The 144,179-nt window shown below is 30.7% G+C and overlaps 1 protein-coding gene across 3 annotated transcripts; it reads right to left on the reverse strand.

Moving 5' to 3' along the window:
* Positions 1-843: 843 nt before the first annotated feature.
* Positions 844-93,803, reverse strand: LOC129911197 (LIM/homeobox protein Lhx1). 3 transcript variants are annotated; one of them, XM_055988914.1, is made up of 7 exons: positions 93,105-93,803; positions 54,539-54,734; positions 49,970-50,190; positions 21,715-21,902; positions 21,269-21,490; positions 4,416-4,683; positions 844-1,386 (listed from the first exon to the last, which is right to left on the reverse strand). In XM_055988914.1, exons 1-7 carry the CDS (start codon positions 93,145-93,147, stop codon positions 1,127-1,129), a joined length of 1,398 nt encoding a protein of 465 aa, XP_055844889.1. In that variant the 5' UTR covers positions 93,148-93,803; the 3' UTR covers positions 844-1,126. The 3 variants fall into 3 exon arrangements, with proteins under 3 accessions (XP_055844889.1, XP_055844888.1, XP_055844891.1); XM_055988913.1 differs by having other exon boundaries at positions 854-1,386; positions 49,970-50,208; positions 93,105-93,801; XM_055988916.1 differs by lacking the exons at positions 54,539-54,734; positions 93,105-93,803 and adding an exon at positions 50,480-50,536 and having other exon boundaries at positions 854-1,386; positions 49,970-50,076; positions 50,156-50,190.
* Positions 93,804-144,179: the final 50,376 nt, after the last annotated feature.

Below are 144,179 nucleotides of genomic sequence, written 5' to 3' on the forward strand. Positions count from 1 at the left end.
CTATACACATTTATGAAAATATATATATAATTAATATTTACAGACAGCACACATTATAGCCACATTTATGTATATTTATTTTTGTTATATTATACAAAAATATGCTTAATATTTTTTTTTGTTTTTTGTTCATCAATTCATTAGTGTCGGTGAAAATCGGTATCAGACTTTTTTCGAGTTAGTAAGTTTTTTTTTTTTTATTATATTGAAGTAAATGGAGCCTTATTTAGATGTTGGTTTAAGTATTTATGCAGGTTGGGCGGTTAAATTAGAGATTTACATTCATTAATGAAAAGCTTTCCAGGATTTAATGAGTCCAGAAGGACGAAACTTCCCAAAACTATTTTACCAACATTCACTTTACTGGGCAAAATATGGCTCATAAAGCTTAAGTATAAGAAATATCCATCCAAAATAAAAAAAATCTATTACATTTTTAAGGATATAACACTTTTAAATAAGGTCTTAAGCATTGTTTCCATGTTTACAGTAAAAATCCTAAAACACCCAACCTGCATTTAAACGGATTGAATTTTATTTATTTCTGTTTTTAAATCTGCTTTACAATTGTACAACATACATAATTAATTTATAAAATATATATATTTATATTTTTGTTTTGTTTTAAATATTTATACATTTTTATCCTAGATTATTAACACTAATTTTGAATACAATTATTTTATAAATTTATCATTTTTTACTATACACAATTTTTTACTTTATATTTTATTTTATAAATATACATACAGAAAAAAATAATTAAGACAAAATTAATTTTAAAAATTAAATCAATTAAAATTTATAACATAAGTGTTGTTTTACAACAAATCAAAAATTAAATAAAATACTTATTAAATAAATAAAAAATATACACATCATGGGATTTTAAAATATTTATTCTTGATTAAAGATTTACATCATTTTTAATTATTGTTTTGTTTTAATAGTTTTTAGTTTTTTTTTATTTTGCGATAATTCTCTGCGTTTTTTTGTATTTTCTTTTTATATTTTCTTTAAAAGCGGAATTTTAAATTAAATTTTATAAATTTTTTTTTAAATTATTTTATTTTCATTGCATTAGAGACTTAAGCAAAAGCAGAGAATTCGCAAAAGCTTTTCTATATTACCAAACCACACCTTCATTTAACATATTTTGCGGTTCAGAGAAATTGCCAGATGTCATAAATTCAGGTGATCCGCTTCGGGGTCCGCCACCTATGCCACCGCCTCCACCACCATTGCCCATTATATGATCTGGTGGTGGGCCACCCGCACTAGCCATGTTCATTGATTGTGGGCCGGCTTGATTTAGGAAATTTGATTCAGGTGTTAGACCGAATTCACTAACCATGGGTATTGGTCCGGAATGATCCATTGGTCCACCTGTAAGCAAAAAAAAAGAAGAAATAGGTTTATGTTTAGTTAATTTGTATAAATAGATTTTAATTATGAGAAATCAAGTAAGATTGAGTTTTTTTTTTTATTATTATTAATTGCAATTTGAGGTGTTTGATCTTGTTTTAAGGTTCCTATATCACTATTTGACCAGTGCCAATAATTTTTGAAAAAAAAAAAATAAACTATTAGCAGCATTAGGGGGTTGATAAAATTTAGGATAAATGGTATATGAAAAGGAAAAACTAAATTGCCCACAAACAAATTGGAGGAAAGGGGGTGGGTGGACGAAAAAAAGGGGTGGGTGTCAAAAATCGTGTTTTGTTACTATTTTTGTCAAAAGTAGACCTCCTATCAAAAAAAGTTAAATAGAAAACTTGTAGATACTAAAAATGTCTATAACTTTTACTCAAACCATTTTTTTATGTAACCTCAAAAATGCTGAGACAATTCAAAAATACGATTTTTTGGTTTTTATTTTTATCTTTTACAAAAATTATTGGATTTTAACAAAACTTGGTAAAAAATTACTTTGTTATGTTATTTACCTATTATAAATGTTTTTTGAACAAAAAGTTAATTTTTGGATTTTTGACGAATTTAATTAAAAAAATAGTTACAGAAAAACTTTTGATTTTTTAAAGTTTGGAATGCAGTTATTTAGATTCAAACCTTTTATTTAATATTATGTAGAAAAACTATACTTTTGTTTTAGAAAATATAGAAAAAAATTGGAAAAACCAAATTATACTTTTCGAATGGCCTTCGACCTTCTTAATTTGAATCTAGTATTAGAATGGCTCGTGCAAAGTTTTTGAGATATCGAATTTTGAACTTCCAAAAACACTGTTTTTGTGATGTATATCAATTTGCTGTAAGAAATTGCACCTTGTTTAAAGGTTTTTACTTGCGATATGGGAACTATATAACAAATTATGCATTCCCACGAAAAAAGTTGAGATAACAATCAGACATGACATTACGATGATAGAGAATGCAATGACTGTCTGTCAGTCTGTTTAATTGACTTGGTCTATGAACTATAACAAGGTCTATCTTTGATGAAAAAATCATTTGAAAATCATTATTACCGGTACCTGCCATAGAGCCCCTTTTTTCAAATCTGATTTTCTGCAAAACTGCTAATTGTATTTCAACGAAAGTTTTTATACAAAAGCATTTATATAATTTTAATATAAATAAGAAATAAAATTTTGAAAAAGTAAGTTTTTGGATTTCTAAAAAAAAGTTTGAAATTTTTTTTTTGAAAAATAAAATTTTCGAAAAAAGGACATTAATTTATTTTTCAATTTTGGCTTTAGATGTGGATTTGTGATTTCCACAAAATGGCATACCAATTTTATTTTAAAACTTTTTTCCTTTAACTTTAGATATTGTTTTATTGCTTAAAAAAGCGAATTTTATGTTTTTTTTTAATTTTGTTTTGTTTTGTTTTATAGGAACTGTTTACATTTGCTATGGTACACAGCGAACCGGAATGCACTTTTTAAACTACAAATTAAAGTAAAAATTGGCTTAGGGAGTAACAAAATGAATTTTTCTACAAATTTATTTTTTTTTTTTTCAAATTACAATTTCTAGGTCTAAGACGGGACACGATTATAATTCGAAGTAAGTTTTTCGAAGTAAATTTTTAGCGAAAAAAATTGTATAAAATGCAACTAACTGTAGCTAAAACGTAAAAGTTGCGAATTGTATTTTTTGCAAATTGCAGGTCTATGTATAATCCAATGCGCAGCTCGATTTTCTACCTTTCTACAACTCTTCACACGAATAGTGTTGAAAAATGTGTGAGCATGCTCTTTCATTTGCAACTATGCGAAAATTTGCCAATATAATGCTGTCATTATGCAAGAGTGATTTGTATGAATTATAATGTATAAAAAAAGTACCAAGATCAAAAATATTGTTTTTCCGAACAAGACTATTTTTAAATAGAAATATATTGAATTTGATAATGAAGAAAAAAATAAGAAAAATAATAAAAAATTATTAAAATTATACTGAATTGTATTGAATTTGTGCAAATAGCTTTGCAGACCGTTATCGCATTTGCAAGTTTTGAAAAAATTTGATTGTGAATGATTTGAAACCTTTCGAAATTAATTCTAAAATTTTTGTGGCAAGGAATTATTTAATTTTTTTTTTTAAATTCTATGAAATTTTAAATTATTATGAAACGCTTTGCGGTATTAGCAAATATTTTCGAATTTGATGTTATTTTAACTTCACAATTTAAGATTTAATTTGAGAAATTATGATACAAACAAATCGACAAGTGCTTGAGTTAGATCATTTGCGAGTCAAAACATATATGAAATGCAGTATACCTACATTTGCGAATATTTTTTTGACACAGTTAAAGTCTCGAAAATTTGCAACTATCTAAAATACTCCCTTATATCTTAGTAATTAATATTTCAGTGCAAAAATGTAGACTTTGTGAGGTTTGCATCCGTTTGCAACAGATAATATCTCTTAAATTTGAAGGTTTGCGAAAGAAACAAAATCGCAAATCTGAAATCTTCTTTGGAGATTAAATAAAATATAAGTATCGCAAATCTCACTGCGAACCATTAAATATGTTTTTGAAAAAAACTGCCAAGTCTGCCATCTAATTTGCAAACATTATCATACCATTTCTTAATCTTTAATCGTCAAGCATATTATGTCAAAACTTTGCAGCATAATTGAAAGTTGTCTTATTTTTGATGCAATCTTGTACTCGTTAAGTTATAAGTATGTTTTGAAAATTCCGAAGGGGCGAAAGTTTTTGACCAAAAAACCTCAAAATTGCAAAAAACAAGTAAAACTTAGCATAACCTACTATAAAAATCAATTTATTCAAAACAAGGGACAAATGAAATGTTGCCAATTTAAAAAAAAAAATAAGTTTAAAAAAAACTGTGATACATTTCTCACAAAATTTTAATCATCAACTTTATTCTTCTTCTCATTAGATTTATATACGCCGCAAAGTAAACTTACAAACTCACCTGGTGTATTAAATGGCATTGGTCCGCCAGGGTGTCCCGGAAAAAATGGTCCATCATGCGGATGAAATGGTGGTCCACCATAACCAAATTCAAATTTACCATCGGCACTGAAATAAGGGAAACCCGGAGGTCCATCATCCATACCGCCTGGTGATAAATTCATTGGGAAACCGCGCATTTTTCTCGCTCCACCAAAGAATGGCGGTCGACCCATGCTAGTGATTTGTTTCATTCGACGTTCTTTTGATCGTTTATTTTGGAACCAAACCTGTAATAAAAAAAATAAGAAAGTAGTTAAATATTAAATTGACGAGTGCGGAAATATCAAGAATATGAAAGAAAATGTACATATGAAGAATAAAAAATATCATTTTACTACTTCAACCGCAGTTTGTTTTAACAGGGCCGGAATATAAAAATTACAGAGTGTTAAAGTTACTTAGGCGCTTTTCTATAATTTCTTTAAAATTGAAGTTTGATTGATTTTTGAGTGAAAATTTCAATTTTCGAAAACGAATTTTGTAGAGTATCGATTCTTCAGAGGTGTTCCTAAAAATAAGTTCCCTTAGGCGCTTAACAATGATCAATAGGTTGAGGTAGTTAAGGAAAGAGAAATTAACCCATGAACGGTTTTGAAAACAAAACTATAATCAGGGCAAACCACAAAAAACACAAAATTGAGTACTCAAACGTTGAGGCCCCTGATCAAAGGGAATACTTTTTTTTTATTGAATTGCGGAGGAACTGGCATTTAAAATATTTTAATGATCCTTCTCGCCCTTTTTTTTTTATATAAGAGCCAGTGTAAGTGGCGCGAGTCGTTTTTGAAAAAAAGATTATAAAACTTTACGATCTTAAAGTCGATAATTGTTCTTTTTCTGCGACAAAAAGAAATACACAGAACAGAGAAGAAACAAGGGATTCCATTGAAAACGCAGCATAAGTCAAAAGAATATTATCGCGATTATGTTCGGATTATGTCCGAAACCTCAATTCGATGTTGAAGATTATATTCAGAAATCTGGAGTTTTCTTTTCTCCATCTCAACGAGTCGTCATCGTCATTTGGATTTGGATGCGATGCGCAACGGTTGGTCATTTGGTGGTTTCTTCATGCTGCACCAGCTTCTTTTTTTAATATTTTTTTTTAATGGTGCATCGAAAATGTTTGGTCTGATTTACGATCATTTTGTGGTCTTTTTTGGTTGTATATGCCTCCTCTATTCTCATGCGTATTATAGTTTATAGGTTATTTGGTGGTAAAAGAACAATTTTATTTCCAATTCGTTCAACTTAAAAAAAAAAAATGATTCAACAAAAAATTTGATTTATACTTTCGTTTTTTTTTTTTTTTTCAAGTTTAATCGATGTTTTTAAGTTGTGGATGACAAAATTCACTATGACAGATTTTCGATGGATAAAAAGTAGGTATTTGATAGAAAAATTTTACTATGGAAGTAAAACAAAATCGAAGAGGTATTGAATTATAAGGCTGAACATGCGAACAAGCCAAAAACTTAACAATTAGAATAAGAAAAATACGTTTGGTGCGGTGAACCGATTTGAAGTGATATATTCTTGTAGATTTTTGGTCATGGTGATAATCTACCGACTACAAAAAATAGACCCCTAATGGTTTTAGGGAAAATAAACTCATAATCTTTCAAAACAACACGGAGAAAACTTTAAAAAAATCAATCAAAACATTAAATCAAACGGAGTTCGTCATGGTTTTTTTGCGACAAATGCGCAAAAAGGGTATTCTTAGTTTTTTTAAACTATATATTTTATTAATAGAATAAAATTTAAAATAGAAATACAATTTCTTGTGTCTGGATTAAGGGTTATCGCTACCTGAAAAAGTACTTACATAAAACTATTTTGGTTCAGAAAAATGCATTTCGTAAAACTTAAAAAAACTGAATTTGTACTATTTTGAAGGCACTTTGTGTTTTTTTTTTCGAAGTAAAATGTATGAAATACTGACAAAATTTTATCGGCGGCGATAAGATTTTATTTTTCATAATTTGTGAAAAAAAAAAATAAAAGAGGTATTTATCTAACAATATCACCATTATTATATTTATGATCTAAAATAATAAAAAAGAAAGAAATATCATTACAATAAACTAAAACTTAATATTTAACAGAACATCCTTGTTTTTTAACACAATTATTATTTAATTTCAATGAATCTTTTATAAGATTTAGAAATGTAACACATTTAAAGTATTACATTTTAATAAAATTTTGGTGTTACCTTATTTGTAACCTAAATTTTTAAAGAAATTACTACAAAGTTTTTAACAGTGTAGAATTGGCAGTGTTCAATAAGATGATCTGTATCCGTGGGGAAACCGACGAAGTTACGAATACCAGAGTTACGGGCGACAGAGTTACGAGCGTCAAAGTTACGCGAAACCGAAGTTACGAAAAACTAGAGTTACGAATTCTAAAATTATGTTAAGTTATGACATGTGATTTTTAGGTTGACAACAATTGCGAGGAAGGATATGGAATTATGGAAATACAAACAAGAGATTAACATTTTTCTCATTGGTCAGAACTAAATGAGTAAAGCGAAAATGGGTGTTATTTAATCTTGTAAAATTTTGATTGGATAGGTATAGATATACATATATGGTTTTGTTTTTGTGAGAAGATCGCAAAAACGTTGAAATAGAAAAAAAAACTTAAGTATACTTATGTAAGTTTTGGGGACATAATTAAAATTAACTTCTTATTTGTCCAACTAATATTGCACCTACGTATCCATATTCTTTTATTTATGTTTCCATAGTTCCATATCGTTCCTCGCAATTGTTGCCAACCCAAAAATCACATGTCATAACTTAACATAACTTTAGAATTCGTAACTCTAGTTTTTCGTAACTTCGGTTTCGCGTAACTTTGACGGCCGTAACTATGTCGCGCGTAACTCTGTTATTCGTAACTCCGTTACCATTTCGTATCCGTGCAATATTGCAATATTCAAGTGATAAGAGGCCTGTGTCAACTGATAAATTGAAAGAGGTTAAGATAGGTAATTTCCTTTGGTGGTAATTTACTCATGAGTAGATGATTAGTAGATCTAGTACCTACTTCAATCAACGTTATGTTCTTCTGCTCGAGTAAATAGGAATGTGTAGTTGTTGTACTAGATTTCTACTCATGAGTAGTTTTTGAAAACACATTTAAAATCTTTTAAGATACAAAATAACGAAATCTAAGCTCATTCTACGAACATCATTTTAACTGGAAACAATTAATTATAAAATAAAAAATAAGATCACTGGGTTAAAATTATTGGCTTTTCTTACGACCAACTTACTATTAAAAAGCCTGCTGCCTCTTGTCGACCAAAACTATTAAAATCTGACTCCCACACTAACCGCAGATGGAAATAAATCTTATTCAGATAATGTAAAGCTTTTTTCTAACCAAATACGTTCAACGCTTTGAACTGTTTTTTTTTTTTTTTTTTTTTCAATTTATCAAGATAGACGTAACTTAAAACCGCAGCAATGTCTACATCGCATTTGGCGCGAGCCTTGTCTTAACAAAAAAAAAAAAATAAATCTTGAATCCATTTCAAGACAATCATTGCCTGACTTAACCATCAGTTGTTCAAAATGTGAGATCATTTATTTAACGATCTCGATCTACATAAGTTAGTTTTATTTGAAGGGGAACTTTATAAAAAAAAAAGAGGGAATTAAAAACAAAAACAACATCTAACGACTTTTTTTTTCTTTTAAAATTTTGAAAGTGGCGCCAATATAATGTGTCATGCGTGGTATGTAGAAGTTTGACGTCTATAAAACAAACAGAATGAATGTCATTGTTATGACTTTGATTTAATATTTTTACCATTTTAAAAATGTCAATCGTTATTCAGAAAAGGAAATATCAAGGGCTTCAAACCGGATATGGAACTATAATTAGCCGTTAATGGTCGATTGACACTTTCGTTCACTTTTCCTGTCAAGAAATTGACAGGTGACAGCCATTCGAAATAGTTGTTGTTGTTCACAATAAAAACTACTTCCATTTTTAAGAAGCTGTATATACATTACCGTTGAATATTTGATGTTGCAAATTTGACGTTTCACCTTTTTTTTGACATTTACTCTTCAACTATTACAATTTTTAATTAGAACAATTACAATTTTTCTTTAAATTTTAGCCGCGTTCCTTTGGAACTAATCCTACTTATAAGTGCATGATGAGTACCTTGATCTAGTACTACAATTAACACATGACTTTCTGCTTGAGTCGATAGGATATGTAACTGACAGTACTAGATTTCTAGTCATGAGTAGACTATCACCTCCAACGGAAAGAAGAATTTTTCAACTAAATTGCCTTACAATTATACCGAATTCAAAATAATGGCTTTATTATTACTTTCTTCTATAAGAAATTCCAAAAAACTACCTTATAGAAAAATAAGTTGAAAAACTATCACAAATAAATATCGAAAACTTCCTATACCTAATTTATTCGAAATTGATTCGATAAATTCGTTCCATTGCAGAAAAACGATTTAGCAAGAAATTCACCTTCGACAATTTTATTTATCACCTTCGTGATAGCGTAATAGCTTTTAACGTCTGAGTTCCACCATCACACAAAAACCAAAAGAAAAAATTATAAAATAAAATAAAAAGTGCCATTAAAAGTTAAATCCTATTTTTCATTCACTCTTCTCTTCTACTACTATGGTCAAATAGTTGAACTGTCAAAATTGACATCCAAGAAGAAAAATGTTAATTATCTAACACCCAGGAGGTGGTCTCTGTGTGGCAAGCTGGATATATGGCATTCTATGGCTGGATGGCAGCTCATGTATAGTTAGGTTCCACATAATACTTGAACTCGAAGACATTCACTCTTGTGGTGTGCGGATACGGCGCAACGCGGTCTAACCATTTCATTCGATTTGTAATGAATTCGTTTCGCCATATGTCGAGAACGTCATGCCTTTTATTTGTGCGCTATAGCAGAAGAATAGTATATGAGGCAGCAACAGCAGCAGCAAGGTACCCATAACGACTTCGTAGGTACGAACTTTCAGAGCAGTACAGGTATGGTTTTTTTTAAATGACAGTAAGTATATTGGTTGTAAGGTTACCATTCTATCAGTTAGTTTCACAAACCGATATGGTTCTTAGGATTTTAAAAAAAGTAGTAGATCTAATTTAAAGTAGTAGATTTAATTGAATGCAAATATCCATTTCAGTGTTTTATAACAGATTATGTCAGTTTGTTGCTATGAAGATCTACTGTCCCTTATAGGTGGTAAACTACTCATAAGTAGATGATCTAGTACATTTAGCAAGAACCGCGTGGATGGGAGTGGCATTGAAAGCCGCGTGCCTTTGCAGGCTGCAGGCCTATCATGAGTAGACGATTAGAAGTTCTAGTACAATTAACACATGATCTGCTGTTCGAGTAAATAGGATGATGTAGTTGATAGTACTAGATTTCTACTCATGATTTTTACCAAGGGAGATATGGTAACCATATTTAAAGAGTAATTCACAACTTTTCTAGGTGTTATTTAAAGATTCTTGGATTGGTCTTCATAATATAAGAAGAAGTATAACATGTTGAAAAGAAATTGAATGGGTAACTTTGAGGTTAATCTTTTTTTTTTTTAAACATCCGCATCATGTCTATATAAAGAAACATACAGGTGGCAATGATGGCGGAGGTTCAGTTTGTTGTTCTTGATGATAGCCGCATGATGTTGTAAGATCCCAAATGAAAGTTCAGGGTTTGTTAATTCGTTGGGGTATAAGTATCCTAATTTCTTTTATTTTTTGTTTTGTTATTCTTCTGTGGTTTCCCTCATTCTTTACTCTTTATGTGGTTTTTGAAATTGACTTTGCATGACGTTGCAAAAACTGTCAGAGTAAACGCCCTTCATTTATTTGTGTGGGAAGAGACCGACAACAAAATTGTTTACTTTCATTTACTGCCGAACTGCAGCCGTTTGACTTGGGTTCCAACCCTCATATCTATTGTTTTCTTTAAATAGAAAATTAGTCAGTTGTTTGTATGGTGCTCGCCAGCCATTATTTATTATTTTGAAATGATTACTGTTTTTCATAATTGGATTGCTTTGGTAACGTATGCAATGCACGGGAGAGATCGTGAGCATAAAGATGGAAAGAAATTGAGGTTTAAAGTGCGCTTTAGGTGAGTATTTGGTGATTTTTTTGTAATTGTAAGTATATTATCTTTTTAACAGAAGTGTTTTTATTTGGGTGCCACTTAAAAAAAATTACCTGTTTTAAATGTCAAGAAGCGGTTGTAATGCTTAGACTTAGTTCTACTCGTGGTAGATTGGATTTTGAGGTTTTCTATTTGTTCTCCATTTAAACAATACTGTTTTCTCCCGGGCGCCACTTAAGAAAAATGTATTTTACTTTGTTTGAAGAACTAAAAATTGATAAAATTTTTAGACGGCCAATCTATAAATTGAATAATTTTGGAGGCTTTGTCAACCAAGAGGCAGAAGCCTTGAAAAATATCTACATGGTGAGGAATAAATTTGGATCTAGAGCCTCCGTCGTGATAGTAAATGGACTTACCATTATGCGACGGAGCACTAACTTTTGGTTTATTTTTCCATGTTTTAACAAAAAAATTTTCTACCGGGCGCCACTTTAATAAAATTTTTTACCTGATATAAACTTGAAGAATTTATTCAAGAAGTATGGCTTAGTTCTACTTGTCACTTTGAGTTTGTTGTTTAATGTTTTTCTCTACTTCCTCTTTTAAATAAGTTTATTCAACCTGCGGCACCACTTAAGAAAAAAACATATCACCTTAATTTCTAACAAGTTGCTGTTGCAAAGCTTTTACTTAGCTATACCTACAAAGATTTGCATTCTTCCATTCTTAAAAAGAACATTTTCACTCGGGCGCCACTTAAGAATATATATGTAGTTTATAGTTCAACTTAAATTGAATTTATAAACTGATTCAAATCCTGAGGTCTAAATTCTCTTAATTTTTGTTATTAAATGATTTATTTTATTTCCTCTTTAAAAGGAATTTTCTGTGTTCTTGCAAACATGAGGTGAATTTCACTTATTTATTTGGTTTTGTAGATAAAAGTATTGCAATATTCTTTCTTTACAAAGCGAGTGTGTAGTATTTTTAACCGGGCGCCACTTAAGACGAAATTCATATGACCTTTTCCTTCATTTTTTGATTAATCATTTCATAGTAGTTGCAAAGCTTTTACTAGCTATTCATTTCAAAGTTTTTCGCTTTCATTCTTTCTTAAAAAAAAATATTTTCACCCGGGCGCCACTTAAGAAAAATTTATTTTACATTATTTAACTTTAATTTATGAACTGATTACAGAACTGAGTATTATTTTCACACATATCTTAAGTTTTGTTGTGCAAGATTTAGCTTGATTCTTTCTCAAACTGTATTTTGTATTTTTAATTGGGCGCCACTTAAAAAAATATTTTTGTAACACTTCTTAAGAACTTTGTTGGATAAGTTAAGACTGAATTCTTTGATATTCTGGTGAAATATTTTACTGTATGCGTTTTTGAACAAGAGTGTCTTCTACCGGGCGCCATTTATGAAAAATATTTTTATCAAAAAAAACTGACCGCATCAACTCAATTGGATAGTTTTAGTTAAGTAGATTTGTTTATAAAAGTTTGAATAATTCTTTATCTTTACCAAGAGAGAGTTAAGAGTGTTTTCAACCGGGCGCCACTTAAAAAAATATTAATATAAATACATGAATACATGCCGTAGTGTTTTGATAATCAGATTATATAATGAAACTACAACTTGATATGTCTTCATTTTAATCTTGCTGCGGTTTAATGAAAGATGCATTCCTGGAATGTCTGACAAGTAAGTTCAAATCCTCTTATGTGTGTCAATTTTGTCTGGTATTCTATTTTCATAAGAAATATTTTACTGACAGAATGTTTATAAGAAAAAGGACACCTTTTTTCAAAAACTCAACATCCTTTGATGTGTGTTATTTTTTTTATCCTTCTATACCATGGGAAACTCCAAAGAGTAAGTCACTCAAATCTTTCTCTTTCATTTCATGATGCATGACAAGTTAACTCCTTCCAAAAGACAAGCCCCTCTTGAGGTTATCTTATTATTATTTGTTTGTGGTGTGTTCACCATTCCAAGGAACCAGACGTGTCATGTTATCTCATAGCAATGCCAAAGTAGCAGGTGACAGCGGTATGTGATCTTCACACATTCATCCTGTCTCTGATGTCAAACGGAATAAGCTTGACAAAAAAAAAAGAGCTCAGTTTAAAAAAGAAATAAAAAAAAAAAAACAAACTCAAAGGTAGTTTTTTTTCGTTTAAGTATCAAACAGCAGGAGCGCGCACAAGCAACATCACAACTCACGACAAACACACATCACACCCAACAAAAAAAACCCTCGAAAGGAGTAGCGCATTCAACGAGCCTTAAGGCCTGGGCCTATACTCTATATGGATCCACAGGGAGCTAACTGTCAGATTTCCCACCATCCCATTCCCAATATTATATGATGTTACCTATATCTTAGAGAAGATATTCTCAACCCAACACATTATTGGTTGAGTGCGCGCTCTCTCTGCGACACATGATCCCTGCCCAAGACACACGACATGGGATTCTTTGATCATAGCCGCGTCGCGCATCAAAGGAGGCATTCAGGCAAAGTTGTCTTCTACAACCACTCTCAAGAGGTATTGGATGACACCAACAGCAGCCAGCAGCCAGCGTGTTCCTGTATATATTTCAGATCCAGAGAAGAGCATGGCGGTATACAACATCGTGTAGAACACATCAAGGTACATTGTGTTTTAGAGCATTTTGTCCACAAGAGATTCTTTTTTTTTTTTTATGAGTCATTTGTCGTCGTTGTTGTTTTCATGTTGTCGCTGTCAAAATCGGGAATCTCTTTGCTGATGGGAAGCTGGGGAATGAAAGTCTGAACGCAGTAAAGAATAATTTTATATCCATTTTTTGTTGTTGCTCTTTTTTTTTTTGTTGATGTTTTTAATGTTTTGTCGAAGAAAAAGATATGCAAAACAGTTTTATAAGCCATTTAGATGGGAACTAACAAAAGCTACACATGTATAATCGATGTAATCATGATGGTTTGTTGTGGTTGTGTCGCTTTTTTCTTTTTTTGTTGTTGTTGCCTTCAAGTCAAGCCTTAAAGAAGAGAATCAGAAGAAGAGAATCGCGTTCGATGACGCCGAGGATGACCAAAACCGACGCATGGTGGTGATATTTGAATGTTACATAAATTTTCCGGTTATTGTCATCTTTTGGTTTCTTTTTTTTTTTGTCATTTATAGAGTTTAATTTTTAAGTCCTGCTGTCAGAGGGATGTCATCTTGGCACCCTAATTGATGCAACATGGCAACAAATTTGATATTTAACGACATTTTTTTGTTGGTCGATTAATGTAAAAGGTATTGACCACAAAAAAGGAGGAATATATAGAAAACTTTGAAAAGATTCTTATAGGTTACGTATCATGTTAAGCATTTTAGCAAAAAAAATAAAGAAATAATTTCCTGAATTTAGTCAAACCATTGAAAGTTTCTGGCGAAATGAGGTGAATCGAAACTTAATAAACTGTTTGCTGAGCTGATTCTGTACTCATTTTTTTTTGATTTTTGTTTTTAAATGCTCTGATCTATTCTTCGTTCAACGAGGGTATTTTCGACCGGGCGCCATTTTTATGGAAATGCATCTAACTTAGTTTATTTTTCACTTATTATTTTTTTTGTTTAAAAGTGTTGTTTCATTTCTTCGTTAAAGGAACATTTTTATTCGGGCGCCACTTAAAAAAAAATATAGGAACCTTGTTGATTTAAGCTTCTTTAACTTGTCCAGGTGATAAACGGAATTGTGTTTTTATTTCTTTTCTAAAAAGACTCCAGTAGATAATTATGATCTTCTCATCCGTCATTTTCAGCGACCTTATCAGCTTGTTCCTGAAAAAAGAAAATTTGCAAGAATCCTAGTGGTCCCTAAAAAAAACTGTTAAGAATATTTTCTCTAACTATATTTCAATTTTAGTTTTATTCTCAACGACCGGAAGGAAAGAACTGATAATCAAGAAGAACTTTTCTTATCAATGGCCTCATAAATGAAGCTCTTATCCACAAACTTCAATTCTTAGGCATTTCCATTTCACTTATCCTTCCTTTTTTTTCTTCCAGGAATTTGAATAAACTCGTCCAAACCCAAATTGTGTCTGAGAAGACCAGGACCAGCTTAAAGGCAGTCCCAAACCAACTATAACCGACAGTGTTTTTGTATGAAAAAATTCCACACCTGAACGTCAACGTTCCAAATTCTAATTTTGTCTGTGAAGTCACATTTCTAGAAACGAAGAGAATATGAGGTTTTTACCGTCTTGGAAAAAAACTTGCTATATTTCCTGTCATTCTGACAATAGCCTCATTCATTTAAAACGGTAAACTGCTCATGAATACTTTACTAACGATTCTCAATTAAACGCACTTTCAACGAAATCAATAAAATTCCAACCTTTTCGGATAGAAGAGCATAGTTAATAGTACAATAGTAATAAATGTACTAGATCATTTTACTCATGAGTAGTTTACTACCTCCAATAATCATATATTATAGCATTTATTGATATTGGTTCTAGATTATGAGAACTCATGAAAACTTTTTCAACTGCAAAGGAACACTTAAACCGAATGTAGTAGATTATGGTACCACATTGTGAAACTTTTGTTCAGTCATCTAAATGCAATTTAAGGTGAGACATGAATCTGGAGTACTTTTTCATTTGCAAACAAAATCTACAAAATAAATGTAGTAGATTAAAGAAGCATAAAACATAAAACAACCTGCAATTTTACACATCCGTGGGTCAAATTAATAAATCCAATGCAATATACTCGTACCCACCAGAAACCCCGAGGTCAGCCTCTTCATCTTATTTAATCTGACTCCCGTCCAAAATCCACTGAGCCACAAAAAAAAATGCCAAGAAGAATAAAAAAAAATACGATTAGCCTAGCCCACATTTCACAAAAAACCCAAAAATGTATAATATTTCTATTTTATTTTCAAGCCAAACGATTTAGCATATGGACTGCTGCGAAACACTTAAACACTTCGCATCGCATTCGCATTCATACATCATAGCACAGAAACCTGTCACTGATTTATGACAGGAGTTTTTTCATCTCTTCAAGTAGGTATGTGCGAAAAAAAAACTAGTGCTATGCGTTTCTACCCAACATGCCACCTCTGCTGTAATAATTTTCGGTTGTCTATGTAGTAAGGTGGTTTTGCGAAAAAAAATTATAGAAAATATGCCAACTTGTGTGGTGCGAATGTTTTCTGCAGCGCCTGCATGACTGTTTGTCAGCTGTCATGGCCGTAGTAACGATGACAGTTGATGAATGTCTACTTTTTTTTATTTCTCTTTTTGACCACCAGTCTAGAACTGGAAAGAAAAAACTGTTCACATGCCCCATATGCTCATCTATCTACACCAATTAGCTGAACTTTGTCAGAAAAAGCTATAATAAATCAAAACCTTTAAAAATCTTCAACATATAAAAAGAGCGTTACTTTCAACTAGAATCACAAGAGAAAAAAAGTGAAGTTCTCTTTCAACGCGATTTAATAGTCTCATAAAATTGAAATCTCTCAAACTGACATAATATGCGATAAGTAGTTGACCAGATGATCACTAACTGACAACGTTAATAGCTATGGTCGGCTTTTTTTTTCGACAAACACCGTCACGTACAATTTTGGTAACAGAAAACTGAACATCCGTCAATTTACGCCCTGACTTATATCAGCCAACGATTATAATGATCGTCGTAGTCATCATTATTTATATCTCCGCTCCGGTGTTTCGCATTTTTTCCAAAGGGACAAGGGACTTGTCTGCCTCCGTTTACTTTAATTTCTATAATTTTGTTTCAAAAATACAAGAGAGCGGGTGGTAACCCAACAAGTGAAGGGAGAAATAAAAATGGTGGAAACATATAATTTTGATAAATATTCTTATACAAAAAAAAATCTTCGTTGCTAAAAAAAAATGGAAAAACTTGTAGCGGAAATGGAAGGAAATATACACTGAAACTGCTGACATGAACGATCGTTTAAATTGATCGAGCATTACTGAGTGACCTAAGCCACTGACTGAATGACTGACTAAGACCAGACCAATATGCGCAGTGAATGTTGAAGTCAACGCCGACAACCAATTCTAATTGGATGTTGTTTGAAAGCTGTATATACCCAAAAGTGCGACGCGACGCGATCGAGGATGACGCAGATTAACAAAATTGCTGCAATTTTAAGAATGAAACTCGAACTCAAAGATGTGATGTCTGTGATGTAAGTAACTACGTGAATGGGTCAATCGATAGTTGTTGACTGTCAAGAGATGATCTTTGATATCTTGATCTCGAAAAAAAAATGTTTGACAGTAATTGGGTAATAATGTGCTGAAAGATTTGAAATTATCTTGGATCTTTTTGTAATTGGGCTTAGTTTGAAGTAATATTAAGGATGATAATTTGTCTCTGACTACTTTGGAACTATATTTCTATCTGTCATGGTGTTTAGCGCAGCTTAGAGCGTATCCATAATACATAATTGTGGATCGGGGGTTTTATTGGGCACACATTTTTCTGATTGTACAAATGATGCTTAAAAAAGTTTGGCCAGGAGACAGACCTTTTACACTGGGAGCCTTATGCAACTTAAGTCACTGTTCTAATTCCTTTCACTTCTTTCAACGGAATCAATGCAATTTCCACCTAAATGCGTAGAAGGGCATGAAGTGTAATTAGGAGCAAATGTACTAGATTATCAACTCATGAGTTTTGTACCACTTTCAATAAAGTGCTGATCCTGTTGGAGAGCTTTAAGAGAAATTTAAATTTTGATTGCCGCCGCAAAAAATGAAAACCTGAGTCTGAGAGGTTTCTATCTCGGTTATTTTGACTGCGAATTCGTCAAACTGACAGAATGGGTTGCGTCAATCAACAGAATGTGTTGCCTTAACTCGATTTGACAATATTCTCGTCTGGTTGGCGAGTTTGTATTGCCCTTATAACTTTTCGACAAACTTTCTTAACTTGCAAAAGTTGAGAATTTGGAAATCTTGCGACTTTTGCTAATAACGGGGCGAAGCCCAAATCACAATAAACACTCAAGTATTTTGTTTGCACTTTGAGCATTTTTAAGCTTTACTGTCTTGCGTTGCAATTTACATCTTTTCGATAAAACTTCTAAACTTGCAAAAGTTGTAAATCTTGAGTTTAATGATGTGAAACACAAATCGCAAAATAAAACTTTTTTGCAAGACTTTAAAGCATTTTGTAAGTGCGCGAGTATTTTCCGGCGCTGTTCCCTGCTGTGTCAGTTATGCGTTACAATTGACAACTTTTCGTTAAATCTTCTGAATCTGCTAAAGTTGAAAAGTCAAATGTGTTGCATATTTATAAAGCATTTGCAAAATGTTGCAACGCGTTGATGCGAAACCCAGATCCATACTAATAACTTTTCCACAAAACTTCAGGGTGGCGTAGAAGTATAATTTCTCATCTGTTTTGAGAGTCTTGCGTTGCAATTTATAATTTTTCAAAGAATTTTCTGAACCTGCTACAACAGTTGAAAAGTCGGAGTGTGTATAAAGCATTTGGGAATCATGATTTTGATTCTTTTTTCGCATTTTTAAAGAATTTTCAACAACTCTCATCTGATTTGCAAGTTTTGTGTTACATTTTTCAACTGTTTAAAAAGTTTTGCGAATCTGTCCAAATTGAAATCGAAAGTCTTGCGAGTGATAATGCAAGCAACAGCAAATAATTTTTTTTTGTTCATCCCCAAGCCACTAAGTTGTATCAAAAAACAGATAAGTATTGTAGCTTGAATGCGGACACAAACCGACAAATATATATGTATAATAGTAATTAATATCCCACGGTATCATTTTCGACCAAAAAATATATATTTCTGTACAAATGCCTATAGAGAAAGATCCCGAAAAAAATTTCAATTAATTTCGTTAAAATTTCAAAAAATAGCTAAAAAAAAAAAAAACAGATAAATTAATTGAATAAATTACAAAAAAAAGTATCAAATTTTCTTAGTTCATAATTTTCAAATTAAAAAACATCAAATTAAATCATAAAATTGCAGAAGATTTCAATCTATTGACAAATGGGAACCAAACCACAAAAATGTTATCGTATATCTTCTTTAAACAAACAAACACATTATTAAAATTTCATCTCATTATTAATTTTTCTAAAACAAAGATTTCATTCTCCTCGATTTAATAAAAAACCATTACCTATAACAATAAAATGTGGAATAAATTAATATCATATCCAAAACTTCCAAATTCAAAGTGATTTCAAACGCCTACCATTTGTATATGGCGATCGATATGGTGGCGGCAGCTCTGGCGCCAAACTTGCTGACATGCTGTTCCGTTGCGATTATAGCCAGGTCCATTTTATTAATGAAATCTATAAGTTGTCATTTTATCTTCGATAATTATCAATGAAATATGCGTGCACCTCAATTACACGAGTGGCACTTGATTAGCCAATTAAATTGCTTTGGATAAAATTAGGACAGACAACTATTTGTATATAGAGTAGAGGTACCCTACTTTTATAGCTTAAGCTTTTACATAAAAGGTATAGAAAGAGATTCGAGACGGTCTCCTGTGGATATAATATCTTTTTCTTAACCATGTATAGATAGATACAAGTTGTTTTTGTTTTTATTTTCGGCGGTTAATGAATGAACTCGGTTAATATTCATAAGATTTTATTTTTTTTTGTTGTTGTTGATTTTATTATTTCACTGGAGAACGGCAACACACAAAAAATGATTTATGATCAAATCTCTGCCTTTTTTCGGACTTATTCATGGTCTCGTTTTTAAAAAAGGGCAATCTCGTAATATCTGAATGATGATGGTAAGAACAAAAAAAAAAATCATCCAAAATTTATTCGCTATTCCTGTACCTTGTGAATGGTTTTTCTGCTTTTTTTTTTATTTTTATAATTCTTCGATTCTTTATGTGGTGTTGATGCGGTTTTTGGCCTAAATGATTTCTCTAGGGATCCGCAAAAAAAGAAAATCAAAATTTATTTCATGGTTCTCAAAAAAAAATTTGAAATCCTTGTCAGAATAATTTTTGACGGCCAACCTTTAACTTTGCATAAAAAGTGCATAAATAATCTGACTTTTGAAATTTGTATTTTGCGCCAGACACTAACGACTAAGACGCGCCAGGTTTTCGTAGGAAATGGCAAAGTTTTTGATTAAGCTTATATATAGGATCCTTTTTTCCCTTTTATCTATTGCGGTGGTTTTGAAAAAAAGAAAAAAAAGATTTTGGTACATCATTCCGACTCTAAAAGAAAATATATTTTGACGAGAAATTTCGAATAAGGTTATGATGATCAAAGGCCCAGTTCTCAGTAAATAACTTACAATTTTCGAATGACTCCAAGCACTTTGCATTAACTTTTGGAGAATTCTTTTGAAACTGCAAGAAATGGGAAGTTGAAGTCTTGCAATTTTGTAGAGCAATTGCGAATAAAAATACACAATTCAGATCGTAATAAAAATATTTTCGTTAAACCATCTGTTTTGCGAGTTTTGCATTGCAATTAACAACTTTTCAAAAAATCTGCCATGTCTGATGCAAAAGTTGAAAAGTTGGAAACAGTATGTATTTAGTTTATAAATCATTTGCGAATTATGATTCCAAGTGCAGACAGTAATAAATATTTTGTTTGCATATGACATTTTTTTTCGATTTGGCAGTATAAAGTGTTTTGAAATCATAACTGCATTTTAATAAATTATTTGCGAATGACGATATTAGGCCCAAATCGCCCACGCAGTTCATTTTCACATTTCGAACTTCTCCTCAGCTCGATTTGCGATGCTTTCAGTTGCATTACAGTTGACAACTTGTTGTAAAACCTTATAAACATGCAAAAGTTACGAATAAATGCGAACCCTAGAAAGCAATAAATATTGACCTCTAAACACTCATGCAATTAAATTTGACAATTTTCCAAAGCTTCTAAAAATGTAAGAAGTTAAATTTGAAAATTTGCGAACATTTTTAAACTCCTAAACTATTGCGTATTAATAAATCATTTGCAAATGATGATGAAAAATTGTAATGAGTAATTTCTTCGCAAAACTTCTAACCACTCACGCATTCTTTAAGACAGCTTTTAGAGTACTTTCAAGCACTTCGAGTCTTGCTTTGCGATTTTCTAATGATGATGCAAAGCCTTTTGCAATTCTTAACTTTTCGATAAATGTTCTGAATCCGCTAAATTTTAATGATGCGAATCTCAAAATTAAATAAGTATGTTTTGCGCAAAAATTATAAACACTAATTATAAGCACTAAGTTTCAAAATTATTGAGCGTTTCCAAGTTCTCCTGTTTGTTTCGTGAGTCCTGCTTTACAGCATTTACTTATGTTTGGGTGAAGTCCAGATTGCAAGAAATTAATTTTTCCTAAAACTTCTCAAGTTTAACTTCTCTCCATGCGATTTCGCTAAGTGAAATTGCAAAAAAGAGAATCATAACATATCCATTTTTTTTATACAAAAAAAAAAAAAAAAAACTGATACAGGCACTTCGCAAAATTTGCTTTCGCACTTGCGAACATCTAAATGATTGCGAATTTTGGGAAAACCTTTCTTGTCTTTTGCGATGCGCTTCCTAATATTTGCGAAGTGTTCGTAGTTCTCAAAATCACATAATCTTCTACAATATAAGAAAGATAACTCACCTGTATCACCCGCATAGGTAATCCAGTTTCTTTCGCCAGTTGTTCCCTAATATGCCTCGTTGGTTTCGGCGTTTGATTGAATGCCGTTTTCAGTACCTCCAGCTGTTTCGCTTTGATAGTTGTACGCGGGCCTCTACGCTTTGAACCATTCGCACCATCATCGGGACTTTTATTTTCCGCTTGTGAATCACCTCGTCCATCTGGGTCGCCATCTAAAGATCCCTGTCAAATACACATACGTTAATTTTAACTTCAAAATGAAAGAATCAATCAATAACTCTTCTCAGCATGATTAATCATCACCATCACACAGTTATAATAACATTCATGTGTCGGCACAAAAGTCTTTGTTTATTATTAATTTTTTGATAATGATGATGATGATTATTATTATTATTATTTCCAAGAGATAGCGGGGCTATTGTTTGTGCATTCATCATAAATACCTGATCAGAATCGTCGTGCGTATTTTTACTGTCCGTGCTCATACTTTGCACTGAGATATCTGATGCGCCGAGTTGTCCACCTGCTGAGTCGGGACCATTTGGTCCCATGCCACCCAATCCAAGTGGTGGTCCTCTTAAATGTGGCTCATCATCGTCTTCGTCCTCGCTCGCTGATCCCATTAATGAATCTGAAAAAAAAAAAAAAAAATATATATATTTTTAAATCCTTGTAACTTTCTTCATGGCGGGTTTGAATAAAAGTGTGCGGGTTCACGTGTTTGGCCCAAAGTGTAACTAATATGGGAATATGGTGAGAAATCTGTACTTGGTACGGATAAATCCTATCTTTCCAACAACTGCCTGCACGCGCCAATCCTTTTTTTTTTTTTTCTTTCAAGGCGCATCATGCAAAAACCTGCAACATGACGATATGGCTCCTCATTCGTTATTAATCGTGTTTAAAGTCGAGACACACGTCACTGTCGCACTTTATTCGTCCTGGCTTTGAATCTTTTTAAACGAAACACAAAAGGTCGGATAGAGGACGCTTTGTGTCTGTTTTTTTGCAGTGATCCCTTGGGTACGATAGAGAAGGCTAAGCTATTGTAGAATAGTAGAATCTTTTTGTTACAGGATACAAGGAAATTTTTCGTTCTTCTTCTTCTAGAACCCATCCTGCCATCTAAATTCTTATCGCGTGCAGAAAAAAAAACAGGACTCTTTGAAAGTTTCTCTCTTTTCTCTTGGGAAATGTCATTTGAATGTGATTGGAATAAAAATTAAATAGAATACCAAGTCAGTTTAGATTTGGTTTGGTTATAGGGGTTGTGATTGACTTCGAAGGACACATATCGCACATCATGATGATATAGAAAATTGTATAATGAGAGGGTGCCTTGGATTTTTTTGTTTGTAGAAATCGAGGGTGGTGAAGGTTTCTATGTTACGTAATTAAGTACAGATTGTTATTGAATGTAATTCAGTTAGAAAGAGTGATGTAAGTGACAGGAAAGACGGGAAAATAGTCATTTAACTAGTTAATGTGACCTTTAAAAAAGAATATGCCACTTGTATTAGAGAGGGAGGTCTTTGAGCTGAGATTTCTTATTTCTTTGTTTGCATAATTAATTTATGGTAAATCAGTTTTTGTGTGCTGGTTACATCGTTTAGCATAAGTCGATTAGGTAGTTTTTAAGTTTCTAGGGTACAACTTCCAGGCTTACATCGAAGTTAAAGGTTATCCAGCCCTGGGAATTTTTCGTATGCCTCTTCGAAAAAAATCAATCTTTTCCCACCTGTTATGTATTATGTACTATCTTTCGAGAGTCCTCCGAAAAATACTTCTCTAACTGCAAATAAATAATTTAAGAACAATTATTGTGTATTTATTTAAGGAAAGTTAGGAAGTAATGAAAAATTGTGTTTTGAAATTAATCTCTTTTTAAACATCATCGACTTGAAATAAAAATAAAACCATTTCCTTGCGTGTCAATATTTTAAGACACGCAAATATTTTTAGTTATATACCAGAACAAGTCAGTGTTCTCACTATAATTCATTCTTTGAGGTTCATGTTGAGAGGTACAAGTTAAGTACAGAAGCGCGTTGATCGGAAGCGTATAAAAATATATATTCTGTTCAGTTTTAGGTAACCATCAATTTAAAGAGCTACTGTAACGTGAAATGGGTTTTTATGTATTTTACACTCGTGTCACAATTAAATACTTGTAGAAAAGCATGGGAAGAGTTGCCTGATTCTGCATAAAAGGTTAGATATCAAGTGTTTTTGCTTGTAGTTTACTTCTTAAAGGTTGTATTGATGGAAGGTGTTGTATCAAGTACACGCAGAAAAATAATGGACTCACCAAGAGGTTTTTTCGGTGGGTTAAACAAAAATGTGTTAAAAATAACGTAGTCTTGGTTAAAAAAAACGTAGTTCTCGTTGCTAAAATAACGTAGTCGCCTCGGTTAAGTTAAATTGTTTAAAATTATCATTTCAAAAGGTTATTTTAACCGATCAACTTGTTTATATTGATCAAGTTAAAATTTGAGAAAGTGGGTGTTATTAAACAGTTTTGAATAGCCGAGTCGACTCGTGTAATTTTAACCGGGGTTAGTTTATTTAATAATCTTCTCTGTTAATTTTCCACGAGTTTTACGTTGATTTTAACCGATCATTTTTCTGCATGTAGTCAAGTAGAGTGCCTAGTCGATTACATTATGATTTAAGTTAAGGAAAGAAGGACTTCAAAATTACGAAATTGTATTGCGTCAAATCAGATTTCTAAAAGTGTGTTTTTTTTTTTTTAGAAAATTCCTTATTCACTTGCCAAAAATTCCCCAAAGTTCAATGGGATTAACTTACTTATTTTTGAGGTAATTTGCGTAGTTTGATTAGAAACAGGCTCTCAAATCTAGATGTCTTTAAAAAGTTTAACAAAATTTCGAAAAGAATGCAATAACTCGGAAAATAATATATCATCAGCAACAAAGTAGAGGTGAAAGAGGAAGTAGAATCTAACAAATGGCACAAATTTAAAGTAAAAAAAAAAAGCAATTGGGTTGGATAAATAATGAGCCTTTTCATAAGCGACAGTAAACACTATTTAAAACAGGTGGATTAATAATATACAGGGTGTCCCACAGCCCCAAATGAAAACCATGAATTCCTGAGGTAATTTTAGGTCGAAAAACTTAAGCGGTAATTTTCTCATTTTCGTCCCGTTTTCGAGTTATGACTCGATATTTGCTCTCTTTTCCTTTGACTGGCTTTATCTTTGCCAAACTACGTCTGATTCGATAGATTTTTTTTGCAACCAATCAAGAATTTATTACAGTTTTAGTTTGTCTCAAATTTTTTTTCTGCGGACAACCGTTTCTCCGCTATTTTGCATCAAACACAAATTTCTTCGATTTTGAAGTTGTTTTTTACACTTTCATATCATTTTAGTCGAAAAAAAAACACGTAAATGGGTATTAATTTTTTGCATATACATATTACTAAAGCCCAGTTTATTTTCTTGAAAAAAATAAGTTTTTTTTTTTTCATAAAAAAGACTACTGAAAGTCTTTTGTTTTATTAATTACTAGCTGACCCGGCGGACTTCGTTCCGCCATTTCTTGTATTTATTTCTATTTTCGACTTTGTAATTTGTCATAATTCCCAATACAAAAAGGAAATCAAAACTTGAAAAGTTCGTCCAATTAATTTAAAAATATTCACTTTTAAAATTTAAAAAAAAGTGGCCTAAGTTTTTTAAGTTTTTTAATTTACCATTGTAAAGCTTGTAGTGAATGTAGCGTTATGTGTGATATATCAAATGAAAGGTAATATTATCAGGATGCTCAATTTTTGGAAGCTCCAGATCAAAAGATGTAACGTGTTGAAAAATAGAGTTTTATTTTACCGTTATTTCAAATTTGTCATTACAAAATTAATTGAAACTACGTACAAATATAGTCTTGCCCATTATCTATCTACACTGTAAATTTCATTCATTTATCTATTGAAGAAAAAAAAAAATAAAAATAAAAAACTGTTAAAAACGGCCAAAAAACTTGGGACAAAAAAAAATTGTTTATCCCGTTATTCGGTCAAAAATCGATTTAAAAATTCGAAAGTTTGTACATGCATGCGCATGATTAAAACCTATATTTCCTATAAATTTGAGATTTTTTGCACACTTTTAAAATTTCCAAAAAAATAAAAGACTACTCAAAAATGTCCCTAAAAATTAGGTTGTTTTTTAAAAATTTTTATTTCAAAATACAGGGCCTATGAAAAAAATCTGTTTTAGACCCCTAATTTTTTTTTTAAATATCTTTCTCATGGTGTAACTCAAATTTCTGTGCAAAATTTTGCATACCTCTAATTAGTCTTTTGTCGAAGATCTATGACTGCAAAAAAACCCTCACAACTTGGTTTTGAATTTTTTTTGAATTTTTTCAATACCTTTTTTAACTATTGAATAAATTTGTCTATCATTTAAAAAAAAAGTCAACTCTTTACGACTTAACGGTTAGAAAATAACCTCTTTTTTCAATGTCGTGTTACCCCTATTTACCCTATAAAATCTTGAATTTTTTTTGCCTTAAACCTTCTCCTCTTATGCCTCTTTGATTTAAAAAAAAAATTAAGAAAATGAGTCAGTCTGTGTGGCCGGTTAGCGAACGTACACAAAACCAAACTTTAATATATATAATAGATTAGATATTTAAAATTTGCAAAGTTAACATTCACGGTATGTAGGCATTTATAAATTGGCTCGTCTTGCTTCCAGCCTTTCAAAACTTGAAATTTTATTGGATTATATTTTTGTTTAAAAATAAAATTTTAAAATCAACTTGAAAAAAATTAGAAATTAGAGCAATAACATTTTAAAACAATGTCATTAAAATAAGATGTATGGCGTATACGTACTTTTTTTGACAAAAGTAAAATATTAACTTGCCGATACTAGGTAACAACAGTCAATTCCTTATTGAATTGAGTAATATAATATTTTAACTTAATTAATAGCATAAATAAAAAGTACAGTCAATGCAACTGCTAAATTTTATCAGGAGAAACTATATAAAATTTTCAGTTCTTAATGTCACTTTTTTTTGGAATCGTTTTTTGGGCATCGTTTTTATGCATTTATTGCCAAAAGCCATACAAGGATCTTAAGATAAATAAATTAAAAATGAATTCTTACTTCTAGAATCTTACATTTCAACCCATGTCCACTTCTGTTTGTACCACAAGAAATAATTTGTTTTTTTTTTACAACTTTTACAGAAATACATTCTACAATAAATTTACATATCTTCTAAATTTAAGGATCATTTTATCACTCCAAACTATACATACATTTATCTAAAACAAAAAAAATATTGCTCATCTGACACATTCAACCAAAAGATTGATACTTAAAGCCAATCTGTTATTCCGCCGGTTTTCTAGAGTACCTACCAGCAATTTTATCTACATGGACAATAAAACCACCCATAACCAAGTCATTCGTGTTGGGAAAAATAAAATATACCAGCTGAGACTCTTTTAACAACCACCATCCACAACCAAGTACCCTCTTCTATATTTTCATTCTCCAGCAGCTCAACGAATAATTCATCATCTTTCAAGGATTTTTCCAACCGTTACCGTATCCTCTCTTCGAAAATCCCATATTCTAAAAGAAAAACTGCTGCCGTTTGCATTTTAAGCGGCGGCGAACACTTTATGCGTATTCACCATTTTTCTGCATCACGGACCATATGATGCAAAACTAATTTGAAATTAATTTGCGTCAATGTAGTAGCCCGTGGCTGGCTGGTGTATGGTTCTGGTGTGAGAGAGTCCTTGGTATATTTTTATGTAAACATCACACACAACAGAAAATATTTACTTCAGGGTTGAATACTGAACAATGTATTGAGAGAAGGACTTGCTAGAAAAAAAGAAAAAAACAGGTGAAGAAACGCGAATCCATAAAAGTTAACCCAGTAAATATTATCTAGAAAATTACAAAAAACACTTTTATAGTCGTTCTAACATCCTTGAGAGGTCTTAAGCGCCGCTATACATTCGTCTCGGTGAGTGTTTTGATTGTAAATTGAATTCGAAATAAATTTTCGAACAAAAAAAAAAAAATGATGGCGGTGGCGGAAACTGAAAATCAACAACGAAGGAAGGAAGCCCTTAAAGGCCAACCAAGTGAAATGAAAAGCTTGTCAAAAGGTCCTTCTCGACGTTCTTCTGCTGAGCTCAAGGTATGGATTATACTTAAAAAAAAAAAACACAAAACAAAAATTACTCCAATGCGTCGTCGTCGTCTACGTGCGTCGTCATCGTCATCGCATACTGTCAAAAACAAACAAACATCTGTGACCCGTCTTAGTAGAGTCCTTTTTAAATCACATTGGGAAGCTGGGTGATGTATCCTTGCGCGTTCAGCAGTTTAAGGACTTCATGTAGAAATTTTCCCATTAAATTTCCCATTGTTGTCATTTTATAGGGGAGGATGATGATGATTTTTTTTTCTGTGTGTGTGTATGCGTTCAATGGCACACATCAAAAGGGATGACAAAACCACTTGCAGAATCCAGGATACACAGCTTCAGTGGTGATGGTGGTGGCGGCGATCAAGTGCATAAAGGATGTTATGCATGGTGCGCGCTTTATTATAATAGTAAATGTTTTTCGAATAAAATTTATTGTAATATCGGTTGGGGGTTGATTGCTATGTCAGACTATTACAAAGGCAAGGACGAGGGAGCTACTTGAAAAGGGACGACGACCGATGACGACCAACAACAACAACAAAGATTTGATTTCGTTCAAATAAGGATACAAAAGGATACACATGTAGATTGTTGGTTGTATACAAGTTAAAATGAATGTTTTCGAATGTTGTACACTATGGGCGTTGGGTGTTATTTCAAGTGCAGGAAGCCAGAGAGTTGTTTGAAGTGTTTTTCATCAATTGTTTGGTTAATTGTTTGAATTACAATTATGTTGTTGTTTTGCAAAAAAGGGTATCTCACACTCCTTCTGGATGTATACAAAACTGGAGAAGTGGTTTTTTTTTGAGGACAATGGAATGTATGTCAATAAGCAGGTGTTTTTGAAATTAGATGTTTTCAAAATAGATTTGATGGCTTTCTGTCGGAGTGAGTTGAGGTCATCGAATTCTAGGATTTTCCTGAAGAAAGGACATTCAAATTCGGGTTCACATTGTAACGAATGATACACTTAGGGCCAACAAATCTAAAATTGGAGCAGTGAAAAATATTTTGGAAAAGTTGACAAGAACATTTTTTTTTGAACAAACACAGTGTGAATTATAAAAAAGTTAGAAAAACAACTAACAGATGATGTTTTCTTGATTAGTTTTGCTGACTTGCCTCAGCTATGTTACCAAGTACAAAAAAAAGTTTAACAAATCCTCGAAATTTTCGACATCTTCTCAGTTTTTGGCGATATGAGCCTTGAATATAAAATTGTACCCTATAATCATGCCATTCGTTTTGAAGGTAACTTAATTGCCTATAGTTATATATCAAGATCGGTCATGTAGGCCTAATAGGTTCTGAGATACAGCTATCCAAAGTTAGTCAAAATCAAAAATTTTTTTCATTTGAGAGAATTTCGAACCGGAATACTTATTTTTCTTAGAAATTTCAATGGATACTCAATAATTTGGAGTAGGTACACATGTTTATATCAAGTGTGATATCTTTTCCCTTTTGGTCTACTAATGTTTAGAGTAAAAATCAAAAACAAAAACTGCCAATAAAAATCCACAATCATTTTCAAAGCTTTGAATTCTTGCGTGTTATTCCAATTTTCTACAATACCTACTACAATATCCCTCAATCTGATTCACGACAGTCAACCGACGACGACACACCAATGCCAAATTGCCGACGACGTCACGGATGTTATCACAAAATTCTGCACGGAATTTCACACACGAACGAGCAAGTATTTTCTGTGATGTGTCTCTCCTGAAAAATGTATGAATGTTTCCCGGAGGCCGAAGGCCAACAACGTTTATAGAGGATTTGATGTCAGAACCAGAAGCAACATTCTCGGAAGTTGATTATGTGGAAGAACTCCGTAGTCGTTTTACCCTCATATTGCACATTTTTGCCCTGTGTTTGAATGCACACTAAATTAGAACACATTCTTAGGTCGCCAGAAACTCATTTATAAAGCACCCTCGCTCGCTGTCTTGGCCATTAAATGCCAAATCGAAGTCCAAAGACGTCGAATTTTGTGTGTGGTGTCATGATTGAGTACAATTTTTATACCTTCGTACACTTGTTTCTTAGTTGGGGTTGCGTGTATATTTTTCAAAAACTAAACTTTCACCTCCTCTCTTCAACCAACAATTACAAAATACCGAAATACATAGACTCGTAACAATAAAAGTTTATTTTCCCGTGTATTTTCTCTTGGTTCTCTTCATTATTAGACTACCGTTGCGAATTTCTTTAGGTTTGGCACACTACAACATACCATCCCCCAATACACTACCCTCATTTGTTGTTTTGGGGTAATTCTAAGAAAAAAAAAAAGTAGGAAACTATATGAGTTCAAGAAACTCCCATCATAAATCAAAAAATCTCCTCTTGTGAAGGACAAACTTTGTTTAGCATCGATTTTAGTAAATTTAAGGAGGGTAAAGTTGTTGGTTCATGTGATATGCGGGAATGTTTTGCCGACGGAAATCTGTTTTTGATATTTTCGAGCTGTTTAAAAAATGTTCCTGGGGGTAAAGAACTTAATTTAATGGAAGAATGAAATGATATAGATGTAGTGGAAGTTTTGATTTGACTGAATTTTAAGATCTGGGAGTAGGTATCACTCAAAATTATTTACAAACAACACCATTTTTTAAGGTTTTTTATTTGTCAAAGTTATGGTCTCAGTCCTATTTTTGAGGACCCCAATGAACAGGGCAGTTAACTCACAACTGCTATTTAAATTTCATCTTTTTATAACAATTTTTCTGAACAAACACAGTGTGAATTATAAAAAAAAATAGGAAAACAATTAACGCACAGTAATATCTTGATTATTTTCTCTGACCTGAGCTACATACATGTGTAGCCAAAAAAAACAACAAAACTTTATGAGAATAAAAATAAAATTAACAAAGCCTCTAAGTTTTTGACGTCTTCTCAGTTTTTGGCGATCTTAGCTTTGAATAGCAAATTTTTCATGATAATCATGCCATTCGTTTTAAAGGTAACTTAACTTCACATAATTAAATTTGAAGATTGCTCTTGTTGACCCAATAGTTTTTGAAATATAGCTATCTAAAGTTATTTCGAAATTAAGAAAATTATTTTTCTGAGACAATTTTGAACCGAAGTTTGATTTTTTTTGAATCTGTATCTAGAAAAGAAGATGGTAACGCTGAGCGTTACCAGCAGATGTTAAACGATTTTATTTTTCGTAAAGTATGGCTGAAACACGATCTCAAGCATTGTTGGTTTAAGCTTGGAGAACGGTAAAGATTTTGAAAAAAAAAAAAAAAAAAAATACGAGCCAAGTTATATCCTGTTTTTAAGATTTGAAACGTTAGGTATGTTCCTCTGTTCCATCATAACTTCTAAATTACTTATTGTAATTTGACAAATGACATATTGTCTAAAGGCGTCTTGCTTGTCCCCTGATTATAGGATATCAAATTAAGTTGAATATGGCTTATTTTGTTTTCAAGTAACTCAACAAATACTTGAACCTATAACCCCAAAATAATTTGAATAAAAAATAAGTTAAACTAATAAAAAAGTCCACACTTTATCACAAGTCACAACACATTGTAAAAAAAAAAAATATTGTCTAAAATGTGTATGGCTAATCTCATTCGTTTGCCAAACCAATAACAAGAAGCTGTCTAAATGACCATCATATGGAAACTAGGTACGTAAACCCAGTTTAGCGCAGTAAAATCTGTCATTGCAGAAAAAGCAAAAGACCGAAAAAAATGATGATAAAAAAAAATGTGAATTATGACCATTGTATGTATATTTACACGTGCCCTCCCTTAACCGACACTCTGACTTTTTTATACGAAATGTGTACACTAGCGACCGGACCGTAAACATAAAGTGGCTTCGTTTGTGGACCAAATATATAGCTTGTCCGGTCGTTGGTCACCACAAAGTCAGTTATGACTTCAGTCCTGTCTGTCATAAGTCATATTGTTGCTTATATAGCAACCATACCAATATTATGACCCAGCGAGTGAGAGGGCACACAAGGGTAATATTACTCACTTTTATTTTTTTTTTTTTTTCGTTTTCTTCCAGCAATGCCACTTTGGAAGCCTTTAAAGCTTTTTATGATGAAATTTCATGTAGGTACCTTATACGCACCACAAGAATTTTTCTCTCGTTTTTTTTTTTTTTTTTTTTACATTTTTTAATGGGAACAATGCGATAATGTTTATTTGACAATGTTTATTGCCCGTATAGTCATAAATTTTAGTCTTTCCGTTAGATAGAAACTCTGCATATGGCCCAAAGATGGAATTCAGCACCTTAAAAAAAAAAGTTTCAGTCGAAACCGAGACGCACAGAGTAGTAATGTTAAGTGGATATTTTATTAATTTTTTTTAACGTCTGTGGTTCATGTATATCCTCAATATTCATCTCTTGAGGGCTTGAAGGCAAAGAAAGGCTTTTGCATTATTACCAGAAGTTTTTTTTTTTTTTGAATGTGGGATCGTAAAACATTGACCAAACGCTTAGTTGGCTACTACTTGAGCCTCTCTATACAGCTGCTGGTGGAAAAAATTGTATGAAATGATACTTCCTAGCAGCAATAGTCATCCAAGTCGAGTTTTAATAGCTTTCTTTTTTTGTGTATCATGATACGCACCAGCATCACCACTCCTAAGATATAGTTGCTAATAAAAAGTTTATCTTTTTAAAAAGGTTTTCTAGAGAAATGAATAGGTCGGAATTTTTTTTTTTATTTGAAAAAGTTGGTAAAAATACAGCTGTTGGGTAATGTTTTCTTTGAATAAGTATTTGAACTTTAAGCCGTTTGTTTTTTGTTTATTTGCAATTTTTTTTAGAGTGAAATAGGTTCGCATTAAAGTGTTTTGAAAACAATAAAGTCCATAGCACTTAGTCACTTGTTACTTAAATTAAATAGTAGCTTTTCATCACAAAAGGTAAAAATAAATGTTTGATCCTGCATTGGGCGCCATTTTAAAATAAGTAAGAACTATTTTGTTAAGAAATCAGTATTATTTTTTAGGTGCGAGGTTTAAAATTGGTGCCCTTTTAGCTTTTGGTAAATATTCAAAGAATAAAATTAAGAATGATGGGGGGGGGGGGGGAGAATTTGGTTGTAATTTAGGCAAGCAAACCGTTGAGATAAAGAAACCGATAACGAAAAAAAAAACTAAAACTCATTTTTACCGACGGTGTACATTTTAGGAATTGTTACAGCTTTTGTGAATGAAAAACAGGTCGAAGTGAATGAGAACGGAGGGGGAAGGGGATGTTACGAATATTGAACAAATTATCGACATACCCACTGTCCATCTAATAAGGAAAAAAAGGTTTGTTAAAACTATAAATCTGACAATTTGTTCCCTTCAGACTTCGGGTAACGCTCGACACTCGAAACTCAAAGTGGGTAAATTTAAAAGTATAGTAAACTAAGAATACCCAAAAAAAAAAAAAAAAACACAAATTTTCGAGTATCTGGGAACTCGAAAACCCAGAACCCCAAAACCCAAAAAAAAAACAGAAAACTAAAAATCTTTAAAACTCGAAATCCACAAATCCCAAAATCCCCCAAACCAAAAATCCACAAGACCCAAAATCCCAGAAAACCGAATTTCTGTTACTATATTTGAAATTTTTTTTAAAGAAATGTCAATTTCAATAGTATTAACCCTTCGGAGATTTCGAGGATATTGGGTTTTCTGGATTTTTAGTTTTCATGATTATAATAGGTTGGGGGGATTCTGGATTTTCAGGCTTTTACGTTTTCGGAAATGTTTTTTTTTTTTTTTTTAATTCTGGGTATTTGAATTTTCTGATTTTTTAGGGTTTTCAACTTGGATTTTTTCTTAAAGGGGGTAAGGGTTTTCCGGATTTTTCGTTTTCAGGATTCAAAATTTTTATTATTATGGGTTTTCGGTATTATAGTTTTCGGGGTTCTACATTTTGTAAAAGCATAAGTGTGTTATTATTGCAAATAGACTGGATTTAAAACAAAAGAAACGGTCTTTCTACCAACAAAATTTGAAAGGGGCGGTCTTACCCCCATGTAGGGACAAAACCGTTTTTTGTTAGATGTTTTTTTAAAACTTTTATTCAATATTTTAAAAATTTTTTTTATAATAATGAAAGTTCTTATAGTAAACAATTAACTTAAGGAATAAAGACTGAATTTTAATTTAAAGTTGTTTTTTATTGGTTTTTAAAACACTAAAAGGGAGGTCTTTCCCCCACTTTCCCCACATATATTCTTTTGGAATTCTTTGTATTTTTATTTTTCTGGATTAAGCCCTCTGTAGGCACACCTCTTTTTTGCGAATTTGGCTTATACTTTTTCATGTCGCTAGAACTTTTTTCGGTCTCACTATTTTATAAAGAATCATATATGAAATTGATGTAGAATTTCCCGAGGAATTCGAATATTGTATTCACAATTCCAAAAAAATTGTATTTTCACATTTTTAAAGACACATTTTTGTATTTGAATTTCTTGGAATTCGGACTTTTTTTTTCAAAAACTGGTATAACTGTATGTTTTTGCTATGATTCTAAAACCCTTAATTTCAAGTCATACATACAAAACTTCGTTGATTAGCTCTTGCGGGACGCAGTGTACACATGTACACTGTACACATGTGTACCATGAAGAGTTCAAAAATGGCTAAAATCTTTCAATTTGTTTCGTGGTTTAATACTTCTAAAAATGTTCTCAATCAATTCCAATATGAAAAAGTTTTGTAACTTCACCGATTGCATTGCCTTTCGAAAGGGTTAACATCATGTTCGGTCGCCAAGTAGGCGTCTATATTTTTTATTTTATATTTTAACAATTGCAAAATCATAACAAAAAGAAATTCATGTAATAAGGTCCAATAACTAAATAAGGGCAAAAATGTTTAGTGAATAAAATTTAATTTCAAGTCGCCCCCGTTTTTAAAAATCCGCAGTTTGTGTTTTTATCGAAAATATCCATTTGGTGCAATAATATTTTATCAACAAATATCCTGAGGCCTTATTCCTAACAACAACTTCCACAACCGTTGGCGTAAGAACCGCTTGAGATAATAATCAGCTAGCTACACTAAACCTTACTATAAAGCTGAACCCTCAATATTAACATCTCCCATTCGATTTTTGTTTGTTAGTTCTCTCTAAAGGTACAAGGCACTCTTTGGTGATGGAATAGAAATATATAATATGGTTGAATGGGTAGTTAAGGCCAACTGCAAACTTAAAGATTGGTTTATACATGCGAGTGATGTGTAGAAAGGGAAGTGGGATTGGTATACATATACGCGTTCGTCCATGAAAATCGTCTTATCATGATTTCCCCTGAATGACTGAGTGACTGACTGAACTCAAAATAAAGTGGTGGTTAGGCCATAAGATTTTGGTTAACACAGAGAGAGGTTAATCCTTTATTTATAGACCCAAGTATAGTATAGTGTTTGTGTGTGTTACTCGTAGATAAGCCCCTTTTTCGCGACAGCTAGCGTGATTATATGGATGCATTTTTTTGTTTCTTCAGTGGTTTTTGATTCTGTCAATCAAAAGAACAATAAAGAGAATCTTAAGCTGCGTTTAAAATTTTTGATTCCAATTTTAGTTAAAATAAGATCCAGCTGTTTGAAAACGATACACTTTTCATTTTTTGTATTGTTTTCGAAAATGTTTTTTAAAATGTTGTTAAAGATGAAGACCTGCATTCCTTTCATTTTATTGTTGAAATTTCATCGCATCCTTTTTGATCCTTTTTTGTTATTTGTAACCTTATTCTGAATAAACAGTTGTAAAATAATGAAAGAAAAATATAAGGGGTGTCGAAAAAGAATACAAGAAAAACAACAAAAAAAAAAAAACAAAAAAAAAAACATTTGCAAAACCATCATCATCATGATCATCAGGCTGAACGCGCTGACGGATTGCCCTTTTTTCCCTTATCCACCAAAAATTGTTTGTGGTATTGGAATATTTATAGGGTATCCATTTCAGTATTTAATTCTACAACAAGTTTTGTAATGAAAACCATAATCCCCGAGGGTACCGATGCAAAAACATCAACACACACAAAACAGAACAAAACAATAATAACATCAGAGCAACAAAAAAAAAGGGAAATCAAAACATTCAAAACGGAAGGAAGAAAAGGAAGGTAACAGAGTGTAAGGTAATGAAAATGAAAAAAAAATGAAAATTGTATCAATGTCAGGACCTCGCTTCGTATGTGTATATGGGAAGTTTATTTTTTAAGAAGTTTTTCTTTGTTATTTTTTGAGATTTAGAATAGAGAGTTTTGTATTTCGAAGGGTAGCTATTTGCGAAAGTAAAGGTGTTTGATCGGAAAGTTTTCGCAGTACATTTGATATAATATTGAAATACAGCAATTTTGAAAGGCATTGTTGTATTTAACAGAAATGGACTATTCTAGTGGTTTCGAACAAATAGAGTCAACCGGAAGAAGTGAAAAATCCAGGTAATGAGCAAAAAGTTAAAAATGGATATATGAGAAGTCTAGGAGCTAAGTGCTATTAAAACTATTAGAATTTCTTACAATTTCCATATCAGCTTTATATAAAATTAATAAGGGAATTAGATTAAGGTAATAAAGTTACATTTTTTCTACATATATTTAAAAAATGGCTTGAAATCATAGAAAATATTAAATGCAGTCTTTTCTTTTGCCAAATAACACTTTATTGGATAAAACAACATTTTACCATGGAAAAATTTTAAAAAACAAGGCCTCAGATGTTACAGTTTCTATCGCTAACCAAATTTCATCATGGGGCTCTTGAGTAAATTGAGCTACTAGAGTTTACAAATCTTCATTGCCATTGAAGAAAACCAATTTTTTTACCCAATTAAAAGTTTAATTTAACTAATTTAATGGCTTTTTCCAAACTTTTTCCATGACATTACGATGGTAGAGAATGCCAAAAAAGTGGGTCCCGGAAGTCCGTCTGTCTGTCTGTCAGTCTGTGAGTCTGTCTGTCTGTCTGTCTGTATAAGGAGCTACAGCCTAAATGGATGGACCGATTAATGTCAAACTTGGTATGTAGCGTTATTTAGCGACTCTCCAGAGGGGTTTTTGGAATTAATTTTTTTGGACCAAAAATAACGGTACTTGTCATATACCGATTTTAGTAAAATTGAAATATCTCGAAAACGGCTCCAACGATTTTGTTTAAAAAATTCAAATGTTAGTTTTAATCAAAGCTCTATCTTCTTATGAAAAATTTTTATTTTGAAAATCATTATTAACGGTACCTGCCGTTTTTTTCAAATCCGATTATCTCCGAAACCGCTAATTCGATTTCAACGAAACTTTTTGCGAAGAAGCATTTATATAATTTTAATATAAGCCAAAAATAAAATTTCGAAAAAAATGATTTTTGGATTTTTAAAAAATTTGGAAAATTTTTTTTTGAAAAATCAAATTTTCGAAAACGGGACATTGAATTTTTTTGAAATTTTGGTTTCAAAACTGGCATACCAATTTTATTTTAAAACTTTTTTTCCAAAAATTTTTTTTATAAAAAATTAGTTTTTTAAAAAACGGCTCTAACGATTTTGAATTTTTTTTTTTTCTAAAAATGCATCTTAATATATCAATCAAAACTGCATACTTGTTTTGGAGGTCAATTTGATTTCAGATTTTATTTTATTTTTTTAGAAAACGAATTTAATTTTTTTTTCCGAATTTCTTTATAAAAAGTCTTAACAATTTAAGCAACTTTAACTCTAAGAACAAGTTCGTGCGACCCAGTCGTGCATGTTATTTTTTAATGTCAGCTAAATATGTTAATAAGTAAATTGTATGAAAACATTATTGTTCGAACGACAGTAATAGATTTCTCGTGCAAATACAATTTCTTGCAAACTTCTGAAGTACTACTTTATAATTCATTTCAGCATTTTTCTGAATAATGTATCCACAGAGTTATTTCTTACATTTTTATTGCATTTCTTACAGTCTTATTGAATATTTCAACAACGGTAACACTTTTTGTTGTAAAAAATGTTTCCACATCATTTTCGTGCTCTTTTCTATAAGTTTATGGAGCTTTTTGAGACTGATAATAATCTATTGCTTCCAAACTTGTTGCCGAATAAATACTTGTGGTAGGGTCTTGCTAGCACTTTTTTTTGTAGAATTTGCCTGCAAAAATTTTTGTACCCATAGTTTGTATTGGTTGGCGTCTTTGTTCAAATTATAACATGATTTTGAGACTTGTTTTCAATAGATAGGATATCCACATTTCAGCCTAAATCATTTTTTTTTTTTTCTTGGAAAATATTTCCCCAGCGCGCTGCAGCGTTTTGAGATTTACGTTGTGCTCAATGTGAACTTTGCCACAATTTCTGGCCTGAACTGAAATCTCGGAGATTTTTTTTATTTTCAGAATCTCCTTTCCTTCTGTCCTTATTTCGTTTTGAGTTATAAAACCATTGGTTTAACGATTTTAACTTATTTCTTAATCCTAACTTCTAAATAATTGGCTATTTCTTCCATATTTCTGAAAAATCTTGACAATATTTTAAATTGTGGTACCTTTTCTTCACTGAATATATTACTGAAGAATACCGAATTTTCTCCCTCTTTGTTAGATTTTGAGTCTTTCTTTGGTCTTAATAAATAATTCTTTAAAATTTCAACTAAAACATTTTGTTTTAGACATCTCTCCGAAAAATGCTTCCGAAGCATTTTGGTAGTCTTCATTTTAATATTCTTAGTTTCTTTCATTAGACTAATTGTCTATTTCTTCATAACTTGCACACCTTTTCAAGATTGTTGGCAAAAGTGTCGATTAAGTGGCTTGAAATTTTGTCTGCTCAACTTTATATGAGGTCTGTTTAATGAATCTAATTCGCACAGAAAAGAACAGAAAAGATCTGAAAGGTACAAGTTTTTGTGTTTCATAAAAAAAAAAACTCTCCCCAACTTGTTCATGAGTTTGTTCAGCACAGAAAAGTTCAAGTTTTTCTGCTCCTATTTTTGGGGGTAGAGCAAGTGAGTGAAAAGTGTCCATTGTCAGCTGTTTGTTTGATTGTGAAAAAATAAGAGAAAATAAGATTTTAAAAAGTGAATTTCTTAAGAGTTTTTGATTGAAAACAAAATTAGAATTACGGGAATATTAAAAGTGCTAGTATATCATTTATTTACGTAAAAAATCATTTCAAGAAATGATTTTTGAACTAAAAATTTTGCAACTGATATTTTTTTCTGTTCTTCTGACAGTATTTTCAAACTTGTGCTGCTCTGATCTGTTCTGTCCTACAGTTTTTCATTAAACAGACCTATTAAAACTTCGCCACGTTCTAGCTCTTTACTAGTGTTTTTTAAAAGCCTCTATTAAAAGTTAAGATTTTCTCGGAAATGATAAATACCATTTGATTTTATGAGAACCTTTTTCACGCTGTTTTGTGAAATCATTTTTCTGAGAATCAATCAACTTAGCTTCATATGACTTGGCTACCAAATACATTTATTGAAAATCATTTGTTGTAGAAATTACTGTCAAGCATTCTATTTTTTCGGTGTAAGATTTAAGACACCGCTTTGTCTGATGCAGCCAATTGATTTTTATTGAACTCAGTGAAGTTAATAAATAAGTTCCAATTAGTTTTATAGTATAGTTTCCACTTTTTGCACTGCCCATTTTCTCATAAATCATCTTGGGTCAAACCCTGATTTAGGCTACAAGATAATTTCAACCTCATCTACATTTCTAGGTCTTTCGAATTCCTTATCATCTCATTGTATCGTATTGTATTACCAACTTTATACTATTTCTCCAACCTTCACCTCATAAAAACTTTATTTTTAACAATCAGTTTCGCTAAATGTAGAAATAGTAATGGTGTTAGTTTATCTTAATTTTTTAATTAGTCTCAGATAAATAGGTAAAGTATGCACTATTCTATTGCAACTGTTTCTAAAATTTGTATTTAATAGTCGCATTTCCTGGAACATATCATCGTCAAATCTTAAAATAAAATTAAAAGTGTAGCTGCCTGAGCTGGATAGACATTAAAGACTTTTTGTGAAGCTCATAAAAAACGTAAATTAGAAACTTAGCTATGGTGTTGCTCGCTCCATTTGTGCTTGCGGTTTCTATAATAGTTTTTTTTTTAGACATTTGCTTTTTGTATTCACCGACTTTGGAAGGTGAATGGTGGAACAGAGGTGTGATAAGGGTTTACCTATATTTTGTTGATTGTTGAAACATTACAAATATGTTGTTTGTTAATGAATAATATGATTTTTGAAAATCAATGTGTTATGGTCATAGTGAGAATTTTTTTTTAGAAGGAACTTTAAATTTTCTGGGAGACTTGGCTTTTAAAAAGCAGACTTTCAGACCCTCTTACTCTTCGGTCGAAAAAAAAATCACTAATATTGTACTTTGACACTGAACTTTTTGAAAACTTCAATGTTTCTCCATCGATGGAGAGCTCGATTCATCATCATTTAGAATTATAAAGATGAAGAAAAGTGCATTTCATCAAATATTTCGATATAATTCGGTTTTTCGAAAATAAAAAAATATATGCTTGTGCGACTGAACATTTTCGTACCTTATTAACTAAAACATCGTTTCGAAAAATGGTGATGCACAAAGCTAAGTCTACAATCTACAAAGTGTAACTTTTGTTAGTTAAAAGACTGTTGAGAAATATGCCTGCCTGGCTACTGAATATTAGGGTGTGTCACTTTTTTATGGCCGAAAAAAAGTATTCTAATTTTGCAATGTAATAGTGGTCAAAAGTTGTATTAGGGTCTATGGTTTAATAATATGTAAAAAAGTATTATAATTTCGTTCGTCTTTGGCTCGGTCAAATCAGTTGAAGTTGTTAAGAAAAAACGATTTTATATGTAAAAATGTTTTTTTTTTTCCTTCGTTTATTATTTAGCAGCTTATTTACTAAGTGTTCAGTTTCAACAAATATAATCTTAAAAGTTTTTTCTTTGAATTATCTTTCACAAGAAAGCCTAAAAATATTTAATATATTTTTTTTGTATCCAAACGGCGCAGTTAAAAAAAAACGTATACCTATTTCAAAAATCTCTTAAAATACAAATTTCTTCCTATATTTTGAGCGAGCCAAAGATATTAATAAAAATGAAAATTGTAAACGCAGAATTTAATTTTAATAAGCATTGCAACTTTTAAAAGCTATTACACTTGAAAATTTCATAGTTTAGCATTTGGACACACCCTACTGAACTTGGAGACTTATTTCATAATATTTGGTTCTATTTCGTCTTCAGTTTTTAAAATTGGAACAGCTACTTCTCCAAACATGTGCGCTATCGTAATTTCTTTTGCAAATCGCATAGAGGTAACCAAACATCCTGAACAAGTTTGTAAACCCCTTTTTCATTTCTTCGCAAATATTGATAAATCTAAATCCCAGCTATGCCCTTCCTAGAAACATCTCATAACTCACTCATTGATGATTCTTCCCATCCAAGTCTTCTTCTAGCAAAACAAAAACCACAAAAAAACAAAAAAGACATTGACTTATTAAAATTTCATAAAGCAACCATCAGAAATAAATATGAAAAAAAAAAAAAAATGCCGAAAGGTGGTCAATGAAATCTGCTTCACCAACCAATTCTCATTTTTACTCACAACGTAGGCTTTATAGGTACCTGTTTATAGTTGGCACATTAACATGATCTACATAAAAGGGAACCATCTATATTAAATGTTTAAATTTGTATCTCAGGCAGGTTTACCCCTTTCCGATTTATTTGTTGGCGATTGAACTTCATTGATAGAACCCACCAACCAACAAAATATTCGTATGCGAGAAAACATTTTGCCCATTAAAAATTGTACTAATCACCTGACCCCCAATGGTGAAGCCCCAACACAGCAGGACGCACTCGAAAAATTCACGTACAGATGCGAATCATATTCGCGCTGATGCGCGCCCTCTGTGAGGTTCCATCGAATGATGAAGGTTCTCAGGAATAATTTTAGCAGCTTCCATCGTCGTCGATGGACGACCTGGAGATCGTGCGGCGGCGGTATTATGTGAAAATGATATATGAAATGTTTTGGAACTATTTCTGATCCTACTGACAGATGGACACTGGTTCTGACACCTGACCTGAATGTTGTTGGCAAATGTTTAGCTTCGACTTTGGGATTAATACAAAAACGAATTACAAAAAAACACACACATACAAAGAGCTTATCCTTTTTCTAGGATAATAATAATTATAATAACCGCATTATGTGGGCACATATAATAAAGGGTAAGGCACACACTAGGACCTCACACACATCACCGAGCATATACCTACACTTATGAGAGGTACAAGCGCGTTCACATCAAGATCAAGGTAATTCGCTTTGTTTGATATTCGGAAGATTAAAAGTCTATACGTTCGACGATGACGGTGAACCTTGTCACTGCGATGTCTGCCTTTGGGAAGACATATGGAATACGCATATCTACCTGCGACTGGGAGAGTACCCACGCTCGACTTCCCTATTGTCTAGGGATTTGCCTTTTTCGAACGCGTTGATCTTTTTATTTTTATTTTCGTATTCATTTTTCTGATTTTCATGGATCAACTATATCTCTACTCTTATATGCTGATGATGTTTTTGAGGTACACAATTGTGTTGAATATTGAGAACATCATGTGTATCTTTGTGTATAAATCAGGAAACGGGATTACTAAATAGATTTGTCATTTAAATCCAAAAGATAAGACCTTTCCGTTTATAGGTATAGTTTTTGTAATAATTTCAAAAATGGGATAAACGCGCGCATGCGCACACGCATCATGTTGTTGAGGATGACTTTTGTCAAACAAGATTAAAATCACAACGGATAGATTATAGATAGACTAGACAGACTTTCGTAGACTTTTTGTAGCCAATCCCATTTTATTCATAAACGATGACAAAATTTTCGAAGATATTGAATGTAGGAGCCTGAACCTTCATTCGGATTTAACTATATTTAAGCTTGTTTTGTTTGTGAATGAAATTTGTCCTCTTTTCGCGGAATTGAATGTTTATTTTTCTGTCTTAATTTTGTTTCTTTTTTGCAGACACTTAATATGCTTGTTTTGCTTTAATCTTAATTCGTTCAAAAGATACCAATTTTTTAAAACTTTGTATTGGTTATCACTTATATTGTTATCAATAACTAACAATTGCATTCTTAACTAAGTACTTAAGGAATTTTTGAATCATTGAAATGTTTATTGGAAAAGTTTTAGAACAATTCAAACGGCAGAATGAATTTGGAATTATATTTTCTTTGACAAAAAAAAAAAACTATAATCAACCAACATTAAACAAAGACGTCTAACTTTTTCTCGTATAATATGCAATATCACAAAAATGCACTTAGTAGGCTCATACCATAGCAAAATTGTTTTACAATTATGAGCACTAGGTAGTGCTACTACTTGCTAATCCCTTTGACATTTATTTTTCAAAAGTAAATTTTCATACCCAAAACTGCAAAAGAAGTATTACTTCAAAAAAATTAAAAAAAAAAGAGTTTGGAACGTTCGCTCATAAGCTCAATTAGTAAATCATAACGGAACGGCATCATTAAATTTAAGATATGCTGTTATTTCTCATTTTAAATAATGATTAAGCGTCTAGAAATGTATTTGTTTTAGTAAAAAACAGTCTTCAATTTAATTTCATCTAATCTCTAATGCACCTAAAAAGCATTTCCGGAACACTTAACAAAAATTTATATGAAAGAAAACGTAAACTCATACACTTCGTCAAAATTATATCCGAAGCTTGGTTAAGCTTCTATTCTTATCGGCAGCTGTGTGTGTTTTTTTTTTTTTTGAATGTATGTAAACGCCAACTGCGGATACGGAAAGCAACGCAAAAAACATAAATTTTCATATGAAGTTGCATCAAAATATTGTATCAATTTGTCTTAAACTATCCAAGTTTTTAACGTTTCAATACCCGCCGTTCAATCTTCTTATCATTGCATATCTCTTTATGTGTTTATATTAATAAATCAATTAATTTAACGTTATAAGTGAGTATTAGCTATAAAATTTAACAGTAACTTAAATCAAAATAGCGTCATTCCGGGAACGCCTTATTTGGTATGAAAATAAAATAAAATTATTATATATCAAAGTATAAAGAAAAATTATATTTTTTTGCGATATTATGAGCAAAAATCAAGGCCTCTATAGTAAATATTATCTTAAAAATATTTTTATTTTTATTTAGAAATTTAAATTAATAATGTAGTGTTATTGACATCGTTCTTCCTATTTTTGGTATGATTCATCAGAAGTCTGTCCAAATATGCTTAAAGTTTAAAGTTATCACAAAGTTACCAAAGAACTACAAAAATCAGATATAGCCTAGGCATAATTTTGAATAGAAATTGGTCCCGAAATGTGTATTTATTTGGTTTGAAATTAGATAAAAGAATAAATTTCAGAAAAAAATATATTCTTGAATCCATAAGGTATTATTATTTCGTGATACGAATTTTCTCATATGATTCTCTCGCTAAAAAAAAAACAACAAAATTTTGTACGAAACTTGAATATGAAAATTTCATATTTTCATTTCGAAAAATTTACAATTCAAATTGTATGCGTTTCCATAATTCCAATAACCTTTCATAGCTTCTGGAATATTTTCACCATCAGCCAGAAAAAAAAAAGATGAAACAACTCACACCTTTGTGAAAAAACAGAAGTTTTTTTCTTCACAAAATTCATCATTAAAGTGCAAATTTTCCAATCAAAAAGTTATATTTTTTTTATCAAAAAGAAAAAAAAAAAAATTGTATGATGATTCTCTCCTGTATTATTACCGCCTATTGAATTTTAATAGAGGCCTATATCTATCTCTATGAAATGCAAAACATTATATTTCTGAAATATTTACAAAAAGAACAAAAAAAAAAAAAATGTATACATTAAAGCCTCGTTCGACATCGTCATGTCATAAGATACAAATTAATATCGTTTCACGCACTTGCAGCAAAATTAAATCGTTTTTCGTAAATTATTCAACAAATTTTGCGCTTTAAATGGCTGAAAAGAAAATACCCCCCAAAGCTATTGTGTGCATAAACATATACACATTAACATATACTTTTTCAACTCACTGATATTTTCAACTACCTTAATAGAGAAGCTTCTCATTAAAGACCATCATCATTTGCAATATACACTTTCAACACTAAAATTGTAGCAAAAATTTAAACAAAAATACAGAAAATGAGTAAAAAAAAAAAATAAATAAATTGGAAGAAAATCCACTTTAAATGGAACACCACAAACAAAACTTTTGGATATATCATCACCAGGAGAGTGAACATTTTGTCAGATTAACTTTGTATCTATATAAAATACACACAGACTACCTCCACAACCCCCAACCTCCCCTAACTTTTCTTTACATGTATTTGTTTACCTTATGTACTTTTTTTACCTAGAAAAGTCAGAGCAGCCATTTCAATTTTCTTATTTGTGTGTATTTGTGAGTCTATGTGTGTGTGTTTGTGTGTGAAAGTGAGGGAGTGTGAACATGGAAAAAGAGGACTTTCTGTTTTTTGTTTTTTTTGTTCTGTTTGCATTTTGTGTGTTTCCTTTCAATGTACTTAAAGTGTACGTGACATAAAGCTCCAATACATTTGTGAAATTTATGAGATCATGCGCTCTGGGGGAAAATCCCGTAACAAAAATGAAACGTACTCCATTTTTATGTGTTTTTTCCCCCCCAACCCCAATCTTTATTCTTTTAAAGGACTTTCAGAAAAAGGACGAAAAAAATTTAACCATGGGAATAGGGATACACAAAAAAAAAGTATCTCAAAGTACCTGTTCGTATCTGAAGTGACATACACACATTTATTTTTTGACCCCCATTCCTCGTCGATGGGTGATATATCCCATCCCAACCCCTCCTCTTAATATTTATATGCATGGAACCCCTACCTTTTTCTATATCTCTCTACTCGAAAACGGGAATCGATTTTAGCTTTGAATTTGAATAGGAAGATAAAAATGGAAAACAGTATCCAGAACCAGCCAGAGTAGAAATGGAACTTTTTTGTTTGGGGGTAACTTGAGCCCTTTTTATCATTCCACCAACCTAACCTTTTTTTTTTTCTCAAATACTATGGATGTCGTTTTGGGTTTTATAATAAAAGCAAGTAGATCTCTATACTTGTGCAGCATTCAGATACTCAGATACATATATAAGCTAGGATATTTATGGTCATAACAGAGAAAAGGGGGGGTGAGAGTAAAGCATCAGTAGAGCTTTCTATGTATATCCCTGGTAATGGAACAAAGACAGGAATTCTGTGTATATTTTTTTTTCTTCTGTCATTTTGTTGTTGTTGGTTTGTGGGTTTTATGTTTCGCCTGGAATGCCTTGCTGCTACTTGGTGCTTCTGGGCTTTAGTTTAGTTTTGTGTCTTTTATCTCGACGAAAGATCTTTGCCATTGGTTGAGTAGATATAGAGATTCACAATAACCATTCAGAACGACAACGACACGAGATGAAGATTCCCTTGAGAATACTGCACAGCACAAGGGTGGATGGAATATGGCATCATGGGTATAGGAAGGTACTATAGAGTGATATAATGGGGCTTGGGGTGTGTATAGAGTGTAGGTGGGTATACCTATATTTTCTACTTACTTATATATGTAGTACGTTCACGGCATTGGAATTGTCATCGTTTGTGCTTGAAGTTTTGTAAAAAATTTTCGGATTTTGGTTTGAGGTTGAAGATGAGAGACTGTTTTATGTGTGTGTATGTGTGTCTGTGAGTGGGATGATAAAATAATACAAGCAACGATAGCGCATACAAATCAGGAATATGAATGTTGCATAATGGAAATGGGGATATAAAATATTGTTTGAATGAAAAAAAAAACATATATTTCTTATAGCCGCAACAATGGTGGAATACTGCAGAGTTAGGTACCTACACATTCAACCTTCATTGGATATTTATTCAAAGTTATAGAAAAAAAAAATACTGCTGTGATTTAGGAACTTTAGTCTTTGAGTCAATAATTTCACTGAATTTTTAAAACTGCTAACAATAATAATTCTGTAAACCATGTTTTGAAACTTAAATTTTTCGCTGTAGAAAATGTATCCATATTTAGGAAAGTTGCTGAAAATGGAAATATATTATTGTATGCATTCATAAATCAAAAAATCCAAAAAATAGAAATCTAAAGGCAAACATAAAAATCTAGATAACATGAAATTAAGCTCTTCAAGATACCAAAACCTGCAATTTTGAATGCTCAAAACGACGCGTCGTATGTAGAAATCTTATTAAAAAAATCAAAAACTTTGGAAAACTCAAAACTATGCAGGTAATTCAAATGGAAAAAAAATTTAAATTAAAAATTATAAGATTTTGAGCCCAAGCCACGAAAACCCGAAAATTAAAAATTTTCAAGGTCTTGAATAAATGATAATTTGAAATCCCAAAATAAAGACCTTAATCTGAAATTCAGAATCAAAAATTTCAAAAAACCTAAAAATACATACAAAATTCGAAAATCGAAATAACAAAAATTAAATAAAACCGATAGTTTAAGATCCCTAAAATTTTGTTAAGCAAATTATGAAATAAAACTTTAATTGGAGAACGTAAGAAAAGCTCTGTTTAATGAATCTGATCGGCTCAGAAAAGATCCGAAAAGTACAAGTTTGTCTGTTCCATGAAGAAAAACCTTGCCCTACACTGTTCTACAAACTGTCATTTTGTGTTTCATGAAGTTGTCCAGCACAGTTTAGTTCAAGTTTTTCTGCTCCTACTTTTGAGGTAGAGCAAATGAGTAAAAAGTTGCAAACAGCAGCTGATTTGTTTTTTTCTGACAAAAATATAATACAATTAATTCAAAATAATGGAAATTTCTTTAGAATCTTCTTAATATGAAGAAAAATTCAAAACTAATTAATTATAATTTATTTGAATGAAAAGTCATCATAACGAATGAATTTTTTTTTTTTTTTAGTTTCAAAACTATCAACCGTATAAAAAACGGAAGTTGTACTTTTCTGATCTTTTTTGTTCTGACAATTTTCACGAATTTGTGCTGTTTCTAATCTGTTCTGTTTTAGTTTTTCTTCATTAAACAGACCTAAAGTCAAAAAACAAAAATCCAAAAAAACTTGAAATTCCGAATAAAAAACTCTCAGATCTACTTTAAATTCCGAAATCTGAAAGACCAAAATTTCAAAAACCCAAATTGTACTATCCCCCAAAGTTAAAAAAAACCAAACAAATGTCCTTAAGAAAAATGATATAGAATAATTAACTCTCGTGAATTTCTGAATATGATATCAGAAAATCGATACCATAAAAAAAGAGAAACTTTTCAAAATGAAAACAAAGACTAAAGTGACTCAAATCTCTCGATCAGGAAAATAGAAATTTAAAAAGGTTAAAAACTCTTCATAATCTCATAAATACAAATGTCAGAAATCTTTTAAAACAAAAACTGCAAAACCCGTAACAAATATTTAGAGTGATATCCAAAATCTTAAAAAAATTAAAAATGCAGAAAGTTGAAAAACGTAAAACCTAAACCCCTAATTCAAGAAACACCATAAAATTTTAAAAATCTGATGCATACTCTGAAAGACTAAAAACTCAAAATCATAAATTCTGACGCTAAAACTAAATCACGAAAATTAAGTGTTTTGAAAGCCTAATCTTCAGAAACTTAAATGATACAAATTTCAAAGTTTCGAAACCTCTTACTGCAGAAGCCCAATATCATATTTTTAAATTTGAATAAACAAAAAAAATATTAGATTACCAAAAAATAAGGTTTTTGAGAAACCTTGAAAGAAAAAAAAATTTAAAAAATTTATTTGTATAGCATCAAAAATTTGCAAACACATTTTGAGATTTAATTTAAGAAAACGCAAAAGTACATTCATTTTCAAACATCAAAACGTGCGCAAAAGCCTAATATATAGAAACCTTTTTAGTAGAGGTTAAAACAAATTGTAACTTTCGTGAAACTTGGCAAAAAGAAAAAATTATTTCCCTCATGAAACTTGGCAAAAAGCTTTCTTATGCAAAAAGGATAAAAGATCAAAAGATTCTATAGAAAAATTTTGGGTGGAAGGGTGTTATTTCTTGTTAAAGGGGTAGGGAGTTAAGGTAAAACGCCCAGTGAAATGTGAATATATAATCTTACGACACAAGTTTTTTAAGTTATTTTGCTATTCTGAATCTAATGAACGACTTTCTACTAAATCAGTTATAAATATACAGGGTGTCCCGGGATGAGATGAGAAGACTTTGAGAGAAGATTCTTGGGTATATTCTATTATTTAACAGTAACTCTCTATCTGCAAAGTTGATACTCTTTAGCGATGATTTAAGAAAACCCTTACTTTGGTATGTCTTTACTCACGTTAATATTAATAACTCCGTTAATACTTATGATAAAAACTTTATTTATGTCTTGATTTTTAGAAGAAATGCTATTTTTCTAACCTGCTTTTAAAAAGTATTAAAATCTTTTTTAGTTGCTCAGATATTAATTTTTAAATGGAATTATTTTTTTCTAACCCATGATAATTTTTGACTTTGGGTCAGATTTTCTTCGCTAAATGTGTTATAAACATAGTGTTTTATAAATTTATTTTTTTGAAGAAAACAATAATGAACAAAAATGTCGTTCACAAGTTTGCCAGAAAACTCATAGATTTCATGATATTTAGGAAAACCTGCACCAGGTAAAATCTCTAAAAAATGTGTTTTTTTTGCTTTAGTCAAAAATGGGTACGCATTAAAAATTTATTTTTGTAGTTTAAGTTTATTTCTTTTTAAGACCTATTAACAACAATTATTTAAACAGTTTTTCTTGATTTTGTGTGCTTGATAGAGCCCGGAAATATGGAATATGAAATTCAGAATGAGAGTTTTTGGTTGAAGCAGGTACAAGGAATCCTAATTAAAAAAATGAAAAAATGAAAGAAAATGAAAAATCAAAATATGAAAAAGGTTTGGGTTTGTAAAGATTGAAAATTCTGTTGATGTAATGACGGATTTCACTTTTAATATTGTGCTTTTAATTGAACTTGCAAATAATTTTTATTCTCAAAATTAAACTATAACAGAGGAAAATAAGTGATAAAACTTTCATTTTGCAAAAATTTCTAAAACGGAAACATTTTACAACGTAATTTTTGTGTAATAAGCTGGTGCAACGTTCATACCCTAACAGATTGATTGGAACTTTTGGGCCTAAGCACAGAGTATCACAACAAAGCTGCTGTACCTGCATTTCCTGCATATTGTCCCTATAATATTGGCTCATATTGGAAGCATACACATACCATTAGACCATTCTTTGTTGTCATAATAATGCTTTCCCCAAATTCCCAAAGTCCTCTTTAATATCTAATAACGTTCCATTGTTATTGAATGAAGTTTAATAATTAAAAATTGATTTTTCAAAATTATAACAAAACAAAAAAAAAAAAATAAATAGACTTACCACTTAACGAATGATGGCCGGGAGCTTTACCTAACAGATAATCATCCTTGCAGATAAATTTATTGTCATCTAATACGTATAGTTGTTCCCCCGTGCTCAGTTGTTTTCTACATATACAGCAGGTAAAGCAATTTAAATGAAAGACTTTATCACGAGGCTTTCTCACTAAATCTGATGGTGCTATACCTTGTCCGCAGCCGCTACATTTTGTTCCATATCGCCTAGAACAATTAAATATACTTTTGAATGAAAATATTAAATGTGAATATTGGAATTTAAAAATTATGTTGATATTAAAAATAAAATCATTTGACTATAATTTATGTTTTTCCTAAAAAAAATGCAACAGAGAAATTATTTTTAAAAATTAATTATAATCATGAGATAATAAGGCCATTTGAGGCAAGTTAATTTCATGCAAACTTTTTTATATTTCTAAATACTTTCTCTCTACGGTAGTTTAGGTATTTTTTTTTTGTAAAACAAAAAATAATTGTTTTTATTATTTACCAAATTAAAAATCAACTTAAGGAAACTTGAAGTGAAAAAATATTTTTCAACTGGTATCTCTCATAATATCGCTTTAAAAAAAAAACCTTTGAAAAGAAGATGTGCGCGGAATAAAAATCAACACCAGGCCATTCAAACTATCTAATTCCCTCTTTTGATAAATATTAAGAAAAATAAATAAATAGCAATTAAATGATAGGTACTCTGAAAAAACTTTAACTTTTGAAGTTATTTCAATATAATAGCTAGGTATTTATAGAAATTCTTTCAACTACTTTTACTTGTTTTGAGGTTGATTGGCATGACTTATCAATGTGTTGTTTGTCATTGAACTTCATCAAAAACGACAAGAAAAAAAAAAGAAAAAAAAGGTTGCACATACGCCACAGTGACCCAATTTATTAATAGTTCATTTAAACTTCTGTGTCTTTGGCAATTTTGTTTCTATATTCAAGATTGGTATATCAACTGAAAAAAAGGTTGTCTGTAAAGCCGGTTTACGGACGATGATTTTACGTGATAACGTCGTCAGAAAACAGGTTGTGTGCTTTTGTTTACAATGAGTTATTTGAAGCGTTTACTTATTTCAAACAATCATAATTTACAATAAAAAGCTTAAAAAAAATACCATTTTTATTTTCTCATTATTCTCTTCTTAAGAATAAAACAAATTTTTACAATGCGCAAAAAGTATAAAAATAATTTATTGAAATTTGAAAACAATCATTTTCATCAAAAAAAAAAAGCCATCTGAAAGCTTATTGTCTTAGCTCAAAATATATATATCGATCAGGTCTATTAGAAATCCACAAAAAGAGCTCGAATTGTTTGAACTCGATCAAATTTCATTAAAGATAGCAAAAAAAAAGCATTTATTTTCATATTCTCACGCTATGGAATCAATTTTTTTGTTTGACAACCTATAAAAAATTTTATATCATGTGAAAGCTTATTATTTTACCTTTCATATGAAGTATCAATCAACCATGTCGAACGCTCCAAAAAAAAGATAAAAATTAAAAACTACCCAAAAATACCCCAAAAAAACAAGGTGTGGAAAAAAATCTGTATCAGACCCCTAATTTTTTTTCCCTCATCTTTACCCTGGCACCTTTAGAATTGTCAAAAAAAATTTCCCCTACCCAAAATCATCATTTTGTCATAGGCCCCAACACGTGTACAGTATTCAAACAAAACGTTATAGCTTAGTAACGAAGAAAAAAATAATAAAAAAATTATTAAAATTATTTTTATTTTAAGTGGAGTGATTGAATATAATTCAATATAAGTTCAAGTGACCTCAACTCCAAAAATTTATAAAGCGTTTCGCCTAGGTAGGTTGAGGTCACTTGAACTTATATTGCGTTATAGCTTAGTTTCAAAATTTTTTAGAATTTCTTAAATGCAGTTATTCATAAATTAGTCTCATCTATCTATAGCAAAAAAAATCAACTCTTTACAACTTCGCGTTTATATTTTAGGCCAAATTTCATCTCTCCGTTTTACCCTTGTTTACCCTATTAAATGACGGAATTTTTAAAAATCCTTCATTTGGATTAAGCTTTAGGTTATTATCTTTCAAATAAGCTATAGAAGATTTTTGTATCTCTAATAGTTTATTTTTAATTTTGAATTGAAATTTTTGCCGCGAAAATTTTTGCAGCGAGAGTAGAACGGGAGAAAATGGCGTCACTTTTTTGTGGTGGCTGCCATGGTTGATCGATTTATAAGACGTTGTCACGTCAAAAAACACATATAAATGAGTAATTATTTCAACTTTTTACTAGATGAGCTGTCACATTTAATAAATTAAATATTTTTTTTTTTTTTGTGTTTTGACAAGTCAAAATTCTGATCTCAAAATTCTGGTTTTGCAAATTCTGCTTCTTTGACGAAAATTCTGTTTTTCAAAATTCTGCTCTCTATATACGGTTGAAAACTATAAAAAAGGATGTTGTGTGATACCAAATATTCATTTTTTTTTTTTTAAGTTTTTGAATATTCATTTTTATTTGAAAAATTAATAATTTTTCGAAAATGTTAAATGTTTTTAAGAAAATTTTTCAAACAAAAAATATATATCAAAAAAATTGACAAACTTATTATGTAATCAACTAAGTATCAAATTTTGCTAGAAGATGATTTTAAAAAATTCTGCAAAAAATTAAAATGTTTCCAAACCATTTTTTAATTTTTTCAGAATTTTGTAAAACAGAATTATTGTTGAGCCCTCTAGAGGCAATAGTCGTAAACATATTTTACGTTTATCGAAAAAAAAAACATTTTTCATCAAAAGTCGAGACGAATATTTTTTTTAACAAAATTTTAATACAAAAAATTAAATTTGCCGAAATTGGGAAATGGCAGACACCGTCTTTTTTGGTCTATATTTAAAAACAAAACCCTGTGGAAATTGTAAATGCTCATTCGTTTAGGTTGTTTAGTAAATCATCGTCAAAATAATGTCATTTAACTAAAACCAGAAATTGAGAAACTCAGTTCAAGGTGAAATCATGTAAGTTTTTTGAAACAAAAGTTTAAACTTAAAGTTAAGATTAAAATTCCACTGTGAGACTAAAGTTAACATTTGCAGAGTTGATTTCACTTTATTATTTTTGGCGGATTTTTCTTTAAATATTCAATGTTAAAAAAAAATGAAAACCTCTACGTTTTGTGTAGATATTCGCAGTTATTTATATATTTTTTTCATTCAATTGATTTTAATTTATTCAAAGAAGAGAGTCAAGAATGATTTTCATTGGAAAATGTTCAATTAACATGATGCCTTCATGCAATTGACATTATAAAGCAGTTCTTCAACAAAGAAAGCAATCTAGCGCGTTTTTTTTTTTTCTCATCTTCTGCACTCCATGTCATCAATATGTGTAGATAAATATACGTAAAAATATATGTAGGATATAATATATATTAACCATGGCATACGATTTACTGAAATCGTCGTTAAGGCAAATTAAAAAAAAAAAAAACAAAACCAAAGAGATTGGCATTTGGCTTTTTACCTTCGGATGCCAACATCAGCTTTAGCAGCAGACTTTATTTTTTTTTCTCATTGCTTCAATACTCCTTTGATATAGCTTTTATGCTAACATCACTTGAATTAGAAATAAAAGATTGAAATGGGGAAAAAATCATCTTCCACTTCAGTAGATAGCTGGTTGTGATTTGTGTATTTTGTTCAATGATATACCCCGATTCAAATCAAGTTGTAGGTGTAGGTTTTAGCAAAGTCAAGTAAACAGTATTCAGTGTACACTGTGTACAATTATATTGAACACAAATATTAATTAAATGGATTTGATGCTTTTTTTTTGGTAAATATTTAAGGCTAAATTTAGTACAAAGTTTGAGTTTAACTGCAAGCAGTTACTTATTCAGTTCTTACACGGAAGAAAAAAAAAATATACTAATGAAGACAAGAATTAAGACTTGCGGTAGAAAACTTAATATCAGTTAGAACTTTTCTGTACGATACCGTTAATAATTACCTGACTATTTTTTTTTTTTGTTCTTACAAGTTGTTTTTTTTTGCCAAACAGACACCCGCGCGGTGATTGAAGGGGTCAGCTAGTAATGGATATATGGAGCTACTCCTTGAATTATGATCTTTTATTTGACATAAATGAATCTTAAAGAACAAAAAATAACTGCCAAATATATAAGGGTTCAAATGAATTATCAACAAATTGGGTTACTGTGGCGTATGTGTAACATTTTTTTTTTCTGTTCTTTTCAATATTTTCAATTTGAATGCATATACGGTTTAAAAATACTTAAAATACTTATAATTTACAATAAATAGTATGAGTTTATGCAAATATGGATTCAATTTAAAAACTGATGAAAGAAGACAAAGAATTTTAGTAGAATCATTGTATCGACATTTTATAACTTAGCTCAAACATTTTATAAAATCACACGTTCGCAAAATTTAGTGGACAGGATAATTTAATATGATCAAAATGAAAGATATACAGTTATAATATTTTTATAATAAAAAAAAAATTTTAATAATAAAAAATATTTTAATTAAGTACTTACCTAAAAAAATCATTCCTACAATATAACTTAGATTCTCTACTAAAACATTTATCCGTAAGCGGTTGAAGGCATTCACAGCAGCGCACACATGATGCATGCCATCCCCTTTCGAGGACATTTAATAAAAATTTATCTAAAATTGGTTTATTACAGCCCGCACAAGGATCACCAACTCCAACGGGAGGTTCCCCTCGACCTGAAATAAAAAAAAAAAAAATAAAAATGATTTTTATTTAAAAATTCATAATTTTTGTTATTAATTAATTTTTGCACAATCTATCTTAAAAAACCAGTCATATTAAAAGCCCTACTGCTGTATGACTTTAATAATTTTTGCAGGAGAGTCAATTTGAAAAAAAAAAAAAAATACTGAGTTGCACGAATTTGCTCATAGAATAAATTAAGTTGAAGTTTTTACATTAAAAACATTTTCAATTTATTTAAATAAATACAAAAAAAAAAAACTTTTTTTTAATAAATATGAGCTCCAAAAAATGTAACCAACTTAATTTCTTGTAATACTATCCAATTTTCGAAAACAATTTCAAAATTGTTTTTTTTTTCTTAATTTTAAGCAGTTTTTGTTTTCCGATAATTTATAGTAAATAAGCGTCAAAAAATCATGATCGCATCGCATCGCAAAATGATAAAGCATCATTTTCCTATAATGTTAAAAAAAAATCCAAACACATGGAGCCATATTTATTAGATTTGCTTAAATTGGCTCTCAAAGGTTGTTTAGTTAAGATTGCTTAAATATTTAATTCGTCTTTAAGCAACGTTGCTTAAATTTGTATTTATAATCAAATTCCCTCAGATGATTAACTAAACGATAGTTGTGTCTAAAAATGAGTTTAAATTAATTAATCTAGTACAAAATACTACTACATTTTAGAACATCATGTGGTTTTTGACATTTTGTAAGTATGTATTTGTAAACAAATATTCTTAAATTTGACTGCAAACAAAAACACTGATTAAGTCGTTGACGATGATTTTGCTTACGTCGGGTTCCTAAATAAGAGAAAGTTGATTTTTACTAAACCATAACCATTTAAATTTTTTTTTTTATTAATATTCTTCAATTCTTTAATTTCAATTTAAAATTCAAGCTCCTTTTAGGGAATAATTTCATTTCAAAACAAAATGACGTCTTCACATCAAAACCCTAGATAAATTTATAGCATGATACTGATCTCACGATCTTAGTAATAATTCATATGTGGTCAAATCATTCTTAAAATGACTCTAAGCAAGCTCTAAACGTGGTGAACGGCAGCGTTTAAGCGAAGCAATCGTTAAGCAACGTTGCTTAAATGTGTAAATTCTTTATAAATACACATTTTGTACTTAAGAGCTATTTTGAGGTGGTTTAAAGTTAAACAACCTTTAAGATTCTTTTATAAATATGGCTGATGGTTTTCAGAAGATGAATTTGATTTCCAAAAGGGAGAATTTTGTTGTAAACCTAACGATAATTTTTCAGGAAGATAAACAGTCTCAAAACAACTTTCAACTAAAAATACATTCATGTGAGTAAGATGTGTACAAAAGTTTCATTGCAGATTTGTGTTATTAGAAGGTGTTATCGACTACCCGATTTCTAGTTGAAGTTGAAGAATTAGAAAATGGTGATTCTGATTAGGAATGAAAAGGAAATCTTTTAAACTAAATCACCCAAAAAGATTGAAACTAATCAAGAATACTCCTGAGTAGAGTATTGGTATCTTATACTTACTATTTTCAATTTAACACTTTTTCATGAAAATCAATTCAATTCTCATCTACTCGTCTAGAAGAGCATGTGTAAATGAAGTGGAATTATTATTTCTTTTTTGCCGACTTGGTTTAATAATCACAATAAAAAACAGGTGACGTGAAATAACGCCCTACGAAATAAGGCCCCATTTGAAATGCGGCTTTATTTCCATGGAAAAACCGAAATAACGCCAGACGGGCCTTATTTCAGTTACAATATAGAAATAAGACCCCATTCGAGATAGAAATAAGGCCGCTTTTCTGGAGGAAGCGAAATCTTGCTTCGTGTTCATACTACCTAAGTAATAAGAAGTGAAAAGAATATGGGAGGGGGATGTGGCTTTCTTATGGGACATTACTTCACTTAGAGTAGGAAATAATTTCACTTTTGTTGGGAAGTTAGTTCTCGCTGAATGTGAGAACAACATTTTTTTTTTTTGGAACGAAATTCACTTTTGGGTGAAATGGGAGGTGGAAAATAATTTTTCTTTTTAATACTGTATCTTATTGGATGAGGTGTCTTTGGCACATTTTTTTTTTTACAAAAGTCTGCACTGAAAAATGAAAATGGGAAATCGCGGGTCTTCACAAAGTTTTTGCACTCTTTTTTTCTAGTACAAACTTTTAAGAAATAAGTAAAATCAAGAATACATTTAAGAAATTCAAAATAAATAAAATTGAGTTATATACTCACTCGTAGTAACATAAGTAGATTCAATTTAATTCCAATGTTCAAATGCGAAGCGGAAAAAAATTTTTCTAACCCGAATTTCAATGCGAAGCGGAAAAAATTTTTGCCCACATGAGGATCAATTTTGAGGTGTGAAAATTAAAAATTCGCGCGAATTTACTTATGTTACTACGAGTAAGTAAATAACTCAATTTTATTTATTTTGAATTTCTTAAATGTATTTTTGTTCTTCAAGTTTAAGGGAGAAATATTTTGACACACATTTGGATAAACTTATTTCTCACCATAAATGATGGAATATAACGGAAAAGTAGAATTATTACGCACAACAGATGAAATTTTTAAGTTAGTTCCCTGCACCGATTCAAGGTGGGTGTTAGGTTGGGTGTGAGCATATTTTCTTCAAAATTTTAAAGTTTCTAGGAAACTAAAAGAAATATTGAATTCACTCAACCTTGCCTCCACCCCAAACCCTATGATATGCCGTAGGACGGGAGAAAGGCGTTGTAAGGGCCTGCATCCCCGCTTATTCATCTGACGTTTATACGCTCTGAACTTCAAATAACATTTAAATTTTTTTTAAAGAATGAAATTTGGAAGTTCAGATGTTCTTGTTTTCTACTTCCAAGTAGAAAAAACGAAATAAAGCCCGACGGGCCTAATTTCGTTGTTGAAATGGAAATAAGGCCGCAAGCATTGTCAGGGTCTAATTTCCATTACAAATATAAATAAGGGCCGATGCGGCCTTATTTCGTAGGGCGTTATTTCACGTCACCAAAAAAACAAACACATTAATGAATAATCAAACATTTAATTTTTTTTTCTTCAAACATTTCACACAACTTAAATTCGGTATTTAAATATCTTGTATCAATGTTATTTTTGGGCCTTGAACAAATCAGTAGGGGTATTCATTCATGCATCGGTGTAATACTCTTGATAAACCTGGTAAAACCAAAATTTTGACACATTTATCACTTTACCACGTTTACCAAGTTTACACAGAGTTTACGCCGTTTCTTGAATGCCCTTAGTATAAATTACCAATTCACGAAACAGTTTTTATCGTAAATTCACTTGAATTATGACTTCGACACGGGATCGGGTCAAAATTCTGGCTTCAAAATTCTGCTTTTCAAAATTCTGCTTTTTTAACGAAAATTCTGTTTTTCAAAATTCAGCTTTTTTTCTATTCTGCTTTTCAAAATTCTGCTTTTTAAAATTCTGCTTTTCAAAATTCTGCCAGCATTATACTTGAACAAAAAAATTCTGCCAATTCTGTTTTTTTTTTTATAGCATATGCTCTGACTAAAGAAAAATACACCTCATTAATGTAATTCAACATTGGTACTTTCCTAAATTTTTTTGTTTAAGTGTCGCAAATATTTTTTAAAATGCATAGACTGACTTTCTTTCAAATAAAATCTATATGTTTAACTTATTGGAACCGAGTTGTTTGATACAAAATATTCCTTTTCTTATTCAAATTTTAATTATTTTCGGAAATGTATTAATAACCTTTTCTTAATATTTTCAAATTTATTCATTTATAAAACAAAAATTAATTTGCTTTCAAAGAATGAAAAATTATGAAGGAAAGTAAAAGCGCGCGCTTTTTTAACATTTTCCAAACCATTTTTTAATTTTTTGCAGAATTTTGAAAAACAGAATTTTGAAAAGCAGAATTTTGAAAAACAGAATTTTGAAAAACAGAATTTTGAAAAGCAGAATTTTGAAAGCAGAATTTTGTAAAGCAGAATTTTGACCCCGGCAGAATTTTGACCCCAACCCCTTCGACACATTTAATATTGGTAAGAACTCATAAAGTTAAAATACTTGGTCGGAAGTTATTTTCAAATTTTACCAAAGTAAAATGCATTAGCCTAATTGAAGTCCAACGCAATTTTAAGTTACTTTGTATTCCTGCTAACATTTTAATCCAAACAACAACAAAATAAAAACATCACGTTGTGTAAATATACCAATTTCCAAAAACACCTTGTTATCATTATGATGACAGACACCATGCCTATATTCGAAGCTAATGAGCCAACAAAAAAAAAAAAAAACCTATTTATATACCCTCAAGACAATAAATAATAACATACTTAACACACCATAAATAGAGTCATTTGGAGATAATTCTGTAGTTCCATCCAGATCAACCGGAACATACCTATACTACACTTCTCTATAATTATCTTCACGCAATTCATTAATTTTGAAACTTTTCTTAAGTTTCTCGAATGAAAAAAAAAAATCTACTCAAACTCCAAAGGCACACAAATTTATATCAATTTCCATTATATTCTTTAGATATGGATATGATGGTGATGCACACACATCACGCTCATTCGGTTTGCTTCTTCAAGTTTAAATAACCCCTTGAAGGCGAATGTTAATTTTAGTGCGATCGCATGTAGACTTTACCACCTTATCCATTTCCTCTTCAATCAGCCCCCAAAAGTGGTGGGTTTGGTTTTGGACCCCAGAAGCCGCATCACAAAATAGCACACCCCAAAAGTGCAACCGAATAATAACATGTTCAGAGCTTACCCCGAAGGGATGAATATATGCGTTATAACTCTTTTGTGTTTCTTCAGTTTTTAGTGAGAAGACTAACAAAAATTCAACAAAAAAACGGATCTAGAAGCTATTAAAAAGTTTACAAAACAAAACAAAAAAGGAAGATGCAAAAAAAAGCAAACCAAATGCAGACAAAAGGGATTCCCAATTTAATATTCAATTCCGGTGCGGAGGATCGAGGTTTGGGTGGGTTACCTTCCAGGTACAAAATATATGAGAAGATTATATACGTGCCAGACACTATTCCTCGCTGGTAGAAGGTATACCCATTCTCATCATCATCATCAACATCCATCCGGCATTGAGCCTCGTCAGTATTCTTATATGTAGCACCAACAAACTCTATAGAAGATGTAATTTCCTCCTCAATGGGCAATTAGCATGGGGCACCTCCATCACTCGGAATTCAGGATTAGCTTTGGGGCGAAACGAAAAAATTCAAGTCGACAACGTCGACTCTTTGCCGGGTGTCATCCATCATGATGGACGGATGACGTTCATGGTGCTCTCCTTTTTTTATTTTTTTGAAAATGTGGCGCAGCTTTTATATTAATGCCTTTAGGCAATTCAAAACTTATGGAGGTGAAAGAGACCTTACTATTATAAGTCAGCATCCGAATTGGATGCGGACTATCGGTTCATCAGATGCGGCATACATATATCTGTGTCCGTTGCGGATCGTTAATAATTTATAAAGGTGCAAATGGAGCACAAACCGTAGCTCCTTCTGCGGTTGTATGGGAATAAAATAGATAATTTTTAAATGCAATTTTCGTTAAGGTCGTTTTTTTTTTATTTTTAAATATTTTTTTTTTTTAATTTTTCATTGTGGGTGATGTCATGTTCAAGAAATGCAAATACAAAAATAAGGCGTCTGTGATTTTGTTAATTTCATAACATTAATAACTTTTTAAGTGCTCATATTATTTTTTTTTTTTAAATTGCAATAAAATAGGAAACACTTGCACATAACAATTTTTAAAGATGTTTTATTCGAATTTTTAACGTAAAATTACTTTGTTCTTAAGTAAAATATGTTTTCGAAGATTTTCATTTGAAAACTTGGTGTTTTATAACCTTTTTACCAGAACAGAATTTAACTACCATTAATTAAGAAGTATTTTGTAATAATTAAATTGAAGAAACAGTCGTTATGGAATTCTGTTAGATTTCAATTAAATATAATTCCTCCTAAAGAAAAAGTACAGAAAAAATGCGACCAAAAGTATTTGTTTTTTTTTTTTTTTTATAAATTTAACTTCTTGGATACGGACTTGTAGTTTAATCAATTCCACATTTTGACAAAAATTTATTTGGGCAACAATTTTTGTCGTGGGAAAAAAATCATAAAGACCAAAATATTGAAATTTAGCTTTGAGTACAGGTTTTTGTCTGCGTTTTGCTAATATTGACGGCCGTGTGCGAATTGCGTTAAAATGTTGGCGATTAAAATTTGACGTTTGTTTAAAAAAGCGATCAAATTTATTTTTTTGCTGTGCGAATTAGGTTAAAATGTGTTAAATGGGACTTTTTTTTGGCACTACTTTGATTAAAATTCCCTCAAGACAAAACAAAATTACCCTACAAAAATTGTTATTTTTATATTCAATTAATTATTTTTTTTAACAAAACCCAGCTGAAAATATATAAAGTTAAATATTCTTGTATGAAAATGTAAGTAATTCTCAATTTCACATACTTTTTTCTATTCTTATCGATAATTTTCCACCTCATTCCGATCGAAAAGACATTTTTTATTCAGTCTTCGAACACTAATTCATAGTTCACCAGCTGCCAACAAAATAGAAATATAAAAAATAAAAAACAAACAACCTATTCGTACATTTTCAAGATGAACAATTAAATGATTTGAGGAAGTACTTTGTATTAATACTTTTACATTTCATTAAAAAATCAACAAAAACAAATTTAAATCTGTCTTGGTCGTTCTATCTTGAGAAACGTCAAATTTTAAAAAACTACACTAGTGTCAAATTTTACCATGCTCCGCAGCTTGGTGAACTAGTGTCAAAATTTAACCAAACGTCAAATTTTAACCAACATTTTAACGCAATTCGTACACGGCCTTATAGTTCTATTTTACTTTAACTTAATCTTCTGGAGTACGTTCTTGATGTGGCTATTAAAAAAGTTGCTCAGAATCTTAAAGCTTTTTATGTAAAAATTCAATCAATTTATTTTTAAAATCCGTGCGTTTATGAAATTGTATACTTATGGGTAATTCAGCAGTTTGTATCGAACCCAAATTTTATTTTTTCATATGACAGGGAATTGGTCGAAAATCAAAACACTGCAAGTTTTCGAACTTTCGAAATTCACTTTTTAGCCGCCATCTTGGGTTTTAATTTTTGTAAAATATTTTTTGTGAAAAAATTACTGGTTCATAACTCTTGAATATTTTATTTTGGGGCACATTTGTTGTGGTAGCTTTATGGAAACATCCAATTAAGGACAAGTTCAACCCTGACCATGATTAACTTTTGAACTAATAAGTTCAGTGAAAAACGTTTGAACCTTTTTATTAAGAGTAAAATTAAATATTTCGTGCATGCTGTTTTACTCTCTAATCACTTAAGTAAGGAAATAATGAAAATCGAAAACTTAAAGCCGCCATCTCATTTAAATATTTTTGTTTGAAAGGCTCAAAATTTAAGCACGGGCATAGCCTACAAATTCTTTAACAACACCAGCACACAAAAAAAAAAAAAATAGTGCCATGTACCAGGAACCAGATCTATCTTTCCATATGTTTTTGGACCCGCTGAATCGGAATTTCAAGTCTGTTTGGCCCTGCCACCCTCCAGTTTCGAGTAAAGTGCAAAAAACTAAAAAAAAGGAAGTTTTTTTTGCCGTTTTTGGAGTCTTTTTTGCATTTTTCTCAAAACTTGGGGGTGACCGGGCAAAACGGACTTCAAATTCGGATTCAGAGTACCCAAAAAACAAATTTAATATCTTGTTTTCAAGAAAACGAACCGTTGAAATCGGTTAAGTTGATAGCAAGAAAGTCAGAAATTGAAGAAACGGTTCTATGATACCTAAAAAGTTAGTTTTGTATGTTTTGGTTTTTAATAGTTAAAGTCTTTCCAGTACCGACAGTTAGCCTAAATGAAGTAAACTTATTAAGTTTCAAAAATTTGGTGAATAAATAGATAGTTGCCCTTTTTTAATTTATTCTAAATCCAATTGCTGGAATTCTTATCTCTGTCAAAATATTTTTTCAGGAAAGTTGAAAAAAAAAACTCAAATTCCTTTGTCATTGCAGATATCTTATCAAACTGAACCCAACACTCTTTACGACCACAACTTAATACAACTTAGGGTGAAGTTCACCCTAAAAATGCGTGCATTTTCTAAATCTTATCAAGATTTGACATCAACATTCAAATAAAACATCCCCCGTGCATAGTTTTGAACTAAATACTTCACCCTCATGAAAATATTTCTTATCAGTTGAATTCATTCATCTGGACCAACAGCAGAAAAAGTTCTGCACCACCGCTCGCCACCGACGGCCAAACGAATGTCACATCGCATCGTTTGGCAAACGTCGACACCGATCATTCAAATGCCACATTAAATGTTACGTTCATCGCACAACACCATAAAGACTTAAGCTTTTCAACGTCATCAAGAACAGCAGTCGACCGACGAGCGAGCCCAAGCAGAAGAAGCAAAACAAAAAAAAAAAAAAAAAAAAAAAAAAATTGTGCACAGCCCAGACCCAGAGTGTATCCTGTATCTGTATCTTTTCCCAAAGCATTCATGTCGACAGATAAGGATTTTCAGTTAATCCCCTTTTGCGTTCGTTCTCACATTGTGTCAAAAAAATATACGTATCTCAACATATTCAGAGCCAACAAACATATACATTAAATCCAACAACTCGAGGGGGCTGCAATATTTAACTGGCAGCGGTGTGGACATCAACTTGAAGCGGGTTGCAGGCGGTTTATTTCTCTCTATCATCGACACCAAAAGCCGTAGGTGGAGATGGAGAACGAGGACACAAACAATGACGGCCGTGTATAGTGAAGTCGGTCGGTGAGGTGCACATCAAGAGGATTTAGAGAAAACAAGTGATGCAGTGACCGATGACTGCATACTGAACACACCCATAGAATATTATTGTGTAAGCTATGACAAGCTACAACGAAAATAGGTTCCACACAGAGAGATATTATAATAGGAAACCAGTTTACCTGATTGTTAATATGCTTTGGCTAAGTTTTGCCAAACAACTTTAAACACCTGCAATGGGTGGGTCGAATTATACAATCGGGTTAAATCGATTTGATCCATTTTGTACTTTTAACAATTTTTAGGGAAATATTTTCACTGTTCCCGAAGCTGCTCAATTTTCAATATTTTAGAAAAGAAACGATTTATCGTCAAATGAAGCCATTTTTCAAAGTTACCTTATGAAATATTAGACCTCAAACTTTTTACACAGTGTACCTACCATGGATACTGTATTGGTTTAAGAATGATAGCGGAAGTTTGAGTTGAAGTGCCTTGTAGCGTTGCCACAAAGTGCCCCATCGGGCCATTTGGCCCCCTATTTTATGTTTTGGCCCTTTGCCCGGGCCAATTAGAAATAGCCCACGAATCCAAATTTTAGTAGATTTATCTTCATAGTAGTGCTTAGTAATAATTATAATAATTTTTATCAAAAAAACAAAACCGACTTCCATGGATCAAAACTGGGTTTTATGGTTTTTCTCATAGTTTCTATAGCAATAATAATTAAAATGGGATCACACTACAGACACCACCTTTCTAATACAAAAAGAATTATCAAAATTGGTTCACTTAGTCCAAAGTTATGAGGTAACAAACATAAAAAAACAGACGAATTGAATACCTTCTCCTTTTTGGAAGTCGGTAAAAAGGCATCAAACAAATAAAAAAGAATAAATACAATTTTTAATAAATTGTAATTTAATGTTTTAAGAAAAAAATTGTTAGTAAAATATTTGGCCCACACTTTTGTCAAATGGCCCTCAAAAAATTTCGAAGTGGCCCTCTCTGCTTTTTTCTTCGCGGCAACGCAGGGCCTTGTGCTAAAATTATTACTTTTCTTTAAAAGTTATTAACTTTGTTAAAAATTAAGTCTTTTTCGTTTGTGTACTAATCAAGAGAACCGCACTGTATACTTGTTCGCTTTGTTCGTGAGAGTTTTGTATATTTATTTATGCACATTATGATTTTATTTACTCTCGTTAGGTTGTTCAAATAATTGTATCTTTTTTGTTATTTATTTATTTTGACAGAGTTTTTTTTTTTTTAGATATTTGACGGTTTTATTAATTATTTTTTATTCTTTACGAGTACAACATAACGCTGCTGTGAATAGTTCAATTTATTAAAAGTTGATGACGTACATGTGACATAAAACATTTTGTTTTGTACAATTTACCTGATTAAATAAAATTTACGCTTGGGGGCTTAAATATTAAAAAAAATGAAAGGAGATAAAATATTGAAAGGAATTCCCGTGGGTCAGGTTTTAGTTTTTATAAATTCAAACATTTTATCTAACAAAAAGTGTTTTTAGAAGTAAAAACAAAACTTTTCAAAATATGCTTTCAAACAAAAATAAGGCTTTTTTTGTACATAGTTTGTCCTTTGTCGTCTGTTGGTGATAGCATTGTCAATATTTTGACTTTATTTTAATGATATGAACTCAGCCTTTTTCAAAAACAACGTGACAAAAAACTTCCTTAATTGATTACACCCTAGAACGCTGATGAAGCAAAACAAAAAATTTCATATAAAAAATCGATTATGAAGAATTCGAAAGAATTGACACCCACAATTCTGTCTGTCTAACTGTCTGACTTTCTCTATCACGGGCTACAGCCCAAACCAGTGGTGTTCTCAAATACCAGACGTCACTATAAATCATAGCTTGAGTTACCAGGCAACATTCTAACTACTTTGGACCTATGATTCCACTGTCACTTTTTGGATCCTTAGTTCTTTACAAATTATGCATATATAAGTACTTCGTACATTGGGTTTGTACTTTTTTTTTTAACTTAAGAACAACACGCTTTGTACTGACTTAATTCACTCATGTATGTATATTTGTAACTGGATGTGAATTATAATATAGAAAAAAAAACATTAAAACTTTTGATATAATTATATAATTATTTAATTATATTATGTAAAGGCAGGTCACTGTGGCGTATGTGCAACCTTTTTAATGTTAGTTGATATAAAACTCATAGATTAAGAGCATCTTTCAATTGTTGTTGTGAAAAAAAGTAACAAAGCACCAGTTAAAATGAACAAAATTTACGACAGTTTGAGTGAAGTCGCAGCGTTTTAGATGGACCAAAACTTAATAAAATAGACGACTTCAAATGAACTCGAATTTTTTTTTTTGCACAATGGAGATGAGTTTCAAATATATGAGACCCGAGCTAAAAATGTGCAGCAGAAGGTTAACAGTATGTAAACTGTGAAGTTTTTATATTGCGTTATTTGACGGTTTCGCAAAACGACTTCATGATTTGTTACCATAATGAAAGATAACGAGATCACATACAACTTGACGATGTGATCAATAGAACTCAAGAATCAAGATATAAGCTGTTTAAGCGGCTTTGTTTTTTAGAATTTTCTGTTGAATTTTTTGTTTGTTTTTTGTTTTTTTTTTTTTAACTCAGAACTCTCCGAAATAGAGCCGAAATGGTTAGTTTAAAAAGCTTATATCTTGAGTTATATTTGTAGTTTCGTCAAGAATGATGTCCTCAGGCTTAGGGAAAACGACAGAGCATCAGTCCTTATATTCAGGATATGAATTTGTGTCAATTTAGCTGACACATTAATTGGAAAACTCGCGATATATGTATAAACTCCCAAAAACCATATAAGGCTGCGTTTTAAAGCTGTCAGACTTTTAAATTCACGCTGAAGGCTATAAAACTCCACTCCCAAATTTTGCTGCTTTTGTGTGTTTTTGAATAAAAATGTTGATTTGAGTTCCATTTTGTTGTTAAAAAATTGGAAGTTTTCATAAGACTCAGCATCGAATCAATATGCAAAGGGGTCAAAAATAGACCCTGGTACTTAAAACCATATTGAAAATATTATTCGATTTTGTCGAAATTGCCGATAAGTATTTGATATTTTATTTTGACAATTCATGGCATTTTTGATAATGTTGCGTTTGAAACTCGGGTCGTAAAATAGGAAAAAAAACCAAGATTGGTTAAAGAAAGCATTTGAATGGTGTCCAAATCACTGTTGAAAAGAAGTGACGTTTCTTGGTTCTCAACCTCAAATTTGAATCGAAACCAAAAATACTTTAAATTTTAAAATAAAAATTTAGAGTTTCTTAAAAAGTTTGCACAGTTAAAAGTTAACAGTTTATGATTTGTCCACGAATGAAGCTTCTCTATGTTGACTTAGTTCATAAAATTAGTTTAGTTTAATCCTTGTATAAATCTTCTTCAATTTTTCATTGATTAAAAAAAAAAAATCCGATAAGAAAACCAAAATTCGAAGCACTGATATATAAAAATTCGGTCACGCACACGAAAGTAATGCATCTATAGATGTAAATTCTGCTCATATTATTCGAGTTTAATTTTTCATGATATCTAGGTTTTCAGGATTGTTAGAGTTTATTGAGTGAATGGAATTTTTCGTACATATCAATTATTGTTTTGCGGGTTCAGTTGAAAGCGAAAAATGTTCAAAAATATGTATGGAATGGCTAAAAACTAAGTTATTAATAAAAAACCTGTTAACACGATACCAAAATCGAGAAAGCATAAATTCTCGAAAACACAAATTCGAAAAAAAAAAAAAAAACAAATTCACAATATCAAAAACACAAAATCGAGAATTCAAAAAATTCACATTCCCCAACACTGAAGAATCAAATAAAATACAAAAATTATATTGTCAAAACAAAATTAAAAATCAGAAAAGCTTTTTCAATCGAATACTTTTTTAAAATGAAAGAGAGATATACAAACAAGCTACTAGGGGGAAGAAGAAAAAACATGGTGTTTACTTTTTTGTACTTTTTTGACTTTGTGTTTTGATGTAGTTCAGGCTTTACAGTTAAAGTTTTGAATTCAAAATTTGTGTTTTCAAAATTTTCGTTTCCAGAGTTTTTGATACCAATGGTTTTTTTTTTAATTTATTTTATGAAAACACAGTACCTACTCACAAATGTAAGCAAAAATTGTCACTATACCATTTAGGTCTTAAGTATTTTTCCTGTAAAGACTTATTCACTTCAATTCCTAGCAGTTTCTTATTCAAAAGAAAGAAAAGCCTGCAAAAGAATTCAAACCTTGTCCTTGTGTTCTTTCTAAATTAATGTGAAAAAAGTTTTTTATAATAAAATTAAAAACCATCGTTAGCTACTGTACCTTCTAATCAAGTTTTTTTTTTTGCTTAATATCAGTAAAAGTAATCTCATATCCTGTATTTTATCTTGCTGACTATACTGTTGGTTTGCAAATGCAACCGTTGTTGTTGGATACCAACCAACTATAAGACACAAAAAAAAAAAACAACATCTTTTCTGGGTAACACCCCCTTTTTGAATAAGTATTTCTTTGCTGCTGCTGCTGTTGCTGTTGAATTGCTTTATGTCCCCCAAGAGACAGGCCATGGAAACAGAAGTACGTATCTCTATACTCTCTTGCAGATGGTATAGATGGAAAATGGCTGCTTTGTCAGACAGCAGCGCATATGAAATCCGCCTCCTTTTTGGCCGCAATAGCCACTGTCAAGTCTCGAAGTCGGGCCAAGTCAAGCAAAAAAACAAAAAAAAAAGGCAACAACTACACAACTCTGGCGTTCTTTGCTTGCGATTCAATCCACTCTCTTATCCATGGCGAATTATTCCCGATATAACCAACAGAAGTATATCTATAAGTATAGAAGTTGGGTACCTCTTCTTTAGAACGCTACGTTACAACAGATGAACATTGCTTGCTTGCTATGCTGGTGCACACAGGAGGCAAATAAAACGTCTAACCACGACACAACTCTGACGTGCTTTTACCACAGAAATCAAAAAAAGGAAGAATTTCAAGCTGAATCCATGGACGACGATGGTGCAGGCTGGCTATAGAAGGCAGTGAAGGAAGAAGAACATATCCCAACCAGCCAACCATCACGTTTCCCGTCTTTTCACGGTTACAACCGGGTTAAACTTCAACTACTTCGGTTTTCTTGCCTTGCCGCTTTGCCGCACCTTGGACCCCCCGCTTCATTTTCTCTGCTTCATTTCGTTTCTGCGGTCTTGGGTTTTTGGTCTTTTGGCACAACAACCAGAGAAGGCAATAAGCCATTATTACATATCTAACCTAAAAAAAAGAACTTCTTCTATAGATACAGTGTGTACCTATCTCGAATTCATTTTTCTTATTTTTTTTTTTTACTGTGGGTCTTCAGTTGTACGTGCAATGCATAAAACAAATTGCAAACCTACAGACACACACACAAACTCATACAACCGATGAAGGAAGAAAGAAAAAAAAAAAGATCTAGCTACTTCAGGAAAAATATTAAAGATGGATCCATGATTTGGACATCAGATATCTTCTCCCTGATGTGCCTTGGACTCTGACTATGGATGGGGTAGGTTTGCTTGGCTTTGTGCGGAGTTGGAGTTGGTCGGAGAGCGCTTTATCATTGCAGTCACGTTCATGCATCTGCTTCGGCAGCGAAAAGCAGAAAAAAAAGGAGGTGGAACAAGGTATGGAAATGCCATGAATTCTGACCGGAATAAATATGGAGGCAAAGTTAAGCACAAAAAATGAGAAAAAAAAATCATTCCATTAAATTTTCTATACCATCCAATGAAATACAAGTAGAAGAGTATAGTATCGAGTAGGTTCCTAGAGATACTATATAAAAAAAAACAATATATAGATGTGTGTACCTGCAAATAATATAGATTGAAGATTGCAGAATTCAGAAGCAAATAGACAGATACATGCAGTATACACGGTTTTTTGTACTGCTTCTGTGATATCATGAACTTTGGTTTGAACCACAAAATGTATGTGTGTAGATTGCCGATGCGATAGATACACGAGCTAATGTTTAAATTATATCTATACTGTGAATTAATTAGTTTTGTTGCTTTTTTTTCTAAATATTTGTATACTGGTTTTTGAGATAATTTTGATATATTCCATCTTCTGATCATTTTCGAAAACGTGCATTTTTAATTCACTTTCTTATTCATGCAAAACTTAATATCGAATAATAATTTTGGATTCTAATGAAAGATTAAAGTTAAGGTGGATTTTTATTTTCATCCATTTATGTGGATGGTAGAGAACCGATTTTGTAAAATAAAATGCATGAAAAATTTTTGACGTGATAACGTTTCATAAATCGATGAAGCATGGCACCACAAAAAAGTGACTCCATTTTCTAACGTTACACTCTCGCACTTTCGCAGTGCGGCAAAAAAATTCAATTAAAAATTAAAAATAAACTATTAGAGATACAAAAATCTCCTATAGCTTATTTGAAAGATAATAACCTAAAGATTAATCCAAATGAAGGATTTTTAAAAATTCCGTCATTTAATAGGGTAAACAGGGGTAAAACGGAAAGGTGAAATTTGGGCTAAAATATAAACGCGAAATTGTAGAGAATTGATTTTTTTTTTGCTATAGATAGATGAGACTAATTTAAGAATAACTGCATTTAAGAAAAAATTCTAAAAAATTTTGAACTAAGCTATAACGTTTTGTTTGAACAAAGTACACTTGTTGGGGCTATGAAAAAATGATGATTTTGGCTAGGGACAATTTTTTTTGACAATTCTAAAGATGCCAAGTGAAAGATGAAAGAAAAAAAATTAGGGGTCTGACACGGATTTTTTCCAACACTCTGCGTTTCAAAATATGAATTTTTGAAAAACACCTTGTTTTTTAGGGGTATTTTTGGGTAGTTTTTGATTTTTAGCTTTTTTTTGGAGCATTCAAAAAATCTCAAACTTATAAAACATGTAGGTTTTGGTCTTATACATACATGTGCAAAAAATTGTTAAGTGAGTTTTGACTGAATAACGGAAGAAACCATTTTTTTAAAAACACGTTTTTTGACCGTTTTTAACCGATTTGCTTCATTTTTTATTTTTATATTTTTTTGTTTAATAGATAGAGGAATAAAGTATATGGAGTAATGATAGACCATAACCACGACTAAATGTGTGCGAAGTTTCAATCATTTTCGTAAACACAATTTTGAGATAACGGTAAAATAAAATTTTAGAATTCAACAGGTTATAACTTTTGACCAAGAGCAGATAGAAATTTTATTATTATTTTACTTTTATGAGCATCCTGATACAATTACCTTTCATTTGGTATATCACACATAACGGTAGACTAACTACAAGCTTCACAATGCTAAATCAAGAAACTTGCCAAAAACCTCAAAACACCAGGGAAGTACCGTAATCTCAGTCTGGAAATTCGACATGGTTGACTTTAAAAAATTCTTAATTCTCTTGAAGGCATCTATGAAATAAGATTAATACGTCATATGAAAGGTGAAATAATAAGCTTTCAGATGGTATAAAATTTTTTATAGGTTGTTAGGGAAAAAAATGGAATTAATGACGTGAGAAGATAAAAATTCATGTTTTCTTTGCTTTTTTTTTGATGATTGTAAATTATGATTGTTTGAAAAAAGTAAACTCTTCAATTGACTCATTTTAAACAAAACCACACAACCTGTTTTCTGACGACGTTATCACGTAAAATCATCGTCCGTAAACCGGCTTTATAGACAACCTCTTTTTTTTCAAATGGCATCACTTTCAATTTTTATAATGTAGATGTTCCAGACCTTAAAATATAAAAATATCAGTCTAATCAAATAGTAGATACCAATTTTGTAATTTGAGACGAGTAGGAGTCCAATTAAATTTTAAAAGCACTTTTAAAACCACGTTATCCTTAAAACAAGCTTTTGTAGTATCAAAAATTGAAAATTTGTAGATGTTGTATATGAGCTCGAATTTTTATTGTTTTGAAATATTAAAGGGTTTGTGCTGTCAGCTAATAGGGGGCGACTGCATAAGTAAGTCCTGCTTTCTATTGCTATGGGAATTAAGAGTTACTTCGTTTGTGCATTAAAGAGGACACATTTTTTCCTATTATGTACCATGCCTAAATGTAAGAAACAAAAATGGGAGTTACACAAAATCCACAATCACGAATCTGCAAAATTATAGTTTTGAAAAAAAAAAAAACCATTAAAGTGAAAATGTCCAAAAATGCTAGCATTGATTCGATAAGAATGAACAATAAAAGATTCGACCTGTTTCACCTCTTCTTCTCTTTGGAGAATGTGATTCTCTGTGGCCACTGTGACTTCAACTCATCGTTTTTGGCTATGAATTCAAAATTTTAATTTAAGTAAGTTGAATCATGAAACATCATTAGGGGCGGAAAACTTCTTTAAACCGACAGATTTTTATAGGACAAGCTTACATTTCAGATTTCATACTTTTTATCCCATAAAATTAAATTTTATTCTATTAAGCCGACCAAAGCTTTCAAAATTGGATCCTTTTTTCAACAGTAGGTAAGTAAGTAAGGTACTGTTTTTCATATTTTTTTTTTTATATTCAAAAACTTAGGGCCAGTCCTAAATAAAGTTTGAATTTCGACTGAAACACCCCCTGCTGGCTAGAAGTTTACGAAAATGGTATAGAAATTAGAAAAAATACCATTATTACGACTATTTGGGTCCCAGATGTTTCATTTGCAACATGTAGTCCGCTAGATGTCTTTGAAATTCTCAAATTTATTTTTTAAAAAAACAGTCGATAAAAACTTTCATCTCCTGATAAAAAATTAACGTTTTGATCTTGGCGGTTAACATCTTTGAAATGTTACGCAAAGCTCAAAAATGCACGTTTTCGTATAAAAATTTTAAGGACCCAGGTGTTCCGAATAAAATATAACCACTTGATGGTCAAACTGAAAAACAGTACATTACCCTACAAAAAATGTTGCTTCTATAAAGCTTTATAGAAGCAAAAAAACGAAATTGTTTAAACTCTTTAGGTAATAATAAATCAAACTGGATATAGAAAATTATATCAGATTTTGAGTAATTTTTGTTCAAAATTCTCTGATATCTGTATAGCGTCAAATCGCTAGACAAAAATTGATAAAGCAAAATGCGAACTTGAAAGTTATCTAATGATGTTCTGACACCAAACGTGCGAAATTCATCAAACAAGTTTGAAAAGCTTAAGTGTCGATTTCCTAGCAAAAATCATACTATTCTAATCGTTATTTCCTGAGAGTTTATCACATGTTCATATTTTTTGGAATATAACTTAAAATTTTGGCCACAAAACAATTGAAATCTCGATGCTAGTTTAAATGTATCTTTAACCAAAGTACTAAATCCACTCTAGATCGCATACCTTAACTATCTTTTATTTTTTTAACTTTTCATAATAGAAAACCTTTTCAAAGTCGAAAGTCTATATAGTCAATCTATATTCATCTTGATTATTAAGTTGTTGAGTTTTATTGAGTAGCGAGAGAGACATGAAAAATGTCAGAAGCCTTCAAGATAGTCATAAAAAGATTACTTTAATGGACACATTTGAAGTACATTTTTTTTTTTTTTTATTGAGATAGAGATAGTAAATACCTAACATATAAATAACTTGACGGTGATTTGGCCAATATTGACTTATGGCTGTCACAACCACTCAAAAAATAACAACAAATCTCGATGAAAAGCGTATGTATAAAAATGCGTTCAAAACTTTGTTGATGGGTAAACAAATACAAAAAAAACTATATGAAGTTACTAGACTTGTAACTTTTTAAGACCTTATCTCAATAAACAACAACAACAACACAGAAAAAAAAGTAAATATTTCGAACAACACTTGAATTGTCGATCAAGATAAGTTTTTTTTTAAACAAATATCGAAAAGCAAAAAAATAAAAAAAAAAAAAAAACATTAAATCCGATTGGAAAAAATTATCGTAGGTCGGCAGATATGTGTTTCTTTTTTATTTCAAAGATACCATCTGCATTCGACATTATTGTGGACTGCGACTGAGGCTAATCGAGCTACAAATCGTCTTTATTTTTTTTTTTTTTTTTATTCACTGGAGATCGTGTACATGACCCAGTTCCGAAATGTTTAACTAACAACACTTGTGAACACCTTTTGGAAGTCAACATCAGAGCCTTCAAAAGTGTCTTTAAGTCCGTCGCGTTGTCGGTCGTTTCGTCAATCTGAGGCGGCAGCATTTCAACATCTGAATCCAGTATAGGTATATACCACCACCATCAGTGTTATTGATAAGGTAGCAATAGCAACCCGAGGAACCTTTATATAAAGGGAATATTTAAAGCTCCAAGTCTGTGATTTTATCGGGTGAAGATAATGACATTGCTACTTCAAAATAAGATATCAAAGTTTAACAGTATTGACAAATATTTTTTTGTTTTTCTTTCTTTCTGAAGAAGCATTGTCTTTAAAATTGTTTTTTTTTTTTTTTTTTTTTTTTGTTTACTTTCAAGGTGGATTTTTTGATCGGTTATCATATTCGCCATATAGACACAAATTTGTACCTGTTCATAAAAAAATATCTATCAACCACGTGTTGAATGAATCTTGTATTTTTGGAGATGGACATCAATTTTCTTAATTTTTTTTAACTTAAATAAATAAAAAATGTTACCTAATTCAATTCAATCGCATTGCCTGACTACTCTAAAAATAATCCAAGACTTGTATAATAACGAGACAAGACATGTATAATAACTTCAAGACATTTTATAAACCAGCTCTTCCAAAAATCTGTTTTTACAATTATTATTTCTAATTTATACATCGGTGTAAAAATTATTTCGGAGTTATGATTTTTTTAAGGTCAAAAATTCTTTGAGCAATCCTGAAACTTCCTGAAAATTGAATGATGTTAGAAAAATGAAAGTTTCAAAAATTTCGGAACTGCTTGCAGTATGATATAATAGCTCTGAGTAAAATTTTCTCAAGTGGGCCACCTAAAACCGACTTCTCGAATTTGATACTTTTTTTTGCATATATTGGAAGATTAATATGTCAAAAATAATATTCCCAAGTATTTTTGAAAAATTTCAATTTTGTTAATAGTTATAAACAAATGAAATTTTGTGCGTCTTTTGTTAAAATAACTGTATCTCAGTAATGAAAACATAGAAATTAATGAAATTTGGTACACATATTACCAATTGTATACACAACAATTAACTAAAAAAAATTAAAAAAAAAAAACAACAAATTATTAATAAATAATTGATTTTGTTATAAACAATTGCATTTTTTGTAAACTTCTGGAGTATGTAGAAAAACCGTTTTTCTTATATTCGATTTGAAATTTTATAAGCTTTCATTATCTGAAAGAAAATTTTAGTGCAAACCATAAGAAAAAAAGTTATGGACCTTAAAACGTTGTTGACCTCTTAAAATTTTTTTTAACGGCTCAAATTTTCACCAAATTTTTTTTTCATCATCCTGAACAAGATTTTCGAAGTAACTTTCAAAAAAAAAATATTTTATTTTTTTGGCCCAGTCTATTGTACAATTAAATTTTGTGGAGTTAAAAATATACGCGGACGAAAACCTATTACGTTTTGTAGAGATTGTTACACCGATTACAAAACGGTATTTAAAAATTCCGTAACACCTTAAAAATTAGAACTTAGGGTTAAAAAACTGATTTTTTAGACTTTCATCCTTCCAAAAAATCTAGCTTCGTCAAATTTTCACCAATTTAAGATTTCTTGACTGTTTTAGACCTTTTCAATAATGTATAAAATATTTGGTTTGGTTGCACCAAAAAAAAAAAAATTCTTAAATAATATTTATTTCTGAATCAAACGCGGTATTTTTTTAGTTTTTATTTTTGTTTGGTTAAACCAAACTAAATATTTTATACATTATTGAAAAGTTCTAAATGTTTTCTTTCTAAAACAGTCAAGAAATCTTAAATTGGTAAAAATTTGACGTTTTTTGGCCCTAAGTTCTAATTTTTTAGGTGTTACGGAATTTTTAAATACCGTTTTGTAATTGGTGTAACAATCTCTACAGAACGTAATAGGTTTTCGTCCGCGTATATTTTTAATTCCACAAAATTTAATTGTACAATTGCAAAAAAAATGATTTTTTGCAACGTTTAAAAGTCCATAACTTTTTTTCTTATGGTTTGCACTAAAATTTTTTTGCAGATAATGAAAGCTTATAAAATTTCAAATCGAATATAAGAAAAACGGTTTTTCTACATACTCCAGAAGTTTACAAAAAATGCAATTGTTTATAACAAAATCAATTATTTATTAATAATTTGTTGTTTTTTTTTTAAATTTTTTTTAGTTAATTGTTGTGTATACAATTGGTAATATGTGTACCAAATTTCATTAATTTCTTTTCATTACTGAGATACAGTCATTTTAACAAAAAGACGCACAAAATTTCATTTGTTTATAACTTTTAACAAAATTGAAATTTTTCAAAAATACTTTGGAATATTATTTTTAATATATAAATCTTCCAATATATGCAATAAAAAGTATCAAATTCGAGAAGTCGTTTTTAGGTGGCCCACTTGAGAAAGTTTGACTCTCTCATACATTTTTTAAGATAGCAGCAGAAGGTTAACATTAAATTTTCCATTTTCAATTTTTTTACCATTTATAAATAACAAGATTTCATAGATCCTAAAGAACTATAAAATTCACTTGAAGTTTTTCTTGTTATTTTGTCATAAATATAGTGAAAACAAACTAATCTGTTTTGTTTTTGGCTAACAGTGTTATTCGGAATAAAGACTGAAATGATTCGAATTCTATTTTTGAAAAATTTATCATACTAGTAATTCGAATGGCAAATAACAATCATAGCAATCGATTAGCTTCAAGTTGTGATTATAAAAGTGCTACCGACTTTTCATAAATTATTACCAAAAAACTTGATAAGTGCTATCTTATATTTGTTTCCAAGTACAAAGCAAACAGTTTTGTAAAACATAAAAGTTTTATCAGACAGGTGCATCTTTGACCGAAAAGTTTTAATGAATTCTTGTGAAAAAATATAAAAAAAAGAAATAATTTCTTTTATTGTTTCCAAAGATAGTTTTTAAAGAAAAACAAAAAAAATGGATATTTTCTGGCAGCCAAACAATTTTGTTGATGAAGAACTCTCATACTGATTGAACATTGAATATTTACACATTATCGGCCTCGTGACAACTTCAAACAGTTTGATTTGACGGAGACGTGTGGGACGCAACGTGTTCTTACCTAAAATGTTGTTCCTCTTTTATGTTCGGTAAAATGCTGCCCTTATACACCTAACCTGACTGAAAAGCCCTGCAGTTTTGAATATGGGATTATGTTTAATTTAAACGCCGAGAAACAGCAAATGCGCAGATTTTTGACAAGAGAGCTTGATGTCAAACTCTGTCAAATGCGTTTGAATTATCAAGAGCATTTCCCTACTACCGCTGGGTGAGAAAAAACCATCACATGAACAGTGGATTGCGTTATTCATGCAGAAGTTTTCGAACATTCAGGTATTTTTTAAGCTCCAAGTTAATCAGTATCAGTATTTCTATTACCTCTAAAACAACGCGGTAAGACAAAAATGAGTTAAAAATTAAAAGTCGGAAACATCTCTATACTAGACGTGTTTTATTGGTAGGTCCTACTCACTATTTTACTGAGAACATTTTATGCTGTAAACATGAACAAACGATTACATTTATTTATTTTTTACAATCCTTTATTGTTGAAGGTTAATAAATGTATAAGTTTAGAAAAAAAATGTCTCTATAAAACAACGAATAAAAAACTATTGTTTATTTAACGTGCAAAATTTTACTGAGCTATACGGCTACTGTTATTTTAATATTTTTAAGACACTTATTATTTTAATTTTGACAATATTATATCTTGAAATGACTAATCAGTCATTTCCTCGAGCTGCATTTTTGTAAGCTTAAAATAAAGTAGTTTGAAAATTTATTTTTCAATTTCTTTTTTTAACTTCGATTAAATTTTTTAGATCTTCTTTTAAGTTCAACAAATAATGTTGTTCCAAAAAAGTTTATTTGCGATCTTTTGTACAAACAAATTCATTTTAATCGGTTAACCTATAAAAATTATTTTATTTTTTAAGTTCAAAAATGTGTATTTTCATTCTTTTGAATAAGCTTTTCCTAAACTAAATCAAAGCTCTAAGAAAACAATCTGAATTCTGCTTTTAATTTATAAAAAAAAATTAATATAAAGTATAAAAATGACATGAAGCACTGATTGACATAAAGTTTTTTTTTTTTCCTATTTACGTATTTCATTCTCAAGATATTCTGCATAATATTCTTCTTCTTTGATCCAACCTCAAAGAACTAAAAAAAAAACTTCAGAAAAACCCTTCAATCATATTTCCAGCAAAAAAAAAAATAAAGTAAAAAAAAAAAACACCGCCTTTTTATGTCGTCTGTGTTGTCACCTATTTCGAGATGACTAATTATAGAATTAACACCTTCTTTCCGAAGATAAAGCGCTGCCGCCGCACGGTTGTCCAAAATGACTTATCTCGTTGCAAAAATCATAACTTTTGAACGCATTGAGTTAGCGGTACACTTTTTTTTTTTATTTGAAGGACATTTCTAGGGCTGTTATACCAATGAATTTCAATAAAATTATTTCACAGGGTGTTTCGGAATCATCGGCCAAAAGCAGATTTTCTTTAAAAAAAAAGTTTAAATTAAAATTGGTATGCCATTTTGTAGAAATCACTAATCCACATCTAAAAACAAAATTTCAAAAAAATACAATGTCCCGTTTTCGAAAATTTTATTTTTCAAAAAAAAATTTCAAAATTTTTTTAAAAATCCAAAAATTATTTTTTTTAAATTTTATTTTTGGCTTATATTTGAGTTATATAAGTGCTTCTTCACAAAAAGTTTCGTTGAAATCGAATAAGCCGTTTCGGAGAATATCGGATTTGAAAAAAAACGGTTTTATGGCAGGTACCGTAAAAAATCCATTCGGTTCCATGCATTAAGCCGAATAGGGTATGTGTACCAATCAATTGTTGATCCAAAATAAAAATATTTAGCTGCGCATGCTTGCGCACTGCCGAGATTTTGTACTTTGAAAAAAAATGAAGGCAGAAGGAACAGATTTTCTTTAAACAAAATGTTTAAAGTAAAATCGGTATGCCATTTTGTAGAAATCACTAATCCACATCTAAAAACAAAATTTCAAAAAAATACAATGTCCCGTTTTCGAAAATTTTATTTTTCAAAAAAAAATTTCAAAATTTTTTTAAAAATCCAAAAATTATTTTTTTTGAAATTTTATTTTTGGCCTATATATGAGTTATATAAGTGCTTCTTCAAAAAAAGTTTCGTTAAAATCGAATAAGCTGTTTCAGAGAATATCGGATTTAAAAAAAACCGTTCTATGGCAGGTACCGTTAATAATGATTTTCCAAAAAAAATTTTTTCATTAGAAGATAGACCTTGTTTTCAAACTTACATTTGAATTTTTTAAACAAAATCGTTGGAGCCGTTTTTGAGCAATTACAGCTTTACTGAAATTGGTGTATGACAAGTACCGTTATTTTTGGCCCAAAAAAATTAATTCCAAAAACCCCTCTGGAGGATCTCCAAAAAATGCTACATACCAAATTTGAAGTCAATCGGTCCATCCGTTTAGGCTGTAGATCCTTATACAGACAGACAGACAGACGGACTTCCGGGACCAACTTTTTTGGCATTCTCTATAATCGTAATATCATGGAAAAGTGTAATCTGAACTTTTTTTAGATGTGAATTAGTGATTTCTACAAAATGGCATACCAATTTTAATTTAAATATTTTTTTTTTAAGAAAATCGGTTTTCGGCCGATGATTCCTAAACACCCTGTAAAACAATTTTCTTGAAATTCATTGGTGTAACAGCCCTGGAAATTTCCTTCAAATTAAAAAAAAAACTGTACCGCTACCTCAATCCGTTCAAAAGTTATGATTTTTGCAACGAGATAAGTCATTTTGGACAACAGTGCGCCGCCGCCGACTTCTGTGTGTGTGAAATTGCCTCTGGCGGCGCACAAAGTGTCACATTACATAATTTCCACTTCAAACTGTCTTTCATATAACAAAATGATTAATTCAACAAACACACACATATGAATGACACTCAAACTCCTTCGTACTTTATTACTTTTTGTGTTAGAATGGACGCCCATTTAACACCAAAAAATAAAAATCGAAAACAAATGTTAGGGAGGTCCTGGAAATCCCGACAAATTTGTAATTTATTTATAGTTATCACACAAAAAGGTTTCCCAATTTATTCAATATAATTTAGTATCAATACACAGATGTTTGCATTCACGACAGCAGCGTATGGAATTGGAAGCAAAAACTTCACAAGATTCGATGTTAATCTTTTTTTCTATGCAACTTCAAAGTTCTCACTCAGATCGTGGTCAGCTACAATTTTTCGAATATTACACGCGTCATTATATTGACCTCCATTCTTTGTGGGTTCTTTTATTGGATATCCGTGGCCAAATCAATTTGTCGCGGTCATCTGGACTGAATGCTGCAAATATGGTTGCCAACTTTGATAAAATTCAATTGAAAAAAAAAAAAAATTGAAATATATATTTTCTTAAATTTTGTCGATTCTTTGCTTTTGTAAAACTTTAACACTAATCAATTTTTTCGGAAGTTGAAATTTCTTTAAAAAAATATTTAAAAAAATTTGTAAAATTTTGCTTGATTACTTGTCTTAAAATCCAAAATATTTAAAAACGATTATTGATGGAAATATTCTCTAATAAAAACTCAAGACCTTTTAGGTTTTACCAAACTTTTATCCTCGTCAACTAAAAAAACGTGAAAATTTTGTTGGATTGTTAAATTTTCTTCATTGGCAACCACGATTGTAAGATGCACCGAATGCCGCAATCGCGGTCAACTTCATTATTGTCATCACCAAAAAGGAGTCTCAGCTGTTACAACAAAACTATACACACCTACCTCTCTAGATGGCCTGCTCTTAAGTCGTATTTAGAGAGCCACGAAAAAATCCAGCTCTTCTTTTATGACAATTGAATGTTCAAAATTTGTGACCGTGGAAAGGACTGTGCGCAGACTCAACTGTCTAATTAATTAGTCACTAATTCACTTTTCTTTCCTTTTCACTTTATTTATAAGCTTACTTACTTTATAAGCAGACTTTTGTATTGTTGTTGTTGTTCCATTGTGTATTATTTTTTTTATTTATTTTTGAAAAGTTTACGCGCCATCATTATTAAAGGTATTCTTGAAAGAGTGTTATACAAAATAACACGTTCCTTCATCATCACAAGAGTCTTGAACTGGACAAACACGAGGGAGAAAAAAGTATCATAAAAATTTATGAAAAATTGACAACGAATCTGCGGGGAGTTTTTATTAATGCCGCACGCGGTCTTCTTGAAGAGTTTGCCCCTGCCATACCTTTTATTTATTTTTTTTTTTTCAAACTCCGAGAGCTGAAGAGATACAAAAATTTAAGTACCATAAACAGCTCAATAAAATATTTGATTCGTGATTAGCCATAAAGATTGTCATCTGGTAATTTATAAATTTTTTTTTTGATTTTGGTATAAATATTAATGTAAAGAGTGCGTAGATAAATGTTTGTTAACTTTAGGCAATAAAAAGGTTTGATTTGGTTTTGTGTTTGTTTCTCTGTTATGTCTTTGATTTTGATTTACTTATTTATTAAATTTGATTTGCTGAATGCTGAATAAGGTAATTTTATTGATTTGATTGGAAAAAAGATAAAAAAAAAAAGTAGAACTCATAAAAATAAAACAAGTAGTAATTAAAAACGGGTAGTTAAATTGACTTCCAATCGGTAGGAGTTAAGTATTTAATGGCAATGATTTATGGTTGAAGAATTATGTCTGTTTTTGTTTTCGTTTTTTTTTTTTTTTGTATTATTGTCGAAAACAAACATTATTGTGGGAGTTTTTATTCAATAAAAATTTAGTTATTATATTACCGTTTTTATTGTGGAAATAAAAACAATTTGTTTGTTTACAAATGCTATTTGCAGCTTAGTACAAAACAGCTTTGCCGGTAGGTTTTAAAAAAACTTTTACATTCGAAAAATTCAGGTGGCGAAATGTATTTATGTTATCTTAAAATAAGTGGACAATTCTAAGTTACTTGCATTCAAACAAATCTTGCAAAATATATCCACCAACAAGAAAGAAAAGAATCCTTTTAAATTAACGTGAACATCCTTTTAGTTTTATTTAATCTTTTTATTTCAATAAGAATGCGCATATAAAATGTATGAGAAATAATTTCATTCTTAGCCAGAAAACTAAAAATTTCTAAGAAGAAAATTCTTATTAAAAGAAAATGAATTTCATTTTGATTTTAAGAGATTTTAAGAGATTTTAAACGGATTGAATTAATTTTTATTAGAAATCTTATTATAATAAAAATATAATTTTAAGAAAAGCATCACCTTGGTTTAAAGTGCCTAATTTTTCTCTATGTGGGTTCCATTTGTTTTTTAACTTAACCAAAAATTACTCTAAATTAAATTGTATCCACTCAATACAAAAAATGTTGACGCCCTTAGCAGTATTTAAGCAGATAAATAAAATTTTGTCGTTATGTAGCCAAAACATTATTTCATGTTGAAAAAAAAAAAAAAAATAATACAAAATGATTACTTCAAGTCAAAGGCGTATACAGGGGGGGGGGGGGGTCACGGGGTCATGACCCCCCCCAAGAACTCAAAACTTAAACAAGAAATTGTTGTGTTCTACTTAATTCTTTTGAGTACGATGATTTTCAAAATGTCGAAGTTTTAGAACAAGAACGAAAATGAAAAGTCAAAAAATTTGTTGGTATTCAACCGAATATTTTTGCCATATCTGGGGATGTGGTCATATTTTTAGCGAACGCTATGCTGGATTAGGATTATTTTAATTCGTTCGATAATATAAGGCATTGATAGGCTACAAGTTAAGCTGTGCTGTAGAGCTTTGTATGGATTTAAAATCCAAATAATTTTTTTAATTTTGACTAAACCGAGAATAGATAAGAATATAGGCAACCTCTTCTTAAGGCAAATTAAATATTTAAGCAAGCTTAGGTCACTTAAAATAATCTCGAAAATCGATTTAAGAAAAACTAATAAATATAACTGAATATGTTTTATATTTTAAACCGCTGATAAACACCTGAAAGCTGATTAAATCAGAGCCGAATATTATGAAATCCTTCGTAAGTGATCTAAAGCATTTTTTTAATTAGTAATGCCGTTTGAAATTTCGAAAAAATATCTAAACTATACTCTGTCCGATAAATATTGGCAGTACAGGCCTTATGGGAGAGCTTTTTCAAAAACAATGGGACCTAACGATTGCTAAAAAGCAATTTACGAAAAATATGCCCCTGAAACACACAAGAACACCACAGACGTGCCATGGCATTGTTGTTGTTATTTCTTTATTAAGCGAAGTACGCCCTCCTATGACAGATCTGCCTCACGATCTGTGGCAGAATGAAACTCAATCATATGTAAAAGCTGTTTATTAAAAGTATTCACAATACATAAGAGTTACCATTGGTAAACTTCCTTCATAAACTACTCCTTTTTCTATTATTTTTCTGAAAGAGCTTTCAGGATTAATGCTTTTTTCAAGCTTTTTGAACGAAAAAAAGCATATGTGTTGTCGTGGTGTTGGTGGCTATTTGATTTTTATTTTGTGTATGTAGGAAAACAGTTAATGTCAACATTTTAACATGCATTTTAGGATTTCAACAGGCAAAATTTTGTACCCATGCGTGGGGTCGGCCTGCGTCTTAAATGAGTGAATTTTTTATTTGTTATTTTGGTGTTAAACGAAAAATTTATTTTTTTTTTTCGTTTTTGTGAAATTTTACTGACAAAATGGTAACGCTGGTACCTTTTCGAAACATTTTTTTTTGATAATACGGCATCGCTAAGTGAGCTTTTTTATGTGATAGACATATCCAGAAGGCGTGAAGCAAAGTGAGAGGCAAATGCCCTACCTTCCCTGTACTGCCAATTTTTATCGGACAGAGTATAGCATAATTTTGTTTAATATTTTCTGTTACGCCAAAAATATTTTTTTGTCCTTACTATTTTGACAGAGGTACTTGAATCCTGTATCGTCTTAAAAGAAAAAAAAATCAAAATTAAAAAAAAAAAAATGTATTTTCAAATGCAATTTTTTTTTTTGCAAAACCTTGCGATTCGTTTGCCTGAGGTCAGGAAGACAATTAATTCGAAAGTTATCAGTGTTATTAAACTAAAAAGATTTTATTTAAACTTGTAAAATAATTCTGGACTATCGGAAAACAATGCAGAGTTGTTTAAAGGCAAATTATTCAATCGAAGTACATACTTGTACATTACACTGTATTTTAAGGACAGGATGGTCTTAATTGGTGAAGATTTAAGGCTAAACAAATAAAAGCAAACGAATCACACAACGTTTTTGTTTGGTTATTCTTAGAACTCTTCGGAACTGTTCGATTCGAAATGCAAAACAAACAAATTTTAATATTTTTAATATTTTTAATTTAAATAGCACATTTTCAAGTTTATGCCTACTACCAAAACTTTTGTAAAAAAAATTTTGGCATGTCCCCCCCCCCCCCAAGAAAAAAACCTGTATACGCCCCTGCTTCAAGTAACGCCCGAAACGTGTCCTCTTTTATCAATCCTCTTTAATTTAAGTACATATCATTAAAATATCATAACTTTGTCAAAAAAAAGACTAGATGAAAGGTGTTAAATTAAACATAGTTTTTATATGATAATTTATCAAAAACTATCAGTTTATATGTTCAAGTGTAGCACCCGAAACAATCCAATCACCGCTGTCTAACTAAAATCACAAACATTTCAGATTTTTTTCCTCGAGATACAGTGGTGGCAAAATAATTAGAAACATCCTCCTTTGTTTACAAAATGTTATTTTTTTCTCACTATAAATACAAAATATTTAACAAATTTTTTGCAAACACAAGTGATGATATAATCCTTGTAACATTTTAAGAAAAAAATTTTAGAATTTATCCAACAAAAGAAAAATATTGCAAAAAATCTAAAATACCTATAGTCCAATTTTGTGTGGAAATATAATTAGAAACACTGAGGAAAAATTACTAAGAAATATCCTGTATTTGATTTTTAGCATTTACATTTGCCAAACTTGGTCAATTAATTAAACGTACAATTAATAAAAAGGACTATCACCAACTAATTTCTATTAGTTGGTTAATGTGGTTGCAGTCCTCGAAAAATGCCACATGTTCCAAAAAAATAATAAAACGTTCTTAACAATATTCTTGACACACCAACCCTTTATATTCATAATAATTGTATTTTATTTTGACTATGAAATTAAAATAAACTAAGACCGTGTCATAATTTATTAGGAATAGGAAAATATGGTTGCTTGTCATTTAACTTATTTTATGCATCTTAAACTCGAGAATGGTATAAGAATTAAAATATTCTCGGTTCACTTAGAAAAGGACGAAAATTGAATTTCAAGTTTTAAACTGCTAAGATTGGAAATCAGCAAATTTTATTTAGAAAGAAACACTTTGAAAAGTGCAAAAAAAAAGTAGAGCAATTTTGATAGGTACCTTATGTTTGATATCGCATTAAATAAAAATCTGTGCGTCGAGTTGAATCCAGTCCAGTGTCCTTTAAAGATCTTGGTTTCGTTGAAATTCTTCGAGTTCATTTAAAAATTAAAACAATCGATTGGGTAATTGATAATTTTTTTTTTTTATAGATAAAATTCTTTTTACAACCAATCTAATCCAATCTCATCTTGGTACTGCTCCTTTTTCATGAACAATGGGGAAAAACAACCAACTGATATTAACTCCATACATTTGGTTTAACCGAACATCAATTTTACAGTAGCTTTGCTATGGCTTGCTATTTCCAAATTAACATCATTTTTATGCTTCACCCAAGATAACGTTTTTCCGCCAGGACTTCGGAATCAATTTGTAACTTACAAGTTAATTAATTAAACTTTTGCATTCTGTTAGTAAACTATCTTTGAAAAAAAAAACAAAGCAAATAGAAATTTTAAGTAGGTGATATAAGTCAACACAAAATTGTACTGAAAGCAGTTGTGTAACGGGAGTGATTTTTCTTGAAAAACAAAAATAGTACATTATTAATTTATTGAATGCTTAAATTTTGCATATACATATATTTAAATACGTTACAACCTTAAAGCGAATTAGGAACAGATTTTTCCTGTAACGGGTGTGACTATTTAATATGAGCTGTGCTTACTTTTTAAAGATCAAATGATCACTAATCGTAGATGAAAATAAAGGCTTGAAATAAAGTAACTCGCTTCCATTGAGAGAATTGAAATATCAAGCAAAAATATTTTTAGTTTTTAGCAATGAAAATACAACAATAAACTGGAAATTAAACTTTCGCCTTTTATCTACTCAATATGAACTTTAATATTCGTTAAATAATTCTTCTTAAAAAATTCTTAGCAAGTAAACTTCTTAAATTTGGACGCTTATGTATATTATATTGTATATTAACCGTCCCTATTAATTGTTGAATAGGAAACACTTATATTTCTGAACCATTTAAAGTTCAGTGGCTTTTTCAATGGAAGCAGATCTCATAAAAGCTAACATTTTTGTCCGCCCACCTATCAACAAAGAGACCCCTATGGAAATGAATAACAACCGTGATGAAAAGTTATTTGAGTTTCCTGTACAATATTGATCTGACAAAAGTTAAACAAAATATTCACTGTGGTAGGTAAAAAGCAATGAAAACAGAAAAAGAGTTTTGAATTACATTTACGAGCTTTAAAATATTTATGACCCCACCTTCTAGTGTTTACTACTTTCGGAAGAATTTTGCTACCAAATACTATTATCATCAACTTTAGCTGCAGGTAAAGTATATATCTATTTCTATGGCCATGTCTATATAACAACTATTCCTCACGAAAGTAATTTTTCAACCTCAAAGTTATTTTTTGCATTTATTTTTTTTTATTTATTCATGTTCATTTTTATGGGCGAATATTATTATTTAGTATTATGCAAGCCGAAGCAAAATAAATGCCTCGTGTCTCGGCGTATTCGATAGCTAAGCGAACTGCAAATAATTTCCCTCCTTTATTTTTTACCCGATGAAACCATACAACTTGCAACGTGGTTTGCAAAAAAAAGCTACAAAAAAAAAAAAAAATACCTGCGCACATCTTTCAAATCTCAAGATTTTCAAGTCAAAGGGCATAGAAAATTATTTATTCACTTTTATGGCCGCCATTACTTTTTTTTTCTATAACCAAACGTAGTCTCAGTGTGCGAATAGAACAAATTGCAACCAACGTCGAAGACCGTGCAAATGAACTGGCAACAGAGCGCAAGTACAGCAGCAGTAAGCAGTGAGATTACAATCCCATAATATCCTTGTGGCACAAAGGAGCCACATGGAACCGCATGAATTGCACAATGCGAAAATCCTCATAATCTTGCGTCTTGCATTTGGAATTGCATACTCAGCATCAACATCAGCAGCAACAGCAGCAGTGCCAACGAAAGATCATTACTCCTCGAGTGCTGACGATCTATGATAATTTACTGCACACCAAGACATGGTTGGTTATGTTGAGTGTCTATTCAGAGGCTTCTTTTGGCTTGGAACAAATTCTATAACCATTCAACTGCATTACAAAAGAAGACGACGATGATGACGATGGCGACGAACAGCACCGATGGACCGCACAGTCCAGTCTTCAGTCCAGTCTTCAGTCCAGTCCAGTATCCCAGGCATGAACATTTATATCATAATAAATTATTGTTACCTTGTGGGATGAGTTCTTATTGGGAGCGCATCAGTGGCTTTCTAGCTTAGATCTTCAAGCCCTCTGTTCTTCGCCAAGTCGATGGGAAAAGTATTGTATAGGGAAGCTGTGCTGGTCATATTGTGTGGCATAGTTTGTTGAGACGCGACAGAAGACCGTTGTCGATCGTTGTCTTGGTTAACCCAGCACTTTGATAGCGCTATAAATTTATAAACCATGAAAGTGTACCTCCCAGAAATAATGCTTGTCTAAGAGCTTTTGTTAAGAGATGAGCGGTTTAAATGGCGAATAGTAAGAAGAAGAGGTTCTCAAATCAATTGTTATATAGGAAGGGTGTGTGCAACAAGTGGCTGTTTCTTGGATCTAATCTTATAGATACTCGTCTTAGCATCAGAATTTTTGTTGTTTTGTAGAAGATTGGTAGAAGTTTTACAAATATCCGGGTTTGTATAATGACGAAACGACAATAGCGATATGTTGTGCAGTAATTAAAAATAAAATAGTTTATGGAAAAACTTTAACTAATAAAGATATGTATAATGTTGATATTTAAAAAAAACTTGATAACTTTTTTCCATCAAACGTTTCCTTTTATACATATTTACCAATTATGTTTTCTGTATTTTATTTTAAAAGCATATACTTCAATATCATGGGTAAGTATTATCTAAAAAAAGGTACAGATCTACCTATTTGAACAAAATACCTAAGGCTTTTTCTGTTCCTCGCAAAAAGAATTTTGTAAATGTTTTTTTTTTTCGGTGCGCGAAACTAGCTTTTAAGCCCCTAAATACAATGGTGTATGACTTTTTATTACTATTACTGAAACTTTATCAGCACATCTTAGAGATGAAAATTTTAAAAGATTGAATTTGACTAGGAAAATATAACGCTAGGAATAATAGTTCCAGTATATTTAATCACAATAAAGTTAAATTGAACAGAAATAAAGTTCGATATAACAGGAGTATAGTTATCTTTCCTTTACTTTTTCTCTGTGTAAACATCTTTACTTTCGGATTTCAAAAAGGGTAAAATCGGGAAAAATGGGCAATGTGGACGGGTGTGAATTTTGTAAGCCTTGCCCCCCACCCCCCCCCCCCTTTTAAAAAAAATTAATCTTTTTTATGGAAATCGTTTACAATATTTCAAGAAATCGTGAGAATTGCAATTAAATAAAATTTTCATTTGAATCACTTTTCTTGTTGTTTGTGATTTGATGAAACGAGTACAAAATTAAACTCATTTTATACGAAATAAATTGGAAAAACTATGAAACTCTATAAAAATTTAAATCAAGAACTAACTATACATGCGCAGGTTCTTAATTTATTTTTAGGCTTCATTCATTAAAAATCTTAAGTTAAGTACAAAGGACCGCGGCTATAAATTACTTTATGAGTTTAACTTGAATGAACTTATCAAAAGAGACATTTGTAACTCCAAGGTTTATTCTTGCACGGTTAAAAATTCTGGAGTATTTTTTAATACTTTTTGGGTTACATATAGGTCTACACCAGAATTGTATTAAAATTTAATACATGAGAAATATTAAAATTTTTAGTTAATACAAAATGTATTAAAATTTAATATAGTTGTATTAAAAAATAATACAGTTTTTATTAGAATTTAATACCAAATGTATTAAATATCAAGTATTGCATATTAAAATTTAATCTTTTTATATATTAATTTCTAGTAAGAATTTTATTAAAAGATACTACAAAAATATTTCAATTCAATACAAAATGTATATAAAGTAGATTCTTTTTCCAAAATTCATTACTGAAAGTAAATATTAATCATAAATAATATAATAATGGTGATATTATTTTCTCTAGTTTATCTGTTTCACAAACTATGGCATGTAAAATCTTAGTGCCGATCAAAATTCTTCTGCAATGTATGCATTTTGCTTCGAAAAAACACAAAGCGCCTTCAAATTAGTACCAATTTACAATTATTGACTCAAATTTTTTTTAAAAAAGGTACCTCAAGCAATGGATTTTTTTCTTTTTTTAAAATGGCTGCTGCTGTCGTTTGATTATAATTTAATATTCTTGTATTACAATTTAAAACTTTTTATATTAGTTTTTAATAAATTTTTATTATATTTTAATACAATTATATTAAAATGTAATACAAAATATTAAAATCTAAAACAGCGGTATTAAAATTCAATACAAGATAAGAATTTAACCCATGGAGGTTATTTTCTAATAATTTTTGTATTACAAGTTAACTTAATACTTAAATATTGAAATTTAATACAAAAAAGATTAAAAATAATTTTAATATATTGCAAGTATTTAAATGTAATATTTTTTGTATTGAAAATTGCTTTAATACAAGAGCTGTATTAAAAAATACTCCAGAATTTTTAACCGTGTGGATTAAAATTTGAAGAAAGCAAGAAAGGCCTTACATTTTAATCAGTGTCATAACACATACGTGTCTAATGCCGGTACTTAAGAAGATCACAATGGTGAACATTTTTAGGGCTCATACAACTTATTAATTGTGTCGACCACTAAAGATAAGAACTCTTAAGAGCCGTTTATTAGTGCTATAAAAAATTTGAGCCTCATTCCAAAATCAAAATCTGTTCTTTTATCTTTAATTTTTGATTTATAGGTACGATCAAGTTCTATTTCCAGAATATAAAAGTACATTTTAAAACCCCATTCTCCACTTTAATGCAAACCGTCCATTAATTTTCTAGTACCTAATAATAAGGCAGGCTTTTGCTTTTAGTGCGCATTTCTTCATTCAATCCAACATTTGGTTTTGCGTTAATAATAACAAAAACATGCACTTGATATCAATATTCAGCACATGCACTTGTTAAAAGCTTCTTGGAGCGAGTGCCAAATATGGGTTTTCATGAGCACAAACAAAAAAATGTTTCCGACGCCGACGCGACGGCAAAATTCAAACTCAAATTTAAATTATCTGCAAATGTATGTAACCTCTGTTTAATTGGCAAATTTATTAAATTCGAAATCCATTCATCACTTATGGTAAAAATTTTGAAATATGTTCAGAGATATGCAAAATTTGACATTAAATTAGCTTTAAATATATTATAGTTGCTATGAAAAATAAGCTACTGTTGATCGATTAATAACACTGGTTTACCAGGGTTTTGTTGCCGAAGCAAAAATATACTTTTCTGAAGGTTTTCGATGTGCTGAACTCGAATCCGAACTCAGAAACAACAAATCAGCTCCCGTTTTTGAAATATTACCGTTATAAAATGCAAAAAAACGTTTTTTTTTATTCTTTTTTATAAGGAAAATTTTTTGACCATATCTAATAACTATTTTTCATCTTTCGATACCTGTTTAAATCTTTTCAATATCTTTTGTATTGCCCGAGATATCTTAAAATGAAGTAAGTGGGTTTGGCTTCATATATCATAAAGGAGATAATGGCGTTATAAAATTTATAAAAATACCAAACAACTGAAGATATCTCGGGCAGTGAAAAAGATATCGAAATGATTTAAACAGATTTAAAAAGGTGGAAAATAGTTCTTATAAAAACCTTTACTAAATATGATCAAACAATTTTCCTTATATAAAAGAATAAGGTCCGAAGTACTGCATTTTCTAACGTTAATATTTCATAAACGGGAGCTGATTAATTTTGTTTGACTTCAGATTCGAGTTCAGCATACTGAAAACCTTCAGAAAAGTATATTTTTGTTTCGGCAACAAAAAAAAGTTTAATTTTGTTAACCAGTGTAATAATTAAATTTTTCCTCCTCACAGCAAGTTTTCCCACTATTTAAATACTGATGACCACTGGGCCCAGTCCCAGTGACCATCAGTCAGAGTCAGTGAAAAAAAATAATGCGTAATTGATTGAATGGTTCGGGTTCAAACTATTTTAACATTTTATTAGACCAGACTCGAAAATCAATAGGTTTTTTTTAATAAATTGATACAACTAATGTCAAGCAGAAAAAAAAGCGGATTGTCAAAATATCGTCCATTTTTAAGCAAGTTCAAACTTTATTCATACGATCATAAATGGCAAAATGTTGCAGTTTTTATTACTGTTACACTGTAAATCGGTACTTTTGTTTCATTTAATAAAGCTGTTTGATAATAATAATACACAAACATTTCTAGATAAAGTCCAGTTTCACTGGGTTCCTAGACTAAGTGACACTTAAGCGATCAATGCTAAGAAACTTAAGTGTTACATTTTACAAACATGCACTCTTTTACCACCCATTTAAGTGTTGTTTGTGTTTTGTATAGTTAGAAATTCATTCCGTTGCATATGGACTTCTGAATAAGGTATTTGTAGCGAATTCAAATAGTTGTTGGTATCGCACCTTTTTGTTAGTAAAATTGTGTACTATCAATAAAAATGTACGTTTGATTACTTTTTTGTTTCATATAATTTGCGTTCAATGAGGATGAAATTCAGAATAACAATATGTCGACAGAATCACTGATCACTGATAAATTTCTAATACAAAATTTAGATGAGTTTTTTTCAAGTTGAAGTTAAAAAAAATTTTTTTTGAATAACAATATGTATCAATGAGTTCTCATTGAACTTTTACACTTTGGAACTGAAACTATTATAAGGTGCTGTAGTAGCTTAAATATGACAGCTGCGATTGTGTTCTTTTGTCTGCTATAAACGCATTCATAAGTTATGACATCGGATGTTGAGTGTGAAAATTAAACTTCAGCCAACTTCTTGTGCTGCTGAATTTCTCTCTTCAAAGAGAAGAGGTAAGTATCTTATTGATTTCAGTCGAAAGTTCATATTTTACTGATATAATGAGGCCTCGTAGACACAATAAAGACTTTTAAGTTCAGGTAAACACAAAAATTTAAGCTACCAGTTATATATTACTTAGTGTATTTCTATTTCCTGAGACCCGTCGGCAAAATGTTATCAGGCAAATTTTTTCCGTAGGTAATAGCTACCAAGATTACTTAAGTATTTGACAGGTAGCTGTAAGAAATTTATTTCTGGGTATACAGTTAGCAGTAAGGTATTAACTATTTTATAAATCTTGATGATTAGAAAACCTAAAATATCCGTTTGTTTTTTTTTTTTTGTTTGAACCAAAAAAAAAAAACTTCCAATTGACACAATTCTTCTCATTAAATTGGCAGCAGCGGTAAAAACAATACAAACACTTATTTTATGTCACTCCTGTCACTGTCAAAATTGAATGTCTATAAAAAAAAAACTCATTGCAGTTTTGTTTAAAGATTTAAAACTGCTAATGACACACATATACAACATAAACCTTCAAATAAGCATCACTTTAACAATATAATGTTGGTAGAAGGGGAGGTCGGGGTAGAGGCATACCCATTGCACTTAAAGGGGAACACCATATTTTCAAATTTTAGCCCCACCAATCTCTCTGCAATTTCGATTTTTACATATGTATTGCACATTATGTATATACTTATATCGTCGGTTTAATGGGTTGCCAGAAGAGGACCCCCCCCCCAAACACACATTTGACATTACTCTTTTTAGCTGTCAAATAAGTAGTAGTAGTAGATATAACTCTTCTACCTTACCTATATTGTGTTGGTTATGTTGTAAAACCGATCCGAAAGCCATTAGATCCTTTACCGGTGGAGCTCGTGCACCGAGGGCGGAATAACCGTCCCCCAAATAGGACGCCAGTGCGACAGCCCCAAGGGGCGCTTTAGATACTTCGGTGAGAATTTTGAAAATCACGTGTAAACACTTGTTTTGCTTGATCTATTATACACCACACTCGTAGGTATATAAATTATATCAATTAATTATGTTGTTTCACTCGTAGTAGGATTCGCACTGTTTTGGAACTTATCGCTATATTTGCGAATAATTATACGTTCCAGGTTAAAAATAAAAAAAAAAAAAACTTAATCCTTTTATGCTTCTTTAAGGTGTTATGTGGGCATAGGTATGGTGGAATAGAATAATATCTATAATTATAATTCACCTCACTCACTAAAATTTCTTTATTTTGTATGTAATCCGATATTTTTTTTGACAGTCCGACGAAGTATAGCTTTTACGTAATGTTATAAAACTCGCCGAAATGCGTGATTCGAAATCATCAACAATGTGATCAAACAAACGACGATACGCGAATATTATTCTTCGTACGAGTAGAGTAGAGAAGAACAAAAATAAATCGAAGCAACGACGACGACAACAGCGACGTATAAAACTTTCTCGCCACACACCACAAACGTCAAACGACAAGCAATGACTATTGACTGGTCGCTTGGTGGTGAAATCAGTTACCTGTCATCCGCGCTCTGTTGGTTCGCCGCCAGTAGCGCCCTCTACACTATAATGGTGGGGTGTGTTCACCTATCCCTTCCCTCTTTCCAAACTCATGCTGTACTCTTCTTTATCAACCATAACTGAGATAGTAGATAAAAATCAGCAATGGAGTCGGTGCATGACATTTGAACATAGCTCGCAGTACGCAATCGTCGATTGTGTGACCCTGGGCGTTGCTAAGCAACTGTCAACTAGTTTTGCCTCAAGTCGATATTAACCAATGGAAAGCGTTTACAACGCCTCCTTGACAATGAGTGTGCAATACATTTATAAAGAATAAGCTGCAAGATGAATATGAATGAGGTGAATTTGCTCGAGTATGTGTGTGTTGAAGAGTGAGTATGGTTAAGGGTCTGTTTGGTGGTGGTGTGTCAGGACAGGACGACTTGTTATGTTGGTTGTTCATATTCGAATTCGTTTGCCCTAGTGATGGTTGAGTATTTCCATTGATGTCGTTGGGATTTGATGTCATGCAGAAATAAAAAAGAGGAAAACAAAAAAAAAGCAATTCTTTTATCTGTTTTACTTCTTGGAAGATTCTTCTTCAGATTTTTGTTGTTGTTGTTGTTGTTGTTGTTGTTGTTGTTGTGGAGTTCTGTCTGTTTATTTGTTTTGTGTGTTTCACTGAGAAGGCAACACTTAAACTGGTAGTTTTGTTTTGTTTGGATAAAGATAGAGAAGTGTTGTTGTTGTTTTTGTTTTTGGTTGGCATTGGATATTGGGAACTGGTCGTGGTAACTCTGGATACTGGTTAGTGTGGTGTGGTGCTAGTGGCGGCGGCGGTAGTAGGGTTGATTGTGAGGTTAATGTTGATGGTATAGTATAGGTATATTGGAGGTGGTTTTGATAGCTGGCTGTTGCTGCTGCTGTTGGACACCTTTTTGGTTGAATATGGTTATGGTGGGGTTTTTTTGTTGTTGTGATAAAGAAGAGGTTGTTTTGTGTTGCGGATGAATGAAAACAAGTGCGGTTGGCCTTCTGTCAGAATTTTTGTTTTTTTTTTTTTTGACAGTGTGGTGACATTTTGTACCAAAAGGGATGGTTAAACAAAAGCACTTTGATGTTTTTGCGGTAACAAAAAAAATGAAAGATGACAATTCTAGGGGCTTTTGTTTGGTATAAGCGGTAGAAATGTTTAAGAGTTTTCCTTAAAGAGTAATGGGTGCCAATGAAGTAGGTAGTGTTTTATAAGTCAACAAATTGAGTATAGTACCTTTGAAGGGTTTCTAAAAAGGACTTATCGAAGGACCTACTCTTTACTATTTTATTCATAGCTTGAAGTTAATATTTGAAGGTAGGTACTTTTGTACCTTGTTGAATAGGGTTTCAGTGAAAGATTCATTTTTATATTCCAAAAATAATATAAGCCTATAAAAATTTTAAACTGAACGAAGACGAAGTGAATGGTACCTATTTATGTTTGAAGTAAAATGTGTAAGCAGGTAGCTGTGAAACATTATGATAAAAATGATGTTAGTTTGGTCTGCAACATAAAAATATTTTAATATGTCATCGTTAAGTGTGAATTTGAAAAAGTGTGTGTTCCTACTTAAGACGTAGGTATGTTGATAAATAGGTACTCAACTTACCTACAATCTTATCAAGAACATCAAGACTGTAGTTGGTATGATAAGAAAACTATGATATAGTCATGTTGGCTGTTGGTACTATCTTTACAATAAAGTGGGTGCTCATTCTTATTGTGATTTCCATGCGAACAGGTACTTACTAACATTGTTTTTGATAATAACGTACATAGAAGCGAGTATTGCATTCCACAATTTTTGAACTTGATTGTACGTCCGAAGTTTGCATTAGAGATCAATTGATGGGCATTCAAAGATGCACTAAGGTATCAATATGCACTTAATTATGTAATCTTTTTAGGGAAGTAACAAGTAGTTACTTCATCTGAGCACTTTTTGTAGAAGTAGCGATCAAATTTAACAGAAACATCCAACTTTGGAGACAATTTTCTTGCATTTCGGAGGAAACCTAAACACTTTGCAAAGTTATTGGCGGCCACAGATATGTGTTTATTTCGTTCTATGGTTTGTAACGTAACAAGAAAATTCAGACCTTTTATTCTAGTGTTTCTGGAGATTAATAAGATTTTTACACGTAATGATCAAAAACGAGCATCCCTGTCATAAGCTTCAGAGAGTTTTGGAGAGCCAGAGGCGTAAATACTTCGTATTCGGAAGGCAGACGAAACCATTTTGAAAGGAGACCTCCTTTTGGAGGGGGTGGGAGCTGTTTTCTAGCAAGTGTACCTACAAGCTGCATGCGAGCATTTGCTCGAACCATAACTTTGAAAACCAAACCTCCTTCACCACTTCTATCTACGTTATCATGTTACGAATATTGGCTATATAACACCCTTGGATAGGTTCTTAAGGCATACGTGAACAAAATGGTGGAATCTGGTGATTGTTGGAAAAAGCGTTGGTATCTGGCTGGATCGGTATCTATACTTCCATAGATGCTCTTCTTGTCTGGCCTTGGACAGAGGCGGCGCTAGGCCAAATTAAAGCGTGTGAGATACTAAGTTTGCGGGGCCCCTAGGAAAATATGTTTAGTTTAAGGCGTCATTATTATGAAAAAAGTATTAGTTTTTACATGTCTTTCATCAAATCTTCCAAGTTCATGTTCAAAATTGTTATAGTAAAATTAAGGGCAATTCCATGGTAACTCACGTTAAATTCAGAAAATTTACAAATAGATACATCAGAAAATAAGTTTTTAAGCAAGAAATATGTAAATTAACTAAAAATAAAAAATCTTCAACCCAGCTCTTGAATGAAGAAAAATGCCCAATACAATAAAAACTAATGCCGGATTAACACGACTGGCAACTTGACAGTATTTTTGCCATTTTTTTTTACCATTTTTATTTTGGTTGTGTTTACGTTTCATCATTTTTGTTTTTCAAACAATTGCAAGACACCATAAAAAATGAACCTTTTCTCATTCTTTGTCAATATTATGGCAAAGCCATTTGACAGTTGTGTGCCAAAATAAGTGACAAATGAGTGAAAACTCTCAACATGATTAGAAATTTTTCTCTACAGCAGCGTACTGAAAAGCGAAAACCATAACGAAATTTTCACAAGAATTGAGGTGAAAAAATAAATTTTCGGCTGTCAAAAATGTATACTGTTTTTAGCTGGTTGAGTCAAGATAGATTTTTAAAGTAACACATAGTTTTTTAAGCTGCAAAACAAAGGAATACCTACCTAGTTGATTTTAAAAAAATTTATATATCTTTACAGTTTGGGTGCAAAACTTTCAAAACGCGTGAATTTAATTTTTGGTAAATAGTCCAGTAATTTTAGTCATTTTTAACCTCAATCTGCGGAAATTAATATCGTGTCGTCTTAAAAAGTTATAAGGGTCAAAAGGTCACAAAAAGTTTTTCGTAAATATCTCGCGACCGAAGAGAAGGTGACTTAATTGCACACTTACATACGAAAAAACACATATTTTTGGTTTATTTTACTTAATTTTTGAGGTTTTTCGGAAGTTTCTTACAGTTTTTTGGTCTTATTAACTTACTTAAATACTGATTAACTGAAAAAGTAAAAATGTACACATTGGAATAAAAAATAATAGGTACACAAAAGGGGAGCCCACGTTTATTGGAAATTTTGTACTGTTTTCCTTTTTGGTACAATAATCGCCTTCATTATTTAGAACACGCTTTTCAAACATGGTTCAATTTTAGTTTTTAGCTTGTTAGAAATCTTAAATTACCATTAAGCTCCTTCAGCAGCTAATTTTGTACTGCTCAAGAGTTTTTCAGTTCGATCATCAGGGTCGGAAATTCGAGCTGGCTTTTGATCTCAAGATAAGCGAAGCCACTCAGCAAGTTACTTTTTGCTGATGATCATTTGTTAAGATCCTTCGTACTTGCAGTGATTATTTGAAATACGTTTATGTGCAAAAAAGAAAACGTTCTTATACGACCCTGAAGTACGAAGAAATGTAAGTACCTACATATACATCTTAGAAAACTCCTGCAAAGACGCTGCCTTACCACCGCTTTCTAAAGTGTATAAAAACGCGAATAAGGAAGATAAAGTATCTTTAAGATCAGAAAGTTAGTTTCATTGCATTAAACTCTATTATCTCCACCTCCTTGAATACGGCTATGGTTTGAAAAAGTATTGATATGACTATATTTTCTTAATCTGTAAGAAGCTACCTTAGTGATTATAAACCCTGTCAACTAAAAGATAAAAATTATCAGCATGATTTGGTAGTAGGTTGGGTTAGCTTATATTTTTTGTCTACATATATCGAAAGTTTTTGATTAAAAAAGAATTAAGTCACGGTTGTTTTAGTATGAGGTAGTCATACCCCTAAGTTCTATGACGTTAATGAAAAAAAGATACGCAGTTATGAGTTTTATTTTTATTATCTAAACATTTAGCATGAAGAAAAGTATAGATACCGTAATTTATTGCAAGAATCGTGACACACTAAAAAAATTTCAAATGATAGGGTTTTACCAAAAATAGTGTTCGCTATCAATAATGGATAATATGAGTGTTTATTTTAAATATACTATATATTTTAATCAATTAAAGATTTAATACAAAAGATAGATGAAACGATGAGATACAAATTATGAGTTATACACGCGTATTGTCAAGTATGAATTTAGTATTGGGAAAGTACAGGCGGTACTTTTTTCTTTGTTAATCTTGTCTAGTCAACAGAAGATAATAAATACTTATTGTATTAACTCAGCATATTTTTTTCTCAACAAATGGGATTGTATCTAGATATCAGCTTTACAAGATCGTGAGATCTTTTTTCTCAATTTTTTTTTCAAAAAATATTTTTAGGTTAGTAAATAAAAAAAAATTTGTTTGTATGCGAGAAATATAAGGGAAATTTTTTCTCATTATCAAATTCATCTGTTTTATATGTGAATTTAGTTTTATAACTTTCTTATTTTACTCTTCCTTGAAAATAGTTATGACACTATCTTTCTCAACGTGCAACATAATATGTATGATTTTCAAATTATTAAATAAAAATAATAGTTATTTTATGTTTTGAATTTATTTTGTCCGATTTACTTGGAGGTTCACCATGGTGTATGCGTAACTTTTGTGTGTTTCACTAATTGAAACGCTTAATAAAAATTATACTAGACCAGTAAAATTTTGTACGTTATTTTATATGACCATTCTAATGGTTAAATTATTATATCCCCGTGTGACACACAAGCCTTAAAAGATCCTCCAAATACTGTACGAACAATAAATTATTTTATTTTTAATCTTATAAAATTATCTTTAAATATAAATTTATTGAAACCGTACATCATTATACTCATATAAGCAGTTAAAAATAATTGGCAAGTAATGTTGAAAGTTCAGATTCTTTGAAAATTTATCAAACATGTGTAAAAATTAAGAAATTTGATAAAGTTGTTTTTCTCGCTAAATTAAAAGGGTTTTATTTTTGGATTTTGGAATTTTTTAGAATTAAGATTTAAAAAGAATAAATATTGCATAGTTTTTTGTTTGAATTTTTGCAAAAATAAATTATTTAAATATTTTATTTTACTCTATAAATTTCGAAATAAATATGTAAGTTAATAATGAAGATATTGATTTTATTTTTTAAATACATCATATTTTATTTAAGATTGAAGATTTATTTAAAAAAATTAAGATTTTGGGTTACAAGGTTAAGATGACCAGCATAAAAAAAGCAAATAATGCAGAACATTATTATAGAGAGAGAAAAGTGCACCTCACCTTAAGTCCCACCCTTTTAAAATAAGTGGAATCCGCTTAAATTCTGTTAAATTTAATGTGAACTTCATTTAATTTTAACGTGAATTTTCATTTTAAAAAATCGACAAAAAAAGTCAGACTTTAGCTTTAGTTGCAGCTTATCATAGTTTCTTATTTTCAACAGTTAAGTAAAGATAGGCTGATAGTAAGGCACTCGCCAAGTGACCCAACAGTTTGCTAGTTTTTTTTTTTTTTAATAAAATGTTTCCACATAAAAATAAGATAATTTCCTGCTTAAATAAAGTGGATTTCTTTTAAAAATTTGCACATTCAAGAAATTAAAAAGATGTGTCCGCTTAATTTAAGACTTAAGTCGTCTTGTCAAAAAACCATGCAGAAATCCGATTAATTTAATATAGAATCTGCTTGTATTTAGTTGTTCTTTTTTTCTTGGTGTAGTAAAAAAAAAAAAAACGCGAATATATTCGAGAATTATTCGAGTCTGTAATTCTTTTATCATTTTATTTAAGCAATTTGTGGTAATTTTTGCTGAAAATTCCTTCTTTTTAAATGAAATGAAATATAATTTTACGGGTGCAACTCATATTTTTACTGAGAAAAAAATAACCGAAATCTTAAAGCAAGAGAGTGTTCCATAATATAAGAGGTGATTTATCTAATTGGCTCGTTATTTATCAGCCAAAATTAGCACTTAAAATCTTGTCACAGGAAAAACAAAATCGAACGTATTTTTCAAAGACTTTATTTTTATTGAAAATGACAAGAACAAAAGTGATTTTAAAAATTTATCAAAAAAGTAGATAGTTAACTTAAATTTTTATATTCCTTTGACTTGCTAATCTCGTCTAGACTCGTCTAGACATTTTTTTTTTAGTCAAAACCATTTCATTTGTCAGAGCAGATAATTTTTTCAAAACAAAAAAACCCATTGGTAAAGGAGGTGAATATGATAAAAATGTTCGGGAGTTCGGGAAGTGGGTGGATTAAATTTTTAATGGTTAAAAATGGTATATCTCGATTTCCGGCAAAACTACAAGTCCTATGGAAAAAAGTTGTATGGCAAAGTTGTAGGTATTAAAAAGATCTACAACTTTTGTTTGGTCAATTTTTTCAAATTACCTCAAAATTTATGTGAAAAATTCAAATAATTTTTTTTATGATTGTTTACAATTTTCGCCTATTTATTAAAATTTACACTTTAATTACTCAAAAACCGTAAGATTTCATGTTACATTAATAAATCTTCAGTTTTTGAGTAATTGAAGTAAATATGCCAAAAACAATGATAAAAAAAATTTTCGAATTCAAGCTTTTTTCATTTTTTTCATTTTTTGCATTTTACGAGAACATGTGCTATTGTAAAATAATGTAGATTTTTTTTACATCACATTTTCACCAAGGAAATGCCCACCGACTTTTTGAAAAAAGCTGATATTTTGACACGTGAATTTTCGATTGAAAATTAGGCTTTTTTTTGTTATATTAAGTCAAAATAAGGTCAAAAAATAAATATTTGAAATCAAATAAATTACAGCGTATTTAGGACATAACACAGAGAAAAATAGACCACATAAAATAGAACAAAAACAATAAGATTTCTCTATGGTTTTCATCAAAGAAGGAAACCTTATTAAAACAATCAGGTTTTCCTTATTGTTTTAAAATCTGCACTTGTAGGGTTTTAAGAGGGAAAAAAAAGACGACCAGGCCGTTCAACGAACTGGGGCCTTTAAGTCATGAGTCGCACACCTTACCACCTGGACCAACCTGCCATAAAAATATTGATAGTAATTTTCGTTCTAGTGCCAAGATGAAAACTAAAATGAATTTTTAACTCAAATTTTAAGAAGATTTTCTATACAGGGTGTCCCAAAAGTAATGGATCAAACGAAGTACGCTGATGGGGGATCTTAAGGGCTATCAGAATTTGGTAACTTGTTCATCCCAAATTCTTTTCGTTTTCGATTTAATGCAATTCTTGTGAAATTTCGAAAAATCCCTACTTTGCAACAGTATTTTGCTTCCTGCGCCCATTATTGATTTTTGTTTTTTCCAATTCTTTTACTAAAGCATTACCAAATAAATAGGAACAATAAATTAATAAAAATATTTTTTATTTCATATACGTCATTTCTCTGCAAATTAAAAAAAAAATTGTAATATTTCTAACTGCAACTTTGGAAACTTTTATACATTTTTGAAAACTACAATAACAGGGCGACTTTTTAAAATAATAAACCATTCTCACACCATACAAAATTTTTTTGCGGTATTGCTCTCAAATTAAAGTTAAAAATCGATTTTTTTATAAAACTTGAAACTAGTTAATTAACTTAGTTAATTTGCAGTGAAATGGCGTATGGACTAAAAAATATTTTGATTAATTAATTGTTCCTAATTATTTGTCAATGTTTAAGTAAAAGAATTGTAAAAACAAAAATCAATAATGGGAGCAGGAAGCAAAATACTGTTGCTAAGTAGGAATTTTTCGAAATTGCATAAGAATTGCATTAAATCGAAAACGAAAAGGATTTGGGATGAACAAGTTACCAAATTCTGAGAGCCCTTAAGATCCCCTATGAGCATACTTCGTTTGATCCATTACTTTTGGGACACCCTGTATAAAAATATTAAGAAATCGCCTTAAAAAAACCTTATTAATCGTTGACTTTAATAAGATTTCCTTATGAAATGTATGGACAGTAAAACAATAAGGAAATCTGTTAGTTTTTAGGGGGTCATATTTTTCTCTGTGAATAAGGTAATTTTTCACAAAATTTCGGAGAAAAAAAAGATAAAAATAAAAACCAAAAACTCGATTATTTGAATTTTTCACATAAATTTTGAGGTTATGTGAAAAAATTGTCGATGCAAAAGTTGTAGATCTTTTTAATACCTACAACTTTGCCATATCGAGATATACCATTTTTTACCATTAAAAATTTAATCCACCCACTTCCCGAACTCGGCTCGCCCGTAATTTATTTTTCCTTTCATTTTTATCATATGTATTCACCTCCTTTTCCAATGGGTTTCATCCAACTACGATTTTCTTTTATTTTTTAATGTTTTTGAAGGCTTTGGCACTGGTCTATTCAACGTTTTTGAAATTAAAGTTTTAAGTAAGAACTTTTCCTGAACTAACCTTAATTTTCAAATGCGCAAATCTAAATTTCCAAGTCTAAGAGTATTTAAATGGTACTTTCAAGTATTCCCTTTATGTGTATAATTGTTCTCGTGACTCATATTGGTCCTCTTTGGTACATTCATATACCTATAGTGTATTCATAAATTGAAGGTCGCCATCAATACGACTTTGGTCAAGACAATTTATTATTACAAACAGAAACAAAATAAAACTGCAATATCTTTTAAACTGTCGAATGACTTATGTTAGCCGCAGGCACAACCATTTTTTGCTATCATATTGAAACATACTTTTTCCTATGCTTATACAGACTGAAATATTGTTTTTCATTTTCTTAAAGCCACAAGTAAATATTTCAAGGCAAACCTTCTCAATATTGTATTTAAGGACATGTATAGTAGAATATGCACTATGAAGGCTATCTTCTGGATTCACAGGATCATTTTTCATCGGTATTTATGTATATTTATGTTTATAGGCAATGGCCACCTTTGCCTTATGTAGGTTTCTTAAAATAGCTACGTTGAGGAAATCGAAACGTTTAATTTAAGGGTTAGTATTGAGTATGGACTGCTTTAAACTTTACAAACAAAAAGTTTATTAAACAAACATATGTACAAAAAAATTATAATTTTTTTACTTTTTTAAAAGTTTTTTTTTCGGATTTGCATTGCATTAAAATGAACAACAAATCCTATTTAAAGAAGAACCCAGACAACCATAACAAAAAAATTGTAACAACAACAAAAAAAAAAAAATTAAATCAAGATTTGAATTGAACTCACTTCCTGAAGCTTCCTACACACAAAATAGAACAGAGGAAAAAATCCTCTCCATCAACCCATCACCGCGTTCGTTGGCGGCTGCTGTGATATCGATGTTTTTTCATCATTACCCATCATGGCACATCGTATTTTTTTACATTGAATTTTTATCATTTACTTTCAGCTCTATACGGATATCCATATTAAATAGACAAGAGTCCTTGGGTACGTACTGTGGATGTCGACCAGCCGACACGTTTTATACGTGGGTTGTTGTAGGTGTGTCAACAATGGATAACAGAGTTCTCGTGTCACTGGCTGGTGGGTGCCTACTCTACAAAAATACTGGGGTTGATTTTATCAAATCGAATACAAATATTCGCCAAACAGTCATCATTATATTCAAACACACGAGGAAACGACTAACGACGACGATGACGACGGCAGTGACATTTTTTAACATGATAATTCATTCCTCTTCTCTCATTTGTCCTAGAAATTAAAAAAAAAGACTACAAACAGAGGACAGAAAAAAGTAAAACACACAATTGTGATTCTCTTGCTCTTGAGTTATGAAAACTGTCCTTCACCTATGACTTTTTTGACAATATGTAGGTATTAAATAATATCCAAACAAAATATAAAACTTTAATTACCGATGAAGCTTTAACATTGCGACTGGGTTTGAAACTTACTTTGAGGCAAATGAGACTATGGTAGAAGAATTAACGAAAATTGAATATTTTTTCCTGATGAATGATGGTCGTTTAAATCACGATAAGGAAAATTATGTCAGTTTTTCGAAGTATAAGTACTGTGTAGAGGTTAGTGGAGCTAAATGCTTATTCTCTTTTTCGCAAAAAAAAAACACGAAGTCTTATCTTTCTTTTATATTCCCAGGTTTAAAAACACACGAAAGAGTTTTTCATTTGCATTGGAATAGAACAAATTTGATAAACATCAGTGGAAAGAACTGTTCCAATTTGTTTAAAATGTCAGAGCGCTGCAGCACAAAAAAACTAATTTGCTTCAGGAAAACAAATATAAAAATAATTTTTCCGTTGTAAGGTCTTTGAGTCATTTTTAGCCGATTAATATAGTATTTAAGTATTAATCGAATGATAATTTCACAAATTATTGATTTCAAAATTTTTGCTTATTTCTATACCCAGCCTCATAAATCCAATCCATATGAGAAATTTCGAATTTACAACTTAATAATAAAAATGTTCTGAAATTAATAGATGGATGACTTCAGAGCCAGACATCGTGGGTTCAAACCCAGCGGTCGGCTCAGAAGTTTTTTCTAAATCGCCAGCTTAACTGAAGCCACCTGTGCGATAACATGAGACAATTTTCAACTATGTCTCCTCCTCTGTGCCACGTAGTTCAGTGTTGTATGTTCTTCTCTCGTTCTTTCTCTCTTTGTCTTTCTGTGTTGTATTAATGTCTTGTGTTGTATCAGCAAAATGGACCTAGATTCCGAAGCTGCAGTGTTTCTAGTCCGGAGATTTATCTTCAGACTAGTTTAATATGTAATGTAATGTAATGTTCTGAAATTAATCCACAAAAATGTTAAAATTTTCTAATATTTGCTTAGTAACATTTTTACTTAATAAAATTAAAAAAAAAATCTTCAAATAAAAATTACGCATTCGCCACAGTGATCGTTTAAGGGCAAACTTTTAAACGTGATACAAAATTTATTACCACTGTGCTGCGAAGTTATAATTTTAATAGCGGAATAATATATGTTTTAGAAAAACGATAACAAATTTTTATTGTATATAAAAAAAAACTATTTTTATATAAACAGCTTCAACAAATTGAAAAAAAAAAAAAAAAAAACAATTTAATACAGTCAAATAGGGCGAAAAAAGCATAATTTTCGGTAGGAATGCTAATACAAATGATTTTTGACCAATGTCTTATTTTCGAAGTTCTATAACAGACCTCAGATTTTCAAAATAAGCAATAATGGTAAATAATATTATATACTATATAAATTTCATGATACATAATAATTTTTTTATAAAACTTGAAACTAGTTAATTAACTTAGTTAATTTGCAGTGAAATGGCGTATGGACTAAAAAATATTTTGATTAATTAATTGTTCCTAATTATTTGTCAATGTTTAAGTAAAAGAATTGTAAAAACAAAAATCAATAATGGGAGCAGGAAGCAAAATACTGTTGCTAAGTAGGAATTTTTCGAAATTGCATAAGAATTGCATTAAATCGAAAACGAAAAGGATTTGGGATGAACAAGTTACCAAATTCTGAGAGCCCTTAAGATCCCCTATGAGCATACTTCGTTTGATCCATTACTTTTGGGACACCCTGTATAAAAATATTAAGAAATCGCCTTAAAAAAACCTTATTAATCGTTGACTTTAATAAGATTTCCTTATGAAATGTATGGACAGTAAAACAATAAGGAAATCTGTTAGTTTTTAGGGGGTCATATTTTTCTCTGTGAATAAGGTAATTTTTCACAAAATTTCGGAGAAAAAAAAGATAAAAATAAAAACCAAAAACTCGATTATTTGAATTTTTCACATAAATTTTGAGGTTATGTGAAAAAATTGTCGATGCAAAAGTTGTAGATCTTTTTAATACCTACAACTTTGCCATATCGAGATATACCATTTTTTACCATTAAAAATTTAATCCACCCACTTCCCGAACTCGGCTCGCCCGTAATTTATTTTTCCTTTCATTTTTATCATATGTATTCACCTCCTTTTCCAATGGGTTTCATCCAACTACGATTTTCTTTTATTTTTTAATGTTTTTGAAGGCTTTGGCACTGGTCTATTCAACGTTTTTGAAATTAAAGTTTTAAGTAAGAACTTTTCCTGAACTAACCTTAATTTTCAAATGCGCAAATCTAAATTTCCAAGTCTAAGAGTATTTAAATGGTACTTTCAAGTATTCCCTTTATGTGTATAATTGTTCTCGTGACTCATATTGGTCCTCTTTGGTACATTCATATACCTATAGTGTATTCATAAATTGAAGGTCGCCATCAATACGACTTTGGTCAAGACAATTTATTATTACAAACAGAAACAAAATAAAACTGCAATATCTTTTAAACTGTCGAATGACTTATGTTAGCCGCAGGCACAACCATTTTTTGCTATCATATTGAAACATACTTTTTCCTATGCTTATACAGACTGAAATATTGTTTTTCATTTTCTTAAAGCCACAAGTAAATATTTCAAGGCAAACCTTCTCAATATTGTATTTAAGGACATGTATAGTAGAATATGCACTATGAAGGCTATCTTCTGGATTCACAGGATCATTTTTCATCGGTATTTATGTATATTTATGTTTATAGGCAATGGCCACCTTTGCCTTATGTAGGTTTCTTAAAATAGCTACGTTGAGGAAATCGAAACGTTTAATTTAAGGGTTAGTATTGAGTATGGACTGCTTTAAACTTTACAAACAAAAAGTTTATTAAACAAACATATGTACAAAAAAATTATAATTTTTTTACTTTTTTAAAAGTTTTTTTTTCGGATTTGCATTGCATTAAAATGAACAACAAATCCTATTTAAAGAAGAACCCAGACAACCATAACAAAAAAATTGTAACAACAACAAAAAAAAAAAAATTAAATCAAGATTTGAATTGAACTCACTTCCTGAAGCTTCCTACACACAAAATAGAACAGAGGAAAAAATCCTCTCCATCAACCCATCACCGCGTTCGTTGGCGGCTGCTGTGATATCGATGTTTTTTCATCATTACCCATCATGGCACATCGTATTTTTTTACATTGAATTTTTATCATTTACTTTCAGCTCTATACGGATATCCATATTAAATAGACAAGAGTCCTTGGGTACGTACTGTGGATGTCGACCAGCCGACACGTTTTATACGTGGGTTGTTGTAGGTGTGTCAACAATGGATAACAGAGTTCTCGTGTCACTGGCTGGTGGGTGCCTACTCTACAAAAATACTGGGGTTGATTTTATCAAATCGAATACAAATATTCGCCAAACAGTCATCATTATATTCAAACACACGAGGAAACGACTAACGACGACGATGACGACGGCAGTGACATTTTTTAACATGATAATTCATTCCTCTTCTCTCATTTGTCCTAGAAATTAAAAAAAAAGACTACAAACAGAGGACAGAAAAAAGTAAAACACACAATTGTGATTCTCTTGCTCTTGAGTTATGAAAACTGTCCTTCACCTATGACTTTTTTGACAATATGTAGGTATTAAATAATATCCAAACAAAATATAAAACTTTAATTACCGATGAAGCTTTAACATTGCGACTGGGTTTGAAACTTACTTTGAGGCAAATGAGACTATGGTAGAAGAATTAACGAAAATTGAATATTTTTTCCTGATGAATGATGGTCGTTTAAATCACGATAAGGAAAATTATGTCAGTTTTTCGAAGTATAAGTACTGTGTAGAGGTTAGTGGAGCTAAATGCTTATTCTCTTTTTCGCAAAAAAAAAACACGAAGTCTTATCTTTCTTTTATATTCCCAGGTTTAAAAACACACGAAAGAGTTTTTCATTTGCATTGGAATAGAACAAATTTGATAAACATCAGTGGAAAGAACTGTTCCAATTTGTTTAAAATGTCAGAGCGCTGCAGCACAAAAAAACTAATTTGCTTCAGGAAAACAAATATAAAAATAATTTTTCCGTTGTAAGGTCTTTGAGTCATTTTTAGCCGATTAATATAGTATTTAAGTATTAATCGAATGATAATTTCACAAATTATTGATTTCAAAATTTTTGCTTATTTCTATACCCAGCCTCATAAATCCAATCCATATGAGAAATTTCGAATTTACAACTTAATAATAAAAATGTTCTGAAATTAATAGATGGATGACTTCAGAGCCAGACATCGTGGGTTCAAACCCAGCGGTCGGCTCAGAAGTTTTTTCTAAATCGCCAGCTTAACTGAAGCCACCTGTGCGATAACATGAGACAATTTTCAACTATGTCTCCTCCTCTGTGCCACGTAGTTCAGTGTTGTATGTTCTTCTCTCGTTCTTTCTCTCTTTGTCTTTCTGTGTTGTATTAATGTCTTGTGTTGTATCAGCAAAATGGACCTAGATTCCGAAGCTGCAGTGTTTCTAGTCCGGAGATTTATCTTCAGACTAGTTTAATATGTAATGTAATGTAATGTTCTGAAATTAATCCACAAAAATGTTAAAATTTTCTAATATTTGCTTAGTAACATTTTTACTTAATAAAATTAAAAAAAAAATCTTCAAATAAAAATTACGCATTCGCCACAGTGATCGTTTAAGGGCAAACTTTTAAACGTGATACAAAATTTATTACCACTGTGCTGCGAAGTTATAATTTTAATAGCGGAATAATATATGTTTTAGAAAAACGATAACAAATTTTTATTGTATATAAAAAAAAACTATTTTTATATAAACAGCTTCAACAAATTGAAAAAAAAAAAAAAAAAAACAATTTAATACAGTCAAATAGGGCGAAAAAAGCATAATTTTCGGTAGGAATGCTAATACAAATGATTTTTGACCAATGTCTTATTTTCGAAGTTCTATAACAGACCTCAGATTTTCAAAATAAGCAATAATGGTAAATAATATTATATACTATATAAATTTCATGATACATAATTTAAAGGTTTTTTTTAAATTTTAAATATATTAAAAAAAAAAAAATATTAAAACAAAATCAAGCCAATGTGACATCTTTGAAAAAAGATATGCCTCTTTTTAATGTGCCATCCCGTATTATCGTAACAGTAGATAACTTACTACTGAGAACTCTTTAAAAGTTAAGGTACCGTAACCCAATTTTTAGTTCCATTTATATATATATAAAAGAATGGTATTTTGTTGAGAAAAGAAAGAGCTACTAATCTAATTTTTGTTTTCAATCTTTGTTTTGATATTCTATAATACATTACCTGGCTTTAATTGTTTTATTAGCACTTAAGGACCTGCAATTTGTTTAGATTTTAGAGGAAAGTTTTAAAATATCAAAACAAAAACTAAAATACAAAATTTGGCTGATAACACTTATTTTGATTATACAAGGATTTTCTCCATCTCTACTGTAATTCATTCCGAGTTTGAACCTTTTTAAAAAGATCAGCTTAAAACAAGCGGATTCTATATTAAATTAATCAGATTTATGCATGGTTTTTTGCCAAACGTTTTAAATTGAGAATTATTTTCTTAAATGTGTATAATTTAATGTTGTGCCCTCTTATAAACATAAAAGAGGAAATCGCCGCCGCACGGTTGTCCAAAATGACTTATCTCGTTGCAAAAATCATAACTTTATATGTTGGGCTGTTATACCAATGAATTTCAATAAAATTATTTCACAGGGTGTTTCGGAATCATCGGCCAAAAACAGATTTTCTTTAAAAAAAAAGTTTAAATTAAAATTGGTATGCCATTTTGTAGAAATCACTAATCCACATTTAAAAACAAAATTTCAAAAAAATACAATGTCCCGTTTTCGAAAATTTTATTTTTCAAAAAAAAATTTCAAAATTTTTTTAAAAATCCAAAAATTATTTTTTTTGAAATTTTATTTTTGGCTTATATTTGAGTTATATAAGTGCTTCTTCACAAAAAGTTTCGTTGAAATCGAATAAGCCGTTTTGGAGAATATCGGATTTGAAAAAAAACGGTTTTATGGCAGGTACCGTAAAAAATCCATTCGGTTCCATTCATTAAGCCGAATAGGGTATGTGTACCAATCAATTGTTGATTCAAAATAAAAATATTTAGCTGCGCATGCTTGCGCACTGCCGAGATTTTGTACTTTGAAAAAAAATGAAGGCAGAAGGAACAAATTTTCTTTAAAAAAAAAGTTTAAATTAAAATTGGTATGCCATTTTGTAGAAATCACTAATCCACATTTAAAAACAAAATTTCAAAAAAATACAATGTCCCGTTTTCGAAAATTTTATTTTTCAAAAAAAAATTTCAAAATTTTTTTAAAAATCCAAAAATTATTTTTTTTGAAATTTTATTTTTGGCTTATATTTGAGTTATATAAGTGCTTCTTCAAAAAAAGTTTCGTTGAAATCGAATAAGCCGTTTCGGAGAATATCGGATTTAAAAAAAACCGTTCTATGGCAGGTACCGTTAATAATGATTTTCCAAAAAAATTTTTTTCATTAGAAGATAGACCTTGTTTTCAAACTTACATTTGAATTTTTTAAACAAAATCGTTGGAGCCGTTTTTGAGCAATTACAGCTTTACTGAAATTGGTGTATGACAAGTACCGTTATTTTTGGCCCAAAAAAATTAATTCCAAAAACACCTCTGGAGGGTCTCCAAAAAATGCTACATACCAAATTTGAAGTCAATCGGTCCATCCGTTTAGGATGTAGATCCTTATACAGACAGACAGACAGACGGACTTCCGGGACCAACTTTTTTGGCATTCTCTATAATCGTAATATCATGGAAAAGTGTAATCTGAACTTTTTTTAGATGTGAATTAGTGATTTCTACAAAATGGCATACCAATTTTAATTTAAATATTTTTTTTTTTAAGAAAATCGGTTTTCGGCCGATGATTCCTAAACACCCTGTAAAACAATTTTCTTGAAATTCATTGGTGTAACAGCCCTGGAAATTTCCTTCAAATTAAAAAAAAAACTGTACCGCTACCTCAATCCGTTCAAAAGTTATGATTTTTGCAACGAGATAAGTCATTTTGGACAACAGTGCGCCGTGCGTTGAACTCAGCACACTTCAGTTATAATTTGTTGGATCGTTTAGAAAATAATAATTTTCAAAACAATATTTTTTTTAATGAAATTTATGTAGCTTTATTCTTTCATATGTTCTCCATTATTCGAAAAAACTTTTTCTGGTACAACTTTTCAACCTCAAAAATACAGTCTGAAACTAAAAAATTGACGAAAAATTTTAAAAACTAAAGCCTAGAGAGGCGATACGAAAATTTTCATATAAAACCAGCGCAACGAAATCGTAAACGAAAATTTTGCTTTTCGTTGCACATTACGCAGCTTAACCAACGAAATTCTTACCAGTGCTAGAATATTTGGAGTTTTCTGTCGTTTATCACTCACATTCAGCTGTCCAGGTAGTTTTTCTTGATCCTACAGAGTTTTTTACTTGGAAAAATGTTCGTTTTGCTTCAGCATTGTACTAGGCTTAAAGCTTTGATTCGAAAAATTAGAAAAACTTTTAGTTTCCAACCGCTGTTTTCTTGTTCTTGTTTTCCATACAATTTTTTTTTAAATTTTGAATAAAAAAAAATCGGAGAATGTGCAAATACGGGACAATCACGGTACAAAATACAAAATACGGGACACTTATACGTCCCGGGTTTCTAAAATAAAAACCCGGGACAAGCTGTAGAAATACGGGACAGTCCCGGATAAACCGGGACGGATGGTCACCGTAGTTATAATGTTCACTTTGATTGTCCATTCGGTATCATCTTTCGGATATTGTTTTGGGTCAATCAAAATGCAATAAGACAATAATTGAATTGTGCTGACTCTTTTAACGTGCCGACGCGACGATTATCCACTGAGGAAGTCGGGCTCGCGACTATCGGAATGACACGACAAGTTGAGTCTTAATTAAAACTTAGAGCAGAGTAGTTTGCCTTTAAATTTAATCCCTGCGTTATTCCAAATTATAAATTATATACATGTTATAACATTAATGAATGTGTGTAATTTAAAAAATTTTACTAAATTCAAGGTGCAAATCTTATTATTTGAAGACATTTTAAATTAAAAAAAAAAAACTGGCAGCCATTCGGAATCGATCATACAACTCTTGGGTCACTAGACAACTGCAACTAAAGCTGAAGTCTGATAAGTCTACTTCCGACTACTCAGTAGTCTACTCACTTATTAGAATACTCCTTATGTTTAACCCTTTAAAAACCATAGCTGAGAATTAAAGCTGCCTGACTTCTGAATTCGATATCAGGGCGCATATACCTAGCTATCAGGGGCGTATACAAGTTTGCTTCTTGGGGGGGGTCATGCCAATTTTTTTTTTTTCAAAAGTTTTGATAGCAGCCATAAACCTGAAAATGGGCTTTTTGAATTATTAAGGCCCATTTGCTGAGACGAGTCTTAAATATTTATGTGAAACATAAACCCTAAAGTTATACATAGCGGTTTGCACGAACTTCAAATTGTGTCATAAATTCCTCTAAGTTTAACATAACTTTGGGGGAAGAAATAGTAGAACTTAAGGATTTTATGATCTACCTACTTAAAGTATTTAATTGACCAAAAAAGAAAGAACGCGGCTTAAAAAATTGATGTATGTGGGAGAAAAGGAAATAAATTATCAATTTAATATAAATTCACTCACATTTATTAGCAGATATTCAGATCGTAAAATTTACAACATACATTTTTGAAACACTGTTCACTTTTTGTTTTTATATATCTCATATTATTTTTTGACAAACAAAACAAGGGGCACGGTAGTGCCCAGCCAAGTTCTCTAGCAACTTTGGCACTACACCCTTATTTACAGGAAACAACTCAGGCCATTTTCGCCCCGCCTCTAACTTCCACACCAAAGATGCTAGAAATTTCAAACTCGCTACATTTATTGAGCTTGTCAAAACCAAACTTCTCACAAAATTTCAGCCTTTTACGATGAGTAGTTTCTGAGATATAGGGCTTCAAAAATCGCAAAAACCGTAACTGACTGACTGACTGACTCACTCACTCACTCACTGACAGATCATCAAAATTATGGAGAACTTCCCGTTAACGTAGAAACTTGAAATTTTACACGGTGATAGGACTTGTGGTGTATACAAAGGGAAAAATCGAAAATTTGAGATTTTCAATTCAGGGGGCGTGGCATCCGCCCATTTCCACTGAATTTTCATTAAATATTATAGAGCACTTCTGATTATCGTAGAATCTTGAAATTTGGTAGAATGGTAGAATGGTAGAGATGGTAGTTTACGCAAAGGAAAAAATTTAAAATTTGAGAATTTCAGCCAGGGGGCGTGGTAACCGCCCATTTCCGCTGAATTTTCATTAAATATTATAGAGCACTTCTGACTATCGTAGAATCTTGAAATTTGGTAGAATGGTAGAGATGGTAGTTTACACAAAGGAAAAAATTTAAAATTTGAGAATTTCAGCCAGGGGGCGTGGCAACCGCCCATTTTCACTGATTTTTCGTCGGTCTCCACGAGGACAACGAAATGCTTGCGAAATCTGGACCGAAAAATTGCAAAACATAAATGAAAAAAAAGCAAACACGCATCGCAGAAAGACATGCAATGACAAAATGAACAACAAAAACAAACAAAAAACTCAAAATGTCATTTTTCCACACACAATGAGTGTCCCCGGCAATTGTTTGTGTGCGAAAAAGAAGTTTAGGCTTTCAATTTCGTTGTGGCGAACAGCGTAGGTACTACAGAACGAAAAGTTGAACGAAATTTTTGGTTTACCATTTCGTTGTTTCATTTTTGTATGGGATTTTTCGTTTCTTATCAGCAGCGTACTAGGCTATAATTTTGACCAATTGAGGCTATCCTCTCCTAAAAATAAAATGTACTGTACGAGTACTTCGATTGAATAATTTGCCTCAAAACAACTGTTCATTGTTCTCCGCTAGCCCAGAAAGTTAAAATAAAAATCGTTTTTACTTAATAACAGTTTTAACTTTTGAATTAAAAGTCTTCCTAACCTCAGGCAAACGAATCGCAAAGTTTTGTAAAAAAAATTGCATTGAAAATATATTTTTTTTTAAATTTTGTTTTAAAATTGTATTTAATATTTAAAATACCTCTATTAAAATAGTAAAGACAAAAAAAATTATTTTGGCGATATTTTGGAATTCGTCCGTTTTCAGGTATTAATCAGCGGTTTACAATTTAAAAAACATTCAGTTGTATTTATTAGATTAAGCCCTGCCTTTTCAATCGTCAGATAGACTATCACAAGAATAAATGTCACTATAAAAAAAAAACTTTTATTCCTAGGAACAAGCTCTAACTTAGGTTTATCTAACTATTCAAAAAATTAGCCCTAAGTGATATTTAATAATAATATTTAAATTGCCTTAGATAAGGTTGCTTACATTGCTTCTATGATGATTAACAAATCGATAGTTTTTTCAAAAAATGCAACAGATCTAGCAAATTTAGTATGTACAATTGTACAAAATACTGTTATATTCTGTAAGCAAACAAAATTCACCAAATTTTATCAGACGAATGTATTGAACTGGAACATTGCAAAAAAACTAAAAAGATTTGAGAAATGATATCCTTCTTTAACATTTTGCCGAGGACGAATTTTATCAACAGAATTGACCTCCACACAGCAAGGCCACAGAAAGCTTCCCTATTTAAAACATATTTTATTCACTTCATCATATAAAAAAATAGAAGATATGGCTGCTTCTTTTATTTGCTGGTAAGCAGTGTCTTACCCTTAAGATATTATTTTTGTGTACCTACTAGATTCAATTTCTTTTAAAAAGCTTTGAATATAATACTTATCCGGATTTTGTTTTCATACAAAACTCTACAGCTCAACTAATATTATCGAACGAATCAAAATAATCCTAATCCAGCATAGCGTTCGCTAAAAATATGACCACATCCCCAAAATATGGTAAAATAGTTTGTTTGAATACCAAAAATTTTTTTTACTTTTAATTTTCGTTCATGTTCTAAAACTTCAACATTTTGAAAATAATCTTACTCAAGAGATTTCAGTATCACATAACAAATTCTTTTTTAAGTTCTGAGTTCTTGGGGGGGGTCATGACCCCGTGACCCCCCCCTTGTATACGCCGTTGCTAGCTATAAGCTTATAAAAGACGGTGTCCTAAAATTTTGGTTAACTCCACTCTCATAATCTGGTTCGGGTTCTCGGTCTATTTCTTTTTCAAACTTTTCCAATCCGTGACCTAATTTCTCTGAGCGTAACAGTAAAACATTTTTAAAACTTTAAAATACTAAGCGCTAAGACCCATCAATTTTGCCATTTTATGATACTTTTTCAACCAAAACTTGCGATTTTATTTAAAGCCCCCTCCATTTTGATAGACTCCAAGTTGAATTATTTGCATATTAAAAAAGGATTATGTTCGTATTTTTAAAGGATCTTTCGAACTATGGTTGCTTGAAATCATGCAACAAAACTTATGGCTAGACTGGGTTTGGGTTATGTAATTTCTTAAATAAAATCTTTTTCTTTAGGTATAATATTCAATGCACCAGCATAATATTATGTACTTCTGTGTGGTGTCTGTGTATGGATCTCCAATCCTCTGAATAGCAGACCTCTTAGTAAAAATTTTGAGTTTTTGTTTGAATAAGTCTGGTCATTTATATGTAAAAGTTTGTCGGAGAATATTATAATCATATTTTACTGTAAAAAAATAAGCACAAAGCTTGTCCAGAGTTGCCAATTATTTGTTTTAATTATTATTTTTATCAAAAACAACTCCTACTAGCCCAGTAATTTTAGGTTTTATTTGCGGAAAAATTCCTATTGGGCTGAATTTTGGTGTACACCTTCGTTATGGCGTTGTAATGAAGATGTGAAAAATCGACATTTATATATAGTGCCGGCGTTAGAAGTTATAGAGGTCAAAAGGTCACGAAAATCAGTTTTTCTCATATATCTTGCGACGTGTTGCTCGGAGGTCAATAGGGTTCTATGGAAAAATTGTTCGTCATTAAATTATCTACAATTTTATAATAATAATAATAATGTTTACAAGTTTTTGAAAAGCAAAAATATTTTTGCTAAACAATCTGGAATTAAGAAATTATTTTCTTAAAAACCATTTCAAAATGAAAATTTAACAACACAATTTGTAACGAATTCGAAATAATTTTTATTTTCGGGTGACAAATGTGGTAACCATGTATTCAAGACAACCATAATCGAAACAAAAAAAAAAGGTAGAAAAAAATTGTATTCAAATATATCTGGCCTCATGTACTTCTGTTTGTGGTTTGTCTGTATCTGACTATGAAAGCTTTTATTTTTGAATTTTTTATCCTAGCGCAAGAAATACAGTAGATTTAAGTAATTTTTTTCTACTGGATATGGAGTCCCTTTAACGCCCTCTATTGTCGCGCTACATGGCAGTGTTCCTCGACATCCTCCTCGAAACGAATCACGGCACCACCATCGCCGTCAAATAAGGGTAAAGGTATAATATCGTATACAAACTAAGAATATCGTGGGTGATTGAGATTGGAAAATTCTGGTGGATATACAAAAATACGTCTCTACAGAGTTAGAGGAGCAACCTCCTCCATTGCACTGCTGTGTATACGTGTGTACCCTCAACAACAAAACTAATGTTTGAAGTGGATTGGAGATTTCCTTGGTTGTCTCCATTTTTTCCTGACTTTATACTCTTGCTCCATATAAAACCCTATAAGTGTATATATAAAACGTCTCTTGATTTTTTTTTGCCGTCGTGGGACATGATTTTTGGTCGTTTTATCTTCTTTGTGCAATCATGAAGGAAATGGAGAATATCAAGCAAAATCATCCGTACAACGAGACAAGTTATATAAACACACAGGGAATAGTCAGGGGGAGTTGAAACGAGGATTATAATGACAAACGCAAACATATACCTAGATTACAGGACTGAAATGAAAATGACGAAGCAGGATTCTCTCCTGGGTGTTATTGAAGATATTAAACATTTTCTTTTTTTTTCGATTAAACAAAAACCCACTGAGTTTGTTTCTGTTCGAATAGTTAAAGGGCTTAGATAGATATACCTACAACAAGGCAATGACGAGGAGGAAACGACAGACAAATATTATGAGTTGTTGGTTGATCGTATGAAGTGTTTTTATGTCAGAGCTAGTTATGTTTTATATTTTTGTTGAAGTTTTATTAAAGGTTTTGTAAAATGGCGCCCAATGTCAGAATTGAATCGGTTATTTTATGAAGTAGCATAAGTTGGAAAAGCTTTTTATGATACATATTTTTGAACCAATGACTTTTTTTTATGGAAAATGTATCGTATAGGGATCGAATTGTTTGATTTATCGGTCTATTTTTACAATTTTGTATTTTTCTCTTCTTTTTCTGTCGAAGGATGTTCATGAATTGGTAAGTCGCTTACACTTGGATATGCACTTTTTTATGAGAACAAAATGTAAATTTCTGAACAATACATTGATATTACACTGAGGGAAAAGCCACCATAGAACAACGTGAAATCAATGAAAACCACATTGATTTAACTATTATTCGGAATGATTTTGCGTTGAAGATGAACATTTTAAAATCAACGTGGAAAATAGGTTAATTTTTGATGGTTTCGTATCTTACAGTCACATAAATCAAAGTAGTTCAACTTTTAAACAACGACGTTTCAACTTCAATTTATTTTTGTTTCAGTGTACTGTGTCTTACTGAATAAAATTAATCAATTTTTTTTGCAATATCGGGATAGCCTTATCCCATTTATTCAAAACTAAAGTTATTAGATAACTTTTTCAATTTAAATAATTTTGAATTATTTTTTGAAATACAAATCATTTTGAAGAAACAACGTTTTTATCCAAAATTTGTCCGAATCGAGGTTGTATCGTACATAGTAGGCATAAACTTGAAAATGTGCTATTCTAATTAAAAATACCTATTAAAATTTGTTCGTTTTGCATTTCTAATCGAACAGTTTCGAAGAGTTCTAAGAATAACCAAACAAAAACGTTGTGTGATTCGTTTGCTTTTGTTAAGCCTTAAGTCTTCCCCAATTAAGACCATCCTGTCCATAAAATACAGTGCAATGTACAAATACTTCGATTGAATAATTTGCCTTTAAACAACTCTTCATTGTTTTCCGGTCGTAAAGAAATTTTAAAAATTAAAACAAAAATCTTTTTAATTTAATAACACTGGTAACTTTAGAATTAAATGTCTTCCTAAACTCAGGCAATCGAATCACAAGGTTTTGCAAAAAAATTTTAGATCACTTACTGAGGATTTTATAGTATTCGGCTCTGATTCAATCAGCTTTCAGGTTTTTATCAGCGGTTTAAAATATAAAACATGTTCAGTTATATTTATTCGATTTTTTTAATTGATTTTCGAAGGTTATTAGTGACTTAAACTTTCTTAAATATTTAATTTGCCTTTTAAAAAGGGGTTGCCTATATTCTTATCTATTCTCGGCTTAGTCAAAATTAAAAAAATTATTTGGATTTTAAATCCATACAAAACTCTACAACACAGCTTATTTGTTAGCCTATCAATGCCTTATATTATCGAACGAATCAAAATAATCCTAATCCAGCATATCGTTCGCTAAAAATATGACCACATCCTCAGATATGGGAAAATAGTTGGTTGAATACCAACAAATTTTTTCACTTTTCATTTTCGTTTTTGTCTTAAACTTTGACATTTTGAAAATCGTCGTACTCAAAAGAATTTAGTAGCACACAACAATTTCTTGTTTAAGTTTTGAGTTCTTGGGGGGGGGGGGGGGGGGTTTAGATCTAATAAACTTTTCATTTCTGTAGAGTATCATTCCTTCGATTCGAGCATATTTTGATTCGAACATGCCTGAGTGAGAGGTCAAATGAGGCTGCAAGCTTCCGAAATAAATCTTAGTTCTGTCGAATACTGGAAACTTAAGATGTATTTTGGTGTCTATATTTCTTATAATATTTATTTTTTTTATATGATACTATATTCAAAGTTATACATTTAACATTTTACAATCAAACAAGACATTAGAATGATACGGTATGCAAAAAAGTAAATTTCCCAAGCCCCTTCTGTCCGTCTATCTGTCAAAATTCTGTCTGCCTGTATAAGCAGCTACAGACAGTCTAAATTTCACATCAAACTTGATATATTGTGGTTTTTGAAGACTCTACTGAGGAGTGAATAGTTTGATTTTCCCGAAAACTGCACCAACGATTTTATTAAAAAAAAAAAACACAAAACTTAACTTTTAGACAAAATCTATTTTCAGGTGAATTTTTTTTTTTTTTTTAAATCATTACCTATCACAGATCCATTTTTTTTAATACAATAATTTCTCCCAAACGACTTATTGATTTTTTATAGAAAAGTATACCTACAATTAAATCAATTTTTCGTAAACAGAATCACAACAAAAACATTACTGTTAAAAAAAGAGCCAAGTTGTTGAAGTTATGCTAGCACAAAAAGTACTGAAATGTAAAAGTGTACCAAGTTCTAAAGCTTGGCTTTAAATTTGTATAAATAAAATGTTGATTGTTCTCTGGACAATTTTTCTTTAAGCTTTAGAACTTGGTACACTTTTACATTTCAGTACTTTTTGTGCTAGCATAACTTCAACATAGGAGAACTTGGCTCTTTTTTTTACAGTAATGTTTTTGTTGTGATTTCACTACTTTTTGCAAGGTATTGCTCAGAGAAAATAGGCGGTTACCACGACCCTTGTCTAAAATTGTCAAATTTTAAATTTTTTCTTTTGTATAAATACCAGGTCTATCATTCTTCCAAATTTTAAGGTTTTACGAAAGTTAGAAATGCTCTATAATATTTGATGAAAATTCACCTGAAATAGGCAGTTGCAACGCCCCTGTCTAAAATTCTCAGATTTACATTTTTTTCCTTTGTATAAACTACCAGCTCTACCATTTTATCGAATTTCAAAATTGTACGATAACCAGAAGTGCTCTATAATATTTGATGAAAATTCAGCAGAAATGGGCGGTTGCCACGCCCCCTATCAAAAATTCTCAAATTTTAAATTTTTTTCTTGGTATAACTTACTAGCTCTACCATTCTTCGAAGTTTCAAGTTTCTACGATAATCAGAAGTGCTCTAAAAAATTTGATTAAATTTAGTGAAAATGGGCGGTTACCACGCCCCCTGTCTAAAATTCTCAAATTAAAAATATTTTTCTTTGTATAAAGTACCAGTTCTACCATTCTACGAAGTTTCAAGATTCTACGATAACACTGGTCAACAAGGTTTTTGCCACAAGAACCAAAATATACTTTTCTAGTAGTTTTTAGGGTGCTGAATCCGAATCTGAAGTCAGAAAAATTTGATTGGCCTTCGTTTTTGAAATATTACCGTTAGAAAATGTCAAAAAACGTAATTTTGGGTGTTTACGAGGTTATGTTTTTATGTGGAGTAATTAATTGTGAATAAATTTTTCTGACTTCAGATTCGGATTCAGCACCCCAAAAACTACTAGAAAAGTATATTTTGGTTCTTGTGGCAAAAAAAAAGTTAAATTTTGTTGACCAGTGTAATTGATGAAAGTTCGGCGAAAATGGGCGGTTACCACGCCCCCTGAATTGAAAATCTCAAATTTTCGATTTTTTCCTTTGTATACACCACATGTCCTATCACCATGTAAAATTTCAAGTTTCTACGATAGCGGGAAGTTCTCCATAATTTTGATGATCTGTCAGTGAGTCAGTTACGGTTTTCGCGATTTTTGAAGTCCTATATCTCAGAAACTACTCATTGTAAGAAGTTGAAATTTTGTGAGGAACTTGGGTTCGACCATCTCAACAAATGTAGCTAGTTTCTGGCATCTTTGGTGTGGAAGTTAGAGGGGCTCGAAAATGGCCTGAGTTGTTTCCTGTAAATAAGGGTGTAGTGCCAAAGTTGCTAGAGAACTTGGCTGGGCACTACCGTGCCCCTTGATCTTCAATTATTTTGAAATTTTGATTTTAGATGCTGATTAATAACAACTACAAAATTTTACTTATTTTAAGTTTTGTTTCCAAAAAAAATATTATAAAAAATGTTTACTAGAAAAACACATCTCTTGTAGATAATAAAAATGAATTGAATTTCGAGCTTGTTTTGGAGCTCAATTTCAATTAAGATGAACAAAATCTTTTTCAAACAACAAATTGTAAGCAAAAAAAAAATTATAAAATTCTAAATCTTTTCAAGAACATGAATTCTAAGAGCAAGTTCGTGCGACCCAGTCGAGCATTTTATTAAAACTCAAATTAAAGTAAAAAAAAAAATGGAGTGAAAAATAGCTTTCCAAAAATCTCAAAAATAGAAAAAAAAAACAATTTTTCTATGATTTTAAAATAAAGAAACTTTAAGCCGATTTTAATTTTTTCAGGGTTTGAACCTTTCAATATTTTTTAATCCAGTAAATAAAATAGTTTTGAACTTTCCCCATACGCAAAAAAAATTTTCTTATTGCAACTGGTTCCGAAGTGTCGTTGTGGTTATTCTTCTCCAAGAAATACGTCAATTCCATTTGGTAGGGAAATAGCAATTGTTAAGGAGTTGCGTCAGAGAGATCATCACCGAATGGGTTAGATTTTTCAGAAATGAGCTTATCAGTTCCTTCTAGTTTTTCTGGTGGTTCTTGTAAATTAAGTCTTGGATTTCCTCATAATAAACTTTGTTCTATTAAATGAATGACTTACTCAATTGTTTTCGCCGAATAGATAAACTAAATTCATCCCTTAATCATAGTTCCGCTTATGGATTTGGTTAAAAAAGATCTTCAAAGTAGTCTACAAGAAACTTTAAAACTTTTGTGCCGGTGTAGTTCTAAAATTCTTGCAGAACAAAAGCCATCTTTGAGTATGCCAATATTTCAGTGCTGATTTGGAAATGTACACTGAAAAAAGTATTATTCTTAAAAACTATGAATCTCGTTCATAAACCAAAATTCATAAATTTTTAAGAAAAATTCGTTAAATTTAAGCACAAATTCTTAAAAAAAAAGTTTAGTTTTAAGAAAGATTCATAAAATTTAAGAATCAGTTTTCATACAAATTTTCCTATGGAAAATATTTTTATGAATTTTTTTTAAGAACGAATACGAAAGTTTATGAACAAATTCATAAACTTCTAGATCCAATTGGAAAGATTTTTTTGCTGAATCTTAGAATCTGTACATACCTTTATAAACTAAATTCACTATTATTTTGCATTCATTTGTATTATGAGTTAAAATAATTTTTATAATTGACGTTTTTTCCCTTCTAAAATTGAAAAAATCTATTTTAAAAATTACATTTGTAAGAAGTTCATAAATTTTGTAATTTTAAGTATTTTTTCTTAAAAAGAATGTATTTTTTCATTAATCGAAAAATAACGAATATTTTACCGTTATCCTGTATTCGGTATTAAGAACTTATTCTTAAAATTTAAGAATCTGTTCATACTTTTTAAGTTCGAAATTCATATTTTTCCAAAATTTAAGAATTAATTCATTAAATATTATGAAAGTATACTTATAATTTATGAAAAAATTCTTACGTTTTGAGTTTTTAAGTATATTTTCTTAAAGTCTATGTACTTTTTCATCAATCTAGAAAATAATAACTGTTGTTCTGAATCTATGCCTCAGAAAGATTTCTTTGAGGATTTAATTTAAAATCTGATATTCAAAGTGGACGGTCGTTGCCGAAATAAGTTATAAAAGTTTGTGAATAAAACACAATATTTATTATAAACAGTGTTAAGCATTTCAACCATGTAGACAATTTTGAAGAGTATAAGTAGGTACATTTAACAGTGTAAAATATTGGTGGTTGCCTCTTTCCCATATACTCAGGTAAGTATAAAAACATAGAATGTTAAAAATTGCTTTCTTTTATATATTAAACATATTTTAATTTTTTTTTTCTTATAGTTGCATATTTTAAAATTAAAAATCGTGATTTGATATTTTTGTGAAATAAGGAGACACATATGTACGTAATCTTCAACTTTGGACCAGCAAAGGGGAAAAAATCAACACAAAATAAAAACCATATTAAAGGCGACTCTCAACTAATCCTGTACACTTGAAATTGTCATTGCAAACTAAAGCAAAACATAGTATTTAGTAGGTAAGTGTTGAATTATATTTTATTTCTCTAAATATTTAAATTTTGTTTTAACTTAATATTATCAACATTTCTCAAATTATTCTATATGATGTAGATACCTATCTAAATTCGTTATATTTTTATTTTTCCCCAACTTATTCAATTTTGTATTGTTTTTTTTTTTTTTCAGCTCCAAAGTCTAATGCTGCCGATTACAATAGGGTAAAAGATAATTTAACCTTCTAGCTATTTCAATTTTTTAAACCAAATAGTACATATTCATTTTACTAATACAAACTTTTTTCTATCTTTTCAGATGATGCATCCATTAAAAAAGTAAAATTAAATTAAAAATTAACTTTAAAGTGAAATTTATAGTGATAATGATCAATAAAACATTTTTATAACGTTTAAACTTAATAATTTCTTTTATTTTTAAAAACAATTTTCATTTTTTTGTTTTAGATTTTGGAATGTTTTCTTTTGCTGTTTGTTTGTTTGGGATACAATTTTTTCTAGGAACAAATTAAAGGCTTGGAATGGAAATGGTAATGTATTATATGCATTTATATAAATAAATGCATGCCTTTAATGAAAAGCGTATTATATTTTATGAAAACAATCATACAACTTTATGAAAAATTCATAGTTTTTACGATTTTTTTCATAAAATTTAAGCAACATTTCATTTAAACTTTTACGAAATTTATGAAAAAAATCATAAAATTTAAGAAATAATCTTAAAATGTAAGAAACTTTTCTTAAAATCTAAGAAACTTTTCTAAAAATCTAAGAAACTTTTCTTAAAATCTAAGAATCTTTTCTTAAAATCTAAGAAACTTTTCTTAAAATCTAAGAAATTTTTCTAAAAATCTAAGAAACTTTTCTTAAAATCTAAGAATCTTTTCTTAAAATCTAAGAAACTTTTCTTAAAATCTAAGAAATTTTTCTTAAAATCTAAGAAACTTTTCTTAAACATGTTCAAAAATTTTCGAATTCGTTTATGAACAGAATTCTTAACATTTAAGAACTTATTCTTAATTTTTAAGAAAGATTCATTCCCTTATGAATTTGTTCTTAAAAAGATTCTTAAATTTAATGAATTTTTACATTGGCTCATTTGCCATGAATTTTTACATTAATTTAATGTACAAATTCATTAATTTTATGTACCTTTTTGGTTCAGTGTAGGTACTGTTCGGTTAAGATATATGATGGTCAAAAAATTCTGATCGCTGCTGCCTGGAAGCAGTTGATAATAGATCTTCCTTGGTATCTGCCATTGAAGACAATTTTTAAAGAAATACATTTTAATAAATGTGTTTTGGTAGTTGCAACAAAAACACATTGACAACCATTAAACCGTTAAAAACTCAAATGTCGTCAAAAAGTTGATTTATCGCTTTTTCAAAATAAACGATGATAAGTTGGAAGCTGTGTGCAAATAAACCCACCGATAGTAACGGCGATGAACCTGAGAGGTGTTTCCAATGTTTTACCGATCAAGCGGATTCCACTCCAAATATAAGTTTTAAGGCATTACGCTTTTAGTTAAGAAGTAAAAGAAATATACAAACATTAAAATAATGGCCAAGACCCAAAAAACAAATTTTTTTGTTTCAAAAATATTATTAATTACTAAAATACTTCTCTTTAAACATCATCGTCTAACTGTTGTTGGCCACACTATAAATCTTAAACTAGGCGATGAAAAAAAAGGAATACGATGATTTTTTTTTTTTTTGTATTCATCGCAGTAGCTGGATAAAAAAGTGGACGTTGGTCGAATGCTGTAGCTGCTTGGTCGGTGCGGATGCGGATCATCGCAGTAGCTACCCAACAAAGCCAAACATAACACGAGTTTGTGCAAGAAATTGGATTCATTATTTACGGCCCGAATAGATATTTTGCTCGAGATTATTTGTTGAATGGGATTCGTGATAATTTTGCACAAAAGGAACACTTCTCTTGCTTGCTCTTTATCATTATGTCGGGAAGATGTCGATGTTGGAGAGTATTGATGGTGTCGTGCTTTTCTCATTTGGAAAAAAAAACCAAGCATCAGTAAGTTCCTTTGCCTTCGTTTTATGGGGAGACCGTATCCCCTTTATAGCTATGGTTGATGTACCTACCCTACCCTCACGTCATATCAGAGGCCAACACCACCATTTTTTTTTGTGTACTGCTGCCTTACATACCCCATTCAACAACAACGACGAACGACGCGACGTTCATGTTATTTTTCCTTATTCCATATAATCCATTTGCCAGAAGTAAGTGCAGCAGAGCAAGCAGCCAGTGGAATGGTAGCTGAACTGCTAATCGCAGGAATAATGTGTTTCGGCTTCTTCTACTTTTTGAAACCACGTTAAGCTCACGTTAATGCAGCATACAAGCATGGAGAGTCTTTAAAAGCACGTCTCGAGAATGGAGATGATATATTTTGATGGGCCAGGTGTTGATGCACTTTCAACTTTTGAAAAGAAAATCATCACGCGCTCACAGAGAGTGTTGCAAGTTGCACAAGAACTGCAATTATGATGAATTACGAAAATAGTCGTTCTCGCGTTTCGTCCGTCACCGTCGTCGTCGTCTTTTCGTTTGGATGCAGTTTTTTTGTTTGATGGTTCTCTTTGTTTCCGTTTGTTGTCTGGCTGGATGGCTGGTTGGATGACTGACTGCGGGAATGATGGCTGATGGGTTGGTATCGCGCCGTTGTTGAGGTGCTTCTGCTTCCATTAAATTGGAAAGCACACCATCAGTTTTAGAGTTCAGGGATTTAACAAAAGCATCAGCAGCAGCTGGGTACTGATGTTGAGCCAAACTAACTTAAAGCTATTATGAATGAATTCATCACTGATGGGTTCTTTAAAGTATTACAAATTGATTAGTTTTGTTTCTACTTACATTGTACGTAGATATTATAAATCGTAAGAATAAGTTAATCAAACTCAGAAAAGCTACTGAATTATGAAGAATAATTCATATTAATTTATTGTGTAAGATTAGCACAGATTCTACAATTTATTAAATAGGTACTGGTCTGGATTAGAAAAAACAACAAGACTTACTTATTTCTTGGGATAAGTAGGCACAAGACTTCATTTTACATGGCTTAAGAAACTATAAACTGGAATTATTATGTTAATGCTTGGCGACCAACGTTTGTTTGGGCATGCCTTAGGCTAGGCGCACACATGCGATTTTGATCGAGCGATTATTTAATCGCAAATTAGATGACAACAATTTTAATGGCTGTAGACACAATTTTCAAATTTTTAATCGCGGGAAGCATGTGTGTGCACAGGCATTGAAATCCTTGTGATCCATTTTTGCGACTGAATAATCGCGCGACTAAAATCGCATGTGTGCGCCTAGCCTTAGAGAGTTTTCTCAATTTTTTTTTAGAATTTAAATGATATTTGCCAAATTAGTGATATCACTTACCAAAAATCTTCTTTTTTGGAAAACAGCATACACGGAAGTGTTTCAGGTAAAAAAATTAGTATCAATATTCAGTGGCGTACGTTGAGTCGCCGGGGCCCCGGGGTTAGACTAAATTTTGGGGCCCCTTTGATATTTGGGGGCCCCTTAGTTACAAAAAAAATTACGTATACGCCATACGTTTTTTTTTTGTATGGCTTACTTATTGTTAGGTTTATTTTAATGTTTTAATATGTTCGTAATGCACTTTGCTATACTTACTTAAAATTTCTCTCATAAAAGTAGTAAACACTTGTACTAGGGGCCCCCAAAATTAAATATTTAGAGACCCCTAAAATAAAAATTTTTTAGCTAAGAATTGATAGTTCTTGGGGCCTCTGTTCTGAAGTAATAAATACATATTTTATTTTCCATTATGAGACATAATTTTTTTTATTTTGGGGCCTCTGAAAAATTATTTTTAGAGCCTCAAAATTAAGTGCTTAGAGGCCCCTAAAATATAATATAATTTTTTTGGAGCCAATAATTAATAGGTATTGGGGCCTCTGTTCTGAAGTAATATTCGGAATGCCACCAATAACGTAATGTTTTTATTTTGGGCCCTGATGTATTTATGTTGGGGCCCCTGAATTTATATTTAATTTTCCATTTGATTGTTTTGAACTACTTTTGAGGATCCTCAAATAATATTTTTTTGCTTTTTTGGGGCCCCTAATGTATTATTTGTGGTGGCAAAGATTTTTCAAGTAATATTTTTTGGGGCCCTAAGATAAAATTATAATTTTTCTTTTAAAAAAGCAGTTTATATTTTTTGGGGCCCCTGGGACAACCTTTTTTTTAAATCAATATACATATATTGTGTGGCTACCAATGCATTATACATAACACTGAATGACATAATTTGTCTCCCTGGTTACTTCGTAACTCAATTTATGCTAACAGTTTCCTTCTCTGCATTGTCTTCAGTGGGGGCCCTGGGGTCGGTCGGGGGCCCCGGGGCACCGCCCCGCTTGCCCCAAGGGAGTGTACGCCCCTGTCAATATTACAACTTCAAGTCAGTATAGGCCTTACTAATAATCAAATTTAGTACTAAGGTTAAAAGAAAACCTCAAGATTTTAGAAAATCCACATACCAATAATGAATTTAATCGCCAGTTAAGTCGTTAGCAATACATCAAAATTGAATACACGGAAATCCAAGTTCAAAGTCGAGCACTAAATAAAAAGTGACTTTGTTGATGATTTGCACATTTATTTATGGGCACGAGATTACATAAACAAAAAACTAAAGTTTTTGTTGGCCTTTCAACAAAATTTGTTTATATTCAGTTCAAAATATTCAACAATTGAAAAAATAAATGAATAACCACAGTTTTGTCGAAAAATAAGGAAAAAATACAAAAAAGTTTTCACGTTTGATTAAAAAAAAAAAAAAAAAATCAATTATGCGTAAAAAAAATCGGGAATATATTCGGTTATTTGTCAAAATTGTGATGAAGTATACATTGGTCAGACAAGAAGATCGGTAAAGACTAGATGGTCAGAGCACTACAAGTCAATTTACTCTAAAACATTAAACGAGTCCACTCCTGCTGACCATATGATAAATAATAACCATGTTATACCTGGCTTTCGTTTGTTAAAACAAATAAATAAACCTAAATAATTAGATGCGTATGAAGAAATTTACATCAATAGAACAAAAAATATGAACAAAAATAAAACATTCGACCGATCTTTATTACACAAATTTTTAGTAGGTACCACTTTCGACCAGAGAAATATTTGAGAAAAAATTCTAGATGCAATTATTCACTTTTACTTTATGATATTTTTAGTTTATTACTTTTTTAAATTATTTTAGAAAAATTAAAAAAAAAAAAATTATGTTTAGAATTTAACGACAAAAAATTTATTTATATAATTTTAGATTTGCTAATAATCTGAAGATGAGAACTGTAATTCTTGAAAACGTTCATTATTAATAAATAATATTCTTGTATGAGTATAAGAAGTTTGTCTTTTAATTTATTTAAAAAAAAAAAATATCGAAAAAAAAATCAATATGGTGACCTTTAAATGCTTATAAGTTATAACATAAGAACGCCACAACTTATGTAAGTGCTTATGGTCTTTAAATGTAACTAACAATCTACAAATACTTTCTGTTTTTTTTTTTAATTTTACACCCTAATACACACAATGACCCTTACCACTATTAAATAAATATTTAGCACGTCCGCGCTATTTCATTTTGTATGAAAAATTCGCCGCACCATGATACATAATTTTTTAATTTTGAAAAAAAAAAAAAAAACTACCGACGAGAAGGAGATTCGAACTCGAACACTTTCTATTAGAAGTCCAACTCTTTAACCACTCGACCACCAAGTCATGTTTGCATGAACTGGCAATTTGTAACTTAAGCCAAAATAGCATTGAAGACGACTTAAACATTTGTATAAGTACGAGAATAGAATTTTTTTCATACAAAATTAAATAGTGCGGACGTGCTGCAGTCATGGTGCGGCGGTGGTGCACCGAATTTTCATTCAAAATTAAATAGTGCGGACCAGCTGCAGTCGTGGTGCGGCGGCGTTGGTACATCAAATACAAGCTCAAGTACGAGTACAAGTACTGGAATTGCATTCCACAGAGTAGTATAATTTATTATGAATGCGCCTTCTCAAATGTAGTGTTATTTTGCTCGTAAGTAGACCTACCTTATTTTTGCATTTAAATCTCAAAATATAATTTTTAGTGCTAACTGTACTTACATTCACCAAATAAGTACCTAAGTATTTTCTTCTGGTAGTTAGACTAACTTCTTAAAGGTTGCGAAGAGGAAGAGAACTTGATTTCTTATACTAGTACAGGAAAGATAGACTTTTTCGTGGAACGAAATATAGGACGGCTGAATTTTTCAAATCTGAAAGAGGGGTATTAGAAAAGTTTAAGTCCTGGTTTTCGGGACGCCACCCCCCTGGCGAAATCCACCATTTTGGAAAACGCGAATCGCTCTTTATCTCCAAAACTATTTGTCCTAGAGAAATGGTTATCAGACCAAAATTCTTGGAAATTTTATAATCTTTTTCTTTGATATACCTACATTATTTTTCTGAGCGGGCAATAGTTTTGAGGTTATGTTGTTTTAATTTATTTTTTTTTCGGTTTTTTTAAGTTTTTATCATTCCCGCTAATAGCAACATAATTTTTTAAACAGTTAAAGTTATAGACCATCAAATTACCAATAATTTGGTATATTTTTGAAAGTCATGCGATGTATGAGTCGAAAGTTATTGATCTGAAAACTATAGTCTAAGTACAGGAAAGTTAGTAAATAAAACAGGCATTTTGTGAAACGAAATATAGGATGGCTGATTTTTTCAAATTTGAAATAAGGGTATTAGAAAAGCTTAAGTCCTGGTTCTAGGGACGCCAACCTCCTAGCGAAATCCGCCATTTTGAAAAACGTGAATTGTAGGTATCTGCTACACTATTGACTTGACCGAATAAGTTACCAAAATTGAAGGTAATATAAATATCTTTTCTTGTACATTCACTGTTTTTCAGCGACGACAACACTTTTGAGGTTATGCTGTTTTATTTTTTATTTTTCGTTTTTTTTTTTTAATTTTTCTCAGTCTCTATGTTAGAAACATAATGTTTTAGAATCATAAAATTTGGATGTTTGACTGAAAACAAAATATGTGTACCACAATATTCTAAATTTTACCATTACCCACCTTAACAACTCCCTCTCATATCATATATGTTTCTTGTTTTTACATTACGTACACGATTTAGTCTTTTTTTCATATCTTATGCAAAAACATATTAATATATTTATTGAAAATATTGAAAGGGATTGCTCTCAAAAATCCGTATCTTTGGTTTGAAAAGTCATAGGTATAATCTTCAAAAGTATACCAAATTGATGGAAATTTGATGTTCTACAACTTTAATCATGCTAAAAAATTATGTTTCTATCATAGAGACTTAGAATTAAAAAAAAAAAACGAAAAATAAGAAATAAAACAACATAACCTCAAAAGTGTTGTCCTCGCTGAAAAACAGTGAATGTACAAGAAAAGATATTTATATTACCTACAACTTTAGCTACGTAACTTATTCGGTCAAGCCAATAGTTTATTAGATATAGACCAATTCGCGTTTTTCAAAATGGCGGATTTCACCATGGGGTTGGCGTCCCGAGAACCAGGACTTAAGCTTTTCTAATACATCTATTTCAAATTTGAAAAAATCAGCCATCCTATATTTCGTTTCACAAAATGCCTGTTTTATTAACTAACTTTCCTGTACTTAGTCTATAGTTTTCAGATCAATAACTTTCGACTCATACATCGCATGACTTTCAAAAATATACCAAATTATTGGTAATTTGATGGTCTATAACTTTAAATGTTTAAAAAATTATGTTGCTAATAGCGGGAATGATAAAAACTTAAAAAAACCGAAAAAAAATAAATTAAAACAACATAACCTCAAAACTTTTGCCCGCTCAGAAAAATAATGTATGACAAAGAAAAAGATTATTAAATTTCCAAGAATTTTGGTCTGATAACCATTTCTCTAGGACAAATAGTTTTGGAGATATAGAGCGATTCGCGTTTTCCAAAATGGCGGATTTCGCCAGGGGGGTGGCGTCCCGAAAACCAGGACTTAAGCTTTTCTAATACCCCTCTTTCAGATTTGAAAAATTCAGCCGTCCTATATTTCGTTCCACAATATGCCTGTTTTTTTACTAACTTTCCTGTACTATACATTAAAAAAACATTTTAAAAAATTCTAATCGTTAGAGCGTTTAAGAGCAAAAATAATTCGATGCTTAAAAGGTTTATGATGTCGCATTCAATTAAATATATAGCGTGTGTCGTGTAGAGATATTTTTTATGTACAGCAACTCCACGAATATGTACAATATCACGAGATTATAACCCTAAAATAATTTGAAAAACTACCCGACTCCTCTAAAACCCAAGCTCTTATAATTATGAAACATCAAAATAATGCGCCTAGTATAACAAAAAAAAATACATTTTAACATATGTATATGTAAAAAAAAACAATTACCTTAATATATTATATCATAGATTTTCAAATTAATTTTTATTAAAAATAGGTGTTATTTTAACCATTTTTGATATCCTTTTAAAAATATTTCTTATGTTTTAAAGAATTATTTTGAATAAAAAAATAATAATTATGAGCCAATTTTGAAGGTTTTAAACTTGAATTCCAAATAAAATTACAAAATCGTAACTCAACAATTACTATCACTGATATACAATAGGTACATAGATGCAAGGTATTGTACCTATATCCCAATTCCCTTGAAATCCTCTCGTTGCCTTTTCTACGGCCATATTTTCAATATTTAAATTTGGGAAACATAAAAACTTTGCAGACAACATAAATTATTGTCATACTGCCTCATTTTATGTTTGAAACTACCAACACAAAAAATTAAAAAAAAAAAAATTACAAAAAATGTATTTCCTCTCAGATTTTTATTTAAAATATTTTTCGATATGTGTCAGAAGAATATCACATTTATCGTCCGTTTCGACAACAAATTGTCAACTTCATATATCCAAAAAAAAAAAAAACCAAAACTCCATCAAATCACTTGTCAAGCATTCCAAATAATATTGAACAAAAAAAAAAGTCCTACCACATGAATTGTTCACAATCAAACACATGTCTATTTTCTCTGATGAATGAAAAATTTGACTACGAGTTGGTTAGGGCTTACAAAAAAATTGAGAAAAAATTGTTGACATGACGACAAATGACAGCTAATTTCTTCCACGCAATTTCAAGGAAAATTCTTCACTCTCTTGCACCAGCCCGCCGCTAATTAACACAAAAATTTATTACCATTGACTACGACTACTAGCTAACTGCTGGGGCTGGTAGGTTTTTCATGATGGATGCGACGTCAAGGTCGTAGACAGAAAACTTTCAAAGGAGGGACTATCTATTAATATTCAAAAGATAGTCATTATCATTAGGAACTAGTGATGGGAACTATCGACTGATTTGAACTATCGAATAGTTCATTAGTTCATTCATTCGAATAAAAACTATCGAATATAAACTATCGGATAAAAACTATCGAATAAAAACTATCGAATAAAAAAACTATCCGAATGAAAAAAACTAACGAATAAAAAAACTATTCGAATGAAAATAGTAACTAAATGAATGAATGATTTAAAACTATCGAATGAATAAATATTTTACAACTATCGATAATTTGATAGTTTTTATTCGATAGTTCTCATCACTATTAGGAACCCCTTTCCTTAAAAAAATCTTAGGTGTACGGGTTTGATAGCGAAATTGTATATATAGTTAGATAGCTTGAACAAGACAAATTATACAAATATTGTTTACCAAAATATTGAAAGAATCCAAAGACTGCGAGTTCCTTTTTTTGAAAATAAGTTTTTTCTACCTACGGCCTTGTCACACGGCATTCCTTTGGGATGTCGTAGGCGGTAACATTGCCGCCGCTTACAAGAATCTCATCATCATCATCATCTTCATCATCGTCAGGCATTGCCTATGTCGTCACATTTTTAGGCGGCAATGCGGAAAATAAGATTTGAAATCCGACGCGGCCAAAAGGTCTATGGGATCTCGGGGGCGTGTATAGTTAGCATATATCCATGTTCGTCAGTCAGTACCATCATCATCTCTTAATATCGCAGTAGCCTTTTGAATAATGAGCCTCATCATAATGTCCCTCTGGGATAGCGCACTCAAAAAGAAGTGAAGGTGGACGCTAGGATTTTCATTTTCCCATATTTTTTTACTCCTATAAAGATGATTATTCAATATTGCGCCAGCTATTATGCGGCACACTAACATTTGTTCATCAAAAAATTACTTTGCTATAAAAATGTTTATGATTAAAGATAACTATCAGATACGCGATGCATACTTTTACATACAATTAAAATGCACAAAGTTACTGTGCGGTAGAGATGACCATTTTGTGCTGTGGCTCCAATGGGAAACTTAATTTGGCAGCACATATAACATAATTGATACCAATTCTATATCTATCGATGATGATGATGATGATGGTGGCCATAGGAACCAGGACGATGAAGTCAACTGTTTTGGAAACATTTTGGTTAATCGACATCGACTATATAATACGCTCTACAAAAGCGGCTTCATTACGCACAAATTAGGTTCATTACAGCGACGAGCACTAATTGCGAATCGATATGCAATCATGCGGATATGTGCTTTGGGAGTTTAAATATTATGTTGTTATATTATCCTTTATATCCTTAATATTCCCTGGCATTTTGGATGATGCCAGGCCGCATGGTTATAATTTGAGAGGGTTTTTTTTTTGCATCCGTGTGAGTCTGATGCGATGCTTTTATATTTTGTAGAGAATTTTAAATTTAATGTGCAAAATACCAATTGCATATTTAAAATTGTTTTGTTGTTCTCAATTTTGTACAGCAGAGAGGTAGCCTTTGGAGATAAACATCCAGAAGAGCGGGCGCATTAAACTTGAATTGGAAATTTTCAAATATATAAAATGTTTTTTTGTTTTGTATTTTGAAATTAATATAAATAAGTTGAGATAAGCTTTTATCGGATAGTGTTTGTTTAAAGTATTCTCTTGTTTTTTAATGAATGGGGGAATTTTAGATTAAATTAGAAACAACTTAAAAATTGAATAATGTATAAATAAAATTCAAAATTGGAGTTAATTAAAATAGAATAAATAAAGCCAACGTTCTAGTCTAGTGAATGGCAATATTCTAAATAGAGTGATGTTTAGTGACTTAAAAATGCGACTTACCTTCTTGAAATTCGAACTCCATCAGTTCTTGATTTATGCTCAGGGTTTTTTTTTTTTTTTTTTTTTCTTAGAACAAACATGAAAATTACCGATTTGCGAAAAACTGCTTCATCAACAAATTAATGCAAATAGGTAGAGAATGTAGAGAAAATAAGAAAATCAATGCAAAAAAAAAATCCATTTGAGTATAGGGGAAGTGGGGGCAAGACCGCCTATTGGGGCAAGACGGTTTTTGTACTATGTTGAATGAAAAAATATTAAATTGGCAGGACTTTTAATATAAAATAAATGGCTTATGGAAAGATCGATTATGTCTGTAAGTATGAGCAAGTTTGGTTGAAATCCCGAAAAGTTATAGTAAATTTTGTGATTTTTCATCAAATCGTCATGTTTTGTGTGAAAAGAAATTTGTACTTTTTTAAATGAAATATTTAAAAGTCTTAACTTTTTCTTTTTTTTTGTAATAAAAGTTGGAAACCGATAAAAATATATGTAGCATACGTTTGTGATTATTGCAAAAAGATTCCAAATTTTAAGATAGAAACGGTTTTATTATCTACAGATGTTGATAGGGCGGTCTTGCTCCCACGTGGGGGCAAGACGGTTTTTTGTTAGATGTTTTTTCAAAACGTATTATATTTTGTTCAGTATTTAAAAAATTTTTTTTTAATGATGAGATTTCCTACAAAAAACATTAAAGTTAATGAATAAACACTTTATTTTAATTAAAAGATGTTTTTTTATTGGTTTTTAAGACAGTTAAACACTAAGGGGGCGGTCTTGCCCCCACTTCCCCACTTATAATATTATTTATTGCAATTTTTTTGCATTGAAAACCAAAATATAAGTTTTTGGTAAAGATTAAGGGTAGTAAGCAAAAAATGGCAACGCTATATTTTTGCTATATAATTTTTTGGTGAAAATTTAAAAACACACTTTTATAGAATATCCAAATTTATTCAAAATCATTTTCAAGATAATTGTAATAACTCGAAAATTTTGTATGGGAGGTAGTTTCACGTTCTAATCTACACAGTAAAAAAGGAAGTTCAGACCGACGAACTTTTCTAACATTTGAGATGCAAGTTGATTTGTCAGATCTTGCTTTAAAAGTAGAGATAAAGGTGCAAAATATGTTTAAAGAACTGAGTTTTAATTTTTAATGTATTTGCAATTTTTTTTGATTATTCCAGGTGTGTGGATTGTATTAAAACTGTGTTTATAAAACTAAATGTTACTTATTGTGGAACCAAAATTAAGAGTAGTTAGATGTTTATTTAGTCATTTTCGTGGACACCATTTGATAGCAAAAGAAAGTGCAATAAATTATTGTAAGACATAAAGTAGGAACGCGGCTTATCAAAAAACAGCTTAGCTTATCAAGCCCGTTAAATCCCACAAAAATTTAGTATACCTAAAATTTATTAAAGAATCTCAGCTGAGTTGTGCGCAGCAGATTCAGTTTGAAAATCATAATTCGTTTCTAACTATACATTTTTTATCAGTCACAATTCAGCGGACAAAAAATTAACCAAGAAAAACAAAAAAATGTCAGCTTAAATTTAGCACAATCTTTGTACTAGACTTAAGGCTCATTTATTCAAAAATAAGCCAAAGTAGGCGGCCTTATTTTTGTCAGACTATACATGAAAGTTTTACTATAAAATGAATTTGAATTTTTAACATAATTCGGACGCAATTCCCCACCTCCATGATTTTGACTCTTAAAACTTGAACCCAAAACAACGTTGTGTTGTTAAAAATCAATGTATTCTTTCTTCATTTCTCATATCTCATGCAATTGTATTGTATGCTATCGGCCTATCGCAGTCACACCCAAAAATTATTTATTATTTTATTTTAAAATTATTTTTTAACTTTTGTTTATCCTTAGCAATCATTTGTTGTCGTTTCTCGTGCAAAATTATACTGAGCTAAGTACTGAGTTACCAATAAAACACGGCTTTTGTAAAAAAAAAAATCAAAAATTCTAAGAAGTTTTGATGTTTTATTTATTATAACTATGATAACTTTTTATGTTGTTGAAGATGTTAAGATTTCTTAATGCCCCTTCGCATCGGTTCTTTTTTCCTAAATTGTTCCACTCTAACTCTCGCATTATATCTGAATTTCATCACCAAGTAATGAAGAATGTAATTCTTCATGGTGTTTATACCTACAACTTTCTCAAAAATTGTTGTTTTGTTAAATTCAAGTTAAAAAAAAATAATCAAATTTGTACGTAAATGTCATTTTAAGTTATCCTTATTAATTTCTCATTCAGTGTTCTATATCCCTAACACTTACAAGAAACATATAAACTTCCTTATATGTACAATTGACACCTGAAAAAAAAAACAAATTGTTTTTAGATTAACATCTCTATACATTTTGCATCCGTTTTTTTTTTTTTTTTTTTTCTTAAATCTTATAATGATAATGATCTTATACTTTCATAAAAAGTCACACCTTAATTCACAAAAATATACTTACAACTCCAGACTTGAGCTACCGGAGTTCCGCAGAAAAGTGTGGTCTATAACAATAATTCATTGTTGGAAAAACAACCTATACACTTTACCACCATAGTATACAAATAATGGAAAAAGGTATACTGTATTGTATTAAACCTTCAGTCTCGTTATCATGTTCCTTACACAAACAACACCAATACTTAAACATCAAGTTTGAAATTTGAATTTCAAATTGTATACACTCCTAATTCTAAGCCAGTAAAAACGATTCAGAGATCTAGAAAAAATACATTTAGAAAAAGACGACACACGACTGGATGTGCTCAACGACAAAACCAGGCTCGAGTGTCGCTAAAAAAGACAACATGAATTTCGCCAGTTTGTTAGTTTTAGAAATTGAAAAATGTTCATAATAAACTGAGGAATTTCCTTAAGACGGTGGTCATTTTAGCCTCACGTCCGTCGTCGCCGACTCATTTTGACAGCTATGTGAGTCCGAAGATTTTTAATTAGTTTTAAATTTCCTGCCTCTTTTTGACATCTCTTTCTCACTACGAAGTGCAAGAAGTGAGAAAGCAGCACAATTTTCAGTTTTTTGAAACACTTTGAATGGAAAAAACTAGATTTTACTTTCAAAAAGGAGGAGGTAGTCATTTCGTCTGTTTTTTTTTGTTTTGTTTTTATGTTTGTGACCTCATAACTTTTGACGGAGTGAACAAATTGAAAATGGTCCCATTTTAATTGTGTTCAGTTCTGGCCAAAGAAACTATGAAAAAAACTATAAAACCCAGTTTTGATCCATGGAAGTCGGTTTTGTTTTTTGATAAAAATAATTATTATTGTAAAATAAAATTTATTAACAAATTTGAAAAAAGAATACTTCTGGGACAGAAATAGTAGTACAAAAATAGTGTTCCAAAAATTGGTTCATTACTTTTGAAAATATGTAGGTCACCAACTTTGAAAATGTGAGTTATGGGAAAAAAAAACATATATATTAAAGTTTTGGTTTAAAACGTTAAGCCTAGTACTCAGATCGGAAAAAAAACAAATTTTATCTCTACAAAACATTTTTTTATCCCGCGCAAGATTTTGAAGTTGGAGAAATCAAATAAATTCTATAAATTTACAAAATTTTTTTCTTCTTTCAAATTAAATTGAATTTTTTTTGTATTTTATTCTGAGTTTTATTTATTTCGTCTTCACTTTGCAAGTATTATTTTAAGCCTAGTACGCTGCTGATGCGAAACGAAATTTTCCATACAAAATATCGTTAACGAAATCTTGAACGAAATTAAATTTATTTTGTTTTTGCTTCAAAACTTATTTTCGAATGTTTTTTCTTGAATTTTTTTGATTTATATTTCTATTATTTTTACTTTGCTTTAAAACTTGATGGTATTTTTTCGTTAACATGTCCGCTGTTGACTTTGGAGACTTCAAAATTTTTCGTTTCGCTTCAGCAGCGTACTAGGCTTTAAAGAGTATCCTTAATTTTGTTTGATTTTTTTTTTTTTTCAAATTTTGTTTAATTTTTTTTTCTTGTCACAATTTTGCCAGAATAATGCTTCGAACATTATTTGTCCGCGCAAAATTAAGTGGAGACTTTTTCTTTTCAGCGGCTTTACTGCTAAGCGTCTTATATGTATGAATAACTGAAGAAAAAATGCCAACTTTTGCGAACTTATTGAAAGGAAATATTAGGTGTATTTAGATTACCCCTAATGTTCTACCATTCAGAAGTCTTGGAAGTCCACCAGGGAAACAGTGCAATTTGATGGCACCAATATATCAAATATGAACTCGAACTCTTTTCTCAATTTTTTGAGCATTTGCTTGAAATCGATTTCAAGAAAATGTTCAGAAAACTGAGAAAAGAGTTCGAGTTCATTGTTTTGCATACGACTCATAGTATATTCCTGAAAACTGATAAAATCACTGAAGTCAAGAAGTCAGCTTTATTCTAAAAAATTTTAGATCAGATAGCTCTTATGCCTTTCCAACAACTTCAGCTTTTTATACCAGAATGTTTAATACTGCATTAAAAAAAAAATGCGGATCGTGAGTGCTTTAGAAGACTCATCTGCTATTTCCAAACGGATTTTATTAATATCAGCCAAAAATGTTGTGAAGTACCTTGTACTCGTGCTTCTTAATGTCGATAAACAAATCACAACGATTTTCTAAAAGTTTGTATCACGACTATTTTACAAACAATAAATTATATCTACCGGAGAAATTCTTCTTTGATGTTCATTTGTGAATGGTTCTTCGAAATAAGTAAAACTCTATATTATCCAGTCAACATCATAATCAGGAACCGCCTACACTCTCTCTCCCAGTCCTCGTACTGTGAATTGTCTGTTCTTTCTTCCTTCATAATAACTACCTGTGACGATGTGATGAAGTGATAAACGTATTAGTACCAACTTGGTTTTAATTCTTAAATCTGCAATCGGTCAAAACATGTAAATCTGGATATATATCGCAAAAACATATTTAACAGATGTTCTCCGATGTTCTCCAAAGCAGGAAAAAAGGATTTAAAACCACACAGTGTACCGTTGTGTTTTTTGTGGAGGATTTATATTTATTTGCAAGCCAGCAGTCGACTTGACAACGATGACGACAGATAACGACGAGAGACATATAGAAAGATGTGTCATATCCGATTACCAGTGTCGGGTTTTATGGGGGATTTGCTGTCAGCTATCTTAAGAAGATACAATTATTTTTAATTATGAATAGGTGCCAGAGTCTAGGTCTCAGCTAAAAACAGGTATATGGACTTTACATATGAATAAGAGTAGACAAGAGAGAGAGAGAGAAATGTCGAGCCGATATAGATTTACTTTCGCACCTGAGTTGTTGTGGAAATGGACATTCTATACATATCGCAGGGATTACACCTGATTTAATTAAAATTTATAATCTTTACCAAGGCAAAAGGAGTGATAGATACAAAATGTGTGATTAAGCAAACAATACATTAAAGACAAACCAGATGAAAATATGATACCTCTACGAGTGTGTAATAGGTTTTAGGAAATATTGTTAAATGTCGAGATAAACGCTTTCAAAATCTTGGTAAATATTTTGAATTAGATACCTGTAAGTAAATTTTCCTAATTGTTGGATAGTAGTACATGATACAATAATTATAAGAATTTATAAACATATTTTCTTAGTACCCAATGAGTATACCTATATTTGATGTAATATTTAAAAACATATATCCGCATTTCTTGAAGACAAACTTTTAAAACCCAATTTTAAGAACGAAAGGATTGGCACCAAACCGGGGGGATATTATGTTGAAGCTTATCAAAGCTGAAATATTTATTTTTATAAAATTTAATTATTTGCCACATGACTTTTTTGTGCTGAATAAAATGAAACTAAATTTGAAAAATGACCCTACTTAAAATACCTAAGGTATCCTTTGTTATGTCATGATGTCTAAATTTTCAGTAGATACCTACTAGCGGAAATCATTTTAAAAGACTAAAGTCATTGGGCCGTATTCATAGTTGTCTACTAAGCTCCTTCTTAGCTATTACTTTGAAAGTCCAGAGTTTAACCTATTCATAAAAAAATTTAGACCTTTGTTTAGGACTAAACCTGTGGTCTAACTTTAAACACAAGAAATGCTGTGTTTAAGCAATTACTAATACGAGAAAACGCAAAATCATTTTTTTTCTCTATTGAAAAGCTAACAAATATTATTATTTTAAGGGCCGATTTTTCAATAGTCAGATAAACCTCAGTTAGGGCTCATTCATAGGAATAAAAGTTTTTTATTATATTGACATTTATTCTTCTGATAGTCTAACTGACGATTGAAAAATCAGGGCTAAATAATGAATATGATTTTGATATAACAGAGGATTTTCGAAACATTTATTGGAAATGTGGGCACAATCTCAACACTAGTGTTCACCATCTGAAGATATTAACCTAATAAATGTTCTAAAATTTTTTTTTTTACTCAATTTAGATTTTTGACATAAGTTATAGAATATCCAAACAAAGATAGAAACAAAAAAATTAGCCTATTACCATTAATTCCAAGATTGTACCAGGATGTTTTTTAGTGCATATCCCAGAATTTCCCCTTTTCTCAAAAAATACCATTTTGACATAGATATAAATGTTTTTTTGCATTGCATTGTTTTGATTCTTAATGATAATGTTTGTAAAATTTTCAGAGACGTCAGATTGTCTTAATTTTAGATTTTTTGGAATCAGCATTAAAAAATACCTTGAAATCATGTATCATATGTGTATATAATACCATAGCCTATTTTTGCTAATTTTTAAAATCTCCATTTCGCGATTTGACCTTGAAATCGCGACAAGCGGACATGAGATTTTTCTAGACTTTTGAGTTATGTTATAGAATGGCAAAAGGAAGGTATTGAGCAAAAAAAATTTCTACTAACATTCATTCCGAGGTTAAATCCTTATTTGACTGGATTAGAAATGTTTTACTAACTTTATTGTTAAATTTTGGAAAAATCTTCAAAAATTTTTTTTTTTTTTTAGTTTTGGAATTTTTTTTTTTTGAAAACTGACCAAGGAATTTTTTTTTTTCAACTTTGATTTTATGAGTGCATTAATATTTATTCTTTAATGGCATACTAAAATCTTTTTTGAAAAAATTTTGAAAATTTTTATACATAAAAAACTATTTTAAATTGATTACGTGATAGCTGTACACAAAAGCAACGGTAACTTCAAAGTGATCAAAAGTGATAGCTAAAATTTTGTGTGTACCTTCTAAAAGTCTTAAAGAACAATATTATTAAAATTAAAAAAGGGAACTCCCTGGAACTTTTTTTTTTGTTGAAAGTCGTATTTTCTAGATAATTTGATAAGTCTTATTTAATGCATTATAATTTATTATATTATATTTATAAAAATTACCAAAAACCTAAGAACTAACTTGTAAGAGGCCGTTCTTTAAAATATATAAGATTCAAAAAGTCATACTTTAAGTAAACAGTGATAAGAACACAATCGCCACATAGACCAGTGCCAATCCGGTTTTTTAGAAGGTAAAAGTTGAACAAATTATTAGCAGCATAAGGGTGGTGTGAAAATTTAGGATAAATGGTATATGAAAGGGGAAAAATAAATTGCCCACAAAAAAATTGGGGGAAAAGGGGTGGGTGGGCGAAAAAGTGGGATAGGGTAAATTAGGGCATTATGGCATACCTAAGCACAAACTTAAATAACTTTACTACGGACTACAATTTTTACTTCAATCATTTTTTTAAATTAAATTTCATAAAAACGTAACATAAATAAATTATTTAAGAATAAAAATTCAAGCTTTTTAACAAAAAATAAATTAAATTAAAAATAGTCAAAAAAAAACCATATTGCCCTATGTACGGGCAATATGGCGAACCCCATTTACCCTTTACTTTTTTTACGTATATTCAGAATTTCTGAAATATAATTGTTAATAAGTTTCATAAAATTAACGTTAAATTGAGGTTATTTTCAAATTTAAAAAAATGTAGTTACTTTTGGAATTAGTTTTACATAAGGGCATTACGGCGCAGTCGGGTATAATATAGCGCCATAATGCCCTTATTGGATCTGCGCCATATTGCAAAATATACACATATTCACAAAACTCCAAAAACTAAACACAATTTTTACTTCAGTTAAAATATAACAAGTGATATACCCAAACCAAAACTGTACTCTGCGTTTCACTCTTTACAACAAACACGTGCACTGTATACTTACCGAGATACACACAAACAAAAACAAAGCGATATTATATTGGAACCCAGAACCGGTATATTTTTTTTGTTTTCTTTTTTGTTTGGCACAAAAATAATAGCACTGACCTGCGATCGTCACAAGGCTAGTGTTCGACGAAGGCCAAAGTTTCTGCATTGGTTTTATTTAAATGCGAGTATTGGAAGTATGGTAGTTGAGAGGTGCGCCATAATGCCCGGTGCGCCATAATGCCCGAAGTTACCCTAGGTGTCAAAAATCATGGTTTTTTACGATTTCTGTCAAAATTAGACGTCTTATCGAAAAAAGTCAAATGCAAAAGTTGTAGGTAGTATAAATGTCTACAACTTTTACTCAAACTATTTTTTTCTATAACCTCAAAAATATTGAAAAAAATGCAAAAATACGATTTTTTTATTTTTTATTTTTATCTTTTACAAAAATGGTTGGATTTTAACAAAACTTGGTTAAAAATTACTTTGTTATGTTTTATAACTATTAAAAATTTTTTTTGAGAAAAAAGTTAATTTTTGGATTTTTGACGAATTTAATTTGAAAAAATAGCTAATTTTTAATCAAAAAAGTTACCGAAAAAATTTTTGATTTTTGAAAAGTTTGGAATGCAATTATTTAGTTTAAAACCGTTTTTCAAAGATTGTGTGGAAAAACTATACTTTTGTTTTAGAAAATATTGAGAAAAATTGAAAAAAACAAAAAAAGGATTTTTAAGATTGATTTTTCCGTAAATGACAGTAATATTAGCGAGAAATAATTTTCCATAGAAACCAAACTGTACTTTTCTAATGGTCATTGACCTTTTTAATTTGAATCAAGAACTAACTTTCTAAGTTTTTGAGATATTGAATTTTGAACGTCCCAAACACTATTTTTTTGATTTTTGGCATGGTAATATGTCAAAAACGTGATGTGATAGAATTTTTCTGACTTCAGATTCGAGCTCAGCGCATAAAAAACCATTAGAAAAATATACCTTGATTTCTATAAAAAAAAAAATGTTTGACTAGTGAAATCGAACAAGACATTCGATTTTTTCTGCCCTGTTCGATTTCACTATAGTCAAACATTTTTTTATTCTGATTGCTCTGATATGCAAATACATACTTGCTGTTAGTTATAGGTATGTTTAATTTTCTTTTTATTTTCCTGAGGCATTATACGCACATTCTGTATCTTATAGCTAACAAAGTTTAAGGCAAACAAAAAATAAAAAATAAAACAATTTGAGAATCGGTCTGAATGTTTTAAGATTT

This window comes from Episyrphus balteatus, chromosome 2 (assembly GCF_945859705.1).
Source record: "Episyrphus balteatus chromosome 2, idEpiBalt1.1, whole genome shotgun sequence".
Taxonomy (NCBI): domain Eukaryota; kingdom Metazoa; phylum Arthropoda; class Insecta; order Diptera; family Syrphidae; genus Episyrphus; species Episyrphus balteatus.

Excerpts from the sequence above, each read along its gene's own strand:
- LOC129911197 (XM_055988913.1), bottom strand. The coding sequence starts at position 93,147 with ATGGCTTTCGGATCGGTTTTACAACATAACCAACACAATATAG. Across the intron at positions 21,491-21,714 it reads CGCACGACGATTCTGATCAG|GGATCTTTAGATGGCGACCC; the intron begins GTATTTATGATG and ends TGTATTTGACAG. Across the intron at positions 1,387-4,415 it reads AATGCCATTTAATACACCAG|GTGGACCAATGGATCATTCC; the intron begins GTGAGTTTGTAA and ends TTTTGCTTACAG.